At 36.3% G+C, this 144179-nt stretch overlaps 6 protein-coding genes and 1 pseudogene across 7 annotated transcripts in view; 5 read left to right on the plus strand and 2 right to left on the minus strand.

The window, feature by feature from the left end:
• The first annotated feature begins 8816 nt into the window (after positions 1 to 8816).
• Positions 8817 to 12420, plus strand: LOC115422002 (vesicular inhibitory amino acid transporter-like; annotated as a pseudogene).
• A 67-nt stretch (positions 12421 to 12487) lies between these two features.
• Positions 12488 to 24986, plus strand: LOC115422003 (lipopolysaccharide-binding protein-like). Of its 2 annotated transcripts, XM_030138024.1 has the most exons (17): positions 12488 to 12624; positions 13358 to 13461; positions 13616 to 13729; positions 13837 to 13936; positions 14069 to 14200; positions 17101 to 17256; positions 17329 to 17392; positions 17476 to 17536; positions 19806 to 19897; positions 20006 to 20182; positions 21142 to 21201; positions 21323 to 21490; positions 22879 to 22946; positions 23028 to 23070; positions 23148 to 23212; positions 24004 to 24080; positions 24170 to 24986. In XM_030138024.1, the coding sequence occupies exons 3-17, from the start codon at positions 13627 to 13629 to the stop codon at positions 24238 to 24240; spliced, it is 1437 nt and encodes a 478-aa protein (XP_029993884.1). In that variant the 5' UTR covers positions 12488 to 12624; positions 13358 to 13461; positions 13616 to 13626; the 3' UTR covers positions 24241 to 24986. The 2 variants fall into 2 exon arrangements, with proteins under 2 accessions (XP_029993884.1, XP_029993885.1); XM_030138025.1 differs by lacking the exon at positions 12488 to 12624 and having other exon boundaries at positions 13328 to 13461.
• Positions 24987 to 29417: 4431 nt separating this feature from the next.
• LOC115422004 (PRELI domain containing protein 3B-like) lies at positions 29418 to 37196 on the minus strand. The gene is made up of 6 exons (XM_030138026.1): positions 37064 to 37196; positions 35352 to 35520; positions 34660 to 34749; positions 34070 to 34140; positions 32083 to 32185; positions 29418 to 31994 (listed from the first exon to the last, which is right to left on the minus strand). The coding sequence occupies exons 1-6, from the start codon at positions 37093 to 37095 to the stop codon at positions 31878 to 31880; spliced, it is 582 nt and encodes a 193-aa protein (XP_029993886.1). The 5' UTR covers positions 37096 to 37196; the 3' UTR covers positions 29418 to 31877.
• Positions 37197 to 38680: 1484 nt separating this feature from the next.
• Positions 38681 to 41243, plus strand: atp5f1e (ATP synthase F1 subunit epsilon). The gene is made up of 3 exons (XM_030138027.1): positions 38681 to 38796; positions 39153 to 39277; positions 41063 to 41243. Coding segments are annotated over exons 1-3 (159 nt in total). The 5' UTR covers positions 38681 to 38764; the 3' UTR covers positions 41065 to 41243.
• A 2498-nt stretch (positions 41244 to 43741) lies between these two features.
• Positions 43742 to 90530, minus strand: LOC115422599 (piezo-type mechanosensitive ion channel component 2). Its single transcript, XM_030138993.1, has 56 exons — positions 90467 to 90530; positions 88342 to 88437; positions 81423 to 81524; positions 81245 to 81290; positions 80978 to 81137; positions 80086 to 80299; positions 79767 to 79980; positions 78505 to 78676; positions 78207 to 78299; positions 78032 to 78073; positions 77764 to 77896; positions 77441 to 77598; positions 75307 to 75573; positions 73297 to 73405; positions 73049 to 73170; positions 72558 to 72617; positions 70754 to 70902; positions 70328 to 70492; positions 69607 to 69648; positions 69396 to 69428; positions 69138 to 69247; positions 68441 to 68616; positions 68087 to 68263; positions 67713 to 67868; positions 66634 to 66834; positions 66355 to 66559; positions 65206 to 65307; positions 64952 to 65117; positions 63482 to 63725; positions 63245 to 63341; positions 60961 to 61120; positions 60667 to 60756; positions 60437 to 60525; positions 59705 to 59770; positions 59499 to 59611; positions 59278 to 59398; positions 58302 to 58376; positions 58054 to 58220; positions 56861 to 57060; positions 55988 to 56149; positions 55040 to 55339; positions 54675 to 54933; positions 52077 to 52265; positions 51781 to 51988; positions 51386 to 51518; positions 50567 to 50714; positions 50267 to 50481; positions 49031 to 49189; positions 48756 to 48903; positions 48334 to 48522; positions 47478 to 47570; positions 46901 to 47070; positions 46422 to 46538; positions 45849 to 45928; positions 44971 to 45193; positions 43742 to 43997 (listed from the first exon to the last, which is right to left on the minus strand). Exons 1-56 carry the CDS (start codon positions 90528 to 90530, stop codon positions 43742 to 43744), a joined length of 8205 nt encoding a protein of 2734 aa, XP_029994853.1.
• A 9541-nt stretch (positions 90531 to 100071) lies between these two features.
• gnas (GNAS complex locus) lies at positions 100072 to 136826 on the plus strand. Its single transcript, XM_030138994.1, has 12 exons — positions 100072 to 101837; positions 107808 to 107880; positions 116008 to 116062; positions 116198 to 116317; positions 122606 to 122703; positions 128973 to 129027; positions 129446 to 129519; positions 130286 to 130344; positions 130442 to 130562; positions 131855 to 131985; positions 132750 to 132817; positions 134729 to 136826. The coding sequence occupies exons 1-12, from the start codon at positions 101699 to 101701 to the stop codon at positions 134873 to 134875; spliced, it is 1140 nt and encodes a 379-aa protein (XP_029994854.1). The 5' UTR covers positions 100072 to 101698; the 3' UTR covers positions 134876 to 136826.
• Positions 136827 to 142112: 5286 nt separating this feature from the next.
• Positions 142113 to 144179, plus strand: part of LOC115422553 (vesicle-associated membrane protein-associated protein B/C-like) — a 10413-nt gene continuing 8346 nt past the window's right edge. The window contains 1 exon segment of the mRNA XM_030138926.1: positions 142113 to 142422. Coding sequence (XP_029994786.1) covers positions 142365 to 142422 — 58 coding nt within the window. The 5' untranslated portion in view covers positions 142113 to 142364.

Raw genomic sequence — 144179 nt, forward strand, 5'->3', positions numbered from 1 at the left:
TGTGAATATAGAGAAAATACATTTTTCTCTATATTTGACCTTTCTTAAGGGATTTTTCACCATTTGTTGTAATATTATCCTCCTTGTTTTGAGTTTTTTCAGTGTAAATCAGATATTTTCCTATAATTAATTCACTGATCACGTAGATCAGGGGTGTCAAACTCATTTTAGTTCAGGAGCCACATTCAGCCCAATTTGATCTCAAGTGGGCCAAACCACTGAAACAACAATAACAGTGGAAAAAGTAAAATTATTATTATTATTATTATTATTATTATTATTATTATTATTATTATTATTATTATTATTATGATCAGGTTTACATCTACAAAGTTTCCTTAAAAATCTGAATAACACGAACAACTTGAATTGTCTTAACAAAAACAAGTGCAATTTTAATCATATTATGCCTCAGTTTATCAGTTTATCATTTACAATGTGCATTTCAATCGTACAAAACATTTAGTAACAGGTAGAAATATTGGTAAAATTGCATCTATTTTTCTGAAGACATTTCCATTTGTTTATATTTGTTCAGGTTATTCACATTTTTTGTAAAAGTATAGTTTGGTAATGTAAACATTTTCATGTAATTTTACTTTTTTTACACCAAAAAAACTAAGCGAAAATATGGGGTTGTCATTATTTATATCATATATTATTATGATAATATTTTACTGGTCTGACCCACTTGAAATCTAATTGGACTGTATGTGTCTGTATGTGGAACCTGAATTAAAATGATTTTGACACCATTGATTGTTAATTTCTTCAGTGTAATTTTTGCATTTCACAAATTCATCCCGCAGGCCAGATTGGACCCTTTGGTGGGCTGGATTTGACACCTGTGACATAGATGTTCATAAAAGCTCAGGTTAAAGTTGGGGGTTATTATAACAAAAACAGAGAAAACTAAAGAAAAAGTGACTTTTTCAGCAAAGATATCAATACTTGAACATAAACCCAGTGAGTCCATCCACTGTCATTGATCCAACTCCATGGGTTTTACTGGTGAATCAGTGTTATCGAAGATGACTCTTTTTAAATCATACTGACAACAGAAACTATCCAAATGACCCTGATCTAAAGTTTACATACCCTAGTTCTGTTTTGGCCCCTTTAACATCAATAAAGTCAAAGGTTGTTGTGTCAAAACAGAAAAAAAAAAAAAAGAAAACATGACTTTTTCCAGTAAAATATAGCATTAACTGAACATAAACCAAGTGTCTCCATCCACTGTCATTGATCCAACTCCATGGGCTTTACAGGTGAATCAATGTTGTAGAAGATGACGGTGCTTCCTCATTCGCTACTGAGCCTCTGAAAGTCCAAATGAGTCATATCTGATGACCATGAAAAGATGACAAACTGCATTTAACACCAGTTATTTACATGTTTTGATAGGATTAGTGGATCGACATGTATTAAACTGTTTAGATCAGTAGATGGTTTTGGTTGCCAGTGGCTGTTTGGGTCTTTAAGGGTTAAGTAGAAGAGATATATTTCCACACTGAACATATCATCTGTTTATTCTTGTGCGTTTTATGCTTTGGAGGAACCAGAGGATGTAGCATAGACCTAGAACTATTTTTGTAGTGACTGTGGCATTTACCACAATATTATTTTCTGCATTTTTCAGTGAAAATCCGGTATTTTCTTATATTTAATTGGCTCATTATGTAAAAGCTCAGAGTAAATGCAGGTTATTATATCAAAACAAAGAAAACTGAGGAAGAAGTGACTTTTCCAGCAAAATGTATCATTAACAGACATAAAAATGAGCACCTGCAACCACTGTCATTTATCAGACTGCATAGGTTTTACTGGTGAAACAATATTACTGAAGTTGATGGTGTTTCCATGTTCACTAAGGAACCTCTGAACATCCAAAAAAACATGCATCTGATGTGGCTGAAAAGCTGAGAAACAGCTTTTTACCTAAAATGTTTCAATGTATTGACAGGATTAGAGATTCAAAAGTTATTAAATATACTTTTTGTTGCCATCTATTGTTTAGGTTTTTGAGTGTTAACCACTTAATTACTGATATCTCATATTACTCTGATGTAAAATGCTCTGAATCCTCTATCCATGAGGCTGTTTTCATTTCCCTTTAATTTGAAACTGAGATTCTGTATTAGAAAAACCATGGGATTTTCCACATACCACAGTATATACAATTCATTTAAGCAAACAGTCATGTTACCAGGTAGCTACTTTCCAATGACTTATCACAATCCAGCATTTCCTAGCAATGAGAATGAAATTATCATCTATAGCACAAACATGCTGCCTTTAATTTTCTTCTAATATTTGTAAACTTAGTCTGATTTAGGCCAGTTGATAAACTCAGCCCCAGCTGTTAATGAACTTTACAATCTGCCCCTCTGACTTCCACTTATATGTATAGTTTATCTGAAAGTATACAGCCTAAGGACATTTCCATCTTTATTATTATTTTTTTAATAAAATTTTTATTAGGACACATTTTCAGTATACACATCTTCTCAGCACAGGTATAAGCATTTCCAGTTTTCCAAAAACCAAGTAACAACAAACAAAAACTTAAACTAATAAAAAAAGGAAAAATAGTCCCCTACCTACTCACATTGGTCCATATTGGACATTTCCATCTTAATGAGCACTGACAATACAGAGAAGCACTGTTGGTGGACTGGAACAGTTGAACCTTTTAACCTGTGTCTCTGAGGTCTAGTGTCTATTTTTATCTGTTTTTTTTTTTTTTTTTTTTTTTGGTTACGTGTTACTTAACAATAAATACATCAGGATGTACACAACATGTAGGTCCCAGCAAACCCTTTTAAATTAATCTCTGACCCCTCTGTGAATGAAATCACATCTGCATATTTACTTCATCCAATCATAGCTATGAAAAATGAGTGAATGAATGAATCAAATGACTACAGTATGTACTATAGCAATAACCATTAATGGCCAAATGAACAGCAAAATATCTTATATCCTTAAAGGAGTATATGTAGTATTTCTACTTTGAAATATGTAAAAAAATGATGCAAAATTATCCTTAGCATGTTAAGAGTAAGGAGCTGTGAAGTTCTGCCAAAGACTCCAGTGTATTGGACTGTAGAGATATGAACTGAATATACACACACTGATGGGCCAGTGGGTTTATGTGACCACTAGAGGGAGTAGTGAGTCACTCTGCTGGTCTCCCATGGTGGGAAAACCAGCATCATGTGACCTTTGACCAAAGCATCATAAAGTGAGCAGATGTGATGAGAACCATTAAGAAACAACTTATAGAGTCAAAGAAAGTGATAAACAAATTAAAAGTTAGAAGCATTGTTGTTGTTTTCACCACTGGACACAGATATAAATGAAAAGAATGGAGTTTGATAATGAAATGGCAGCATTTCTTCTATATGGGTGAGTTTGATTATGAGGCTTACATGTCTAACAAATTGGTAATTCCTTTTCAAAACTGGCCAAGTTCTGCCTCCTTCCTCATTAATGACAATCTTGTCGTGTCTGGTGAATGAATTCCTCCCCCCTGGTGGACTGTCCGTGTATTGCATGTATCTAATTGTATACATCAGGTTTTACAAGAAAAAAAAAAAAAACACTGATCATGTAGAGGGCTTCAAACACATACATTTGGTGTTATAGGCTTAATTTTGGTGCTGAATTGAGTACAATTAACAAAATTTGACACTGGCCATAGAGTAAATTTTACTTTAATTTTTAGTGGGACCAAATGTTATCTGAAACAGAGTTAAATTCAACTCTCTAAGAGTTAAATTGACACTCTGTTTTTACTGTGTCGAGAACTGCAAAATAAAGCATCAATTCTATGTGAAAAATGTCTGGATGAAGCGATTCTAGTTTATGTAAGAACTGTGACTCTGAGCGCTTGTGATATATAAGAGTCACTGCAGACAAAACCTCCAGCAACCTCCATGACTGTCCTCCACACCCTGTCACCCTGCACACACAAGCACACACACTTCCTCTTTAAGACACACACACACTGTAACCTCTATCTTTCTCTTTCCTCCTCAGACACACACACACCGAGTCTGTCACTACCGCTCTCTTCAGTCTCCGGCCCAGCAGATCTTTTGGGGCCACAGGCTGATTAATGTGTTTGTGCACCTGTCACTACTCATGCACTCATGTGTGTGTGTCTGAAAATACAACTGTATTAATGTGTGCACGGCGCATGAGCATGTGCGACTTGTTTAGCAGATACGTGACAATACACTATCGATATATTGTAAATTACAAAGAGAGACATAGACCATTTCATTTCCTGTATTTCTGCCTATATTATATCTCTTTTTTTTAGCTATTTTCTATGGCTGTCAATCATGAAACATATACAGTATTTTGTAGATTTGGAGCTTTATAAACACTGGATTTTGGAAGAAATTTAAAGAAGGATGATTTGATTTTTTGCAGCATCCAATTACAATACCTTATATTCCATTTCAGTACACACAGACTAGTAGTAAACAAGTTCCTAGAACACAAAATATTCTATTTATTTGGATAAAATGTGTAAAATAGCTGGTTGCTCTCAAAATGTGTTCATTTTATCAAATATGATTTCCCCAGCAGCCACTTCAAAGAATACAAAAGATAAGAGGCAAAGGTTTTGTGTTTTTCTTTTTTTGACAATAGCATTTAGTACAACTTAATGGAGGTGATGCACACTACTGTTGTGACTGAACAAGCAATTAAAACTAATTTCTTATCAATAAATGGTCTTTAACAGTAGCAAAGCCTGGCTAAGCCTAGTCCAAAATATCTGAAAAGTAACTGTATGTTTCTGTAGCAAATAGTCTCAATGTAAACAAATAGTATAGAATAAAAAAGATAGTTTTTAACAACAGCTTTCAGTCCAAAAGATGGAGGTGTAGCTCTGCTGCTGCGCTGCTACTGAGCAAAAATTCTGTACAAATTGTTTGACAAAAGAAGCACTGATTACAGGATAAAAACAAAACTGTGGTATATTTTGGGAACTAATTTTAAGTTATAATGGTGGGAAAGTAATTCTCTTTGGTTGGACAGTTATGCTACAAATGGAAAAATATAATGACTTTCAGTTCTTGGCAATAAACATAAGTTCCTCAGCCACTTAATGCACCTTCCATCTAACAAGACCATGGAAAACATCTAAAAACAGCCTATTAACAGCAATAAATCCAGGAAGAATTGTCAGCATTACTGTACAGACTCTGGTTTTAACACATCAAGTGTCAGATTAGAACATTGTCTTTGGGGATACGTAAAATACTGTATGTGTTTTACCTTGAAATTAATATTATTTGACAAACCAATAGGCTATCACACAGGTTTACATCTTGTTTCTGTAGAGATTAAGGCATTTTTGCTGAAATGTAAAAGATTAACATTAAATTTAAATGTACAGATCAGCTAAATATGTAATATTGATAGAATTAGACTTTAAACTTTATGGTAAATATATTATAGTGACATTATAGAATTTCCAAAGTTTTATATTTACACAGTAACATTATGTGTTTTCTACATTTTATGACAGTAATCACTATGTTTAAAGATTGCTGTTACATGACAGCATCACCTGCAAGTTTCTATTGTTAATGTTAATTTAGTGGATCTACTACTATGATTTTAAGGTAATTTGTCTGGGTAATTTTTACAGTGTACAAGTACAATCTTCCAGTACAATCCAATAGGACTGATTTAAATAGTTCTACTCATTGAGTAAACTACCATGTACAAAGCAGTGATATCTATTTTATTTCCAGAACACAAGCGAATCAATAATAATAATTTAATATTGGCTGTGATCATGCAGCCTTTTTGGAGCCACATGTTTGGGGTTTTCCTTTTCTTTTGTTCCTCACCTCAGTCAGAAAACGGTTTAGGTTTTGTTTAAATGCTTTTAATTCTCCCTCCTTCCACACAGTCAAGACTTTCACCGACAAAAACACAACCGATGATGAAAGAGAAGTCTTTTCTCCAAAATCTCAAACACATACGCACACATTTAGACTATACACACACACACATCCTGTCCAATTATGGTGTCCATGGCAACTATCAGAGATTATTGCTCCCAGTCAGCGCTGCATGGCTGTTAGACGAGGATATAAGCCTCTCCATATCTCTGGCCTACACACACACACACACACACACACACACACACACACACACACACACACACACACACACACACACACACACACACACACTGGTGTATACACTCCCCTCTCTGACTATGTCTCTCGCTCACACACACACACACATCCAGGCTGAATTAATCCTCCTCTTTGTAGCTTTAGAAGCTAAATTGGTCGCCCCAGCAACCAATCTTAAAGCCCTTTCACAGAAAAAAGCAGACTGAAAATCCATTTTGTCATGAGAAAGTAGTTTAGAAATACATCTACCTATTATGCTGCACAGAATGTCAATTTTAAGAGCAGAATTCAGAATTAGTCATATCTCTAACAATTATATTTACTATATATTTTCGCATATTTGCAGCTGTGCAAAAATTTTCATTTTTGCATTAGCTTTGGGTGTATTTTTGCGTGCTTGCGTTTTGTTTTTTTTGTTTTTTTTTCCTTTTTTTTTTTGTTTTGTTTGCGCGCTTGTGTGACATTTGCAGCCGATCCTCTGTCCCAGCTTTGGCCCGGGGTTTCTGCATGTGATGGGGGAGGGAGAGACGCCTCAAGGACTCTCCCCGCTTCCTCGCCGTCCTACACACTCACGCACAAACACAAACACACACACATGCACATACCCCCAGACGTGGATGACACACACTCACCAACAAACACAGTGCTGGCGTGAACGCAAATAGCAGCTGGCAAAGCAGCACAGGCCAAGCATGAAAATATGCGGAACTTTCTCTGTCCTCTGGCTGGTTTCTAAAATTAAACCTCTCCTCCACGTTCTGCGGTTTTGTCTTTTTTGTCTTGGTTGATGCTTTTAAAGCGTTGTCACGTTTTTGTTAATATTCTGCCTCTATCTGGTGCGTCTTAAAATAAACAGCGCTTGAAATAAAAATTGCATTGTTTTCATTTATTTTATGCTTTTATAAACTGTTTTAAAGCTTTGGAGAAGAAAGCCTCCATTTTCCAGCTCCACTGCATTTCTGCAAGCAGGCTGCAAAAAAAAAAAAAAAAAAAAAAAAAAATTTGATGACAGTTTTGCTCAGCCGTGTCACAGCAGATTATGGAGGCAAAGATGAGGAGCTTCGTATTCCTGAGGATTAAAGCTGAGGTGGAAAGAAATAACTCGATCTTTCGTAGGTGTGGCCCAAAAAAAAAAAGAAAGAAAAAGAAAAAAGGCAGATGAATCCAGCTGTGGGAGTGAGTGCATGGTGCGTTTAATGGTATTTTATTTTACTGTAAAAGGAAAAGCGGATGAGCTGCGTCTCGGTGGAGCTGTCCGTGGTGCTGCTGCGGTGCTCTGCAGAAGGCCAGCTGCACAGTGTTCATCATATCAACAACGAGTTGCATCTCTGCACACACCGATGAACATGCTCATGCACAGTCAAGATGTTAAATGAAGAGGAAACTTAAAATCCTCTGGTGGTGGCGTGCAATTTACACAGACCTGTTATTCATTTGTATGATTTTATTTTGGGGAAAACACAAGATCTGTTACGAGTCTGCATTCCATTCCAATTTATACTTTTATGCATTAATTATAGAAATGTAAAAATCATTAAATGTAGTCATGAAAATGCATTTAACTGCCCAACTGAAGCGAGTTTTGACAGTGGAGTTTTTTTTTTTTTTTTTTTTTTTTTTTTTTTTTTTTTTTTTTTTTCCTGAGTGTAAAAATGCTGTCGTGCTGCATAAAACCCCCTGAGGTAAAATGTGATTCGTGATTTTGGGTTAGCTACAAATAAAACTGACATGACAGTTCCCTGCTTACTGGTAACTGTATTTATCAGATACATGCATTATGATGCACATCATGAAGCTGGATCTTTACATTATAGTCCTTCGAAAAATATGATTAAGACAGATTTCTTAGATATTTACACATTTAAAAATGAGTCATTGTATAGGATAAGACGGTTTATACGATAAAGCAGCATTTGTGATCACTTTTGTTTAACTTAAATGCTCAAAATTCTGCTTTTGCTTTTATTTTTAGCATCAAAATAAAAAAAAATATATATATATATATATATATAAGTGCAGAGTGGCTTCTCCATAATAATATTTAGCCTAATACTGCATTTTAATTATAGATGCATGGTTTTGTTTGTATTCTTTGTGCTGCTGCTTAGCCTGTATTAATCACGATGATTTGTTGGTTGATTTTTATTTCATATTAATAAAATGCAGGTGTTAATAAACTAAAATTAAACAGATAAATGTACATGTAGAGACAGCATTTTCTTATTAAATGTAGTGGAGCACAAGTAGCTAAATGTGCTCAGTTTTCTATATTTTACCACTGTCTTGAATGGATAAACGCATTTCTATGGGCATTAGTTTTATTTTTTATATCTAAAAGGGTAAAATCATGGCCTAAATGTGGACTCAGTGGGCGGAATTAAATAGTTCCGTCTGCTGTTTGCTGGTATCCTGCTCTCTGACCTGTTGACAGAAATGAGGCATGAAAGCAGGTGAAATGTTTGATCCCTTCATTCTTTCACACACTCACTCATTCATTCAATCGTAACGTCTGCGTTTTACACGAAGTGACCGTTTTATATCCACGTGATATCACTCCGCCGGTTCGTTGGAGTCCGATCCACAGGGGGTCAACCTCTCTCATCCTCTCTCTCTCTCTCTCTCTCTCTCTCTCTCTCTCTGTCTCTCCTCGTGACAGTCCTACCGTGCGCGCGAGCCGTCCGTCGCGCTCTCTGCAGACACGTGCACGCTCTTCTCTCTTTTCATGTGATGCAGAAATTCCAGCGCTCGTGCTGTCACCGACATAGCAGGAGCCCCCCGACGGGAAAAAAAACCCCACTGAAATTATGCAAAATTGTCTTTTTAGCCACGAAAGAGGACACTCATTTTTTCCGCATATTTCTATTTTGCGCGTCTCGGGGTTTGTTTTGCGGGTTTCTTCGTTGAGGAGCGTTTTTGAGGAGTAATATGGATGAGCAAGCCAAGAAAAGCGGCTGAGGGTTTTGAAGGGTCGTGCCGCCGTCAGAGGAGAGGGCTGGGTATCTTCACAACACCACCACATCAATGAGGCAACAGGCATGACTTTACAGTAGCAGTTTACGTCTATTTACTCACATTTACGCACCTGAATTTGAACCGGTAATATTATTTTTGTAGTTAAACATCATCGCCTAATAGAAGAAGATGGCTCACCTAATCCGACATAAGATCACCAACAAACTGACCAACGCGGCACACACGGTGCAACACAAGTCCCAGGCCAAGGTCAGTGGGGTGTTCGCCCGGTTGGGTTTCCAGGCCGCCACGGACGAGGAGGGTTTGGGTTTTGCAGAATGCGACGACTTGGATTATGATTACAGGCAAGGGATGCAATGGATGTCCTTCAGGGGGACGAGGAAGGGGGACACATGGAAGGAGAGGGGGATCTGACGGAGACAGCCACTACCAGAGGGATGGAACCGGTCCGAGGCCGCCCATAAAGACAGGAGGGTCCCTGGAGGAGGAAAAGCCCAAAATCACCTCATGGGAAGCAGGATGGAACGTGACCAATGCTATTCAGGTACACTGTTATTATGAGCACTGACCTGCTGCATGCAAACACAACAAATAACACAAGACAGCAACTGAACCACAAGTCACCTTGAAGTATTATTATTATTTTTTAAAATCTATTTTAGCACAAGATTTATTTTCGCTTGTGCGTAAATTAAAATCATCCAAAATCCAAATGAAGCCATGAGCAGCCTATTGTTGGGAAAAAAAATGTCTAAATGCTCAATTTAAATAAATGCAGGTTTCAATTAATTGATGTATTCACGGTTTAATTGTGTATTAGAACCAGTCAATGGGCCTTAGAATTTATTTATTCTAATCTTTTTATCAGTGGAGCTGCAGACAGGCCTGTTTGATTCTGATAGCTCCAGGCCTGAATGACACCCGCTGTTTATCGATATCTTCATCAAATTAAAGTTTTGGTCGAAATGATGTAAAAATTCGTTTATAAATGGTGTTTTAATCCTTTTATTCGACTCAGGCTGCAGTTTACGCATCGAAAGGCCTGTGCTTTTTCAAGGGCGAGGCGAGAGAGAGAGAGAACAGGCCCAGTGAAGCACACAGTAAAAATCAGATGGGATAAATCTCGCATTTGTGAATTGTGCAAAAAAATAGAGTTTTATTATTTTATTATGTAAGATGTGGGCAGTGTGAGGGCGGCCATTGCATGCCTGGCCTGGCTCGGCCTGTCACTGCGATGTGGGCCTCGTCCATTACCCACTCATCTGCGCCTCTGTGTCCGCAGGGCATGTTCGTCCTCGGCCTGCCGTACGCCATCCTCCACGGCGGATACTCGGCCTCTTCCTCATTATCTTCGCCGCGGTGGTGTGCTGCTACACCGGCAAAATCCTCATCGCGTGTCTCTACGAGGAGAACGAGGACGGCAATGAAAGTGCGCGTCAGGGACTCCTACGTGGACATCGCCAATGCCTGCTGCGCGCCCCGCTTCCCCGCGCTGGGTGGGCACGTCGTGAACGTGGCTCAGATCATCGAGCTGGTCATGACCTGTATTCTGTACGTGGTGGTCAGCGGGAACTTGATGTACAACAGTTTCCCGGGGTTTCCCGTGTCCCAGAAGGCCTGGTCCGTGGTGGCCACCGCTGCGCTCCTGCCGTGCGCCTTCCTGAAGAACCTGAAGGCCGTGTCCAAGTTCAGCCTCCTGTGCACGCTGGCGCACTTCGTTATCAACGTCCTCGTGATTGCGTACTGCCTCTCCAGGGCGCGCGAGTGGGCCTGGGAAAAGGTCAAGTTTTATATTGACGTGAAGAAGTTCCCCATTTCCATCGGCATCATCGTGTTCAGCTACACCTCCCAGATCTTCCTGCCCTCCCTGGAGGGGAACATGCAGAAGCCCAGTGAGTTTCACTGCATGATGGACTGGACTCACATCGCCGCCTGCGTCCTCAAGGGTCTCTTCGCCCTAGTGGCCTACTTGACATGGGCAGACGCCACCAAAGAGGTCATCACGGATAACCTCCCATCCACCATCCGAGCTGTGGTGAACCTCTTCCTGGTTGCAAAGGCGCTCTTGTCCTACCCGCTGCCGTTCTTTGCTGCAGTTGAGGTTCTGGAGAAATCCTTGTTCCAGGATGGCGGCAGAGCCCTCTTCCCTGACTGCTATGGCCCCAACGGGCAGTTAAAGTCCTGGGGCCTGGGCCTGCGCGTCGGCCTGGTGGTCTTCACCTTGCTCATGGCCGTTTTTGTGCCCCACTTCGCCCTCCTCATGGGTCTGACCGGGAGCCTCACCGGCGCCGGCCTCTGCTTCCTCTTGCCAAGTCTCTTCCACCTGAAGCTCCAGTGGAGGAACCTCCTGTGGCACCACGTGTTCTTCGACGTTGCCATTTTTGTAATCGGGGGTATTTGCGCAATATCAGGCTTTATTCACTCGATTGAAGGGCTCATAGAGGCGTTCAAGTACGATATCCACGACTGAGAGATGACCTTTACTGAATGGTGATGTCTTATAAAATACCACACTGGGCTGGTTGTCATGACTGTCATCATAAAGTCTCGTAAAGGAGGATTATTTGTGTGAAATGTACATCTTTTTATTTTGCCTTCGTGATAATGTGCAATAATAAACTCTACAATCATAGTGTAAAGTAGTCTACTCATTCAAGAAAACATGTTTTATGAACTGCAGGAAAACAGCCTCTGCATGAAGGTGGGTGATTAAATATGCAGGCATTAATGGGCCTTCATGCAAAGTTATCAAAGATCCTGTAAAAATGTCTGCCATGGGTCTACTGTGTGTGTGTACGTGTTCATATCTGAGGAATGAAATATGTGAAAAACAATGGAGTGGATATCATTATTGGTTTATGAGCTGCTAGATATACCATTAATCTCACTAAAGAGAAAAATGTAAAACCAAGGCACCGTTACATCAGCCGGTGCTCTGTGGATTATAAATTAACCATGAATAACTTCTGTGTAGTTGTTAAAACAACTTCTTTTTCAGTTTGTTTTAGATTTGTGTTTATTTGACATCTTATGCCTATAGTAGTCCTTGTTGGCTCATTTGTTTTCTTGGTGTTTCAAGTGTCATTCTGGATGAAGTGAAATTCAAAGTGCAAGCAAGTGGGTCCTAATTGTGTTATATGAAAAAAAAATGTTTGTCTGATAATATTCTCTTCCTATTGAACTTGTTAAATGTGATTTAATGGAACTAATCATGGTGTGTGAGACAAAGATTATTTGTTGAACCAAGAGATAAATAAATCAAATATTTTATGGCTGGTGATTCACATGTTTCCTTGCCCACTTAACAGTCACAGGTTTAAGTTTCTCTTTCATTTCTACACTCTGGTCTTCACTAACTTCTCCTTAACCCTTAAAGGCCTGGAACTATTTTTGCGGTAGCTTTCAAGTTATCATTTTTTGTTTATGTTTAACCTTTACCAAGGGAGTTATCACTATTTGCTCTTCATTTTTCACTCAGAATCAGGTAATTTTCAATATTTATTTACTGACCATGTAGATGTTCATAAAAGCTCGGAGTAAATTCAAAGTTCTTTATATCATAACAGAAAATAACTGAAGAAACTGAAAGTAAAAACAAGGTTTTACAAACAAAATACATGGGTTTACTGTTGAATTAATTTTGCAGAAGATGATGGTAGTGCCTCTGAACATCCAAATGCGTCATATCTGATACCACTAAAAAGCAGATAAACTGTATTTTACCTGAATTATTGACATGAATTGATAGGATTGGTGGTTCTAAAATAATTAAACATTTTAAATCTGTAGATGTGTTTAGTTTCGAGGGTTGTTTAAGTTTTATTTTACAAGAACAGATTTGCAGAACAATGCTGATCAATTCTACGCTGAGCTTAAATTTATTGTATGTAGACTCTGAGGTGCAGTTTTCACTTCCCTTTTCAACTACAGCATGAATTGCAGTTGTTTTAGAAATGAGGATGTTGTTGTATCTGATAAAACACACTTCACAAATACAGCATGACATCTTAGAAGATGTTGATTATGGTTAATAAACATCTAGTAGTCCAGTGTATGAAGGTGATTTAGGTCTTGTTAGTTTTTAATTCTGTTCACAATGTTGTACAGTAACACATTAAAACTGTAGAGTACAATCAAAACACTATTTTCGGTTTCTCACACATACACCCAGTGATCTAAGCGGGGGTTTATCCCAGGCCACTGTCATGTGTTTGTAGGTTTCACTTCTCAGTGATAGAGGAAGACAAAGCTTTGGTTAATGCATAAACGGCTGGGAAGAAGAGAAGTCATCGACAACCAGCTGCACCTGATCTTCAAAGTGGTAACTATATTTTATTCTGCTGTGTTTTAGCGTATAAGCTCAATTTTACATCTTCAAACTAGAAATGTGTTGAAAAAAGCTCAATATTTTTGTGTTTTTGCTGAAGTTCGGGGCTGATTTCATGCTCATATTGTTTGTTGCATTAAACACACAGGATCCAGAAAAATGTTTCAGTTAATAATAATAGTAGTGCTCACAATAGTCAGTTGCACCACTGGAGAAAACCCTGCATTTCAAGTCACTTTGAACAACAAAGGTCTGCAGTATGGTAAGGAGACGCCTGTTTAATTCCTTACATATATTTATATTATATAGAAGTCATTTCTGTCATTTATTGATACCAGTTTTAACATTTGGATGTGCTTGTTATTCCAGGGAAACATGTGGCTGCAGGATGGATCCAGGACAGGTTGGGTCTTATCACTCTTCCTGACATCAGTGGTGAAGCCCTCCTTGTACACTACACACTATCAGGGTAGGATTATATATATATAAAAAAATAGGTCTTAAAATCCACCTGGTGTCAGATATGAACATGCAAGTGTTTTATTCTGCTCATTATGTCTGGTCACGTATTAAACCTGCCCTTGTTGTGCTTGTGTTTTAGCATCAAAATAACGAAGTGTGACTTCCCTGAACCATCGGTTGAGTTTTATCAGAATGTCACAGGACTTAAATCATCCATCACCGGCCTCAGTATTGCAGTAAATGGCAGTTGGGCGACACATCTTGGGGTTATGTGAGTTTTCTGTAATCTAATATGGTATCAACAGCTATTTGAGCACCCATTTGAAGAGATAATTGTACAAAAACACAAAGTTCAGGCTATTCTACATATTAAGGTCATGAATGTAATGATATGTCACCAAATTACAGCTTCACAGAGGTTTACACACCAGATGAAGTGTTAACTTTGGATAAACATTTACAGTGGAAATGTAAATATAAAGTTCTGTCTGTTCTCAGTTCATACCAGGACACTTAGATGAGGAAGTCTCTCTAAGTTTACAGTTCAACCCTGACCTTTTGGCTAGAGTTGCTCATTGTTTGCCAATAGACTTTAACCCATAAAGACCCAGTGCTACTTTTATGGCCGTTCCCTACTGAATTTTTCTTTCTATTCAATCTTTCTTAAGTGATTTGTCACCTTTCATTATACTACTATCCTCTTTATTTTGCATTTTTCAGTGTAAATCAGGTATTTCTCCCTATATTTAATTTACTGATCATATAGATGTTCATAAAGGCTAAGAGTGTGTATGTGAGAATGATAAGTGAAGTTAATTACTTACAAATGATCCAAGGGACTTGACTTTTCCTAAATTATGCTGATAGGAAGCTAAAGGATAGACTGTTGTATGGAGAAGGGGTGGGATTAAATAATTTATAATCCTCCCACTCCTTTTATGAATGTGCAAATGAACCCATGTATATGTACAAGCTTTTTTTTTTTTTTTTTCCCATGACTTCTTTCTACCTGTTTTATTTCTAAGGACTAAGTAAGATTACTTTTATCAAAAACAGAAAACTGAAGAAAAAGTCACCATTTTATTAAAATATATCATTAACTGAACATAAACCCAGTGTGTCCATTCACTGTCATTGCTCCAACTCCATGGGTTTTGCTGGTGAATCAATGTTGTAGAAGATGACAGTGTTTCCACAGTAACTACAGAGCCTCTGAAAGTCCAAATGGGTCAAATGTGATGACCGTGAAAAAATGACACTGTATTTTACACCAATTAGTTACATGTATTGATAGGATTAGTGGATCAGCTGGTACTGAACATCATACATGAGTAGATACTTTTGGTCGCCGGAGGGTCTTTGGGTCTTTATGGGTTAATACACACATTAACTGGATACAATCAATTATTTTAGACAATTTTTCACAGTAAATGTTGCAAGTGGGACTAAACAAAAGCAATGTGACAAGATTACTAACACTGCTTAACTGTATTTCACCTTTTTATGTCCGTTATCTTGGAATATAACCATCAAAGTCCTTTACATTTAATCCACAGACACTTTTATGAGTCCTAAATTAGCAGTTGCAGCCAAATCTTTGCAAGAATTTTGCATCTTTTCCTTTATTGGTTTAAAAACAGTGAGGTTACACTTCAACAGGATCCTCAAGCTTGACCTAAGTCTTAAAATGCCAAGCCAGGGACAAGATACTTACATTTTACACAATAAAAGCACGTGTAGTTTACAAAATGGGAGCAGGAATGGTAAGGCATGAAAGCTGTGTTACTTAAATGTGTAAAATCAGCAAAAATAAGTAAAGGTTGTGCAATGATGAAAGCATACTAACATTCTGGTGTATTAAACAGCTCGTGCAGTATATGATGAAATCACTGATGCTAGTTCTAGAATAAAAGAGTTATTCATTGTGTTTTAACCCATAAAGACCTGGTGGTACTTTTATGTCAGTTCCCAAAATGAATATTTCTTTCTATTTAACCTTTTTAAAGTGATTTATCAGTATTTATGATAATATACTCTGTATTTTGTATTTTTCACTGTAAATCACATATTGTCCTATATTTCATTTTCTACATTTAATGTAGATGTTGATGAAAATTCAACGGTTATTAATTCAAAAACAGAGAAGAAAAAGTGACTTTTTCAGTTAAATATATCATTACCTGAACATCAACCAAGTGTCTCCATTCACAGTCATTTATCAAACTCCATGGGTTTTACTGGTGAATCAATGTTGTAGAACACATGTGTCAAACATGCGGCCCGGGGTCCAAATCCGGCCTGCCAAAGCGTCCAGTCTGGCCCTTGGGATGAATTTGTGAAATGCAAAAATTACACTGAAGATATTAACAATCCTTTTAGTTCAGGTTCTACATTCAGACCAATTCAATCTCAAGTGGGTCAGATCAGTAAATACTACCATAGTAACATATAAATAATGACAACTCTAAATTTTTCTGTTTGTAAATGTAAACATTTTCATGTATTTACACTAAAACAACATTTAATTTTGCAAAAAAATGTGAATAACCTGAACAAATATGAACAACCTGAAATGTCTTAAGTACAATTTTATCAATATTCTGCCTGTTACTAAATGTTTTGTGTATCTGCAGATCCACTGTGATCTGTAAGTTATAATGTACATGTGTAAATGATAAACTGAAGCAGAACATTGTTAAAATTACACTTATTTTTTCAATTTGTTCATGTTATTCACATAGTTTGAAAGGATAGTTTATAGATGTAAACCTTTTCATTATGTAAATTTACTTTCTTTGCTCTTAAACATAGAGAAAAGTTTGGTGTTGACATTATTTATGTATTATTATTTCACTGGTCTGGACCACTTCAGATCAAATTTAGCTGAATGTGGCCCCTGAACTAAAATGAGTTTGACACCCCTGTTGTAGAAGATGACAGTGTTTCCATAGTAACTACTGAACGTCCAAATGGGTCATATCTGATGACCATGAAAAGATGACAAACTGTATTTTACACCAATTATTGACATGTATTGATAGGATTAGTGGATCAACAGCTATTAGACACTTTAGATCAGTAGATAATTTTGGTCAACTATGGATGTTTGGGTCTTTATGGGTTAATTTACCTTTCTGTCCTGACTTTGAATGTTCTGTGCATTTTTTGTAGACATGATGGAGGAACATTCGACCTTGCTGTATTTAATGTGGGTGTGACCTCTGTGGTGAAGCTGGGGAAGGATTCTAATGGTCATCTGTCTGTCACCAACGTCAACTGTGACGCTAAAGTTGGAGATGTACAGATGAATTTTTATGGTGGACAAAGGTACTGTAAGAAAAACAGAGAAAAGTTACAATGATGTGCAGACGTGGTCCTTATGTTGTCATCTGTCAACAGCTGGATCTTTAAGCCTTTTCTGAAGTACTATAAGGGACATGTCTTGGCTGCCATTCAAGCAAATGTGAGTATTTATTATGTATTTATTTCAGTAGTGCCTGAATCTGTATAAACCATGGAGGCTTATTTCACTCATTTCCTTCCCAGATTTGCCCTAATGTGGAGGATTTCATTGTGAAAGTGGAGTCCCATCTACAGGCTTTGAACGGTACTGCAATATGATTAACCCTTTATAGGGCACTCATTGAAAATTTCCGGAATTCCACATTTTAACCTTATGTGTGTATTAGAGGACATAACAAGACTTTATTACTTTTGTGAAATTAAAAAGAAATGTCCTTGTTATGTAGAAACCAAGGTCAATCAATAAATCAATCAAATATTATTTATATAGCACCAAATCATAACAAAAGTTATCTCATTACACTTTACATATACAGGGTGGGGAAGCAAAATTTACAATATTTTGAGGCAGGGATTAAAAGACAGTGTATGACCAATTAGTTTATTGAAAGTCATGAGAATTTATTTGCCACAAGAAAATTTACATAATAGAAAATGTTTTTATTCTATGTGTCCTCCTTCTTTCTCAATAACTGCCTTCACATGCTTCCTGAAACTTGCACAAGTGTTCCTCAAATATTCTTCTTTAATAGTATCTTCCAGACTTTCTCGTAATAGTTTTGCTCATAGTCATTCTCTTCTTTCCATTATAAACAGTCTTTATGGACACTCCAACTATTTTTGAAATCTCCTTTGGTGTGACAAGTGCATTCAGCAAATCACACACTCTTTGATGTTTGTTTTCCTGATTACTCATATGGGCAAAAGTTTCTGAAAAGGTATGGATAATAGTGTTAGGTATGATTATGATATCAATGTTTGGTTTCAAAACAATTGATGTAGTGCCTGCTGAGAAAAAACAACTAAATGTTCATTGTAAATTTTGCTTCCCCACCCTGTAGAGCTGGTCGAAACTTGACTCTCAATGAAGTTACCATATTTTGTTCCTTACTTGTGAGTGGAAAAACAAATTGCAATTTGTAAATGTAAAAAAAAAACAAAAAAAAAAAAAAAAACACATGTAAGGTGAAAGAGACATGTATTTTATACCATGAGAACATCATAAGTGCTGATCCAGATACCTGTCCACATCCACATTGTCCCTTTGAACATCATTGCTTATTTATTTATTTACCTTTATTTAACCAGGAAAACCCATTGAAATTAAAAAATTCTTTTCCAAGAATGTCCTGGCCAAGAGTTACATTAGTACCATTACTTCATGGTACCTAACAAAGCAGGTACACTCACTGTTCATGCAGAGGTGGACCTTACAGACCCTGTAGACCACATTGGCCCTGAGATTGTTAACTCACTGTCCTGACTGTAACTGTTGCTGTTACTGTCTTGTAATATGTGCGAAAATGACCAAAAACAGTCACTTGCTTGATGAAGAATTAAATATGAAAGATTAAAACTGGGTTGAAGGAAACTCAACAGGAGTCCTGACGCTACAGTCGTTTATGGCAGAACAGCTACTTTCACATAGAAACGATGAAGCTAAAAATAATAAAATGAGTTGGGTATCTGAATAAATTGAAAACAAAATACAGAAATAAATAGTCTTGAAAAATTAGCAGAAACAGTTAAAATCCAAACCAGGGTTTCTGTTGATTTTTAATTCTTTAAATGTCAGTTTGAATATGTGATGACACATATTTTATTAAAAAGCAACACAAAATATGATGCATTTTCCATTTAATACACAGTGAAGAGATTTGGCTTTGTTTTATATCAAAGTTTTGAACACGTCAAAGATTAGCAATAACACTGATTTCATCCACATACACTGAAACCACATGTTTTTAATCACATCTAAAAAGTACAAATGTAGTGAAATCAGTATTATTGCCAATCTGTAACATGTTTCAGGACTCTCATCCCTCCATCCTGAAAATATCTCATATTTTGTGTGTTTTTTTTTAAATAAAAAAAGTTGCATCATGTATCCAAAGTTCCATTTAAAGGGTGTAACAGTTAAAATCCAGTGAGTTTAGCCTGAACACTTCTTGACAGTTCTACACTACATTAAAATGGATTAGACTGAGTGCTTGGTCACTGAGAATATAATGTTTTAATCCCAGTGACGTTTGTGCAAGAAAGCAGTCATATTAGTAACTCTGGAAATAAATAAAAAGCATTAAAAAAAACAACAAACAGTGTTAAAACTTTGGCCTCAGCAAAAATGGACATTAAACTGGTCTTAGGTAAGTTTTATCTCAAAAAGTCTTGTTGAAATCTTCAAAAACCTTGTAATATTTATATGTATTACTGCAGAGGCTCAATGATATGAAGTGCAGTTTAGAAACAATCACCAAAAGTGTAATCTAATGTTAATGGTGCTACATAAACAGTGTGGAATTTTGATTCTACAGGTTTTAATATGCACTATTTAATTTTATTTTTTTCCTCAGTTTCCATCATTGTGGATTCATTCCTCAGTTTGGATCTGAATCTCACCAGTTCACCTGTAATTGATTCCACAAGTCTGAACCTCCCTCTTAAGGTAAAATAAACAAAATCACTTTGATGGTCTATTTGACTTTATTTGAGGAGAAAAATACCTGTTGTATGAAAAATGACAGAATATATTACTGTCTGTGTTTACTTACAGGGTCAGTTCTACAGTATTAAAACCCATAAGGAGCCTCCGTTCGTGGCCCAGCCTTTCACGATGCCCAAACAGACAGACTACATGTTGTCCATAGGTCTGTCTGACTTCACTGCGAACTCTGCCTCCTATGCGTACTACTCTGATGGACAGCTTATGATGTATATTGATGATAAAATGGTAAGTTAACTGTAGCATAACAACAGAGAAATACAGGGGATAGAAAGGGCAGAAAAAAACATTAGGAACACTGCAATAATTTGGTTCTTACTAAGATAAATAAAACTTAGATTAGAAGTGTTAGATAATTTATCTTGTTTTAACCCATAAAGCCCAAATAGCTACCGACGACCAAACCATCTACTGATCTAAATGTTTAATAACTTCTAAACCGCTAATCCTATCAATACATGTAGATAATTTTTGTAAAATGCAGTTTATCATCTTTTCATGGTCATCAGATATGACCCATTTGGATGTCAGAGGCTCCGTAGTTACGATGGGAAACACCGTCATCTTCTCCAACATTGATCACCAGTAAAACGCATGGAGTTGGATCAATGACAGTGGATGGAGACACTGGGTTTATTTTCAGTTAATGATATATTTTCCTGAAAAAGTCACTTTTTCTTCAGTTTTTCCCTGTTTTTGATATAATGACCTCCAACTTTAATCTGAGCTTTTATGAACATCCACATGATCAGGAAATTATATGTAGGAAAATACCTGATATTCGCTGAAAAAAATGCAAAATACAGAGCAGTTATATGTAATAAATTCTGATAAATCACTTAAGAAAAGTTAATATAGACAAAACAAATAACTGGAACTGTCCCAAAAGTAACACTGGGTGTTTATGAGTTAAGAGTTAATTTCTTATTTGAAGTGTTCATACATCTGTGGACAGGCTTATTTCTAGGTTTAATAATCTTAATTCAAGAAATCTTGTCAAGTGAAATCTTGCTGCGTGGACAGATATTTCACTTGTTTTGAGTACATTTTTCCTCAAATTTAGTGTTTTTATTTTGTTTTCAGACCCCCCTTTTTTGCAGTGAAAATATATGTTTAATGGTTATTTTCATGCAGTTCTTTGTATTGTTCACTGTAAAAACTGTCTTTGGTTTTTGTCATGTTTTCAGATACCCCCAGCATCTCCTGTGCACCTCAACACCAGCTCAATGGGGCCTTACATTCCTCAGGTAGGTTCATCATCATCTTTGACTTTCACAGGTGGGTCCATGGACTGTTTTCTTCACCTGGATAACATCATCATAAGTGCATTAAAAAGCAGTGATGGCTTATTTTTCTTTTTCTCTGCAGCTTCCGCAGATGTTTCCAAACCTGCTGATGAAGTTGCTGGTTTATGCCAGAAACTGTCCCATGTTCTCCTTCCAGCCCGGTGCTGTTAAACTGGGCCTCCCACTCGCCATCAAGGCTTTCGCCATCCAGCCCAATACCTCGCTGACCCCTCTCTTTAAACTACATGTGGTGAGGGTCTTCTCTCCTAAATGTTTCTTCACATTTGTTCCCTGTTTAGTTATTAATTACGAAATTTTAAAGAGACAAGAAAAGTATAAAAGCACACGCTGTGTTTACTCAAGCAGACAATTACTCAAGCAGATGTTTGGGTAAAATAAACTCCGGTAGACGTATGGATTTTAACTTTATTACTGCGGTAAAAATTTAAATACACCCACTCAAAAATTGACTTAAATTATACAAATAAAAAATAGGCCTTTAAAGGACATTTTTACCAGCTGACTGAACTGAATCTTATGATTATGAAATTAATAAGTTCAAGTAATTAAACAAAAAAAAAAAAAAAAAAAAAAAAAAATATATATATATATATATATATATATATATATATATATATATATATATATATATATATATATATATATATACACATACACACACACACACACATATATATATATATAAACAACAGACTGAAAAACTGAACATGAGCTTCATGCCAATAGAAATACAGTAATTTTCAATATCAGTGACAAAAGTTATAATAACTAGAGATCCATTGACATATCAGCTGGACATCTGCATTAGCTGATATTTGCTGTACATTTACATTATTTGAAGGACTGTTTCCACCCTATATTTAATAGATTCTCCAGTGTAATGTTTAATGTGCTGACTGAATTTAAATGTTGATTAATAAAATAAATAAATGAATAAAAAAGTATTAAGTATAAAATATGAACCTCTTATTTAGTAAAAGTAGGTATTTTTCCTCATCTCATATCTGTTCACTGGGGAAAAAAAATCTAAATCTTACCAAGTGTATTTTTCTCATTTCTAGTAAAAATATCTCATCACACTTAAAATAAGACATAACCACCTAAAGAGTAACTTTTCAGTGAGATATAAGAACTTATTTTTAGACAATAGATCTGGAAAATCTTATTTCAAGAAATTTTTACCTAGATAATTTTCACTTGTTCCATTGGCAGATTTGTTTTTTGTTTTTTTTTGCTTAATTCAAGATTTTTATTTTTGCTTAATTCAAGCAAAAAAAATCTACCAATGGAACAAGCAAAAATTATCTTGGTAAAATTTCTTGAGATAAGATTTTCAAGATCTATTGTCTAAAAATAAGTTCTTGTATCTCACTGCAAAGTTACTCTTTAAGTGATTATGTCTTATTTTAAGTGTGAGGAGATATTTTGACTAGAAATGAGTAAAATAAACTTGGTCAGATTTAGATTTTTTCCAGTGTTTTATATCTTTGGGTTTCACATTACTGCTCAGACAAAACAAAATATTTAAAGATGTTTCTTGGCATCTTTATAAAGTACATCCATACTGTTTTATTTTAACGACTCATTGTAAAATTGCTTGGCTCCTTTTTCTTTCAGATGGCAAACATCAGTGGTAAAATGTGGATTGGTGATGGACGACTGAGAGGCTCTGTGATGATGGACAAGTGAGTGTTTTTAACACACATGATCGATGCTAAAGTCACAAAGTCAAACTGAAACTGATGGTTCTGTTTCCTCTATAACAGCTTTAAACTAACTCTGGCTGGGAGTGAAGTGGGAGCATTCAAGGTAAAACTATGTAAAACAGTTTTACATTCTATGATCTAATATACAGACTGTAAATAATTATAATGATCTGTTTGCAGACGACGCCTTTTGGAAAAACTATTGAAGACTGGACTACAGATGGCAGTCCTGCCCAACATCAACAGTGAGTTTATTTAGATCTTTTTATTTGTTTGTGCATAAAGCTTTCAGGTTCCAATCCGACCTGCGGAATGAAAATGCAAAAATGACTCAAGTAAAATGATAACATTAAAACTTATAAATAATGACAAATACACATTTTCTTCTTGAAAAATTATGTGAAAAAATATAAATAAGTGAAAAAATAACATTACACTATGAAAATATAAATATTTTGTAAATTTACATTTACAAGCTATCCTTTCACAATAAAATGCAAATAAATACATAAACAACCTGAAATGTGCAATGTTAACAATATTACGCCTGTTACTCAATATTTTGTGCATTTATAGATCCACTGTGATCTGCAAGTTGTGAAATAATATTGGCTGCAAAATTGTAATAATATCATGCCTGTTACCAACTGTTTGTGTAACATTGTGTGTAAATGTACATGTACAAATAATAAGTCGAGACATAATCTTGTTAAAATTGCACTCATTTTTACTAGAGAAATTTTAGTTTTTTCAGGGTATTCACATCTTTTTTGTAAAATGTAAATATTTTCATAATTTAATTGAGGTTTTTTAGTGCTAAAACAAAGAGAAAACTTGGGGTTGTCATTATTTGTAGGTTATTTTGTCATTATTTTTCCGGTCCGGCTCACTGGAGATTAAATTGGGTAAAATGTGGCCCCTAAACCAAAATGAGTTCGACACCCCTGGCATAAACTGATATAATTGCTGCTAACATTCAATCACTAATAGTTCCTGTTGTCATTATTTTTGTCTTTTTGTACTTGTTGTATTTTAGAGATGTTTGGCAAAGGTGTTGCTTTACCCAGAATGAAAAACGCTCAGCTGGTGTACTCAGATCTAACGGTGGAGCAGGTCAGTGTCAATAAACACACACACCTTTAAGTCTGTTTGATGGAACAGAAGGCGCTTTGCTGACTTACCTTTGGCTTTGTTCTTCACAGGGATTTCTAGTCGTTGCTTCAGATTTTGTGATTCTGACAACAGACGGACGCTTCAACTGACAAAGTCATAAACAGCTGGAGGGCAAACGAACAAACCTGGGTCAGATTATGGAGGAGACGTTTGTACACGAGAAGAAAAAGTGGATGAAACTGATTAAACTCACAACCAAACTGTATCAACACATACAACATGTTCAATATTCAAATGAAATGGATGAATTAGACTGTTTTAATGTTACAAAATAAAAACATCAAAATATCCAAATGAATAAATGGGCTGATTCTTCTTTTATATAAAACACACTCAGATTAAATCAGTGATAGAAAATCCTGAAAACTGCAGACTACACAGGCAGCACACATAATGATGTTACCTGATGCTATGCTATGAAAATAATATCTTTGCTTTTGTTCTTATTTTTAGAACCTTTTGCTTGTAGAGAAATGAGGCAACTCATGCAGAGTACTGTCTAAATTTAACTCTGATAATTTTCACATTGTTTTACGGAAGCATTTTTAATCATGAATATAATATACTCATACATTTGGCTGCTGGAGCATTTTTATTCAGTCCTCCTGTTAATTTCAGACAGTGGTAATAACATAATAAAATTATTATTATTATTATTATTATTATTATTATTATTATTATTATTATCATTATTATTTAATTTACTGTATATTGTTGGTGCTGTGTGTTGTTTTTGTCATATTTGATTATTTAACATGTATTACTTATTTTATAGTTTGGATTTTATAATGATTAGCATGCCTTGTGCTTCCCTCTGACTTACTATACTCTGGGGACCCTTGAAATAATAATGTACAGTACATGTATTTCAAAAAAAATTAAAAAAAAAAATAAAAATACTGCATTTATCAAAATTTTGTGTTTTTTTTTTTTTTTTTAGCATAAATGTCTTAAACCACTTCAGCGCTGCTCAAAACTACCAAAAGTTCAATCATTTTCTAGATTTTAAGTCTTTAAAAGACAGCTTGAATATAAAATGTCACTGTTTGACAAAAATAGACAATTTTAAGGAATAGTAATGCTTTAAAGGATTAAAATCCTGAAAACTATTGAACATTTGGTAGTTTAGAGCAGAACTGAAATGGTTTTATAGAGAAAAAAGATGAAAAAACCTGATACATGGTGGTTTTATAGTTTTTTCTGTATGTACATTTTGTACCCAGAAGTCACAAAACATGTCTTCAGCATATAATAGACTTGTTAGAATAACTGACATTAGATTCAAAAATGTCAAAAAAAGAAACATTTCTGCAGAAACTCACACCATAACCTCTAATACTGCCTGAAATATCACCAAATGAAAAAGAAAAATGACAAAAGTGTACAAAACTGACCTGATGTCTAAGTTCTCATTTGCCCAGGTCATTGTTACATGTACATTTTAACCCATAAAGACCCAAACAATCTACTGATCTAAAATGTTTAATAACTTCTGATCCACAATTCAATCAATCCATGTAAGTAATTAGTGTAAAATACAGTTTGTTTTCTTTTCATTGTCATCAGATATGACCCATTTGGATGTCCAGAGGCTTCGTATTTACTGTGGAAACACCGTCATCTTCTACAACATTGGTTCACCAGTAAAACCCATGGAGTTGGATCAGTGACTTGTTTTTATGTTCAGTTAGTGATATCTTTGCTGAAAAAGTCACTTTTTCTTCAGTTTTCTTTGCTTTTGATATAATAACCCTCAACTTTACTCTGAGCTTGTCATATCAGTCCCTGGACTTTTACTTGTTTTGTCTGTCTTGTGTGTTGTTTCCTGTTTTATTTTGTTAGTTTCCCTCATGTGTCTTGTCTGGTGTCTTTACTTCCTCTTTGTGTTCACCTTTGCCCTGATTACCTGACTCCTCCCTGATTGTCTCCACCTGTGTCCAATTGTCTTCCCGCCCTCTTGTGTATTTAAACCCTGTGTTCTCCCCTGTTCGTTGCCAGTTCGTTTTCTATCTTTGGTGTGATAACTTACCAGCGTTTTTTGATCCTGCCTGCCTGTTGTGACCCGTTTTGCCCATCGACCACCGACTCTGCCTGTTCCTCGTCTGCCTGCTCGTCTGCCTTTGACCTGGTTTGTCCATCACACCCGAGTATCCGCCTGACCCCTGTCTGTTCCTCCGCCTTGGTGCCTTATCCTGGTTTTGACCCCTGCCTGGACTATCGGTACGTGAGCCTGCCTTTCCCTATGTACGTTTGCCTGTCTAATTGTCTGCCCGTGTATGACCTGGTCTGCCCTCTGACTCTCCTTTGCTCTCTCCTAGTCAGGTTCCCCTCGTGTGCTCCCGACCTGGGCCGTAACGTGGTTCACTTAAGATCCGAAGCCGAGACGATTCCCCAACTCAGTCCAGCTGAAAATATATTCATTACTATTCTGTGTGAACCTGTTATTCTGTCTATTACTAATAAATCCCTTTTAACTGTATTCCTGTCTGAGGGTCTTGCATCTGGGTCCAGTACTCGTACTATCTGTCCTAACAGAGCTTTACTGAACATCTACATGATCAGTGAATTAACCCTTTCATGCACAGTGGTCACTCCAGTGGACAGTTCTTCTCCAGCCGTTCTCTTATATATTCAGGGTTTCGGTTGTTTTACTTCCATATCAGCCAACACAGTGGACACTAATGCACCATCCCATAATACACTGACATTCAGACCATTACTGTAACTTTGCTGTTCTTGATAAACCTGATCTGCAGTGACATGTTTTGGTGTAAATCAATTGCTAATTGTTATTAGACTGTAATTGACAGGTATTTTTTAAACTTTTTTTTTTTTTTTGCATATTATCTCCATGCAGTGAATAATAACTAGTATTAGAGTATGTTCAAATGTGAGAAAACATCTGATTAGCAGCATTAAAAATGTTTTTATTGCATTGTTTTCCATATCATTTTCTGATATTAGATTTTAAATACATGTTTCTTTGCTTCAAAAATTAAATACATGGTGTCCAGCTGAGTGGAAATTTTTGTAACATTTTTTTTTTTTTAAATCGATCACATTGTTTTTTTTTTTTTTTTTATGTCTAAAGAGGAATAAAAACACTTGTTATGGAAATGTTCAACTGATAACCCACATACAAAGAGGAGGAGAGAAAGTTAGAGTTAAAATAAATAAATGCATTTATTGAGAAGTCAATCACAGAGAAACTCTGTAAGTGAAGTCCGATTAAACAAGAGAAAACTAAAGATTATATAGAACCAAATCCAACCCCCTCAAACTATGATGTCATTCCTTACGTACATCGTACCACTCCATACTACTCCTTCTCTGCTCCGTGAAGAGGTCATGATGACCTCTTCACTCTAACCTTGCTTGGATCCTATCTGGAGTGCAGGCGCCATCCTCTATCTACACATTCAGACATTTAGGTGTTTGGGTTTTAACTCAAGGCAAGAAAGAACTCCATTCCTGGGTTGGGGGTGTTACAGAGTGGTAAACATCACACATAATGAATAATGACTCAGCATTAAAAGAAGATGTACTAACAGTATAAAACAAAGAGTATAAAATATAAAAAGTAAATTTTTCCACCATACACTGCAGAAAAATATCTTGACTACATTTCACATAATTAGGGCATGAAAGGGTTAAATATAGGAAAATACATGATTTACACTGAAAAAACAAAATAAGGAAGATAATGTTACAATCAATGGTGATGAAGGTTAAATATAGAGAAAAATTCATTTGGGAACTGACACAAAAGTAGCGCTGGGTCTTTATGGGTTAAACAGTTCTCAACAGACAAACATTAACACCTGAACTCACCTGAGAGCAATCAAGTACCCTCCAGAAGAACTTGGACACGGACCCAGCCCTTCTGTTCTCACTAACCCTGAAACTCAGACACACCACCCACTAAAGACCCTGAACCTCACAATGACCCCTCTATGACCCTGAACCTCAGGGTCATAAATATAAGGTTATCCTCATAGCATAAGTCAGGGGGATTCAGATCCAGTCCTCGTATTCTGCATGTTTTAGATATTTTCCTCTTCCAGCGCACCTGCTTCAATTAATGATCATTAAGTTCTGCAGAACCCTTTTAACGATGTAATGACTTCCAGGTGTCATGGAAGAGGGAACTATCTAAAACATTAACAGTTTATTTTTGTTTTTAATATGTGTATTATTACTGCTAAAAAAGGGACACTTTATTTGGATGTGAAATGTTGTTGCAAAATGGACAGTCTATCCTTGATATCTATAGCATTTTTGTGTTTTGTGCTTAGTATTTAGTCTGATATGTGAAGGAATTTTGAGTTACTTATAGGATCTGACAGGAATTTAGGTGTAGGTAGAAGGATGGGGTAAGGGGGCAGGAGATTATAAATTAAACTTCATCGTGCTCCTTTTAAAATGTTTTCCTTTTATTTGGAAAAATCTTTTTGTGGTTTGGTTTTAATGTTATATTTGAAACAAACAAACAAACAAAAATACAGGATACTGGCCCACGAGGACTGGATATGAATACCCCTGGCGTAAGTGTCATATTTTTGACATAAACTGTGATATCTGCATAAAATGAATCAGCAGTGTTAGAAGAGTAAACATGACACAGATTTCACAATTTGGCCAAAAATATGACTTGTGCAATTATGCTATGAGGTTAATGATATGGTATTATCTTTATTCTATTTTTTTTCTTTGGTAGCGGTTTATTGTTCTTATTTATCTATTTTATTTATTTATTTATTTATTTATATTGTTTTTAATTGTATGGCTTTTTAATCTATTCTTGTATTTTATTCTTTTTTATTTGGGTTTTATTTATTCTTCTGTATAGCAGTTTTTTCTTTTTTGTACAGTTTCTATGTCTTTAAATCTATTCTGTATTTTATTCTTCTATTTTGGTTTTAATTATTCTTCTGTACAGCACTTTGGTCCACTGCAGTTGTTTTAAAGTGCTTTACAAATAAAGTTGGATTGGATTGAATATGCAAAAAACCACCTACAAAGACCACTCTCCAACAAGTTTAGAAGTCTGCAGCAAATACATCTGATCAAATCTTTAATGAGAGATGTGTTTTCAAGAATAATAAGTCCAGTTGAACTTTGAAAAACTACCAAGAAAAAAAATGGCCTGAGTTCCACTGATACCAACAGTAAAACATAATTATTTTGTATGATTAACTGGTCATATCTATTACATTTTCCTATTTTAGGAGAGATGTAATGACTCCTAAAATGACACAAAACACATATAAAGCCCCATTCATGAAACAATGACATCTCTTTATTTGGAAACATTTCAGAGTGCACTCTAGATTCTGTTACGTTTTTACATTCTTGGAATGTAACACCACCAAATATAAATACAAGCCTATTTACAGCCACTGTTGTTCACGTGTTCCCCATAGAAAAACATCACACTTCATTCACTGAACATTAAACAGAAACATCCTGAACTGGATCAACACTTCAATCCTGAACAATCCTACAAAACGAAGCCTCAATTTAACACTGAAACATCTGGAAGCTGTGTGATGAGCTCTATGAGGAAACACTTTAACTGTATCACAAACCCCTTCAGTATTAAAGCATTTGTCCAGAGATGAGGGGATGAAAAGGGAAGAAACAACAACACTTAAAGAGTGATTGTTGTGGCTCTGTGACCTACATTAATGCGGAAGAAGGCAAAGTGGACTAGAATGAAGCACCTGGGAAAATGGAAAAAGAAATGGAAACAAAAGCACTGCTACTCACAAACACCAGAAGGTTAGAGCTTTGAGAGTTATTTAACAGCCTCAGTCATTTAAATAAACATAAATAAAACCATCTTTATACTGTATGGAAAAAAAACCCGACCAAACATGATTGGTTTCAAACTCACAGTACATGAAAACAGATTTTTGTTATTTGTTACAGGTCTTATTTTGGCATCAAACATTTCGCTCAGTTGAGAAACGAAGATTTTTTTTGTCACGATAACAGGTTAATTCATAGTGTTAGCTCAAGGAATCAGAACAAAAGCCTGTTTTCTCTTATGATGGTGACTTTCTATTAGGGACAACATTCACTTCAATCATTTTCTCATGCTAATATATCTTGTTACCTCAAGAAAGTATTTTTTAGTTGTCTAAAAACGAAGATCGTCACAAGAAAACAAACTTCTCACACAGAATTATCTTCAGGTAAGTGCAAACTTGGGTTAGTTCTCAACTTCCATTCAAAATATTTTGCAATCCTCAACAGCTATTACCATTACAATGATGAGCATTCACAAAAAAGACCTTGTTTCTGCCGTTTCACTATGTTCCTTTCTTATCTTTATGTATATGTAAGTACATTTAGCACGCACACTAAAAATAAGTTAAACATTCAAGTATACACATTCTCATACTGTAACACAAGACGATACAGCATCTTATCAGAGTTAGTGGAAACACTAATGTAGGGTTAAGAGAAATCCAGTCACTTTTCACCAGAACCTAAACCAGATTGACCTCACTTGACCCCAACGTTGTCAGCAGAAGAACCAGCATCTGCATGAGGTGTGATGTCTAAGTCCAAAGAGACCACATTTAGAGACTAAACCCCCATAAACAGCCCAGACTGGTCTTTATCAGCACCTCCTTCTGCTCCTGTGCTGTGGACTGATTTGGTCCCTTGATAGATTTACATTTGATGGCAGCAACAGTAATTTGCTAAAACCTAAAACAAACATGGCACGTGCAGAGGAGCTGATTTACATGAGTTTAGAGTTTTAGCATCCTCACTGTTCACCTAGAACCCTGTTTTTCTTTATCTTCTGAGTTATATCGACGTTTACTACCAACACACTCATACAAAACTGGATTAATAAAGAATATAGCTGGTTTCCATTGGTGGCTGTCCTACTCATACTTCCATTCTGTTAAAAGTTGTAACTACAAACAGGATGACTTGGTGTATTCATACTGTACTTTGACATTTCCAGTGGCAGTTTATCCATCTACTGTGGGCGATAGACTGACTATGGACCACACAAATTCCAAAAAACTAACCCTGAATTAATTAATTAATTAATTAATTAAAAAAAACTTAATTTTAATTATGACATTTTTGTAATGGCAGGTGATTTCATGTATAGAATGTGTTTGAGGCACAAGAATGTCATCAATTCTCGAATATTCTTGGATATTCTTGGATTCGTGGATATTAAAAAGCATTCAGCTCAACAGTTTCTCCATTTCTTCAAGATTTTCAGTGTCAAGTTTTGTGACTATAAGTCAGAGAGAAGATTATTTTAGATGTTGTTGTACCTTCTGTTCAGTCAGTCCACAAGGTTCCTAAAAAGTGACTTGATTTCGGCTTCTCAGTGTCAGTTATTTCCCATGATGGATTAAGAGTAACAAGGAATATTAAAAAGACATGAAAAGTTTAAGATGGAGAAGAGAAAGGACGAACAGGGGGACGTTGATGATAGTGTGGAGGCACAGTGTGGATTTTTTAAAAAGAGCTTTTTAATATCACAAGACAAAGTCCCATGAGCTTCAAGTGCAGTCCAATTCAACCCTGTTTGTTCTTTAACAGTCATCAGCTCGACAAGAGGCGAAGTCCTGTGACAGACACGCAAACATACGTAGACGATGGGGTTGTGGTGTTTAGGCTGTGCTGGCAGATGAGGTGACAGCTCCCCTTTGAGGGGAAAAAGTCTGAGAGGTCCATTGGTTCATGATGTCAAGGCCAAGATCATTTGTCTGCGACGGCTGCTGCCATGGGAACACGCATTGTACCACGAGCCGTCGCCGCCAACTCCTCGATTTCTGTGTTTAGTCGTCTGATGACCCACTCCATTGCCTCCCGACCCTGAGACACAAAGAACACCAGATTTACACACCAAACAAGAGTTGGGGATGTTATTAAGACACACTGAGGATAGTAAAGGGGGATTCACCTTTCCAGCGTTGGCTGAGATGGTTTTGGCCATGAGACCTTCAAGGTAACTGCTCAGACTGACGCCTTTCACACTGATCAGAGCCTCCTGTGTCAGCACCGTCCTAAATACACAACAAAGGACAGCAAAAATGTCAACTCTGGATCTCTTTTGGATTATAATATACACATTTTTGCTGCAGATATGGCTTTAGAAAATCAGTATATCTATATCTACTATTTCAGACTGGGTACATAAACAGGAACAGTTAAAACCAAGTACACCAGATGTTACAGCTGCATGATTTAGTGAAAAAGTGATGGTTATCTTATCAATATCTTACGTGCTACATCATGAATTCCTCTTTGGGATTGATATAGTTCTTCTGAACCTGAAATGTGAGTGTTTTTCTTCCAACTCACTTTACTCAGAATAACAAAGCAAATACTCTTAACCGATCTTACATTTGGAATGTTTTACATACAGTACACCTTGTTGCACAGTGTTAACAGTCAAAAATATCACCACACACTTCTAACTGCTGTAAACACGCAGCAAGCAGTAAATCTCAAAAACCACAATTTATTTCGGTTAATGAATGACTGCCCCAGTTTCTTTAAACTATACACCACCTCGGTACCAAAAATCTCCAGTTATCTGGACAAAAGGCTGCGTGTTCTACAGATTTTTAGACCAACGATGGCTCTGGACTACTCCATTTAGGCTGCTTACCAGGGGGGTTGTGTAAGTTAAATTAACTCGCCAGTTATGTTTCGGATGGACGGACCAAACCAGGAGAAATGGAAGAACTCACCAAAAAGAAGGTCTGAGGTTTTAAAAAGTTAAAACAATAGCTTGATTTATTGCTTAAAAAGTTACAAAAAGAATCTAGCATCAAACACACATTTCGTCACAGAAAGAAAAAGCCCGCCAAAAAGAGTTTCCTTTATTACCTTTTCATAGTCTTTAATGACTCTTGGAGACTTCCATTATTCAATGACCTCATTCGTCGTATGCTTATTATTGGTCAATGGTAGTTACTGGGCAGAACATGTTTGTCACTCCATAAGCCAGTTCTAAGAAAAGCACATGCTTTTTGCATGTGCACAGTTTATGCTTAACACCTGTACTTATTAGGCTAGCATTTCTTGACCACAAAAAAATCCCTAAATTCGTATTCTGTTTTTTCTGCTCTATGCTCTTTACCACAACTACTTTCTAAAGCTATAAAATTAGATCTTTTAGGTAGAATCTGACCTCTTCTCTTGAGTTCAGCACAGACAGGTGTGAGTACATCAAAACCACACACAAATCAAACCTGACTCTTTTGTACCTCTAAAATAAAAAGAATATTGCTATTATATAGGAATATTACTCAGAATATTACTTAGACTTGCAAAAATAAAGACTCTTCAAGCAAAACAACTTTGTAATGTTAAGATTAAGCAGACAACTTATAACATTACATTTCCTCTTCTTCTCCATTTTGGTTCATGAAGTATGATATCCGTGTGACATTTTAGAACTAGTCAAAGTCACATTCATTCATCTTCCATTCAACACAATTCGTACCACACTGCCTTTTACAAATATAGAATTGCACAGGTTGAAATTTACTGACTGTGCAGTTTTTACAAAGTTTAATGTTATTTTGACTCCCAAATGAAAGTTGCAACCAACTTTAGTGATGTCTAGTACATTTTGATTGTATGTGTTAAACCAAGGTTAAATTTTTACCCCCATCATAGAGCAGGCATAAACAGCAGTAACAGATTAGCATCCAAGAAAATGAATGATTACAGCCCCAGAAAGAAATACAATGACAGCAGCATATCCTGTTCGTAGAATAAATAATAAAAAAGGGCATCAAGATGAAAAAGTCATCTCTGATTGAACAAACTGTGCTCAGTGAATCAGTAAAACAATACTTAATTTTTCAGCAAATCACAGGTGCCATTTATTCATTATTTTAGAAATGAAAGCTACTTTAATGAGTAGAGTCACTTACTTTTCAGGATCCTGTGGATGTGGTTTGTAGGTCAGTTTCTCATCTACGGACACAAGGTTAGTGAAGGAGATCTGATGGAAAAAAGGAGCTGGCTTTAGTATTTTCATAAAACAATTCACATCATCTACATTTTAATGTGGAGTACCTGTAAGAATATTTTCCATACATCCTTAAACTAATGTTAACTTGTCACAGCAAAGAAAACACACAAATTATGACATTAACAGCTCTATTCAACTGCAGACAAGAAATACTCTTAAACATTAATAAAGTGTCAAGTTTGATGAAAAAAAAAGATTAATACATTTTTTTAGTCTTAAAATAGTAAATATTTCCTTTCAGCATTACATTTTGTAAACTTACAAAAATGATGTGAAATACATTAAATAATCAAGTAATTTGATAAGCCGATAAATAAATTAAGTAGATTAAGAAGGTGGTCCACCAGTTATTCAGTAAAAAACAGACAGAAAATTATACAGATTCTAGCAGCCTACAATGTTTGTGCTTATATTTCTGTTCTACTTAAATTGTTGTAATTTTTCCAGGCTTTTAATAAAGATGATCCATGCATTAGTACATTTACTTACATTTGTAGATTTAAGTTCAAAGGTCTTCTCTTTAGGGTCGACTACTGAGTGCTCTTGGACATATGTGCACGTTCTTGTTACCCCGATGATCTGTAGGAAAAATAAAATAACTCAGACTTGAACCCTGACCACACCAATGCAGATATTTATTTAATGGGTGTTTCCACTTTTTGATCATGCAACCTTTGTTTTACAGAGTATCTCTGTATACACCAAATCGCACAAACAACTACAAGCATTTTGCCAAACTACTGTCTCTACTGCAGATGCTGTGTATCACAGGTTTCAGTCTGTTATGAAGATGAACAGCAACACCGTTACATTATAAACTTCAGTTAAAAGTGTCGGTTCAGGGTGTTTGAACAATTGAATTTGACTGCAGGTGTGAATGTAAGTGTAAACGGTTAGTGTAAAAGTGTCTGTGCTGACCACAATCTACTATAGGTAATATGGTGACTTGAAAAAAAAACAAAAAAACAAAACTACCCCAACAACAAGGGCAAACCAAACATAAAGAGTCGTACATATCTACCACTGGTGATGTTTTAGGCATAAATAAAAACATGGCCATTTCACAAAGCAACTCTCATTTTTTAAACTCTCCATTTTCACTGTTAACAAATGAGTTTCAAAAAATCTTCATGTTTTAAGGTGTGATAATCTCTACTGGTCTCTCCTGTCAGTTCACTTACAGACTTGGCTATTGCAGGCAGTCCCCACTCTGTGCTGAGCAGTCTGGTGCTGTGTAAACGGCCATTTGTGTCCACACTTCTGTCCAGGACATCCACACCAAACACACTGGGGTTCATAGGGTTGGGGTACTTCTGCATCGCTGCCTTGGTCACCGTCTCCCATGGGTGGCTGTAACACAAACATTTTAATGTTAGAAACAGTCTCACATACCTCAAATCTGTTTATCAGTCTCACAATACAGCTGACAATGGAGTCATGTTTAAAAAATCTTATCACTATACAGATTTTTTCAGTCTTTCATAGGGAACGTCTGTGAATTATTATATGAACGTGACAGTTTATTTTCTTGTTTGAGTATCACAAAGAAAAAAAATGTCATTTTGAGACTTTGTAGGCTCTGTGTTTTTTAGCTATCAATTTATCAAACAGAATTAAAACATCAAATAGGGTAAATAACATAGAAAAGCACAATATGAAAACCAGTTATAAGAAAATAAATCAGTCCAATAAAGGACAGGGCTATAATAACAATGGAATTCATTTATGATTTAAAATTTATTGTTATAAATACATTCCATTATACTACCTTGACTGAATTTAACAAACAGAAGTCCGAAATTAATAAGGTCAAGGACTTTGAAAGCATTAACAGTATACGTAAAAACTGAAAAGTAAATATATCTCTTTGTATTTCAGCTGTCTCGCTGCAAATGCATATATTTGAAAATATAGAACAGTATTAAACCGTACTTAGTCGAGCAACCCACAGGATATCGGATAAGGTGGCATCCCTGAAGCCCCGAAATTTAACAGAAACAAACATACAAATAAATAAATAAATAAACAAACGGATGAATGGATGGATATTTATGATATTTTTCGTGTGTAAAGATGCATCGTATGTGTTCTGATGCAATTCGCTTCAAGAGAAGGAGTAAATATCAAGCGAAAGTCGATTAAATCTAAAACCCAGCCTCAGACTGACAGCAGGAGAAACGCCCCCCGGACAAACATCATCCATGGATATTTCCAGAAACATCTGTCGGTGGACATGGAATGTACTTTGTCACACGGTTAAGATTTAGTATCAAACAGAAAACAAAGACAGACAATCATTGTGTAGAATCACATCTCGTCATGTTGTCATTCACAGACCGTTATGTAACATGACTGATCCCAGGACATACCGTCACGAATCAGAGGAAGATCATGTTCCCGTGATAATACTACACACAAAACACGCTAATCACACGAGCAACTATCCACTCGGGACCAGACAGATTAAACGAGTTGAAGAAAATTAAGTAGTTAGCTACTGTCAGCTAGTCACCTGCAATTAGCATTAGCCTCTGTGAGCTAGCATCAAATAGCTAACGTTAACTAATATATAAGTTAAGAAGTGGGGTATTAGCAACATGTCAAATTGTTAAAACTATCACTGTGGGCACTTATAACCCATAGGTAATGACAATTTAAGATGAATGTTTGCAAAGTGATGTTGGTGACATAACAAACGAATGGTTAGGTAATTTTATCTAAGACTCTCTGAAGTTACTCAACTCAACCTTTAGCGGCTAAAGATGCTAGCGGCTTCGACCAGCGGGTGGTACAAAGAACTACTAAACTGATCCCACCACACGGTTCTACATGGTTTTAAAAAGGTTCAGAGCCGACACGTAAGAGATATTATTACAGACAAAAAACTACTCACTTGAAAATGTGCTCTGACGCCCAGATCTTCATTTTAACGGGATTTTCTGCCAGAGCTCGGGAGCCGGCGACTAATGACAGCGTGACCGAAGGAGGAAGGAGGGACGGAGGCAGGAAGCCTTCAACTGAGCCGCGGTGGTGACACGCCCCCTAGTGGCAGAAAGAGGACACAACACCCTGGAATTCTGCAATGAAATACATAATAACATGAACACATAATCAGTATGACAGTCCTTCAAATATAAACATACAGTTTTCTACACCAGACAAAGCTTACAGAAACATGATAAAACATCTTGTGAAATGTGTGTAAGTTTTGGTGAGTTATGACACATGTCAGGCTCATACAGGTATCGCTTTCCAGTGGATTAACCCTAATCCTAACCCTAGATCCAGCTCTTAAAGATTAATGCATGTGTACTGAATATCTTAAATGAATAACTTTACTGTAAAAACATTTTTGTTTTTTTATTTGTCATTTTGTTATAATAATGGCAATCATTATATTAAACAATTTTTATTTTTATTTTTATTTTTTTATTTTTTTATTTTTTTTTTTTTTTTAGGTTAAAGCTAATTCATAAATGAGATTTGTCACTATCAGTCTATCTGATAACTCAATCAAGAACCCTAAAGTCTAACTTGTATTATATTAGGTTCATACAGTTTTTTGTTTCATGAATGCTACTATAAAACAGTTACACATTTTTACTGTCCTTTAGTTGTATTAAATTTTTCACTTGTACAACCAAAGTTGTACCACATCATGAAATGATATTTCCACTAGTAATATTATTGTGTGTGTTATCTTCTTATTAGTTAATTAGTCAACATTTAGTTCATTACTACAATGAATAAAACCCTCAATGAAATTATTAATCCCCAAAAAATATGGTAGGAATAAACTGTTCATTATGATAAACACTATTATAGATGTCTTCAATATAATAACAAATATAGTTAAGCTGTACTCTGGCTTATAATAGGCTTGCCTACTCATATCCAGAACAATCCATGGTTTATGTATTTAGTAAATCTCAAATGTAGCGTAAAACCTCCATTGGTGAAAAGAATTTGCAGGAACCAACTTACAACTCACCTCCATTAAGTTTTATTTTTTGTCAGGTTGCTTTAAAATATTTAGGTATTATGCATTGTATCAATTTTAATTGTAAAAAACATTCATAAACTTAAAAAAAAAAACAAAAAACAAAAAAAACAATTACATAACACTGTTGTTAAAAGAACACCTTGTACTTTTGACACTAGGGCCATTATTATTATTATTTTTTTTTATCTTTTCTTGATTTTTTTTTACTCAACAGAACATTCCAAAATCTTAAAATTTCTATTTTACCTCTTTTTTCCCTTCACCTTTAAAAGCCCTTCAAACAAAGATTACTTGAGTACCATTGTGTAAAATATTACACTCAGAGTTTGACTTTGTTCAAAGTTTTTGATAATAAGTTTCATGTAATGTTTCAATTTATTCAACCCTTTCTTTTCTAAATCAATAAAGCATTAAACAATGACTGCTATTGATAGGAAATCTCCCATTTGTTCTCGTTTAGGGGCGGGACGAGGGACTGTCAGAGCTGTCATTCAGGATTTCAGCGTAGTTTTTATTGGATGGTCTGAAGGGAACGTATCACTTATGACGTCACCACGCACGCACTGTCCTTGAAGCCGTAACACAGTCAAGATGGTTGCTTACTGGAGACAGGCAGGCCTCAGGTAAAACTGTTAATAATGTTATTCGCAGAGTTAGCGTTGTCTGTTTTGTTGATAAGTTGAGGTTTAATTAGATATCTGCTATACAATCAGATACTTATTTAATGTCCTTATCTTTATTCTTTCTAAATCCTTCATTGAGCTAGCTGCGATGCTAGCTCTAGTTAGCTCATTTGACATGCGTTTTAACACAGGACTGTTGCTAATAACTACAATAGCATGAAATGCATTACTCACTTCAAAAACAAATGGCGCTCTAGGTGTCTATAAAGCAGTGAACGTGTTTATCTGGTTTGTTTGCTGTCATTATTGCATGTCCTTTAGCATACAGCTAGCTAATGAGTGTGTTCTCTCTGCAGCTACATTCGCTTCTCCAGCATCTGCGCCAGCGCGGTGCGGGCTGCACTGAAGCCGCAGTTCAAAACCGAGGCAGTGAAGGCCGCAGAAGCCAGCGTCAAAGTCGCAAAACCCAAAACAGCAGCATGTAAGATCATTACTTATATTATAGCATACCATGATGGCACGAATTAAGATGTGAATGAATTTGACCGCAGACTGCCTGAATGTCAACATGGGTCTGAGCTGTCCCTGCTCAGACACCTGTCAGAAAGTGAAGGAAAGGGAGCAGATGTCTGACTTCTTTCACCTTAAGACAGCATTTTTGTTAAAAGTAGCGTGGCAGATAATTTATTACTTCTAGACTTTAACATGGAGTATTAGATTACATTCAAGCCCTTAGATCCAGCTGAATTTATCACTCAATATTAAAATTACAGACCCTGGTACAATATTAAAATGCAACATGGTTAACTAATTATATTTGCTTTTATTAAAATGTGAAACAACTGAATCAATAAGTTGTATGTGCACGATAACCAAAATTTAATTTCCCCATCTCTGCAGACAGCAACTGCAATATAATTTATATTATCACCTGGGTGTGTAATGTTTGCAAAGGGTGCAGATATTGAGGTGTTGCATCATTTTACTTGTACTAAGAGCTTAATTAGAATTCAGCCGGACTTTTGATTCTTTGGTCATTGTTCCATTTTATCAAATAGAGCTTCTCTGTTCAGAAAGATTACTTTACTGTCCAAATAGAAGAGCTGCACATTATTAATGTGCAGATGGATGTGTGTGCATACTACTTTTTTTATAATATTTGCTGAAGCTGCCTTTAAATATCTACTGTTGCATGCAATATTTATGTTCATTAAGGACATCATCTTAAGAATCAAATTTGACCCACTTACGTGGTTGTCTTTTGTGGTTGGTAGCACAAAGTTATTGTAACTCTTTGCAGCTCAGTTGATGTGATCTCTTCCACTGTACATAGAATTGTGGGTAAAAATAGTCAGAAAAGCCTTGTGTAAAATGACACCGGATGCAGTGTCTCCCAGTTGACCATAACCCTGTAAGTGTCACCTAACCTACAGAGGCTAAATATCTGGAACTCCTTACAGTCATTGTGAACTGACATTCTGGTTCATGAATGTAGTTTTGAAAAATTCTGAGCATTTTGACCAAAAATAAACTGTTGTGGAATCATAAAACATTGGTTGCCAGCAGGATTAAAAAAACAAAACAAAACAGATTTTTCCTTAAACAGATGATCTGTTGGGGTCATGTTGTATTATGCAGTTTGGGGATAATGGATGGGGACACCAAAATATAGAATTCAAGAAACCAGTGGAAAATATGATTACTTGGTGATTTATTCATATGTGCTGAATTTCATGTAAAGATGGGAAGTAGCACAAGGAAGACTCTGCAGAGTAATTTCACTTTAATGTAAGAGCAAGTATTAAACTGTAAAGAAATATGAAGTACTTTAGAAATGGGGGGAAAAGGTGTCAAAGTGGAGCTGGACGGGGTAAAATGTTACCATCAACTGTTAATGACACCACCTTGATTATAATAGTTACACTCAAAACCTTTGTAAATGTGGGCTGGTTCCAGAACTGGTTGATGAACCAGTACTAATTTAGTGGGAAAGGCCTCAGAGAAAGAACCAAAAAAAAAAATTTCATCCAGTTTTCAGTCACTAAAAGACCTGGGATTGTCATGACATGAATGACTGTGATTCTACATATACATCAATACAGTACAGAAGCTGCATTTATGGTGATTGGGGGGTCGTTTTTGAGTATCACCATTTCACAAGTTTTCCTGCCTGGGACAACTAGAGGTGGTTATTAGCATTTGGTTAAACTGGCCTTAAAAGTAATATATGGTAAATGTGTTTATTTTCCTCTGTCTCCCCCCTCAGGATGTGATCCTGTGATGTAGATAATCCTTTTCTAGAAGTAGTGATGTCCTGATGATGTCCTTCTGTGGATAAAAGTAAAGATGGATGACATCCAGATCGTCTGTGGAACTGACCAGGACCTGAATGAAATTGCTGTCATTTTTCCCTTTCATTTGTAATTAAAGTCATATTAATGGTGGAATTCTTTGTGTCCTTGTATTTCTTCTCCTGTTATTCAACTTTAAAAGCACAAAAAACAGACACTGAATTGTTTCCATTTTTATTTTGATATAAACTAATCAGTACACTAGTCTACAGGCATATACAGAAACATAGTATTTACAGAGGTATGTGTGTGTTGATCCATGAGTATATAAACAGTTTGCTGCATGTGAACTATCCCTGTATGAATGTTAACACTGGGAAATGGATGATCTAATGTACACCAGTAGAAATATGAATTGGAAATCATAATTAAAATGCATGCATTGAAAATGACAAAATACATAAGTGCAAGCACATTTGTTTAGAGGCCAGATTGATTTGTAAGTGCCTTTTAAATATGTCACTTAACATTGTTGTTTTAAGTATTGAAGGGTCAGAGAGTCTTGTTTTACCTCAGGGAACAAACTACAAAACATCAAACAATGAGCTTAAGCCAACAGTCATGGAAGATGTTTTCAGATTCTTTAAAACTGTTACACCAAACATACTCCACTACAAGTAAAAATTATGTTTAAAATATTAGGGAAGTAATTATTGACAAAAGAAACTTAAAATATGAAAAGTGAAAGTACTTAATTGCATTATTTTTCTGTATTGAATTTTAGTGCTGTAGATGTTAAATGTTGAACTCCTTTCTATACTGTTTGTCACTTTAATCTACAGCATCATATTCTGTAAAATATCCCCCCCCCAAAAAAAAAAGAGGCAAGGGGTATTGTTTTTGGTTCAGTTTGTTTTTTAACACTTTAGCAGCACAACTATTGGTTCAATAATGCCAAATTGGGTTTATAGATCACCAGTGACCCAGACTAGATGTCTTTACATTTTGGGAAAGGTTGGTCAAAGTTCCAATTTTTTATGATTAAAAAAAAAAAATCTTCCCATTTACTTATAATGGGTGAAACACATGTGAGAGGTGGGGTTTGTTGTGCCTACCACCACTTGTTGTGTTATTTTGTTTCCAGCATTTTCCATCTTATTCATCTTTATCAGGAAAATTTTCTTATTCCGTGATCCTTAAGTTCATCAGAAACATTTAACATAAATAAATTTAGTGATTTGAGGTTTTCAATGGACAGGAAACAGGTGGAAACTAATCTGATGCGTAACTAATGCTTTAAAACAAATGTAGTGGAGTAAAAAGAATAAAAAGTGGAATATTTGTCTGAGATGTAGTAGAGTTGAAGTAAAAAGGTGTATAAAATGGAATTATTCAAGTAAAGTGTAAGTAGTTCAAATTTCTACACAAGTAGAGCACTTGAGGAAAAGTATTTGGCTTCATCCCACCATTAAATTTTGACAAATAAGAGAAAAATGTTGATGACTATGGACACTTTTCATTTTTGAAAACTAGGGATGTGTTAATCTATGATCTAAACATCTGGATATGCTTTTTTTTCCACTAATGAAAACACAATGTGATAAAGGGCATGGAAAACTGTTATTTTCCATAATGCACATTTTTTGTTTCCCAAAAAAGGGGGAACAGATGAAAAAAAAACAAAAAAACCCCCCCAAACCCAACAAACAGAACTTTGACTGACGGTTGGTGCATCATTAGTAAAACTCTAACTTGCTGTAATGATGTGACGCCTTCAGAAAGATTCTTTGAGCTTATGACAGACTGAATATATTGTTTCAGGGCACATGTTCATGGCTCCTTTACTGTTATAAATGGTTATAAATGCACTCATGTTAGAATGTACATGACTTCAGCTGGACTGCACCAAGTTTTATTTGCTTGTACACATCCGTTCTGAGCGATGGATGTCAGTAAGTTTAAAGTCTCTCTAAGGCAGGGGTGTCAAACTCATTTTCTTCCAGGGGCCACATTCAGCCCAATGTGATCTCTCGTGGGCCGGACCAGTAAAATAATAGCATAACAGCCTATAAATAATGACAACTCCAAATTTTACCTCTTTGTTTTAGTGCAAAAAAATAACTTACGAATGACTTAATAACTTAGAAAGTCTGAAAATACGTACATAAACAAACTATCCTTTCATAAAAAAATGTGAATAAACAGAAAAAACTGAAATTTCTTGAGAAAAATAAATGCAATTTTCACAATATAATGCCTCAACATGTGCATACAAAGGCAAAAAACTTTTAGTAACAAGCAGAATATTGTTAAAATGGCACTTTATTTTCTGTAGATATTTCAGGTTGTTCATATTTGTTCAGGTTATTCACATTTTATCGTTAAAGGATAGTTTGCAAATGTAAATATTTTCATAGTTATTTTTTCACATTAAGAAAATTTGGAGTTATAATTATTTATAGGTTATTAAGCTATTATTTTACTGTAGATCAAAAGTAAAAACTAAAGTTGAACTAAAACGAGTGTTAATTCATCCCGCGGGCCGGCTCAGACTCACTGGTGGGCCAGTTTTGGTCCCTGGGCCGCATGTTTGACACCCCTGCTCTAAGGTAAAACCAGTTCCTCCAGTGGGCAGACGGGGTCGTGGCTCAGATCTAGTCGTCTTTTTTCTCTCTCGTCATCTTGATCATGGTCTCCGGCGATCGATAGAGGAAGATTAGTTTTTCAAACAGTGTCTCCTCCAGCTCCATCTCCCCGGTTTCCCTTACAACAAAAATGTCCGTGCAGAGTTTCAGGACGCGGTCCACGCACGGCAGCTCCTCGAACATGATGGACCTGGAGATGCCGTTGAAGAACTCCCTGACAAACTTTCCGATGACCAGAACCACGGACATGTACAGACCTACGATGCTGTAAGAGGAGAGAGTTCATTAGAAGAGTTTTACATCCTGATTAGAATGCAGATTTTTTAAAACTCTCTTTTTATTGGACATTTTGGCTGTTAACAACATAGACACATAACATAAGAGTGAGAAAAAAAAGTAAAAAATAAAAAAATAAAAAAAATAGGCCATCTTGTTAGAGGTGAGACAGTTCACCAAATCCAAATTATACAATAAATAATTAGAAATGCCATTGGGAATATAAATATTAATGCAACCAGCAGTTTAGAATACAGATTTAATCAACAAAATTACTGAAATAAAGAAATTGTATAAAAAAAGAAACATACTGAAGAAGGTAGTGTGATAAAGTAAGTAACCCTATAATTCTGTTAATATTCCTGTGCATGTGTGATATTTTACGGCACATCTCAGGTTTTTTTATCTCAGTCTAATGTGCAAAAGAGTTCCTGACGTAATACGTGACCACACAGACACACACTGTGTTTATGGAAGTAACTGGAAGGAACACTCCTGGGATGCAGAATTGTGACGTTTGCTGCATTTCAATGATGTAAAGGTCGGATAAATGCGACTTGGCTGTTCAGACTGAAGTCGCACTGCAAAAAATCAGGCATGTATTGGATTTAGGATCACATATGAAAGTGGCTTGGGTGAGATTTGTGCTGTTAAAACTGTCTTTAACAGATCAGATACAGGTCACATATGGGCAAAAAAAATCAGATTTGGGCCACATTTGCCTGCAGTCTGAATGTAGCCTTAGACTCATTATTCAACTTTGTCATAAGGTGTCACACTAGAGAATACATTTTAAGAAGTTTTTACATATTTTGAGAAGATGAATATACTAAATTAAAAAAGAAGTTAAACTGGTCTGAAAGAGAAAGCGAGGGTAAAAAATAAATACATCAAAGCAGAACTTAATAATACAGTCTCAACATTTATGATTATTTTGTAGTGTGATGGTTTGTTACACTTACCCATGTCCTGCCAGGAAGCCCAGACTGGATGGGCTGACTTTATCATTGAAAATCACGATCTCTATGCTGTGACAGTTGAATCTGGATGAGGTCTGAGCTGCGGAACACTCCTCCACCACCCACCACTGGTCCGACTCCTGGTCTGGTCCCTGAACCTGCTGAAGTTTGACAGACAAGGGCCTGAAGAAAGCCAGCATGTGGAGGTCTGGGCGGTCTGAGATGTCTGAGGGAGAAAGACAAGGACAATGTTACAGTTAAATGTCTGTGGAGTCCACACCCACCGGTGATCATTTCAATTAAAATAAAAATATTCCAAATAATGGATAAAGCTCCTGTTGACAAAACAGTTGTACTCTATGAATGAAAATGGGATCTATTTTAGATGTAACACATGATTGACAGTAACTACACATTTTGTTTGTATGTGTAGATAAAATACAGTACAAGTGGTGCCAGGCACTACAAACCCCACCCCTTGCATGTATTTTAGCTTAAATTGGCATCAATCCAGCTGATGTCATCATGTCTATGTGTGTGCTGATGTCAGCATATCAATTGCCTCTGTTTATCTGCCAAATTTGAAGTAAATTGAAACAAAATTGATGTTTTTACAGACATTTGAAAATTTCACCCATTATAGGTAAATGGGAGAAAAAAAGATTTGAAAAATTCATAAAATCTTTTAACTTTGACCTACTTTTCCCAAAATGTAATCACATCTATTCTGGGTCACTGGCAATCTATAAACCAAATCTGGTATGAATTCAACAAATAGTTTTGCTGCTACAGCGTTAACAAACAAAGAAACAAAGAAACAAACCAAAAATATGCCCCTTGCCTCTCTATTGGGGGGGGGCAGGGTAATAAATGTCACTAACCCACTCGCATCCTTGTTGCCATTTTAGACTCAGGTCCTTTTGGACCCCTGAGGAACTTTGGCAGCAGAGAATGAATGATCCTGGAGGATGAAATAACAGATATAGACCACATGAGTTAAATGCAGACTGAACTGATGATGTAAACATATTGCATACACAAGGAGGAGAGACCAGTTACATGTAATAAATTACTGTCACTAAATCACAGATACTAATCAAATGGTTGGTGTCATGAAAACATGGGTAGAATATCATTTTGTTGCTGTGCATCTTTTGCTATTGAGGAATGGAATGCATTCTTACAACAATTTTATACACATCTCAGCAAAGCTCTTGTAACAAATGAGTACAGAATCAAGTCTACGAGGAATTAATATGTGCTCACAGTTTAATTAATTGATTTAGATTCACTTTCTTCTTATTTAACATTTTTTTCCTGCACATTTATGGTTTTTAAAGTAGAAAGAAATTATAGACCATTTTGCCTTGTAGACAAAAAAGGAACAAACATAATGTACAGCCTCTGAGAAAATGTAAACTACTAAAATCAGTGTGTACTGTGTGTTCACTCACACTGGTTTGGTGCCATTTCCTTTGAGCATCTGAACAATCCCTTCCCTCAAGGCCTTGTCCTCATACTTCACAGTGTGTTCTCCAGCTGTCTCTGGATTCATTGAAATGGATGCATTCCTGAAGAGGGCAGGAGCTCAGAATAAAAAAAAAAGAAACAAAAACACAAACCACAGATAAACCACATATCTGCACAAAAAGCTGCCAACTATCAAAGTAAAGTAACATTATTTTACTCAGAATACAAAAAAGGTATATATGGAATAACTTCAGTGGCAGGAATAACTTTGTTTTATTCCAACCTGAACAACACTGCACTTCTTTATCACATGTTCATAACAATATTTAAGTTCAGGACAATAATTAAATGCAAAGATGGACAGATCCACACAACTTACAGGCCTGTCTCAGATGTGTCCAGTGTCCCAGTACTGTCCCACCACACAAAAAAATGATATTGTACTGATCTACAGAACACTGACCTGAGCAGAGTCCACCTTAAGGTCATATATATGTGTGAGGAGTTGCTGAGCTCATGGATCATGGCCTCTCGACTCGCTGGGCTGATGCTCCACAGCAGACTGGCATCACTCTTAATCTTTGCAACAATAATATCCTCTGCCTCATAGTTCATTAAGAACTGCATGGCAGACTGATGGACAAAGACAGAGAGAAAGAAACAGGGGATTTGATCTCCAATGACACTGCTATTCATTAAATGTACTTAAAATACTCAATATTTTAATATCACCGATATGTGAGAACAAAACACTCACAATGTCATCTGTCTGTAAAGGTCTATCATGTAGAATAAGTGCCATCTAGTGGTGATTATAACCACTTGAATACACCTTTTTTCAGTTGTGCAATAATTAAATATTTCCATTAATAGAAACTTAATGATGAATGTTACACAAAATTTCTTGTTATAGATTCTCTAAATCTTACACAATAGTCCTTTAACAGTCAGGAATGTTTTTACAAGATGTATAATCAGCAAATACTATTAATGTTAAATGTAATTATGCTCAAAAATTGGTAAATGAGTAATGTATTTACAGGATGGGTAGCGTAGACATTTGTGAGTCGATTAAAACCAGCCTCTGAATATGGAACCAAGTTCTGTTCCTGGGCCGTCATAGTGAACAGAGGCTGTAAAAGTAAAAACACAAAGACACATCAAAGAGTCAGTTCAACGGCAAACAAATCATAAAATCTACAAAAGCATGCACAGTAACTACAGCCTGAACTGGATGAAACTGAATGACTGTGGTAAAACACAATCATACGCAAGGAGGGTTTTGTTTTCTCATAAAAGTACATAACACAAAGTCTATTAACCCATAAAGACCCAAACATCCACCACTGACCAAAGCCATCTACTGATCTGAAATGTTTCATACCTGTTGATCCACTAATCCTATCAATACATGTAAATAATTGATGTGAAATACAGTTTTTCATCTTTTCATGGTCATCAGATATGACCCATTTGGACGTTCAGAGGCTCTGTAGTGAACATGGAAAGACCGTCATCTTCTACAACATTAATTCACCAGTAAATCCCATGGAGTTGGATCAATAACAGTGAATGGACACACTTGTTTTATGTTCAGCTAATGATTTATTTTACTAAAAAAGTCACTTTTTCTTCAGTTTTCTCTGTTCTTTGATATAATCCTCAACTTCAATTTGATCTTTTATGAACATCTATATGATCAGTACATTAAATATTGGAAAATACCAGATTTTCACTGGAAAAATGCAAAATACAGAGGATTATTTTATAATAAACGGTGACATATCACTTAAGAAATGTTAAATATACAGAAAAAATCATTTGGGAACTAACATAAAAGTAGCACTGGGTGTTTATGGGTTAAATAAATATATGAATAACACAAATTCTCTTGACCTCATATCCTGCGATGCTGAGCTGTATGGACACGTCCACCGGCTGATTGGTCACTCCAGCTGCCGACTGGACCAATGACATGAAGAGAAGGGGAAACCAAATGATGCTGATGAGAGCGAAGATGAGAAATCCTCCCATTCCATATTTCACCACCTTTTTCTTCTTCTGCCCTGGAGGGTGCGGGTATTTCTACAAGAATATCATTTAATCAGTGAAGTTAAGACAATTTATCATTTAGTTTATGAAATAATAGTGCTGAAAATAGTGACTATGTTCATTATCAATTCAGTTATTCTTTTTTTTTTAACTGGTTAGGTTGTTGGAGCCTGAAAAGTTCATACAAACTAGACTAAATAATTCAATACATGAGGAGAGTTCTATTTATGTGTTTGTCCAATAAGCATTTCTAATAAGCTTCTTACTTTCTCAGACTCCCTCCAACATTTAAGGATAAATATGTTGGCGTAAATGTCTTCGACACAGATCCAACTGGACAGAGACAGAGTGGTGTCTGTCCAAACCCAGTCCATCACCGCCCTCAACTCGGTCAGGAAGGGAACCAACCGAAATCTGGAGCAGGAACGAGAAGAAAATTCAAGACTGAACAGAAAAAAAAAATTAAATTGATACAATATGGTTTTACAGCTCAATATATGTTTCAGAAATACTTTGAGAAACTACTGATTCTTTTTCATACCCTTGGAAGAGGAAGAGGTTCAGGTAGTTGTAGTTCTTGGTGAGGAAGTTGCCCAGGATGCGGTTTGGGTAGCCACATTTGATCTGGTAGGCAGACAGGCCGAAGTAGATGCACTTTACGAAGTACCAGAGCTGAGCGATGGGGTTTCTGTTGAACCTCCTGGAATCAAAACGAGATACTGATAGTGAAATTTATTTTGAACATGTAAAGAAGAAGAAATTAAAGTCTTACAGACAAGTAGACAAGAAAAAACAACTGTATTCTACATTCTGTGGAGGAGAAACTGTCAGTCACATAGTGCCTTCAATTACATATTTAAAAAGGAGTGAGAGGAAGTTCAGAGTTTATTTCTTCACACCTCTTCTTTATAAGTTAATCATTACTATTTATCTGATTTCTTCATCGATTTAAAGTTATGTTCTAATTCTATTAATTTTCCTTAGCTTCCTTAGACATGAGAGAGTGAAAACTTCTCAAAGTGAAACAAGACAACAAAATCACAAAAGGAGAGCTGTTAAAGCTGCAGTTATTTTGGTGTCATTGAGAAAAACTTCAGTAATATCCTTTCAACATGCTATCATTCAAGTTATCTGAGACAAAATAAGAATCTACTGTCTTCAGTTGACCTTCTAAGTCACACAGATAGCGGGTAAAATACATGCCTGACAGCTGTAATTACTGATCACTGTTAAGCTTTAACTACTGCTACAGGTGTATTCCATGGTCTGACACAGAAGCTTGAAAAAACAGATTCTCTTTTCCACAGAAATGAGCATCTACATTTACTTCATGTATTTAATCGTTTGACCAAGAGAAAAGAGCTGCAGAGGGACGGTGTATTTTGGTGTTTGTTCAGGTCCTGCAACTTAAGAGGCAAAAAAATAAACTAGAGATAAATCACTCAAAAAATACTAAGCTATAGGTCTTTTTTCACCTGTATATTTTTTATATTTTGCTGCTGCTACAGTGAAATTTCCCCATGGTGGGATCAATAAAGTCTTATCTTATCATATTCATTGACTTTAAACAAAATGTGCTATATTACGATAGGTATCATTATCTTGATATAAATGTATCTGTATTAGGAGTTAAGATTTAAGATTAAGTCATGTGTGCATTGCAACTATTTTTCATCTAATATAAGAGAAATTTGCATTTTTTTCTTTTTTGTTGACACTGAGTTTGGAAACTTGCATGAATTCATATAAAATGAGCATCAAAACACTGAACTCTGACCTTTCTGTGACACCAGGGAGGATGAAGAACATCCAGAAGTGGATACCAAACACCAAAACCACCTGAAACACACATTTCCCCAGCAGGGACTTCTTGAGGTAGAGGGCACGGTCCACTATCATGGTACCAAACTGCATCAGCAGCATCACCAGGAACGCCTCAGGAACCTGATCCTCAGACAGCGACTCTGTGATGTCAGCCGCCGCAGAGTATTTCTGCAGAAAGACAGATCAGTTTTGATAAAGTAATATTCATTCAGGTATTTATAGGGCTGATGAGAAATAGAATTGATTTTTTTACCCCAAAGGCCCAGTATCCGTATATGGTGACAATGAAGTTGACAACATCGATGAGAAACATGAGGGCATAGACGTCACACACAGGACTGTAATCTGGATGGATGATGTCGTAAAAAAACTGCCTTATGGGTAAGTAAATGTGAAGAGCACTGTGGGAAAAGGAAAAATGTCAAGTACAAGAGACAAAAAACAGAATAAACTACGACACCAACACATTTATAACTACTATTCTATCTACAGTGAAAATGTATAAAGTATAAAATGAAAATGTCTAAAGTAGTCTCAGTTCTTAAAAGTGGTGATAAGTCTGTTGTATTGATTTGTAGACCTGCGTTCTTCTTGCCTTAATTCTCAAACACTTGAAAAACTAAACATCTAAAGTGATTTCACTGTCATGAAAAGAGAGAAAAGACATATTTTCAATATTTTTAGCCACAAATTGAACACAAAAAATTGCTACCATTATGTTAAAAAATTATCCCACAGTTTGTTTGGTGACAAAGTAGGATTCAAGTTAACATAACAATAACAACTAGAAAAGCACTCGGAGACCCTTGCCAAGGCAGATCAGTGCCCCCCGCCCCCGGATCACCACCAAAATCTCATCATTTGTTCCTTGTGTCAGTATCAACATTTCCTGAAATTTTCATCTAAATCTGTCCATAACTTTTTGAGTTATCTTGCACATGGACAGACAGACAGAAAGACCAACCAACGCGGCAAAAACATAACCTCCTTGGCGGAGGTAATAAGGAAGTGAAAAAAAAAACCAAAAACGATACAGCCACAAAGGGTCTAAAATAAAAACCCCACTACTCACACTTCTACGATGGCAGCTCTGGCCTGCAGCATCCTCTCTCTGATCTGCTGTCTGATCCTCTGCTTCCTCGTCAGTGGAATTTTGTGTCGCTGATGTCTCCTCTTCTTACTGTGCTGCTTCTTGGACTTCACCTCTCCAGTAAAAAAATAAACAGAAAGAAAATGAACACATTTTAGTCATATTAACTCATTACAGAACATTTGTTAACAGAAAAAAAGACATATAATTATGTAGGATAAAATTCTATTACCTGGTAAAATTTACATCCCAATTTTACAGATACAACAATTAATTCATTCAACATTAACATTTCATACACACACTGAGGACAACAAAATAAACATAAATACTGTAGAATTCTGGATCAAAATGTCTTGTGTTTTGTGAATATTCACCATCAGACTCTTGAGAGTCACTCGTCTTTTTCCTGCAGAACAGGGAGGTGGTGGACGCCTGAAGAGGGAGGAACTTCAGCCGGCGTGCAGGTTTGTCTTTGCTGCTCGTCTTGTCTCCTCCTGTTGTCTTCTTCTTATCCACTTTCTTCTTCATTTTCTTGAAGAAATCCGGCATCTCCACCTCCTTGTTGTCCCACAGACCGTGGCACTGTACAGCCGTGGAAACATTATATATTAGTCACATGACTGGACATACAGCAGCAGGTAGGAAGACTGAATGGAAATGTAAAGTTTACCTTCAGAATAGATCTGTGGAAGAACAATGCAAGCAGCTGAATGAGGTCAAACAGCACATATCCATCCTTCTTCTCCACTCCGATGATGTTGGGCAGAGCGAAGGGTCGTTCAGCGTTGATCCCGCGGTAGGCGGAGGTGGTCCAGGGAAAAAACCCAAACTGGAAAAAGTACTTCACTACAACTGTCAACTGAGAAAACACAGACCAGATGCAGGTACGGGAGTTAGATTTAAGTCAGAGCTTATTGAAATGCACAGTTATATTTCTTACATGAAGCACAGATGTGATTTAATGGTTTACACTGGTTTTATTGGAGTTGTGAGATAAACTTCATGTACTCAATGTCATACCTGCAGCCAGACGTTAGTCTGGTTTTGTCTGTCTTTTATGTTTTGTTGGTCACTTCCTGTTTTATTTTGTTAAGTTTCCCCTCATGCGTCTTGTCTGTTGTCTTTACTTCCTGTTCCCTGATCATGCTCACCTTTCCCCTGATTACCTGTCTCCGCCCTGATTTGCTCCACCTGTGTCTAGTTGTCTTCCCTCCCTTTTGTGTATTTAAACCCTGTCTCTTCCCTTTGTCAGACGCCAGTTTGTAACTCTCGTAGTTCTAACCAGTGTTTTGACCTCGTCTGTTTGTTTGTCTGCCTGTTGTGACCTGTTTTTGGATTCCTCGGTTTTTTGTCCTCTGCCTGCTCCCTGTTGGTTTTGTCTGCCTCATCTGATCTCCTGGTTCTGACCTTCTCGCCCTGACTACTGGTACGTGAGTTTAGCCTTGTCCTTATGTCCTGTCGCCTGTTTGATAGCCTGCCTGTGTATGACCTGTTTCCGTCCCTGACCTCCCTTTGCTTTTCCCTAGTCGGGAAAAATACCCCTAAGGCTGCTCGGGGAGACGGGCTGTCGCCCTCGATCCGGAGGACGAATCAGAGGAGGAAATCCCCAACCATTATCCTCAAGATTCTGTCACTAATATTATTTTTACACCTGTGTGTAAATAATAAATCTTTTGAATCTTATTCTTTGTGTCCGAGTTCTGCGTTTGGATTCAGTGTTTGTACTAACATTATCACAATCAATTCAGTTCATGTAAAGTTAATTTAAAATATAACACACTAAATATGAAACTGATTAGAGCCTATTAGGACAAAAATGGATATTAATATAGGAAGAATCATTTTGTTTTAATTTGATGATTGGCCCTTACATCTGTCAATCACCATTCCTCTTCTGAAAACCTGTTTTGATTGGCTAGAATCGTCCAGCACAAGACACATTTTCTAAAGTCTGAAAACCATGCAGAAGTCTTGTTTCATCTCGGACCAGTGGAGTTACTAAAATATTAACATAATATTTTAAAAAGGTATCATGAAGTTTTTGCCCAGTGCCTGCAAAAGAATACTGTTTACTACTCATTAAGCTCAGATTTTCCTCTAAGTCAAAATAAAGGTTTCTGTAAAATAAAATCTGTAACACAAAATACCTGTAAATCTCCTGAAAGCTTCTTTAAATGTTCACTTAAGTATTTGAGGTTTTCTCCCATTGTGAGCTATTCTTATTCAGGAAACTATTAAAGTTATTTAAAGCTTCAGGTTCTGTTTTTTGGTGTCATTAGGGAAACAATCCATAATTACCTTTTAGCACTGTTTTTACTTAAGTGGTGTAAGAGAAAAAATAACTCGATCCAACTATTTTTGGGCTGTAGAAAGTCTGTCCTGTGAGTCAGTGATGGGGTTTTCACTGGTGTTAAATACAGTTGCAGAAAGAATTATTAAACCACCCCTTGTTTTCTTCAGTTTCTTGTTCATTTTAATGCCTGGTACAACTAAAGGCACTTTGTTTGGACAAATATAATGATAACAACAAAAATAGCTCATAAGAGTTTAATTTCAGAGCTGATATCTATCCATTTTCCATGGTTTTCTTGATAACCAAAATCACTTCAGTTCTTACATCAATATCTATGGCATTGTACTGACAAAAACAGTGCTTTTAGGCATTCCATGTTTTATTTTCTGTCTGTTTTAGTCACATGATACACAGGAGTTAATACTTGATTGCATAATCATTGTTTCTGTTGACTGTTCACGGTCTAATAATTTTTTCCGTGACTATGTGATGTGACAATATGGTTCAACATAGAAACCTGGAAATCTGACCTCACTTTACAGTAGCATAGTTTACTGGTGATCTATGTTAATATTTGGATTTTTGATTTAGATCACTATGAGAGAGGGGTAGAAGGATGCGTGTAATATCAAAATCTAAGGTTTTTTTCCTCCTGATTTCAGCTGTTGCAGCTTTAAAAAATAAGATCACCAAATATGGAAGAAACTCTTAACAGCAGATTGTTCCTCAGCAGGAGAATCACATGCATATGTTTAACTGATGATACTTCTGGACTTTAAAAATACTTTTAAACATGACGCATGGAGAGACTTACTTATATCATAAGACTACAGCAAGCAACATGTGAAGATCGAAGGAATAAATGGACAATATACAGGACGAAAACTGACACTGTGTTCTACATTTTTTTGTGTTGTAAAATTTCAAAAACAAAACAACATAATATAAATTAAAAAAACAAACATGACAGGTTACCTCTGTGTAGATTATAGCGGTCATCCAGAAGCGTTTGGTGGGTCGAGGCACGGACAGCATCGCCCAGAGGAAGATGAGAATCGGCAAGATGAGGGAGAGGAACGACGCAGACACAATGTGGTTCAGGATGATCACAAAGTAACACAGCATCTCTGACTTGGACACCATGGTGTTGTAAAGAGCAAACAGCAGTTTTAGAGGCCTCGGCAATGTCCCGAAAAACTTCTCAGACTCGAAGATTTCATCGTTTTGAAACATACTGAAGGATAACACAGAATAAAGAAGAAAGGATCAAATTAGCTTTATATGACATGATGTTCCTGTAATCTTTTGCACAATAAAACATTCTCCTGCAGCAGACTGACTTGTTGAGAAGCAGCTCGCTGGCAGTGAGGTTCCTTGTTTCCTGACTCAGAGGCCTGGGGGATTCTGGGAGATCAAGGCTTTTGTCTCCATCAGTCTCCCTGAAACCTAAAGAGATGCTTTCAGGATCTTCAGCAGGTTCATCTTCTTCTCTCTGCTGTGTTTCCTCATCCAACGCTACCTCTTTCATTTCACAGTCCTCTGCTTCTTCCTCCTCATCCTCTTCTTTTGTCTCCTCTTGTTCTTCACCGTCCTCTTCGTCCTTTTTTTGCTCTCCCTCTTCAGGAGCAGCATCTTCAAGACTTCACAGAAAAGGACAATGTTAAAACAGCAGCATAAAACCATAAAGTCATTATAAAAATTTTTCATCATTTAAAGGGGTCATATTTTGCGAAACCCACTTTATTAGTCTTTGGTTCATTTATTTGTGTATTTGGACCCTAATAGTTCATAAAGTTTGATTTGAACCCTCCAGGTGCTGCAAAGCTATCTTTATATTCATTCTGGCAAAAATCAAGTGGATTTCTACAACCCTTTTTAATTCCTTCTTAATTTGTTGCATCTATAACTAGTTATGTCACAACATTTGCACATATAAGGTCAAGACTTTCGATGAACATTTATCTGAGAGAGCAGCATGGTCAACATCCTGGAGGGGGTGAGGTGTGAAGTGGCTCATTTGCATTTAAAGGGCCAGCGCTCAAACGACCTTTCTTGTGTCATTAGTCAGAAATAGGGTTGAAGATGGACCAGTGGAGTTGAATTAATGAAGAATTCAGACCCAAGCATAGCATTTACAGTTTACGTAGACCACAGGGAAATGTTGCAAAATGCATAATTCCATTTAAAAAAGCAAAATATGACCCTTTTAAGTTTAAAATTGTAATAAAATGTTCATTGCCACAAAAAAGACCACAGCCAAGTAATGCTGAAATTAGACACTCGTTCACCTTGGTGGAACTTCATCAGTCTCAAAGGAGGTCATGTCTATGTGAGGAGTTTTAATGAACCTCCGTCTGAGCTGGACGGCAGCAGGTGACACAGCAGGAGGTTCATCCAGCTCCTCCTGAGTCGGCTGCCGAGAGCCGAGCATCGTCTCATCTGTCATACAGCTGAAGAAACCATGACGAGTCAGGGAAGAACAGAACTTGTCAGAGCCTGTGTATATACATTATATTTGGTTGGTTATTATGTATCAGCAGTTGTAAATTTATACATTTCTGGGATTTTCTAGTAGAAAATTAGTGAAAAATGTATTTATTTATGATATTACAGCCAATGAGAAAATTAGCTTTTTTTTTAATCATTAGATGTTGAATGTGTAATATAACATTTTTAAATTTTCCACGTCTGCAATTATTATTAACACTTTCCCACAAAAAGCTAAATAATTAATCTTGCTGGAAAATATACAGACAAAATGTGGGTTTTTCATTTTCTGATGTGATATTTAACAGACTGTGTCAGTCTTTTTTATTTATTTATTTCAGAAAAAAAATAATGTCCAGATAATTTTTGACAATGAAAAGTAACAAATTATCTATTCACACTAATTTGATTTTAGTAAAAATAATTTACATGAATACATTTTGTACATTGGTTTAAGGGCTAAGGCCAAATTTCATAACAATGCAGTGAATGAACTTTAGCTCTGAGCGACCAATTTCCAATATTCATCACTAAAAGAGGGTTAACAGCTTTAGGATTTTGCAAGATCCCATGACCATCGCATTAATGTTTTAAAGAAAATCAGTGACATGAAGCGTGAATTAGTATAGAATGTTAAAAAGAAATGAAAATATAAAGATGAATATTACAGCCACCTGGAAACGCTGCTGCCCCAGGAGACCCTAGACGCCTGGTTCTTCAGTTTGTTGTAGGCGTGATGTGAGGAGGGGAGGATGGGCGGTGAGGGGGGGGTGGGCAAGGGGTCGTCCAGGTCGTCCTGAGATGACATCGTGTTCTGTCGGGACATCCAGGTCTCATAAAACTGCTTCACGCTCTCCTGACTCACCTCTTTGCCCTGACGAGTGAAGGAAGAAAAACGAAACACTTAATCAAAGAAGACAGAAAGATGTGAAATATTTATAATTTAGGACCTTGAAGAAGAAAAGATGGACAATGTGAAACACTGTATCTAGACAACATATTATAATCATGTATTTAACTAAAAGATGAAATAACACTTTATCCCAAGTTACAGACCTGAATGCAAAATTATTTACATCATTCCAAAGTGTTTTATTCTTATATATATTATATATTACATCATTTTATACAAAAAAAGACTATGTAGTAGTGGTGTTAAACTCAAAAACAACAAAATTTATTACACATTACTCAATATAACAAATTCCCATTGTGCTAGCCAACTAGGACTGGCATCCTGTGAAATTTCATATTGATTTTAATGTTTTATTGATAACTTTTAAACACTAAATGGTTTGGCTTTGAAATGCATCAAGGATTTATGGAGCCTGGATGTGTCTGGGTGTTCAGATTGATGGATGAGGCTGGATGAGGATTGATGTTGGTGACTGGAATCAACTGCAAGTTCGGCATCCTGTTTTAACACCTGCCTTAAAATCTTATTTTATAGAGTAAATACATATTCAGTAAAGGCTTTTATGTTCATTCACTTCTTGTTTGCCTTTATATGTCTTCTGCCATGACTTTATTTTTTGTGAATATATGTGTAAAAGTGTCTCTGGAAAGCACCTTGTCACACAATACAAGTAAAAAAACTATTTATGACTATATCTAGTAAAAAAAAAAACCCCCATCCTACTTTACACTGAAACAATGAACAAATTATGTGGCACTTTTTGGGAAATATCTAAATAATTAAAAGCTATGTTTTTGGAAGTACGACTAAAGTTTCCAGGAAATTACAGAGAAAATACAAAACCTAAAACAATGTTACTGTAAAAAAGAGCTTTGTTGTCTCTGTATTAAGTACATCAATAATCAAATGTTTGATTCTGTTTGTACTCAGTTTGACATCTTTTCCTCCCACCTTCTTCTGCTGCTGGTTGAGTAGTGCTCGTTCAAAGCGCAGAACTTTCGATATGTCCAGGTTCTCCTTACAGAGGGAGTTCAGACCTTCCGTCAAGTCGTCAAGTAGCGACTGAATGAAGACCCAACTGAACTTCAGGGTGCTGATGACGCGCTGCAGAATGTTTTCTGACAGAAATAGAACAATAAAATGACAACAGGTGGGTACAGCACTGGTTCACCTTTTACCTGATTGTGTCGTTTATTTACCTTTTTCTTCCTCCACTTCCTCCTCCACTGTACTTTCTTCAAGTTCATCTTCACTTGAGTCAGTTCGATCAATGCCTGACAAATGGAAATTCAGCATTAAAGTATCTTCAATGGAATCTAATGGAAGTTGTCAACTGTGCAGCATTTCCCATTTTTACAGCAGAAAAAAATAGTGGTTCAACAACGATTTGTCAAAATCCCATGACTGGACATCCCACAAACTAGCTTCTAATGAGCAACAAAAAAAAACTTCAATAGTTTAGAATATACCAAAGGGTTTTAATGTCATCTGGAGTAAATAATGGTAATAGAAAATAGATTCACGTTTAGTGATGACACTGGATTTAGTGCTTGCATGTTCAGTGTTGACATTATTATTCAAATGTGGCCAATATTAGTGTTTACAGTTTCATTTAACAAAGAGGCTCATTTTTTATAATGGCTTTTTGTAGGTCAATGTATTTCATGTTTGTTTTCACTGAACGACCATTTCAGAACTGTGACAAATGCTGTTTCTCTGAAAAATTAATTATGAATTGAACAAAAAATAAATCTATATATTACAGCATTTTATATCAATTTAAGTGTATAAGACAAGATGTATATTAGTGCAAATTGAAACATTTTGTTCATTTGATAGAACATTAACACATAAACTGAAACAAAGGGAATAATTAATTAAATGATACTGAACAAAATATTAAAGAGATTGAACAATAATGATCAAAATATTAAACAAATTGGTGACATAAAAAAATCCTGACCCTCAGTTTGAGAAAGGCCATTCAGTGTCAGATCTAAATGAATTCAGATATGAATGTTCAGACTGAGGCTACTTTGCCAAAAAAAAAAAAAAAAAAAAAAATCCGATCAGAGTCTGATTTGCGCTACATATGGAAGTGTCCCTAATCAAAAACAGAAAACAGATCTGAGTCACATATGAATAAATAATCCCATATACATGTCAGTCTCTCACCCTGCTGTCTCTGAAACTCTCTCTTTGCTTTCTTCTTCTCCTCTTTCTTTATCTTTTTCTTTTCTTTTTTCAGGTCCTTCAGGGCATTTTTAGAGCTGGTGACCCACGCCTCGTAGGCCAACTGGGATATTAAAGACAAATAATTATGTCATATCATATATATCTGCTACACAGCCGGTGAAATCATTGAACTGATGAACTAGTGTTGTTCTGATCTCCACCTGAAAAGCAGATTTCTTCTTCCTTGGCTGCTCCTCCTCTTTCTTCTCGGTCACTTCCTCCTCCTCCTCCTCACTGTCACTCTCAAACAGATGGTACCCACAGTTATTTTCCACTGTGAAAGGAGTGAAATGAAAGGAAACGTCAGTGAAACCTTCATACATAGATTATTAATCATTTGTTCTGGTTTTGTATTGTTGATGCTCACCTCCAGGCTTTGAGACCCACGGCTTCCACCATTTTCCTGCATCTCTCTTTGCTTTTTCCTCTTCATCTGAAAATGTAATATTTTTATACACTGGTGATTATTTTAAGGACGAGGTAATCAGCGACTAGAGATTCATGTAGCCTTTTTAATGTAATTTGTACTCTAAACTAATAAACTAGTAACATAAGTTACTATTTCATAAATGAAATGTTTTCTTTTCATAAGCAAATTTTTTCATCATTCCAATGTACAGAGACTGAAAGAATACTGTTAAACAAGATATTATTTATTCTGAAAACTACTGACAACATTCACCCAAATTCAAACTAAATATCATTTACTACAAGCTGGTCATTACTGTGATATAAACCTGCATCATTCTTTTGGGACTTTATTTCAAAATACTGTCCAGATTGTTGTACATTAAATCTAAAGGGTGTATAAAGAATGAATGAAGGTATCAGAATGTAGTGACTGTAATTATGAAGAACTAAACTGTAAAACCCTGTAAAAACAAAACATTAGAAAATGTGTAATACTGGTAAACAGTCATATTAAGTAACATATTGAAATAATGACTAATAATTAATGATACTGAGGATTTATGTTTTAATGGTGTAGAGTTTTTGGTTTTACTGTGTATTTACAGTGTGAAGGATATTGTGACTACAAAAAAAACAGTGCTTAGTCACTTGACTCTAAAAAAGGAATTGGATAATATTTTTTTGTTACCCTGTGCAGTCTGCATTGGATCAGCAGGAGGTCCTGGTTTGTCTGCCGGTGCAGGTCGACTCCTCTGTTTAGATTTAATTTTCTCCATCCTAAAAGTGGATCATTTAGATGTAAGTAATAATTTCATCAAAGACAAACAGGACATTTTTTTAAGTTGTAAATGCAAACAAGTACTAAATCATTCGTTTATTTATGCATGAACTGACTCTTTACTGTTTTATGTTTCTTACTGTTTCTTAAGCGTCTCCACAGATTTCTTCTCCATCTCCAGTCGGGCTGCTACCTGCTTCTTCACCCTCGCTTCAAACAGCTCAGCACCTCTTAAAGTAAAGAAGAACACGACTTTACAACTTTCTGCAGAAAAAAACAGAAAACCACTAATATCCTCAAAATCTTTGTCCTTATAGATTGATTTGGATTTCTATGAATTTATGTCAGATTTGAACCTTTCCCTGTCATTTGCCTGCCTGACTCAACACACAAAACATACTCAAAGTCTGCTTTTGTATTTGTAGATTTTATACCTTGAGGCTAGTATTTTAGAGGACTTGAGGTCAGACACGACGTAGAGGAAGTAGTAGCTGAGGAAAACCCTCCTTTGTGCCAATAGGACAGTGAAACAGATCGCATCCCAGACGATACCGGCCTCGCCTTCAGGAAGCTCACACTTATCATCAGGATCAGCTGAAAGAGACACAGAAATGGTTACATTATTGGTAACATTCAGACAAATGATAAAGACCAAAAAGCAGATCCTCAATAAATATATCCCTCTTATATTATTATTACTGTCAATCTACATGCAAGGCTTTTAAATCTTAATCATCTGTGTCTAAAAAAGTGCAATTTGACTCATTGTTCAAGTCAGATGGTACAAAACTGCTGATTTTCCATTTTAAAAGGTGAAAATTAAACATTTTTCCTTAAAGTTTTTAGATGAGGTCAGATTTTGTTATAATCTTTTTGAACCAAAACTTGAACAATACATAACTTTTTAACATTTGGCATTTGTTTTACTGGGATGTGACTTTTTGTATTATATTGTGCTATAATATTGCATCACCCTCCCAAGGTCAATTATACATGATCTACACCTTCTTAATATTGCACCTTCATTTTAAGTCAGTAACACACTGAGATAGAGCCCTCACCTACAATATAGACAAAGAAGGAATAGACAAAAGTACTTCAACATAAAAATAAAGATAAAATTCATGGTAACAGGTAAACTATTATCATCAGCTGATATTTAGAAATGTCATTTAGAGATGTCACTGTCTCACATTTAGAATATCTTCCAAATTTAAAGACCACACACAGTTATTTGTGGTTTGATTTATTTGTAAAAGACATAACCAGCAAAAAAAAAAGACATAAAAGGCACAAATAAGACTAAGACCTCACAAGAAAAAGTCACAGGTTATAGTTCCTAAGTGTGTGATGTTGGACTTATTTTTCCTCACTTTATTACAATTTTTATCAAAACAATTAGGTACTACACTGATGAAGTGTATGACTGGGCTCATTTTACTCTTTACTCTTCATGCGTTTCACATTTTAACTGAGAATGTAAACAAAATAAACCACAAAGACAAAGGAAAATGTACTATTACGGGCACAGATTCCCCACTACTGTTTTTTTCTCCTCTGGGTTAGGAGCTTGACCACAGGTCATTTAAGACTATCAGGTTCACCTGCCATGGTGCCTTCACCTGGCTGTAATTAGCCAGGTAGGCTAAAAGGAGCTGGAGCTCAGCAGCTCTGTTGGCTGAGCTGTCCAGGAAACAGCATCCTCTTTGGTTGGTTGACATTCCCCCATTTAGTTTTTCACCTGGCTGCGTTTTATCCCTTCTGTCCACTCCTCATTCTGACCACTGACTCCCACTTCCACGGTAGAGTTTTTAAAGCCTACCTTTTCATTTCTTCTATTTTTACAATAGATCTAGTACAGTGTTTTTCAACCTTGGGGTCACGACACAACGTGGGGTCGCCTGGAATTCAAATGGGGTCACCTGAAATTTCTAGTAATTGATAAAAAAAAATTACAAATAAAAAATATTTTTTTAATGATTCAACATAGTATATTTCATTATAATTAAAACACCACACACTTTTCCTAATAAAAATCAAATTCAAATAAAATGCAGGATATAATATCTGAGAGGGCATATCTTGATTGACCTGATCATGTGACCACATGCGTTAATATGCTTCAACCTGCGCCAACACAGTCACAGTCAGAAAACCAGACCGAACAGAGAATGGAAAGGTTTCTTCACCCGCCTGGCCCTGCTAAGACATCTATGAGAAAAATGTCTCCATTTTGAATGTCTGCAGTCGCCACAAATTTGTGATGTTAAAATGAGGCCATGAGCCAAAAAAGGTTGGGAACCACTGATCTAGTGGGTTTACAACCCTTTCAAAAATACCCTACTTTGGTTTTACCCCTTTTTCCTTGGTTCTCTGCAGTTTTGTTTGTTAGTTTCCCAGCTTCCCAACCCCAGTCCAAGTTTTACTGGATTTTGCTATTGGGGGGAACGTAAGAGTACATTGTGATAAATATTATCGTGATTTAAAAATATGTCACTATTACAATTTTTATTGTTTTATTGCCCTGGCTTGCACTACTTATTCCGGGTAGCTCTCTTTCACCAAACTAGGCTAGCTTCAGCATAGCTACACGTGTATCTGCATAGGTATGTTTTCAAGGTAGTCCCCTGTGACTAAAAGTATTATTCTCTAAAAAATGTTTCCCATTACTTCCTGGATCTCAGAGCTCAGACTCATGATCTTGTTACTGATACTTACGGACATCATATCCTTTAATAGTGCAGAACATGCTAAAGGCTTGGATTAACCAGCAGCCGTTCTTCAACAGACTGTCCAGGTACGCGCAAGAACCAAGCTGCACAAACAAAACAGTAACAATAGAGTCAAATGAAAAAATAAACAAACTACCACAATATCAGAATGAAATAATACAAAAAGGTGAATGTGAAACTACAAGTGAGTCTTTTAGTTTCTATGTCCAGTGTCTTCACTCACAGAGAGCAGGTTCTTCATGGCGATGACAAAGCAGGTGTATCCGATGAGCCAGTCCCACAGCCTCAGTATGTATCTGACAGGCTGCATCAACACGCTGCCTCCAAACAACATGAAGTAAAAACAGGCCACCAGATAACCCAGACAGAAGATGTTGATCCTCGTGGTGCCGGTGATGAAGATGAGGCAGAGCACCAGCCAGAAGAAATAACTGTACACAAACACCTTTACCATATCGAGGTAGCACCTGAAGACAAGAGAGGAAAAAAAATGGCCAAGATCATATTAAGATGTTAATGAACTGTATACATTTTTTTTATTATTATGAAAAATACATTTAGGACTTTCAATGTTGTTATAAATATGGACGTGCAGTACCTAAATAAACTGGATGATTTTTTTCTTCATTATTTTTATGTATTTAAGATATAAGCAGAAATCCAGAGGTGTATAATCTGTTTTATGCATTAACACAAAAACTGGAGGTACACATAAACTTACCGGCTTTAGCTACTGATCATTTTCAATATTCATTAATATACTTCATGAGCTGTTTTTTCTCAATACTTTTAAGACCCTAAATGTCTCCACCTTCAACCAACAATTAAAAAATATTCAACTAATCTCATTTAACATATAACAGAGTAAAATAAAAATGACAAATAAGAAATGTGGATAATTGATAATGATCGAAATAACTAGAATAAAAGGAATGATTAAGGAAATTAAACATTAAAACAAATGAGTAAAATCAAGAACATGAACACATTCATCCAAGTTATAAGACACTTCAACCTTGTGGCTCTAGTACTGTAGCATTTCTAGATCTTAAAATGTATTAACTTTATTGTCAGATATAAAAAAGAAGCCATCCAACTTCTAAATAGGACACTATAGTAGGCAATATAGCAGACCATTTTCCAAACTCTGAGTTAAACTTCTCATAAAAAGACATTTCTCTGTAACTACGTAAACCACAGTAATTTAGGAGTAAAAGAGAAGCCAAATGACTTTCTGTTCAGACATTTATCTCAGTTAAATGTAATTTAAGTTCCACAAACAGATGTCAAATGTGAAAAACACATAGAAAGAAAACAGGACATAATCAGAGACACTGGTCTATCATGAAGACAGGATACATCTGTAAGTGCTTATCCAGCAAATTGAGTTTACCAGAACAGCTTTCATGACTTTGACAGTGTACATAACTTTAAGATCTAACTTAATCCCTTAATGATCCTACAAAAACCACAAACCAACATGATGGAGTCTTGATTCTCAACCTGCAGTTTAACTGAGTGTGCATTTATGAAGTATAGATTATGTCCTGTTCTTATCTAGTGAGAGAAAGAGAAAATAAATTGAAGAGCATTAAAATGAATAGCATCTTATTATTTTAGCAAAAAGTTAAAACTCTGATCGATACCCAGCAGCAGTAACAGCTTAGTTTTGAGAAGCTCTGGTATTTCTGACCTGCAGTGAAGGAAGTTGTCGACAGGTACGAACTGGTTAAAGGAACATGGATCCAGATTGCGACTGATCTCGACGTTGTCTCCAGCCAACAGTCGCACCACTGCCCGATTCTCCTCCTCAAACACCTGCCACTGCAGGGACGAACAGAGCAGCAAGAGGTGGTCGTCTGGAGGGGGGGGAAGAGGAAGATGATTGGACAATACATGTGGAATATTCAGATGTTCATGTTTTTTACACAAATAAAGCCTTCTCACAGAATATGAATGAAGGATTGGGTCTCATGGCGAAGTCAGGAAGGTAAAACCACTTAATGATATTAGAGGTTAGTGGTTTAAAGGCAGTTCTCCAGGGGTAATCTGAAAAACAGAAAATGAAAAGAGATAAACTGACCGGACGAGGCAGGCAATGTTGAAAGGTCATCTCTGAGTTTCACTGTAAAAAAAAAAACAAAAAACAGAAACAAACGCAACATCTCAAAAAGAGTTATGTTATAAAATGTGCAATCCTATTCTTCAACCTCCTATTGCTTATTTTTACATCTTTCCTGGGTTTTATCAATTTGTACTTTGTATTTATCAATTGTAGATGTATTTAATCAGCAACAACTATAAGTGTTACATGTTGAAGTTGCTGGGGAAATTAAGATGTATTACATCGAATTATAGTTATTAGTAAAAATATTGGCATTACCAAAGATGTTTCATCTGAATATATTCCTTTCATTGAAAAACCTGTATAATATAAACGCCAGCCACATTGAGGTGGATGCTAAAGTCATCAAACAAGAACTAGTACCATTAAACACTAAAAACTAAACAAATTTTCCCTCTGAAAGCACAAAAAGGCCTCTACCACTGCTGGTTTAAGTTTTACTACAAAACATATGTTACAAAAGTATTGAATAACTACTTGTTTCTATTTTAACAACTTTTCTTTCAAATCTCTATTCCACTATACAAAGTTTTTTCATAGTGGGTTAACAAATATTTCTCCCTCTTGGGATTAATAAACTCTTTAAAATTGATGAAAGATGTACCTTATAGAAGATGCATAAAGCATTCACTGCAGCAGTAGATTAAACTATCTAACAGTACATGAAGTAGTTCAAATGAACCCAACCTTTAACATTTATAGCAGTAAAATCCAACATACACATTGACCCAGCAGTAAAATGAATCTGAAAACATCCTATACAACATTAAACACAGAAAAGGACCTCTTACTGCACAGTGACCACTTTGGCTTTGAGGTCCAGTGAGTAATGAATGAATGTTACTTGTAATGGAATATTTTGACACTAATACTTTTACTGATGGATATGAATCCTTCTTTCCTCAGTATTATTCACCCTGACCAGTATACATGACTGTACTGCTACTGAAACGTGGGGACAGTTTTCGTACCAACACACAGAGCAGGTGGGATGCCAATGCAGAGCAGGTACTGAAGCACCATTAGCCCCGCTGTGAAGCAGCAGTATTTAGGCCACACCTCTCCTATAGCCTTCCTGCGACGTCGTGACAAAACGACCAATAGGGCGCAAGAATGGAGAAGAGCATAGAAGTCCATCCTCTGACCAATCACGTTGACTGCTACGATTAAACTGATCTGTAGAGAAGAGCGTGGGTGTCAGGAAGTCAACGTCAGACGTGTGCAGAAGTGAAAACGATGACACAAAATACCTCCAGGCCAAATTTGTAGAAGAAGAAATTGATGAAGTATTTGATGCAGGGCAGAACGCCGTGATCCAGGTGTTGCCTTGTGATTCCATGGAAGATGATGCTGAAGGGCGGGGCCTTCAGGTCGTTATGGAGACGAAAGTAGAGCTGGTGACGATGGACAGTGGCCTCGAACACCAGCAGCCCCAAAACCATCAGATGGTTCTGCAGCACACAACATAATGAACATTTCAGATTCATTCTTAATGTTTCCAGGCAGCTATGGTTAAAATAATGATGTAAATGTTTTTTTTTTTTTGCTTACTTGTGCAGTAGTAATGACAGAACACTTTACAAGAATAAGTTGCCAGGTCGTAATCATAAACAAGAATGTTTTCTTAATAAATTTCCTGGTTAAATAAACAAAATAAAAATCCTAAAATTCAAACTATTAGACTACTGATCTCAATAGCACGGCATTAAAATAAACATGGAACACTTTATATTGATGATATAGATACATAGTTTTAGACACTTTTTTGGTAGATTTCTTATTTGTTACTGTCTTATAATGTTGTAGATGTTAGTATACACATCTGCAAAAAAATTTACTTACTTAAATTACTATTTTTAGGTACATGTTTGAATTGAAGAACATTTCTGCATATTTTCTGTTTACATTTCCCCAAAATCCAAATACATTTTTTTTTGCATTTATTTGCGGAATGTCAAAAATGTGAAATATATGTGAAAATAGATAAAATATTAATCAGTGTTTTCGGACCTGGAAAAAAGCAAAGAAAACAAGTTAGAGGCTTCTGACAGAGTTCAGGGCTAAAAGAACTGGAGTGATCTCCAATGCTCTCTAAAGTCTCCCATTGCTAAATTTTAATTTTGGAAGGAAAAAAAATGACATTCCCCCAGAGAAACCTCACATGTGATTATAAACTGCTGTCAGTCTAATCTCACAGGAGCATAAACCAAGTTTGGGCCAATAAAAAAACTATGTATTAAGCTATATATATACACATTACATATATGTTATAGTTACATGCATATAAAGTTTTTCTAATAACCAGACTTTGGCTGGTGCATGGTCTTACTCTGAGACAGGGGAGGATCCTGCCCTCACACTTCCGTAGAGCCCCACACCAGTAGACCGGGTCCACAGGCTCAATGTAGAGAATAGACCTCCTCAGCAGCTCTGCCATGTTTCCCCTCAGCTCACCAAAGTCTGAGCTGTTGGATGGTACCGAATCCTGACATAAAGATGACATATATGCATATTTATCCTATTATCCAATTTCAGACCAAGTATGAAACCGTCGCGAATCGGAATTGAAAAGATCAGATTCCATGTGATTTGTGCTGTTTACACTGTTATGAAATAAACATCTGAGTCACATATCAAAAGACACAACTGAGTTAAATAGAAAAAAAAACATGGCATATTAAACAAGCAGGTATAAATACTCACAAGAGTGCAGTTGGAGGAGTAGTCAAGGGGTTTGATGACTTTGAGCTGGTAAAACATCTTGCACACCACCATGATGCAGGCCCACACAGCGGAGATGCTGGAGGCCAAAGGTCGTAACCGTGGAAACGGGAGTGCAAACACCCACAGAACCAGGAAGAGCATGTTCATCAGAGAAACCTGTAACATTAAAAATCACTACATTTGTTTTTTTGTTTTACTGGATACGGTATATGGTCTAAGATTTCTTCAGCAGACCTAGACAACAGACATTTGTAACCCTGATGTAGCATCGACAGAGTTATTAAAGACTATAACATACATGACAGACACACGTGCACAGATCAAACATCCCACCTCTTGCAGTGACACCCAGATGATACCAGAGGACACGATTTTAAGGCTGTGGAGCTCCATTAGTCTCCAGCAGAGCTCCTGAAGTCTGCAGAGTCCAGACAGAGAATGAAAGAGCAGCAGGCTGGCCCGATCTATGATCACATCCCACTGGTCTTCACGAGCACTGGGGGCAGATTCTGGGACCAGAAGACAGGAACATCAAATGCAACCTCTATGGATCTCATGTGGACAAAAACGGGTGATTTATTTCCAGAAAATCAGAACATCATTCATTCATTTATTTGTTCCAAGCAGAAGAAAACAACAAAACTTTTATGTGTACAAGGAACTAATAGCAGAGCAAATACATAAATAAATAGAGGTGATTAAGACAATATAGCAATTGCCATGTACACTAGTAATAACAAAATAAATTGAATAAGTATTGCTCAAAAACTTGATTTGGATCTCAAAAAAGCAGACAGTCTTATCTGAAGCATGTTTGCTATTTGTTTATAGGACAACTAAACTGTTTACATTTTTATCATCATTATCCTTTTCCTTTTTTAGATAAACTGTAAGGCATTTAGGGGTAACATCTTTGCCTACTACAATCTAGTATAGTATGCATGAAACCAAATTAATATAAAAATGTAGATTACAATCCAAGTACATCAAACCACACCCACTCCGAAATGAATAAAGAGTCTGTATTCACCCTCTCCAGTCTCCACCTGCTCCTGTGCATCTTTTTCTGAGGAGGATTGTAGTCCTACACTGTCCAAAGTCTCCTGACTTTTCCCTTGTCCCATCTGCTCCTTCACAAGCCTGACAAAAAACAAAAGACATTATACATGATACATAAATTAATTACCATAATTATCAAAGTAAGCTATTTATGGGTTTACTTCTTTCAAATATGTACAATAAAATGAAACACTAACTTAGAGCCAACAATAGATAAAAAGAGACTCACCTTTTTTTGAACTTTTCAATGTTCTCTTTAATGCTGGAAATTAAATAAAAGAAATTTGTAAACATTAACAAAGTTGAAGAGACAAGTATTTATGTTCATGGGGGAGACAATTAACTGTTAATAGGATAAAACCACAGATGATTATGAACAGAAAGAAAATTAAGTGTGAAACAGAGAAAAACATTGATAAAGAAATGAAGACATCTCTTACATATCAGTTATCACACCGATGGAACTCTTGAGTTCTTCGTCTCTGGATGAAGAAGATTACAGATGAGTCAAACGAGACAAACAGAAAAACAGCAACTTTACCATCATTTAGAGCCTGGACAGAAGATACTTTTATAATAAATATCAGTTTTTAATTTAAATTAATTTGAGCCTCATCTTGATGTGCTTTCAGACAACACTTGTCAAAAATCTCCAAGTATTATTGTGTTCTAAATTAATACTACTACTACTACTACTACTACTAATAATAATAATAATAATAATAACAATAATAATAATAATAACAATAATCGTTGAAACATTTACAGTTGTGGAAAAAATTAGCAGACCATCAAAAGTCATCAAAAACAATAGTTATTCGATCAAGTACTAACTCCTGTGTGTATCATGTGATTAAAACAGACAGAAAAGAAAACATGGAATGCCTAAAAGCACTGTTTTTGGCAGTACAGTGTCATAGCTATTGATGTAAGAACTTCAGTGAATTTGGTTATTATCAAGAAAACCATGGAAAATGGCTAGATATCAGTTCTGAAATTAAACTCTTATGATTTTTTTTTGGTTGTTATTATATTTCTCCAAACAAATAGGCATTAGAATGAACAATAAATTGTAAAAAAACAAGGGGTGGTCTTATAATTTTTTCTGCGACTGTATGACTATATGTGAGGTGTATTTTAGTGGATATTCTGTTGTTTTACCTGGAGACCTGTCGTATGGGTACATTGTCCAAATCAGTGAGTGTCAGGAAGTCTGCGTTGAAGTAGTGCAGCTGGAGGATACAAGCCAACAGAAACGCAGCAGGAAGCAGGATCCGAGCAAAGAGTTCCACTGTGTCGTATCGTTCCAAACCAAGATCACGAAGGCTGAAGAATTCCACAAAAACAACCTTATAACTCTGAATCTTTCTAATCCTCGCTATGACATGACACAATAAAATGTTATGTTATGATTAATAATTTGCATCTGACAAAGCTTTACACCAAATGTTCAATGACCTCCATGATCCAGAATAACTGAATGTGCAAATATTGTTATGATGAACAACAAAAAAAAGTGAAAGTCTAATTTCAGGTCAAATTTTTGTGAATAAAAGGGTAAATAGGTGCAAAAACACAGAAACTCACCCTTCCTCGGACATGCCCATAATCTGTCTGAACAGCCCAGAAACACTTCTGAACTGGTACATGTAGATGGCGATCAACACCACCATGGAGTAACCGACCACCACGGCCCAGAAATTCTTCAGAACCCGACGCCACACATCATAACGAGTCTGAAAAGGACGAAAAACATGATTCTTATACATCAGTTCTGTATTTAGTTAAGAAAACAATAGGTTCAGCATCAGTAGTAAGATGTCTAAAGAGTTTTAATCCAGTAATGTCAGAAATGATACTCTTCACTTCTGCACATTGATTTGATTTTGGTATGGGAAATATATTCTCTTTAAAGGAGTCCAAAGGGTTTTTAAAGAGTTAATTTAGCTTAACAAGAGGGAGGAAAACTTCCTCCTTCATGAAAAGGGGATGAAAAAGTGTAATCTGAAAAATAAGTAAAGTTGTCAGATATATATAATGGTGTGCAAGTATGAAACTGCATAAAACAGTAATAGTTAAGTAAGACTCAACTACCTCAATGGGTATTTAAGGAGTAAAAGTACTCCACCACTGAACCAAAGTATTCTGAACAGTCTATATCTGCTACAAAAAAACACCTAACACACATTTAAGATGATTAGTATCTGTGTTGTCCATATTTCTTCCATAATACACTTCAGTATGTCTTGTCTTATGTCATCATCGAAGCCATTAGGCCTTCCTGTAAGTGCATACAGCATTTCTAAAAGGTCAGCAGAAATACAAGATGGGAAATAAAACTCAGAAAAACAGCTGAAAAAAAAATGGTTGTGTATGTGTTTTTGAGTCATAATCAATACTATTAAGTGAAAAATAGTATTGATGAGTAGGTAGATAGTCCGGTTCATACAGTGGCTGCTGTGACTGTTTTAACAACAAACATCTGAGTAACTCTAATTTCTGAGTTAGGAGTGTAAAATGAACCTCGAGCAGTAGTAAAGGTGCTGTGAGTGGTTGCACAATACTCCTTTAGCTATAAACTACTTACCTTACACTACATTGTATATATAGTAAGAAAAAATGTGCATATACGGTATGATAGTTCAATTCTTATCTTCTAGGAAAGACTCAACAGCCACAATCCATCCACACTAAAGGAACAAGAATAAGGTAGTTCATTGTTTCAACTGAAATAAAATTAATCTGCAGCTATTCAGACAAATAATTACTCATTAATGTGATAATAAATTTTAAAACTAAACCACTGGCTTTTTCAAATGGGAGAATTTGTTCATTTTTTGTATATCTGACAATAGCGATATTATGTTTGTACTTGCTAGATTAAAAAAAAGGCAAATAAAACACCTCAAATTCTTCAGCATAGCCTGTTATTCATCAAAAGAAAAATAACCCAATGTACATAATTGTGAAAAAACTGATACGTTAAACAATAATTGTCATTTGCTGCCGACTTGATACTTTATATATATTAAACTAGAAGCACTCGGAGAGCGCAGACCTCCGCCAAGGCTGATCAGTGGCCCCCCCGGTGGGCCCCCCCACCCCCGATCACCACCAAAATTCAATCATTTCTTCCTTATCCCATTTCCAACAAACCCTGAAAATTTCATCCAAATCTGTCCATAACTTTTTGAGTTATGTTGCACACTAACGGACAGACAAACAAACAGACAGACAAACAAACAAACCAACCCTGGCAAAAACATAACCTCCTTGGCGGAGGTAATAAGCAATAAATGGAGTATTTTTACATATTTATTTTTAGGCTGCAACCATTATCAGTCAATTAAGTTTTAGTCTTTTGTGGGTATTAAATATGAAATTCACAAACCTGGTAGAGGGTAACACAGAAGAGGAACAGGACGATGTAGAGGATCTTGTAGACTACCACCTGAGAAGGTAAAAGCATTAGAACATTTTTAGAACATTATTAGAACATTTTTTGCAGTAGAAGTACACCTTTATATTTCGCTGTCTAGGCTAGGATCATCACTCCCTGTAGATATTTTGCATATTGTTGAACATGACATTTGTCCACCTAAATCATTTCAATTCACTCTGTTGTCCAACTGAAGCATTTGCAACAAATTTTGCAATATTCTGTCAGAGATGTTGTATTTTAAATATAATAGGGACTGATGAACAGGCATGTCTTTTTATAAAAATGATGTGGATTCTAAGACTAATTGTTGCAAAAACTATTTTTTCTGCATCTTTGCTCTTTGTTGAATTTCTTCTTCTTACTGTTTCATTGGTACAGAAGCAGTTTGGAATTTTGTTCAGAGTAAACCGTCATTATGGGATTTTACTGTCAATGCATACCTTTCCAGAGAAGCTGACGACAAAGAACATGGAGCAACAGAAAAGGATCCAGTATTTTACAAGTGTCCCTTTAACTCCTGATATCAACATCACAACGAGTGGAGACGGCTGACTTTCCTCCGCTGAGGTGGAAAACAAAAAGAATAGAGTGGAAGAGAAATAATCAGACAGAGGGACAGAAAAGTGCATTGACAATCATACTTTAAAGTAAAAGTCCTATTAATAATTTAATTTATGAAATAATTTACGTGGCATAACTTTCACTTCATCTAGAGATTCAGCCTTCAGCATCTGAGCCTCTTGTCTCTCCTTCAGCTGCTGACGGAACATCAACCAAAAGCTGAACGTGTAAAACACCTGCAAAAAACACATATACAATACACAAAATGTATCAGGAGAGCAAAACATGCTCTATATAAGCATAAATATATAGTTAAATCACATCCTATATAAGCTAACCACTATAACACAATCAGATTAAGTTTTTCTTTTTGTATTTTTTTGTGTAAAACACTATTCATAACAGAATAAATATAGAAAAATTATCTGATGAAGATCTTATTGTGAAGGAAAAATCTGTAAATGCATTCTTGCCAGCTATGCATAAGTATGACTGAAAAGTTTAAATAATTCATTTGCCTGAAAGTGCGCAACTGACAGCAGTTTTAAGACCTGCTCGATTTATGTCCTTTCCTTAATGTCCTTAAAAACATTGACAACCAATTGCCTTGTTTATTTCATATGAGGGATCTCTTTCTCCTGTTTTCATTGGAGTGCATAGTGCTATTGGAAAAAAGCAACACAACACAGGATCAGAGCCTGTAAAGGGTTGTGGAAGCTTTATTATTTAGCCATGGCTTTGTATATTTTTTGACTATTTTATTGAATTTCAGTTTCTTAATAAATGGTTTACCAGACCAAACTTGATACTGAAGCTGTGTACTGTGGGTGTTTGTTCTGTACTCTTGTCACTTTGTAATTTTGTTCTTTTTTCATCATTTTTTAAAAATTGTTTTGTTCATGATTATTTACAGTTTAAGTGTTCATTTACATTTAAATATATGCAAGAGAGACATAAAGATATTACATGTGGATTCATTTTCAGATGAAAAATTAAGAAGTTATGTGAAGTTCATAATGTCTGGGTCCAAGCAAGAGAAATTATTTCATTTTTGGGTCTTGAGCAAAAAGAGTTTTTATCTTATGTTATCTTACATTGTACTATCTTATCTTATCTTAAAAAGAGCTTGGGCCTGTCTGACCTACATTATGACAACTACCTAAACTCCATTTAATACTCAAGGCATAAAATTCTTCATGTTCTTGTTTTCCTTTTTCAAACATTTACTGAGGTCTTTCTTTGTTCTGTCGAGAAAAATGATCAAACCATGTAATATAATGGGGTGAGGTGGGGGGCTTAACATCAAATACCACATTAGCCCTGATTTTCTGATGCAACAAGATGTTCTAAGCACTCCTGTGTAATTTTTTTGAAATTTTCATCCAACCCCCCCCCCCCCCACACACACACACCCACCCTGAAAATTACTTTTAACTCGGAAAATCGCAACTTTCACAGCTTCTCCACTCTTTTGTCCAGTGCAAAATATAAATATGTTCATAATGGGCCATCTAATGATCTTGTAAGTGCCATATTGTATCGTAAGAGTACTTTGTACTATGACAAGTCTAAGGTCAAGGTCATGTTGTAGGGCCCAACATTTTGAAGAACCCACATTAACAGCTTAATTCCATGAAATATGCATTTTGGACCATTTGGATGACCTTTGACCTATAATTTGACCTTGACACTACACCTTTTGTAGTGCAAAGCACTCTCAAGACATGACATGTCTCACAAAAAACATTTAAGGGCCCAGCATAAGCATACTGCTACATTGTACTTTATCAAAAGTGAAGAAGGCTTGAGAGTTGCCAAAAACCCCATGTTTTCAGGGTTGAAAAAGTAATTTTCGGGGTAGGGGGTGGGCTTGATTTGAATTTTTTTTAAAACATTTTTGTATTCCCAAGAAATGGGAACATTAGAAAATCTGGGCTAAAGTTGAATCTGAAAAATTTCCTGAAATAACCCCCCCCCCAGTAATAATGTTGATTATTAAATTAATGTGTGATGGTATGATATACTTCAAGATTATGCCCATTACATTCTATAAAATACTATTTCTTTTCATCTTGTCGTTTCAACCTGAATAGGCTTTTTAATTAATCTGACACTTATTGCCCCTTCCTCCTCCTACCTTTGCCCCCAGGTGAACACAGGGTGCAGGGTGGTAGCTGTTCAGGTCAAAGTCCATGATCACGTCCATGGGCAGACCCGGGTACAGCTCGGCCCGGCTGAGGCGCAGGCCGCTCAGGAAGCCCAGGACCACCAGGACGGTTCCGTAAACCGCCAGGAAGGGAGCAGACATCATGGCGTACTTCCGCCGGTCCCTCATCATCCAAATAATACAGGACCACACCAGCAGGGCGAAGGTCAGCCAGTTGTTGTAGGTAATGCTCCACACCTGAAACCAAGACTAGATCAGTTCATAGGTTCAGGAATTTTGATATTGCTGAGGCTCGGAAGTGGTTTCTGTGACATTTTTCAATAATGAGTGTTGGCTAGCTAACAGCCATAGGTAATGCTAATGGACTACTGTAGCTAGCCGTTAGCTATAAGATTACCCCTTTGATGCATGAATTATGAGAACCTTAGTCAAGATGTTTTTTCCTCAGTGCTTTTATTCCTCTTTAGACATGAAAAAAACAATGAGATTGAAATTTTTTTAATGAACCTATTTTTTATGGAGTTACAAAAATGTCCACTCAGCTGGACACCATGTGTTTAATTTCTGAAGCAACGACACATGTATTTAAAACGCAATATCAGAAAGTGACATACTCTGTGAAAACTATGAATAAAAACATTTTTAATGCAGTTAATCTGATGTTTCTTCACATTTTAACATACTCTAATACTAGTTATTACTCACTTCGTGGAAATAATATAAAAAAAAAACGTTTTTGTTTAAGAAAACTGTTAATTACAGTCTAATAACAGCTAGCAATTCATTTACACTCAAACATGTTAGTGCAGATCAGGTTTGTTTAGAACAGCACAGTTACAGTAATAGTATGAATTGCAGTGTATGAGATGATGCATAAGTGTCTATTGTGTTGACTAGTATGGAAGTGAAACAACCAAACCCATGAATATACAAGAGAACAGCTGTAGAATAACTGTCCACTGTAGTGACCATTATGAATGAAAGGGTGAAGAGAAGCTTATGCATTTTTTTTTTTTTTTGCTCAAAGTCTTTTTAAAGGTATTTATGCAGAAACTGTACAAGCTAAATATGTTACAGACATGAGTCAATACAAACAAGAACAATCCCCACTCATGGTCCAACAGAGCCCCATCCCTATAAAAAATATCACTGTACCATTTGGCAGATTGCCTTTGATTCTGCATACAACCAAGTATATTGTATACATTGTTTGCCTGATGAAATTATATACCAAATACACTTAAAAACAAAGTACATAAGTTAAAGTAGTGGTGTATGGTGGGTTTGGGAAACAAATAAAGAAAAAGAAAAGAAAAAAATTAAAAAGGGGGGAAGAAATTTTCAAAAATAATATATATATATATATGATAAATGCAAATAGAGAAAAAGTGATCCCTCTGAATCCTAAGTTCTCTATAATAGAGGGTCAGTCTGGCACAACATCAATATGGGTGACATCCAACTTCTCTATGTGCAGTAGAAAAGGTTCCACATATCATAGAATTTCTGAGCACAACCCCCTTGTAAAATAGTGCAAAGTCAAAAAGTGCAAAATCAAAAATAAAGACAAATCATAAAGCTATAACGACTATTTATAGCTGTGCACATGTTGATCATGCCACAGGTTGGATAGGGGATATACTCATACATACACCTATACACACATATCTACACACATATTCATATATTTAGACATGTATACAGATTATACATATGAGTACGGTTTATTGCAGCCTCTATGTAGCTTGTACAAGACGACACGATGCCTTATTTGTTGTAGCTTCTTTCATTATGTTAATCTCACTCTTATTAATCTTAATGCATCCATTAAGATCAATAATACTCCATAATCCAAATGAATGGAAAATTTATATTCAATCAAAATACACAAAATGTAACCGTATCTGTTTTGAGTGAAGCTTTTCTTAGTAGCTAATGCTTTTTTTGTTTATTTTGTTGTAACTTCTTTTAGATCTACTTTTAGATCTCCTCTATCACACAAACCACAAAAATCATTTTCATGCACTGTATGTTTTTGTTTAATGCCAAACATTATTTTCCACACAATTGTGAAAGTTGAATAAATCAGTATTATGAACTTTACCATCATGATGATCAGGGCACTGACATAGCTGTGTTTCTGCACCAATCGTCCAAAGATGACCAACCCACTGGGGCCTGAGGAGGGGGGTGAACCCTCTGTCTCCACATGACTCTGGACCTCCTCACCCTTATCCAGCATATGTTCCTCACCTTTTGATTCTGAATGAGAGAAAAAAGAGATTGGTCATGTTTCATAGATGTGATGTTAGTACGCTCTACTGGTATTATATGACAATTTAAGTTGATGTGTAAAAGCAAATAAAGGAGTGATGTTTCAGTAGGTGTAGTGTGAATGCACAGTATTAACAAATACGACTTCTTTACCTTGTGATGGTGAGTCTTCGCCTTCATACTCTGGTGGAGGGTAACAGTTTGTATACCCTGCCCCTCCTAATAGAGATCCAAGATCGTTTTTTTCAACATCTTGCCATGAACAGCTTGTTATTAATATTGCTGGCTGAGGAAATAAGGATACCTATATTACATTAAATTATAATCACACATTTAGAAAAAGTAATGGTTTTAGGGATATATTACTGATGCACTTCATTGCACAAAGGTGTTTTTTTTTTTTGTACATAAAGCTAGTTACCTCATTTGGAAGATAAGTTTCATCATCTGTGCTGCTCAAAAGCTGGAAATAGTATGGGGAGAAAAACTTGTAAATATGCATGTGAACTATATTAGAATACTCTTTTTCAAGTTGAATTATTTAGACTAAAACTAATTGTTAAAACTAATGGCCATTCAAGTTATGTTCACATTACCTCCTGTTTGTCTCCTGAGGTATAGAGGACTCTGGAGAAGCTGGGAGGAGCCTCTGGAGACTCTACTGGACTCTCACCCTCCATAGCAGTATCCTGAGGTGCGCAACAGTTTTTAAAAGCCTCTAGTGTAAGTAATGTCATTTTAATACTGTATGATGTGTTTGAGTCGACATGTTGGAGCATAAAATTAACACACATAAACTATGTTCTGCTAGTATGTGGAGGAGAAAGTGGTGATAGTATAAGTAGTAAGAGTTATAAATATCCCATCAAACACTTCCAGCATTCCCCAACAAACACAAACCTCTTCTGTGATGTGGACCCATTTGTGCAGCAGCGCCATTAGAGTGTAATACATCAGCAGAAGAACCAGAGGGTTGACAAAGTCGGGCCAGCTGACGTGGGCGTGCAAACCAAGACTGTATGGGTTGGAATTCTTTGTACGAATGACTCCTGTCATACCAAACAACCTGGAACATGAAGAGAGAAAGAAGAAACAGATCAGGTTAAAATAAGATGAATTTGGACAAACATTTGAATAAAAACGTAGAAAATGTGTTTTGCATTCTGTATCTTATTTCAGTGGCAGTAAAACACACCATAGTAACATTATGAAGTGTTAAAGGAAATAGCCAACAAAGTGAAACAGAAGTGAACAGAGAAGCCACATTCTAACATAGGGCTCCTGCTTACAAATATTTTGTTGCATTTTGCAGTCATTAACTATTTTTGCAAATAAATTGTATTTTGAGTGTGAGTGTATGGTGAGAATGGAGGCTTCTGTTTATCAAGAATGATTAGAAAAACAGTCTTCATTTGTCAGTATATTGTACATGCAACACACAAAAAAACTGAACCTCTGCATTTAACCCATCAACAGCTGAACATAGAGGAACACACCACATACTGCAGACTAGGAGCAATGGGCTGCCATGTCACCCAGGGAGCACATAAGAGGTTTAGGTGCCTTGTTCGAGAGTTGCAAGCCCCTTCTCCAACCCTCTAGGCCACAGCTGATAATATGTTCATTCCATTGCTTCTCTTGCTCACACTCGGAACTTTGGTAGCAATGAAACAAACTATTTTCCTAAAAAAATATATTATTTTCCTTTCCTGTGCTACTTTAGTTCTAAGTGGTCTTATTAGGAGGAATATGTGAGTGATCTTTTGAAAGGGACTTGGTTTTTCCAACCAGATTGGATTACAAAAGGAAAGGAATATGATGAAGTTACTGGTGTTAAAGTGACCCAGTAAACAAACAAACACATTAAAGCACTACAACACTGTGAAGTATTAACAGAGCAAGGACAGATGCATTAATGGACTAGATTAGACAACAGAAAATATTGTCCTGTTATTTAATTGGTGTTTTCAAATTTTGTGCTGGTGCAATGTTTCAGTTGGGCTCACTGGTGCTAATAGTGTCACAAGTTTTGTAACATGTTTGGGCCTGCAAGCTTTTCCAAAAAATTTAGAACAAAGGATCCAGTCTAACACCACATCAGATTGAAACATAGTATTTTATCTGAACCTAACTTAACCTTTGAATGACTTCTGTACCTGGCGTAGACGTCATCTGGTGGGATGAGTTTCTGGGCCAGAGGCAGTTGGTACAGATATAGAGCCAGCAGATGTCCTGCACTGAAGATGGCCATCATCACACATAGAGAGCTAAAGATGAGCAAGCTGATGGAACGGCTGAACACCCACCACCACAACAACCCAAGAAATGCCCCAAAGTAGACAGCAGAGGTGAGTGACGGCAGAGTGATACCTGTCCACATGCATAAACACACAAAAAAATGCAAAAGTAAATACAATTGAAAACTATGTAGATATTTTGAAGCTATACACATTCACTCCAGCTGCTGTACTGTACCTGCCAGCCCCAGCAGTAAGGTCACCACCACTTTCCCTGCTGTGTTCATGATGGCTGACAACAGCAGCCTCAGTCCAGCTGCAAATACTATCAGCTTCTGGACAAACTGAGGCGGACCAGACTCAACGCGCACCGTGGTCTCATCGGAGCTGTCGAAGGATGAGCCCTCTGTGTCACTTTCAGCTTCAGACTCTGAGTCTGAAGTTTCCGCTTCCTGCAAAACATGTGAAAGAACCAGACTGACAATACTGTGTGTTTCTAGTTTAACATTGTGTTAAAAGGCAATTTGAAAGATTATGATTAAAAGAAAAACTCCAGTTAGAAAGTTGTGATGTTGTTGCTGTGTTGGCTGCAGTCAACATTTACCATCCACTGTATAGATTATCTTATTTATTACAACAAGAACTAAAGTTAATTGACATGTCCCATTTATCCATGCATACTCCTAAATTTGCACTTAACTGTGATATATAGCTTGAACTGACACATCTCACAACATCTGATGTTATTCAAATAAACTGTACTATTATAGAAATCCTTGCTTCCACCATTTTCATGCTAGTGCCTGAGCGGTGTTTCATATGTGTAGCTACCAACATAGAGATGAGAAGACGGAAATGTTATGTATATGGCCATTTTTCGGAAACATTCTCAGCGTGACATTTTTTATAGCTCAGATATTAGCAAGACCATAGTCCAAGAAAACTTGAACTGAGGGCAGATGGGATGCAACAGTAACTCTTTACTCCTCTTGTGGTATAAAGTGGTATTACAGTTAGCAGGTTGGAATACCTGTGTAGTTTAAAAAAGTGTTGGGTATCTGTTTGGGTTTTACACTTAAAATACTACAGTTTTCCCTTTTACATCAGCTGATCAGGTTTTCTGTAGTTACCTCAGGGTTGGGGTGTGTGATCCCGTTGTCATGGAGACTAATTTGAGGAGCGGGGCGCAGTAGGTTTTTGCACAGCCTCACTATGAAGAGGGTAGAGAACAAAAGGCCCAGATCTGGGGCCAAGAGACGTACAACATTTCCAGCATCCACCAAACTGAATCTGGAAGCAAAGATCCAACCCACAGATGAGTTTATCATTGAACTGCTCTTCATGCAGAAACATGAATACATCCCTTAATAACATACTATAAAAATGTACACCCATACCTTACAATGCCCAAGTGGTAGAGACAGTCCTCCCAGGGACCACTACCTGAATAAACAGTAATCATTATTTTAGACATTTTTTATTGTATTGGAATAAATCATGTGTAATTGTTAGTCTTAATCTTCATTTTTCACAGGACTGATGCCTTTCACTTTACAAGAATTATTATTTTTTTACCATGTCGAGGGATGTAAGCGAAGGGGATCTGCATGAAGCACTGGAGGGTCAGGAAGGTCATACTAGTGTAGATGATAAACCGCAAGAACTGTCCGGTTTTACCTGATGAGGGCCACAAACAGAAACAAAAAACAAATGAACTTGGATCACATTCTTCAATAAATTGACAGCACATTATGACAATGATAGTCAAGTCATGTTATATTTTGACATCATTTTAAGGTAATAGGTCCCAAATGTCTTCAGCTGAAGACCCAAAATCAAGACCAAATTTACAAAGTAAATCATAATGTCTATACTGATGCCTTGATGACAGTGTGGTTGCACTTTACTGGAATGTTAGAACATCCTTTCACTGAGCGCAAGATAATGTCAGTAGTTACTTGTCTCTTTGTATTTTATCAGCTTATGTTATTTTTGTTGCACTTTTGTATGTTGTTTTTACCTTATTTCATCTTTTACATATCTAGATGGTCTCAAAACTCTTACTAGTCCAGTTGCCTTCATACACCACCCAGGCACACCATGACCTGGATGAAGGCGGTATTCTAAGAGATAGGTTTGTCTTACCATTACTGATAAAGTACATATGAATCTAAAAGAAGAGTAAAATATAATTTAACCACAATTTTGTGCCATTTTTTGATTTAAGTAGAGACAACATACACATACAGAGGTTCAGGTGTCAGAGTTTTCACAGCTTCAAGTAGAATTGAATGAGGTTTTTTTAGCATATTATTTTTTTCCTTAGTTTTTTAGCTCGTTTTTCTTATCAGCTGATGTAATACTACACCTCAGAAGACATTATACCTCCGTTTATGGAGACTGCAACAGCACTAGACATTTGACTTTTAATGGTACTACACAAACATTTATAGGAAACAGTAACTGATGGACCTCATATGCACTTCCAGACATTTTTAGAAGAATAGTGTCTCACAGATATTTGGCAGTATTTTACATTGAAATGGTTGTGTCTGTATGTGAGTACTTGAAGATCAATAAGTCAGCTCGAGTGAAATATGCGAGTCTGCATGTGGAGTATTTAAGTGTAAAGTTTCTTTTGCACAATATCAGCCAAGAATTTATTTAAAGGGTCAAATACCCAATTCAGTAATGATTCGAGGTCTCTGAAAAAGCACAGACTGATGTATGTTAATAAAGCAACAGCAACAGTGTATTAATGTTGAAAATGAACAGAGATGTGAAGTAACTAAGTACAAATTCTTTATTACTGTACTTTTGTACATTTTTCTTGTATTTGTACTTCACTTGGATATATTTTTGACAGCTTTTTACCTTTGTTCTCTACATTTTTACATAAATAACCTGTACTTTCTAGTCCTTGCATTTTCTAAACAGACTAATTACTTTACTTACTTTTTAATAGTTTTCTTTCCTAACATCAAAACCCATTTCAACATACACATAGAAAAGTTCATCCTCTTTGCGTTTTGAACTGTGCATGTTATACTTGACAGAATAGTGACATAAACAATCTGCAGGACAAAACAGACAAGAAAGCAACTTGACTGCAGAGAAAGGGTGTCGAATATTTAATATATGGTACAGAGAGAACTAAAACTAATACGGATGATCTGATTTTCAGGAGATTTGCACAGACACAGCCAACAAATACTGAGATACTTTTAACATTTATACTTTCAAAACATTTCAGAGCCTATACTTCTGCACTTTTAACTCAGTAAAGATGTTGAATCAGTATTTCTACTAGTATCTGAGCATTTTTGATATCTGATTTTCTACACCTCTACCTCTACAAATGCTCAGCTTGCATTGATTTCATGTTTAAGAGCATGTGTCAGATTCAAGATACACACAAACTTTATATGTGTAGGTATCCTTTTCGAATGTTTTTGTTTTAAACTTAAAAAAAAAATATTCTCCCTTGTTTTTGGGTTTTTTGATAATAAATTATCAAACAAGATAACATGATATTCTAAATTTGGGTTTGTTACTGACATTGCTGATAATGCTGTAATTTCAACATGGCCCCAGTCTACTGTTAGAGATGAAATTACAAAGCATTAATAGGTGGCTCAACATTAGCTGAGCAAGCAAATGTGTTGTTGATGTTCAGGATTTTTACTAAAAGCTTCGTTTCACTTAAACCTCTCTGCTTCCCAATAAGAGTTACATAATCACACACACACACAGGATGTACACACGCTTGACCACTTAGCTTAAGGAGAATGAGATCATATCAGAGAGATGAAGATAACTGTGGGATCTATGAGGCTTTCAAAGACAGACTGAAAGGCAAACAGTTTTTAGATGGAGGGTGAACAAAAGAAAAATGCTGTCAAAATGCTGACGTTACATCTTTTAATTCCTCACTGTAATTACCAGCCTATGTATAATTGATTTGACCATTCCAGCCACATCCCCTTTACAAAGTACTTTGAGGGAGGGGTTCAGGTACTTTAATTCATCTGATCAATACACGCACATATGCAATAAATGCACACACACATGCGATAAGTACGTATATCTTTATTCTTTTTATACATTGTTTTACTTTAACTCCTTTTCTCTCTCTTTTACTCCTCATCAATAGAACAATTCAAAGTTGATTAGATTTTTCTCAGCTCAGCAGGTTGTAAATGAGGATCAGGATAACAAACGCACTGCACAGGCTACAGTTTAATGTTTTCATCTTTAACATCTTGCAGATTTAATGCCTCCCCCCTGCATATACATTACAATAATGGTTATGTTATTGTTAAACTGGGGTGGAACAATTCACAGAAATCTCTATTAGTCCGGCCTGGGAGTGTCACCGTCCATCAAGACCCCTCCCTCGGTCCTTCTACTTCCTGACCCCTCCTCTCAACCCCTCGCTGACCTCTGGCACTTTTCAGATTCATGCAGTGGGTGGAGATCTGACTTAAGCTGGAGTGAATTATGACAGGAAAACAGCCAAAAAGACTCCACATGTTTAATGCATGTGATGACATTGGACTAGAATTTGTCCCATTGATTTTGAGTAAACACTAGTTTAAGTGCAGTTGGTTTGCTGGGTCCATCCTGAAGTAGATGCTAGAAAAGTGTAACCTCTGAACATAGTCTCATTGATAATATTTAATTAAACGTTGCAGTATTGATATAAAACTGAAAAACCTACAAAGTAAACAGAATAATAATATAAAACCTCTACAGCAGGAGGATTGTTTTACTTTGTTCCACATTGGGCACAGAATCATTATGATACATTTATGACGAGTGCTGATAATAATACACAGAAAAAATGTCAAATATGTAAAAATCTGTATTTTGGTGAAAACAGCTTAACCCACCACTTCCTGTTAAAAAACCTTTTTGAGCCTTTACACACATATCATAACAGAGTTGTACTTTTAGTTTGTTTTAGTACAACTTTACGTCATGGCATTTGTGTAAGTATATCAGTGTTAATACTTCTAACGAGAGATCACCTTTGCCTCAGATTCTGTCAAACCTCTTTCATTTTCGAGTTGAACTGAAGCCGTTATGTCATTGTTTGGAAAAAATGGGACACAGGAAGTCAGTGGATTTATCTTGTAAAGCTGCTGCTTTGACTGATTAATTTGTTTGTCGATTTTACCTGAAACAATGTCTTAAAACACCACAATGATACAATGACACAGGTAGCGAAGTGTCCTTTTTGTCTGGGAAGTCTGGTAGGTTTAAGAGCACTTCAGGGCCCGTGAGAAAGCACTGTGTAACAGCAATAAAAAGCAGCTAAAATAGTAAAATTACAGCATATATGTAAATAGATATTAAGTTTTTAAGTGTCTTTACCAGGTGGTAAAGCTAGAACAAAATCCCAAACTAAGCTTTCAGAGCCTCATATAGTTCTGCATGAGCGTCATGTGATCCAAATGTACCTGAACTAATCATCTCATATCAACACCTGGACATTCAAACACTCATCACTTCAGTTAGCAGGTGGAGTTGGACATAGGATTGGGATAAAGGTTCAGCTGAAAGAAGACAGGTGTTTTAGCTCCTGTGTGTCATTGCTATTGTTTGTCATAATAGCGACCATGTTTAGTCTTTGCATTAACATTCATCCTGAGATACATACATACGGTGTCCAAATGTAAGCCTGGCTCCTCTGATCTGACATTAGATGTGTCTTGTGTGATCTTTGCCAACAGATGAGATTTCCCTGCTAGATATGTAAATTAAGAACCTCATCAACAGCCTAAAACTAAGAAAAATATTCTGTAAAGGAGTGATATTTTGCTTTTTTTAAATGGAATTATGCATTTTAAAACATTTCCCAGTGGTCCACATAAACTGTAAATGCTATGCTTAGGTCTGAATTCTTCATTAATTAAACTCCACAGGTCCATCTTCAACAATATGTCTGAGTAATGACTCCAGAAAGGTCGTTTTGAACGCTGACCCTTTAAATCCAAATGACCCCACCCCCTTCCAGGTTTTTGACTGTGTGCTTTGTCCTGTTCAGCCACTTGAGTTTGTTAATACAATCAACAACTGAACATTTTAGGTAATCGGCTCAAAGTTTGGACATATTTTCAGGTTTTATTACAGCAGCTGCTGTTGACAAACAATTATGGCGGACTCGGAGAAGTGTTCGTCAGAAGTCTTGACCTTATATGTACAAATGTTGTGATGTAACTAGTTATAAAACATAATAAATTAAGAAGGAATTGAAACGGGTTGTAGAAATCCACTCGATTTTTGTTGGAATGAATATCAAGTGCTTTGCAGCACCTGGAGGGTTCAAATTCCAGCTTTATGAACTATTAGGGTCCAAATACACAAATAAATGAACCAAAGACTAATAAAAGTGGGTTTAGCAAAATATGACCCCTTTAAGTTGAACAGGCTGGATTCATTATGTTTCTTTGCTAATGTAATTTACTGGTCTGCTCAGAGGTCAGTGAACGTCGCTTTGAAGGTAGAATATTTTCTTGCTTTTTACTCACATGTTTGAGCTGATGCTGTGACTCAATCTTATATACAACTAAAATATCAATATAACAACTTTGACCATTTTTTTGTCGTATTGATTCTCTTACTTGAATTACAGTGTAGTGATTATTAATTAAACATCTACACATTACACATCTAAGTCTAAGGCATAATGTGAACTGTGGATTTCCTCACTGGGAATAAAGTGGTGTAGCAATTTTGTGTTCTCAGGCTTTTTTAAATTTTCAGGTGTCTTAAAGCACTTAAATATGTGCTGAGTTTCACATCACACAGACCACATAAGCTGAGTAAGTACTCCTTCAATCTCTCCTTCAATTTCTGTTCAGACTGCTAACAGAATATGGAACACTTCACATGCGCCTTTGAGGAAATATACATAGTGTGTTGGCTTAAAGATTTAGTCATTATTAAAACATATATTGTGTGGAAGAACCAATATAAAAAATGGAAAGAAACAAATTCTGCTTATTCAGTGAGTAACAGAAAAGAAAACATTCCACTGTGAAATCTGTGCGCTAGTATTTGACCCAGAAAGTGAATTAGATTTATAAAGAAATATTACAAATCCAGCCTATTAATGTTGAAATAAAAGCTTGAATTTTTAGGACTTCACCAAACTTGACCCAAAGGGGGTAAGACAGGTTGTCAATTGATAAAGTAAAATACATAGTTCAGTTCAGTTCACATTTTATTTACAAATCATTTAAAATGCATATGCAACTTGTATTCATAATTTACAGCAAGATATGATTTTGTACAAGGGTAACCCCAGAAGCTATCCGTAGCTTTTAACATCATTTTATGAAATAAAGTTGAAGAATAATGTTCTTTGGGAGAGTTTATTATTGTTGACCTCACCAGGCATGTGAAATTGAGGAGAGGCCTTAGTTGTAAAGGACAAAAGAAGACAAAACTTACTTAAAAACCTCAACAAAAATCACATAAAGGTTGCAACGAGAAGAAAATGACATATGACAGAAAAGTCAGTCATTTGTCTGTGTATGTAGCGTTTCAGTGTTTTGTTTCATTCATCTTTTAGTGTGTTATCACAGACACAAGCTGCACACCTGTGACCAGATTGCACCAAAAACTGCCTTTGCGTTACTATTATTTCCAGCCTGAGGATGTAACGACTCCCCCCTCATTCCTGCACCCAATTATCAACCTTTAAGCATTTTCCAAAATCATGTGGTAGACCTTAAGCACAATGGAGACCGATTTTATCCTGAATTAGGACACACAGAAAACTACAAAATACACATAAAATGTTAATTCTGCAGTAAAATCTCCTTGTTCTTCATTTTATGTATCTAATTGCTTGAAGCTTTCACAGCAAATGAAGAAATTTTCAAATAAATATTACATAATGTCCCATCATTTTATGGACAAAGAATGGAAAAGCTAAAACAGATAATAAATAGACAGTAACCTAAACCTGCAACCATTAGATCTGGGAAAATCATTTAATTATTTTTGGTGTTCTCCATATTCATTTTCATTGACTTGGTTTGGTGGTTCCCAAAATGCCTTAATGTGCTGTGCCTAAACATTAGGGAAGACCAAGTCATACAGGAAAAAATTATTAGACCATCAAAAGTCATCGAAAAAAATGGTTATGCAATCAAGTACTAACTCCTGTGTGTATCATGTGACTAAAACAGACAGAATAGAAAACATGGAATGCCTAAAAGCACTGTTTTTGTCAGTACAATGCCACAGCTATTGATGTAAGAACTGAAGCGATTTTGCTTATTATCAAGAAAACAATGAAAAATGGCTAGATATCAGGCATTAAATTAAACTCTTATGAGCTATTTTTGTTGTTATCATTTTGTTTGTCCAAACAAATGTACCTTTAATTGTACCAGGCATTTAAATGAACAAGAAATTGAAGAAAACAAGGGGTGGTCTAATAACTTTTTATGCGACTGTATGTTTGTAGAACACCTCTCACCTTTCATGGTGGCCAGGCTGGGGTTCGGCAGCAGTGGCAAAGTGAGCAGAAACAGGAAATAAACCACTGAGAGACCATTGTAGCGGAATGAAGAGGCTGAAGGCAGAGGAAAAAAAAAAGACACTTAATGTGTTCATTCTTTAATGAAGCGTAACTAATTAAAATTTCCAACCACCAGCAAAACATCATATAATCCATTTTTTATTCCCTACACCAAAAGAAAGACTGAAATTAATTATCAAATGTCATATCAAATGTCAATCTCTGTATCTATGCTTATGTTTTACCTCCACCATGAATTGGCAGCACACTAGTGATACACAATTACATGAGTTTAATTTATTTACCTCATTATACCTGAAAGAGAAATATATTACTGTTTATTCAACTTTAGTGTTGGTTACTTATCAGATTAAACATTTCCCCCCTTTCCCATCCAGTTACAATTATGTATCTCTGATTAAGTGTTCTTTTAGGGTTTAACTTGAAAATTCTCCTCCTTCATTAGATAAATAAATACAACAATCCTGGATAAAATGCATCTTCACAAACCTGAAAACAGGCCTGATTTTTTGACCGCATGAAAGGTTGATTTTATAGAGGTGCATGTTTCTCACAGGACGGTAGCACTATGAATAAATACACCATGAATATGAAGCAGTGCTGTAGCTTCAACCACCGATGGTACATAAAGTATTTAAATGAGCTGAACTTTTAACATCTCCAACAGTAAAATTTAACATATGTCTGTGTTTTTATGAGTTCGTGCTTATTTTACTTACACTGGCTTTCATGACATTTTAATTAAAATGAGTAAGATGAGTGCAATATTAGCTCTTATTCAATTAGATGAAATCATTGAAACATTTTGTAAATAATTCAGTTGAAGACATGAACAAGATAAACTATAAACCATCACTAGGAAGTGGCTAAAAAAGGATGCACCATAAATGGAGGACTGAATAGAGGTTGTAGGTGAAATCTATAGGATGGAGAAGTTGACTCTCTCTGTCAGACTTGATTCAGACAAATTCACCAATTATTGGAAAAACTGGGTTGATTTTGTATCACTATTAAGAGCAGATTTTACTTGATAAGAATAACGTACATATAGATCCATGTAAACCCTTGGTTTGTGCTACACACTTTAAATGTTCGGTGTTAATCTTATACAGCAGAAAAGGGTTTCTGGAAGGAAAGAATGGAATGGGAAAAATACTTGTTATTTCCCATTAACTCTATTTTAGGTTAATGTGTATATTTTTGCTATTTCTGTCATTGCTCCCCTGTATGAGTATGTTTTTGTTTTTTGTTTGTTTTTCTTTTCGTATATAGAAGTTATATACATGATGTAAAATGCTGCTGCCTGAAAATAATTTTAAAAAAAGATAATTACACAAAAAACGAACTATAGAAACAATACAAAAATCACAATAATTAGCACAATACCCAAATACATCACAATAACACTATTATTTAATCCTGCACACCTATGTACAATATATTCTTCTCATTTCAAGTCCTCAATTGAAGATTTGAATTCATGACATTTACTTGTAGTGCATTTTCAATTTGCTATTAATCCTTTTATTTAAATAAACGATCTGAATACTTCTTCCACCATCGGCTGTATCTCAGCATTAAAAGCAATCTGTGCATCTCTGCTTAGCGTTCCCTGTTCTCTGGCAACTAACACTGGAGCCAGTGATATTAAACCCCAACCCTGAGACACTGTTTGACAGGAAGCATTAAGAGGTCGGCTCTCTGCACCAGCAAACACATGTCTGTCTTTACTACAATAACTCATACTTCAATTGAAACCAGTACTCATTATAGGCAATATATTGCATGATATTAAAAGCCTGTGTTGAGGAATAAACCACATGAAATCGATTTGTGGTGATTAAATTAAATACCTATTCATTACAGAAGAAACGATAGTAGTATAATGTATGAATGGTACAAATTAAATGCCAGTATACTGTAATTCTTACCTGGCTTCACCTTTCACATGCGACCTAAACCTACTATACATGTGTATAAATAGGGTCACATAATTATTTAATCATACCTTATCAGGGCAATTTCTAACAGCAAAAATTCTTCAATAAACATCTCAACTCACCTGCCAGTAGGAGCAGTGGTAGTAATAAGTTATAAAGTATTCCCACCACAAGGTCCCCCGCCATATCACCGTCTGTGTGTCAAAAACCCACACAACTTCCTTACAAACTACCAGTCTCTAGATTTCCATACAAAAATGTAAAACGCAAAGTGGTCGATTGTAATAATCCCACACATCACTCAGATTTATGTAGCCTCTGTCACAGCGTTCTCCACCATGAAGAAAGAGAGTAAATAAGAAGATTCCAACACCGTAACAAGACAAAATACAATGTAGGGTCAGTGATGAGCACCCGGTCCTGTGATGGAAACACTACAGGAGAGAGTGGAGTATCTTTGTTGAGAATTGTGTGATGAAGATGATAACGCCCTCCTCTCTTTCACTGTTTCTCCGTCATGCCCTCCTCTGCCTCTCTCACCTCTCCCCTTTCTTTCACTCCCACCTCTCCCTCTTTTTCTCTGTCTCCGTTCATTCTCAGCCATAATGGGTTGTAGCTCAGCATCCCTGTAATATTGAGACTAATGTCACTCAGGAGAATATCTGCTATCATTACATGTCTAAAAAACATGCTTCCACAAATGCATAAAAATGAAAAAAAAATCACACAGGAACACAAAATTGTACTTTACACACAGTATTACGGCCAAAAAAAATGTCTAAAATTTCCCAGTTGACTGTGTTCCCGGATGTGTGTGCAGGTATCTTTTTCAACACTTGTGTATTAAATTAAAACAGCAGTGGGATTCCTTTGTGTTCTGAGACCCTGAGTAACTGATATTGACACGGCCTTGTTGTTTTACAGCCACGACAGGCTGGCTCATCATATTTGCACTGTGGGGTGAAGGGAAATGTATCTAATATTCATGGCTGTGAGGCCATTAAGAGCTGGTGTGACTACAGAGGAATGATCAATGAAAACACTGAGGTCTGCAAAATGGATAACTTTATTTAAAACAAATAGAAAAAACACACAGCAGGAAAACAGTATGATTATTGCCTATATGGAATTTTATTTTTCTTCAAGAAAACAAAGTCAACCTCTTGAAACTGGATGTTTTTGATATCAAGAGACTTTAAAGCTAATGGGCAAATACGGTTGTATTATCAGAAACATTTGGACAATGCACAATTGGTTTAATCAACGTTTAGATGCATGGAATGTTGTAAAACCAGTTCAAGGTGAAGTGTTGTTTGTAACCTGTATGTTTCAATTACCTGTCAGTGTTTGTAGAAAATTGGTCATAGTGATCATCGATGTATTACTGCTAAAATATTTTGGGCTGTCAAAATTAACGCATAAACGCAGATTAATCAATCATCATGATTAATCTGATTAAAAATTTTAACACAATTAACCTATTTACAGCACAGAATGACTCTGAATGTCTCTGCCAATGCGTTTCAGGCAGTTTGTCCAAGTAGAGTTAGCGTCGCGTATGTGCAAATGGGCAGTTGATTGGGTAGTGACAGATAGGAAAACCAACCCATAAAGATGGTTGGCCCTCTGGATGGGAAATTTGAGGACAAAAAAACCCCCAAGATGCAACAGTCGACCGACATAAAGTATTATACACATTCTGCAGGAAGGAGTTTTCTTTTCACTGAAGCACTTCCAGCTTAAAATACCACGTTAACGTGAAGCATACAGTAGTCAGGGATTCTGCTAACACTTGGGCTAATGGGTTTAATCGTGATCAGTCAAAATTAATCCACAGCAACCCTGTGATTAATCTGATTTAAAAAAATTTAATCGTTTCACAGCACTAGAAAAAATACAAGAAAAAACAGGAAACACCTGCTGATATAATGGTTCTCAACTGATCACATTTTCCATAGTCATTAAGTTACCATCAGCTTTTACAGAACACAAACTAAGCAAATTTGCCTCTCTAAAGTAGCTTAGAAAGTGTATATTCATAATTACATGAAACAAACATATTCATCTTGGCATTTAGCCCCATTTCTGTAATTAGCAACTGAATGTGAATGAATGAACTTAATGCTCATTAAACTGGCTGTTTTTACTTAATACACATTGATAAGTGAAAATAGCATGTTTTTGTTCTAGTGACATTTTAGTTTTGACTTGTTTTTTTTCAGTTTTAACATACTTTTAGGCTTTTTATTGTCAATGTAAACCCCTATTTATCTTACTCAGGGTCATATTTGCAAACATCTTTGTCAGCTTAGTCTGTGTTCATTCAACCTTGACCTTCATAGAATTTAATGCATTTTGTGACCCACTGAGATGAGATTGTCATTATTCATGTAGCATCTTTAATATATACTTGTTCAAGTTTTTCAAATGTTGGATCAAATGACACAATTATTTGAGATAATAATGATTATTTTATATAATTGTGATAATCACCACTCACCTGTATAAATACAGCTTGGTCAAACTAACAAATAACTGGTAATAATTTATCATTATTAAAAATAAAAAAAACTTAAAAAATAAAGCACAACACATGTGGGCAAAGCAAACAGAGTAGTTATGAAAAGCTAAACTGAGATGAGTTTTCAGCAGGTTTTTAAAACAAACCACAGATTTATGAAACAGAACAGTTCCTGATACGAAAGATTATTTTTCTCAACTGAAAGAAACAAGGCTGAGCTCAGTATAATAAGGTAAAAAAAAAAAAAAAAAAAAAGATAATGAGGTAGTAAAAGGATGACAATAACTTATGTAACTGTATATTTTCTCAGCAGTTAGCAAGAAATTTTTTTAAACAATTTCTGTTCATATTAAAGACTATATAAACTTGCATGACAGTTGATAATGTAAACAACCTTAAAATGTATTAAAACTTTGTAGACACAGCGCTGCAACTCTGTACCTCAAATAACTGTGAGGAATTAATCAAAAAGAGAAAAACATACTTATTGCTCCAAATATGTCACTTTTCATGGCACATAAATATTCCAATAAAACATCCAGACGTTCTTAACCTTGTTAACTGAGCGCAACTAAAATAATAAATTCCTTGTGTGTATTTGTCTGTAGATTATCACAGACAATGCTCCTCTGTGGGCAGATAAACCCTCTGACTCAATGAGAGGCAGAAAACACACTCAATTACTCCTCAGCAGCAGATCTAAATTGATTATGATGACAATGAGTGCTGAGTAGGCAGCTAACAGTTCATGACAGTGCAGTTAAATAGAGCTGTGAGCGGACGTCCTGTAAAAGGGTCATGGGTGAAGCTTTAAAGGGGGAAAGTGTGACTATGACAACAGCTTTTCACTGTTATCAGGGGCTGGATCAGAGTCGACTTGGTTCAGTATGAAGTAAGAATTAGGTTTAAAGTTTGTGCACATGTGTATTGACTCTCTTTGTTTAAGAGGGGCTGCACTTTTTACATCAGATTTCATTGATTATATTGATGTTTTTCAATTAGGAAGTAAGAGAGTTATTTTTTCCGCATCTCTGGCAGATAAAATTAAAACAAACCATGCACTTGCAAACCAATCTGGAAAATTATAAAACAGCAAATGTGAGAAAGTATTTGCACTAATTTAGCTGCAAGTTTAGAGCCAGGCATTAGCCAAGGGATTGAATTTTGGAGACCTTTTAGTCTGCTCTGTAATGCATTTATTTCATTTTGAAATCTTCCTGAGACAACCTTACTAACTCAGGTTACAGGATATACAGTAGATATTTTTATACTGCATCCACGTGGTGTCTGTATTTTTTCTTTCATCAGAAGGTCCCACAGAAGATTCTTCATCCAGGTTTATGAATCCAAATGGACAAAGATGCAATTTTTAATATATACAAGTTACCTCCACTAACCGCTTTGTCCAGTTTAAGATTGATCCAAACAACATCACAGGAATGAACGAATGAAAAATAGGTTGTCAGATAGATATTTTTCAAAATACATATAAAAACAAATAATACAGTTCTATGAGAATTATGAGAACTGAGCAATGGTTGTGGCTCAGAGCTGGAAAACTATTGCCACCTAGTGTTTAACAGGCACAACAGCAACAAAAGTAATGGATAACCTGCCTTTGAAACTATATTGTATAAACTAATGACAAATGAATAATGACCAATATCATAAAAAAATTACAGATCATAATATAATTTCATATTATGGTAACTATCAGTACAATAAACACTTTATTTTGTATTTAGGATTAATTTTGTTTATGAAGTCAGCTCAAATGCTCATGCTTTCGGGTTTGTTACCTCCGCCAAGGAGGTTATGTTTTTGCCAGGGTTTGTTTGTTTGTTTGTTTGTTTGTTTGTTTGTTTGTTTGTTTGTTTGTCTGTCCGTTAGTGTGTAACATAACTCAAAAAGTTATGGACAGATTTTGATGAAATTTTCAGGGTTTGTTGGAAATGGGATAAGGAAGAAATGATTACATTTTGGTGGTGATCGGGGGTGGGGGGGCCCACGGGTGGGGCCACTGATCAGCCTTGGCGGAGGTCTGCGCTCTCCGAGTGCTTCTAGTTTAAATACTACATTCACTTAAAACATGTTGTATCTTTCAATTTTAAGGCAGTACAAAATGCTTCCAGGCCCTCTTATGGTTCTGCATAGGTGTCTTGTAGCTCTCGGTCCAGGGTTCCTGCAGGGTCTTAAAAAATCTTAAAGTCTTGAATTTACAAATCTGCATTTAATACCTTAAAAAGTCTTTAAAAGGTATTACATTTGATAGTGAAGGTCTTAAGTTATGTTGCCATAAACTTGTTCGCTGTATTGTGTTTAAATGTGTTTGGGAAATGTCCAAGCTGCAAAGAAAGTAACATTAGTCTACTCACTTCTAACTACACAATTTATATTGAAATTAGGAACCAGTTATCTCTAACTTTGCACCCTCCAGTGAGAAATGACTTGGAACAGTGGGAATCAAGGCGTTGGAGTAAATAAATACATTTTCCTAAATTCTAGGAGTCATGAATTTTTGTCGGTATGGTCGTGAAATGGGCATTAAATTCTGTTCTAAGTAGTCTTAAAAAGGTCTTAAAAAGTCTTAAATTTAACTTGTCAAAACCTATAGGAACCCTGTCGGTCCTGGGGATGCACCTGAGCACCTTCCCATCAGCCACTTTGTGACCTCTTAGCACTTGTCACATTCATGCAGCGTGTGGAGTTCAGCTCACAATGTTAGTAAATTTACACTTGAAGTAAGAGATATGATGATGTCTTCCACCACCAGGACAAAGGGAACGGAACATATACCACACCTCTATTATCTTCACACTGACTCCCATTCAGATACAGAACCAGGTTGAGGTACTGCTGCTAGTTTGCAAATTCATAGATGGTTTAGTCTCAGAATACATGTCTGATATGTTAAAAGAATGTAGTAAATATATCAATCGACCCCGGTCAGCCAGTGGATCCCAGAGTTCAAACTAAACCCTTTAAATCCAGGTTATAAACACTGCTCTTTTCACGTGTTTATGACTTGTTTAAAACTATATGTATTGCACAGTGAGTCTCACAGCAATGCAAGTATTACGTAAATGATCTGGATACTTCTTTCCACCACTGACCATGAATACTTTTACATTTCGTACTCTCATAGATGCATTTTGCTGATAATTTTACATACTTTTACAAAAGTTCAGTTAAGATTTTGAACTTTGACCAAATATTTTTATGATACGGCATTATTGTAAAAAATTTGGATACTTCCTGCATCTTTGAAAAGCATTACTATTAATCGTAACACTTAAAGGTGCATTTTGTCTGACAAATTTTACATACTTTTTATACAGGTACTTTGGCTTAAAGTGAATGCAGAACTTTTATTTCCTGAGTATTATTAGGCTAGTATTAGTATTAAGTGTCTTTGAGTACTTAGAAAAGCGCTATATAAAACCGATGTATTACTATTATTATTAGTAGTAGTAGTACTTCGCTTTAAAAAAAATTTGTAAAAATCTCTAGGCAATTTCTTCCACCACTGATGACTACCTTTCATATGTAAAGTCCATTTTTGCTGACAATTTGTTAAAATGTTTCTCAAGTAAAAGATACCTCTCTCAACACAGTGACTTTTTTTTTTACTTTTCATATTTTCTTAAGTTTATTTTAGTGTTCATACTCGTACTTACGTAATAAAACCAGGTCTGAATACTTCTTCCAACACTGATATTGATATGATACTGATATGACTTTTACTGTGCTTACTTTAAGTACATTTTTGCTGATTATTCAACAGAGACTCAGTTTGTAGAATAGAATAGAATAGAATAGAATAGAATAGAATAGAATAGAATAGAATAGAATAGAATAGAACTTTATTGTCTTTATTACAATACAATACAACATCTTTTTTGGCAGTCAAAATAAAAAATAAACTAGCTAGCTAGCTAGCTAACTAATTGAATAGAACTTGATTGGCATTGTTAGATTACAATGAAAAACAATTTTGAAGCATCTTTCTTGAGTCACAATAAGTAATGACAGCAAAATCTATGAAAAAAATAGCCTACTATAATACAGTGCATATCTAACATAGAGTAGAATAAAGTTTTCTATCTATCTAGAACTTCTAGAACTTTGTCATTATTACAATACAATGAGACATAATGTAGCAGCATCTTTCTTTTAAAAATGCACTTTTACTCACTAGCTTTTGACCTGGCATGAGAATTTTGTGGTCCTCCGACTGTCTTTTATTCTATATATATTGTTGATGGTATGCTTATGAAGATGTTTTTATTTATTTCTTTTTTAAATTTTTTATTTCATTTATGGTAGTTTGTACTCTGTGCAGCACTTTGGAGACTTTGTGTTGATAAAATGTGCTATACAAATAAAAGTGGTATTGTATCTTTCACAGAATATAAAATAAGAATAGGCTATAAAATAGTCCAATGAAATACAGTGCATATCTAACAGAATAGAATAAAGTTTTCTTTCTAGCTAAAACTTCTAGAACTTTGTCGTTATTATGAGACACAATGTAGCAGCGTCTTTCCTTTAAAAACACGCTTTTACTCACTGGCTTTCGACCCGGCATGACAATATCGTGGTCCTCTGACTGTCTTTTATTCTATATATTTATTATATTGTTGATGTTGTTGATATTGTTGTTGTATGCTTATGAAAATGTTTTTATCGATTTTTTATTTCATTTATATTAGTTTGTGCTGCACTTTGGAGACTTTGTGTTGGTAAAATGTGCTATACAAATAAAAGTGGTATGATATGGTATAGTATCTTTCACAGAATATAAAATAAGAATAGGCCACAGAACAGTCCAATAAAAAAAATTGTTCAATAAAATACAGTGCAAATCCAACATAGCCTGTAACACAGGGGTCTCAAACATGCGGCCCAGGGGCCAAATGCAGCCTGCTAAAGGTTCCAGTCCGGCCCGTGGGAGGAATTTTCAAAGTGCAAAAATTCCACAGTTAAGGCTGTTGAATTCATTTTAGTTCCGGTTCCACATACAGACCAATATGATCTACAGTAAAATAATAACAGCATAATAACCTACAAAAAATAATGACTCCATATTTTCTTCTCGGTTTGATGTGAAATAGATAATATTACACTATGCCTATAAATAATGACAACTTCAAATTTTGTCTTTGTTTTAGTGCAAAAAATAACATTAAATTATGAAAATATTTACATTTACAAACTATCATGTAACAATAAAATGTGAATAACCTGAACAAATATGAACAACCTGAAATGTCTAAAGAAAATGAAGCACAATTTTAACTATTTTCTACCTTTTACTAAGTGTTGAATGTCTTTGTAGATCCGATCCATAATACACATGTGGAAATGATAAGTTGAGGCATAATATTGCAAAAATTGCGCTTATTTTTCTAAAGAATTTTTTTTTTTTCAGGTTGTTCACATCTTTTTTTGTTTGAATAGTTTATAAAAGTAAGTATTTTCATAATTTAATGTTTTTTTTCACTAAAATAAAGACAAAAATTTGGAGTTGTCATTATTTATAGGTTATAATGCTATTATTTTACTGGTCCGGCCCACTTCAGATCAAATCAGGCTGAATGTGGCCCCTGAAAGGAAATTAGTTTGAGACCCCTGCTGTAACAGAATAAAATAGAACTTTATTGCCAACTTTATGGGCAACATTGTAGACAAAACAACAATAAAAATCTACACTGTAATAATATCTTATCTATTCGTATTGGTGTGTATATGATCTGGGCTCCAGTTCAGGACCTCCACTACGGTGGCCCAGAGGCGCAACAGCCCAAAAAATGATCCACTGTAAGGAAAAAAAAAAAAAAAAAAGAACAAGGAAAAAAAAGAGAACGGCACATGAAAAAATTATCCACTATAAGAAAAAAAAGAGAAAGCCCAAAAAATTTTCCACTATAAGGAAAAAAAAGACAACAGCCCAAAAAATTACCCACTATATATTTTTTAAAATAACTATTTTTAGCGTGCCAAACTCCTCTTCTGGTGGGTTACTTTCGTTAGCACTAGCCACATTAGCTGAAGGCCTTAAAAATTTTCAGCCAATACTTTTATTTTTTCTGGTGGCCTTAATTTTAAAGCACGGAGACCTTTTGGGTAAACAGGACCCCCTTAATTGAAAAGGTGGATGATGTTTTTTTTCTTATAGTGGATAATTTTTTGGGCTGTTCTTTTTTTTCTTATGGTGGATAATTTTTTGGACTGTTCTCTTTTTTTTCTTATAGTGGATAATTTTTTGGGCTGTTCTCTTTTTTTTTCTTATAGTGGATAATTTTTTGGACTGTTCTCTTTTTTATCTTATAGTGGATAATTTTTTGGACAGTTCTCTTTTTTTTCTTATTGTGGATAATTTTTTGGACTGTTCTCTTTTTTTCTTATAGTGGGTAATTTTTTGGACTGTTCTCTTTTTTTTCTTATAGTGGATAATTTTTTGGACTGTTCTCTTTTTTTATAGTGGATAAGTTTTTGGACTGTTCTCTTTTTTTTCTTATAGTGGATAATTTTTTGGACTGTTGTCTTTTTTTTTCTCATAGTGGATAATTTTTTGGACTGTTCTCTTTTTTTCTTATAGTGAATAATTTTTTGGACTGTTCTCTTTTTTATTCTTATAGTGGATAACTTTTTGGCCTGCTCTCTTTTTTTTCTTATAGTGGATAACTTTTTGGCCTGCTCTCTTTTTTTTTCTTGTAGTGGATAACTTTTTGGACTGTTCTCTTTTTTTCTTATTGTGGATAATTTTTTGGGCTGTTCTCTTTTTTTCTTATAGTGGATAATTTTTTGGACTGTTCTTTTTTTCTTATAGTGGATAATTGTTTAGCCTGCTCTCTTTTTTTCTTATAGTGGATAATTTTTTGGGCTGCTCTCTTTTTTATCTTATAGTGGATAATTTTTTGGACTGTTCCCTTTTTTTCTTATAGTGGATAACTTTTTGCCCTGCTCTCTTTTTTTTTCTTATAGTGGATAATTTTTTGGGCTGTTGCACCTCTGGGCCACTGCACTCCACCCCTCTGTTTTGTCTCTCTCTCTCTCTCTCTCTCTCTCTCTCTTTTCTTTGAAGAGGGCGCCGTTTTCTCCGCAGAGCCGCGCCGCCGCTGACGCTGCTCCGCGCGCGGGCCACGTGACGCGTCGGAGCGGCCTCTCCTCTCCTCCTCTGTCGGTCCTTCCTTCCCAGGGTTCAATGAGCGCTGCGTGGCCCCACCCCGTCTCTCTTCAGCGCTGTCTATCTCCTCAATGTAGGCTACTATTCTCGGAGAGAGAAAGCGAGAGAGAGAGAGAGGGAGAGAGAGAGAGAGAGAGAGAGAGAGAGAGAAAGGAAGAAAATAATAACCTCCAAGAATTGGTTATTCCTGTCTTTCACCTTCCACGACCAGCGGCCAGGAGGGGAGCGGCCTTCGCGGTGGGAATGTGCTGCTACAACAACCCCGTGTCCTATTTTTTGTGAATGTAAATGCACATGTAGACTCCAGCCTGTAGCCTATTTACCCTCCTCGGATCCGAGTGGAATATCCATATAGAATAGAAGTGTGCGTGTGTGTCCGTGTGTGCGCTTCTACACACACCTCATGTAGGCTTTCAAAACTGACTCTGACAGCGGGGCTTTGCTTTTTCACCTGCAAGGAAACGCTGATACATTTCGAGGGATTTTCACATCTTGGTCACGTTTTTTTTTTCCTGTTCTTTTTCCCTTTCTGCAATTTTTTTTCTTAAGGGATTAATCGAGCCGAGACCGGTATTAGGAAGAAAAAGTCTATGGGTGCGCAGTTTTGGAAGCTCTGGTGGTGATGTTGAGGGGCTGATAACACCATTTCAGCAACAAACGCGAGGGGCAGAGAGAGAGAGAGAGAGAGAGAGAGAGAAGGCCTTCTGGAGAAAACACAGCAAGAACAGCCATCACCAGTAAGAAGGAGCTGGAATCGGGGGATATTGGATCGTTTCGGAGTTGGAGGTGGTGAGGGACCCGGCCGAGGAGACCCCCGCAGTGAGTTTGGAGCTGTTTTTTTTGGGGAGGGGGGGCTCGGTTTGATGCAGAGAATGAAAAGGAGCCGGATGACGACGGAAGCAATGACAATATTACACATGTAGCGCGTTTTGGTGTAAATATTATTTTCCTTCCTCCTGTCCTGCTGGGGCCCCTCGTTGAAGACAACCGGGGACGCCGACAAATCCAAAGTATCCACCTATGGAAATGTTTATTATGAAAGGAGACGTGGAAATGAGCCGCGCCACCCCACGGCAGAGCCTTTCGGACACGCCGAGTTCGGCTCCTTGTTACGGGCAGCAGTGAGACGCAAGACCCGGGCTTTTGGAGATGCAAATTAGGCAGTTTATTCTGCCTCCGTTTGAGGTGAAAGGCCGCTTTTTGGTGTCTTAACGCACACTGAGGATTACAGTTATTAGCTGTGCACCGTTGACGGGGGGACAGAGTGGGGGAAAAACAAAACAAAAACTATACTGCATGTGAAGGAAGGAGGAAAAAGCCTGAGCAGGATTCAGCAAACTGAGAAGGCGGCCTCGGTGTCGTCAGCAACAGTATCCTGCCCTTTCTCTGACAGCAAAATACGCGTTATGGACCCATAATTTCACCAGTGCTGCACCACGGACAGTTTTTGGAGCAGGCCGGGGACGGTAAACGGTGTAAATGTGGGTGGCATTGCTGCCAAATCCGTGGGTCAAACGAGGGATCTAGACTAATTTAGTTTATTTATTTATTTTTCCTTCTACATAACCCCCTCCACCTCCACTTCTTCTTCTTCCTCCTCCTCCCCTGGACCCTCTTTTTTTTTTTTCTTTTTCTTGCGGGAAGATGGGTTGTTTGGGCAACAGTAAGACTGAAGACCAGAGAAATGAGGAGAAGGCACAACGAGAAGCAAACAAAAAGATAGAGAAACAACTCCAAAAAGACAAACAGATATACAGAGCAACACACAGACTACTACTTTTAGGTAAGTTGGACTTGTATTTTGTTTCCTCCTGCTAACTGCCTCACAGACAAGGCCTCAGTCTGCACAGTTGAGGCTCTGCTTTCTCACTACATAACCTTCTGGGATGTTGTTTTGGGAAACATTGTCAACAGTGTGACTTTGCTATTGCATAAGGCCAAAAAATGCAGTACTATGGTGGATTTTGTAGCATATATACCACTACCTGCACTAAAAGAGTCTGCACCTATAAGTTAAGTTACTATTTAGTCATATTTATGTGTATCATTAAGAGGCTATTGATGAATTGTCACTTTCAGGTAATAATTGCCATGAATATAAACTGTGTTAGTATATTTGGGTCTAATATGCTATACAGTCCTCATTTTCATTTGCTTTAAAGTTAACTAAACTTGCACTGTGTTGAATTACTTACCGGGTTATGGGTGTGTAGCTCAAACAGTGTCTTAAGATAAAGTCATCCTATGATGAAATGGACATGTGTAAGTCTCAACATGTGGTTGTGTGAGTGTCAGAGAGTGAACTGGAGGTGGGCTGGGTTTCTACATTACATAAGAGACAAATAAGTCCTGCCGTGCTCTCTTCTGTACCCTCCTCGTGGTGCCATTCACTGACTTATCACCCCACAAACTCGTAGTGTACTTTGCAAGAAGAAGAAAACGCCTGATGTTTGATTAGAGAGTTGCGAGAGAGGGCGCGTATTGTATGACACAGTGGTATTTATGCTATGGAGGAAGTTGTGGTGGCTTGTGGAAAGCAGAAGGACAGGACCCACATGAAAACCAAAACAAAAATGTCTGCCGTAAAGTTAGCTGCCTATTCATTATATAATTGTTTTTGCAACTTCACGACACATTTTATTACCAAATATTTGAATGAACAATGCAGACCCAATGGTATCTTGCCACACTATTTGCATATCAGAAGGAACAATCCTAACAAAGCACAGCAACTGGTGGTTATATGGCCATGAAGAACTGTTTGTGCTTTAACTTTAAATGAGTTTTATGCTGCATCCTGCCTCTGAGATCATCCAGTTTGGTTAGTGAGTTCATGACTTTTCTTGGCACACTTCTCGTAATTACACATTTATATTTGCATGCATTTCCTGCCTGAATATTAGATCAATCCGCCACCTATGTCATCCTGAAACTTGTCATTGAAATAATAGCTGTATATCCACTATTATTCCTGTAAACTGTTAACTTCTCTGATTTATAATGACTTCCCCAGGTTAAAGACAGGGTTCCATGGAGAGTCCTATTAGATCATGTCATCCCCCATTCTTCCTACATCTGACCTTTGACCTCATCTAATGAGAGTTGAACTCAGTTTAGACATATTGTTATCTATATATTGTGTGTTGACATAATCCTCCAACATGGGCTTATGACAAGTACAAAAGTTTAGTGAGGATATATCAATGAGAAGTCACTTTTTTAAACTCTTAATGCATTTTCAAAATTACAATAAGCCTTCCTATACATTCTGAAAAACTAAGAGAACAATTTAATAATTTTCCAATCATGTAAAATGAAACAAAATATAAACAGTCTTAATTTATTTCAACATTCTCCTATTTTTGCCCTGACAGGATGAACTACTAGAACACCATTGCCACCTTATAAATGTACATTGTTGAGATAGTTTGATAATAATAAAAGCCTCCTTAAAGACTCCACTTTATATTATTGGTAAAAAACCTAAAGCACAGTGTGATAATCTGACAAAGACTTAGGGAAAATGTAAAACTCCAGCAAACTTAACTCTAGCTTTGAAATGGGTTTGTCATGTTCAATCTGGAATTCCCAACAGGCAAAATAATGAACTACTATATGACTGTAAAGGTGAGAAGGTGGTGTGAGAGTTCCCTAAACAATCATTACAATTCAGTTTTAAACTGAAGTGTTATGTTAATTTCTAAGTATGTAAGGCATGATTTCATAGATAAGTCAAGGGTTTTCTCAGGTGAAAATGAGGGGGAGGTGGTACCATCCTGATCATGCATGCCATGTCTTCAACCACCTCGAGGGATAGGAGGTCTAATTATTCAAGATAATGACAGCGATTACCTTAAAACAATAATGCAACCGGTTTCACTGTAACTTCAACAAGCACTTCAAGTATGCAGAAGCAAGGTATACTCCTGCAGTTCAGACAGATCACAACACTTGCTGTAGGAGGAAAAAGTCAGATCAGTACGGTGTAGTTGCAGCTGGAGTTACAAAGGACAGAAATTTACCAACTGCAAGGCTTTTAGAAAAAAGTACTTTCTTGTGAAGACCACCGTCAGAGTTGGAGTTGGAAGAGGCCTTAAATTCCAAAGTGGTGGTCACCTCGAAATTCTCAGTACATTGTAGGCATAGACTGCACAGCTTTAAAGGAGTGATATTTTGCTTTTTTAAATGGAATTATGCATTTTAAAACATTTCCCTGTGGTCTACATAAACTGTAAATGCTCTGCTTGGGTCTGAATTCTTCATTAATTCAACTCCACAGGTCCATCTTCAACAATATGTCTGAGTAATGACTCCAGAAAGGTCGTTTTCAGCGCTGGCCCTTTAAATGCAAATGAGCCACCTCATGCCCCACCCCCTCTAAGTTGTTCACAGTGCACTCTGTCCTGTTCAGCCACTTGAGTTTGCCAATACAACCAACAACTGAGCATTTTAGGTAATCGGCTCAAAGTTTGGACATATTTTCAGTATGGACTACAACTGCTGCTGCTGACAAACAATTATGTCGTACTCGGAGAAATGTTTGTCGGAAGTCTTGACGTTATATGTACAAATGTCGTGACATAACTATTTATAGACATAACAAATTAAGAAGGAATTGAAACGGGTTGTAGAAATCCTCTCGATTTTTGCCAGAATGAATATCAAGATAGCTTTGCAGCACCTGGAGGGTTCAAATTCAAACTTTCTGAACTGTTAGGGTCCAAATACACAAATTAATGTATCAAAAACTAATAAAAGTGGGTTTAGCAAAATGTGACCCCTTTAAATCAGACTTAAACATAGAACTACATATTAATATAATCACAGGAAATATCCTCAAAGATAATTTCTGGAAAAGAGCATGGGACCCTGAATAGCCAACACAGCGAGAACATTTTCTGTTAGACCAGGGTCCTCCTCAGTGGTACTGCAGTACTACAGTATTTGTTAAGGCTTTACCATACTTTACAGATTGCCTTAGAATATGACCAAACTTTAGGCTGATGCTGAACAGTTTTTATTAATACTTTATAGTTTTAGCAAAGAGTGTCAAAGCCTGGACCAGGTATTGGAACTGCATTTTCAGCATGCAAGTTTTATATAAATAAAAAAAAAAAGAAAAGGGAAAGTAGTTTGTAGAGATAATATGAACTAGATACTAAAATAGCTTAGTTGAATGTATTTACAGAGAAAATAAAAATATAGTAAGGAAATGGAAAAGTCTCCTACCTATGCTACAGTACTGCACAAAATTCTATTAGTTTAATGGTGATAGTTTCATATATCTATTGTGGTATTATGGTATGTCTGCCTTAATAGACAGTATACTGTTGAGAGGGAGATGTGAGACAAACTGAAGGGTGGACATTGTGCCATGAGGTCATCAGGCAGGTTTGAGAGCATGATGTTATGAGTACATAGTATGCACTGTAGCAAAGTGCCCAAGTCACCGACTCTTTTACAGCAGTTCTGATAATGTAATAGAAACTGGACTGTTTCTTTATACTTGGTATCTTCTGGATCAAATGGAAACGCAGATTTCCGTGTCACTAAAATGCCAGAGCTCTATGTTAAAATATTTGCCCTCATGTACTTTAAAACAAAGGCAACAGAAGCGTCACAGCATGTTTCATTGCTAGTTAACATTAAACTTACTCAGGCAGCAGGTACCCCATTGTTAGCAAGTAGCTGCCTAACATTGTAAACTCCATCCACTCCATGAAGGGGGAGGGGGTGGATGTGTGAGACAGGAGGTCTTCCCCAGGACAGAAAATCACAAGACACCCGTGTATATTAGGGTCTGAAAGGGTTAGTTTGATGTGTTGTACTGCTTTGCCACCTTAAAGATAAGTTAATATCATTGAAGTCTACACTGTAAGTAGAATATTATTGCCATTTTTTGGTCAGATGATGTACCTACAGTTTTTCCCACAAGGAAGTGAAATCCTGATGTCTAATATACTTACCTATGTCCCTCCGATGTTGCACTTCTACAGCCTTAGTTGACTTTGGTGTTTTTAGTAATTTATACTACCTTACTCATTACTGTTCCGTACTGGATTCAAACCGACAAATAAATGAACCAATTGAGGCAAAATCACTGCCCTTGTGGTCCTGTTTCCAAATACAGCAGTAAAACGACTTCAGAAGAAAATTAACAAGCTTTAGCTGACTCGTCTTGACGTGTCAGTGGGTGACACACCTCTGATTAGACTGGGATATCATTCACTCATTCACTTTTTAATGTAAATTTAAAAAAAACACAGAAACTCTACATGAACATCAGAGTGGCAAGACTTAGGGTGAACAAGTAGACCGTTTTCACTTATGAAACGCTATTTTACATGTACTTTTTATTTTAATTTGCTGTTTAAATCTAAATGGTCTGAAGACTGTGATATTCACATATTAATGTAAAACTTTTGCTGAATTTTGAGAAACAGTTAAGTGGAGTTTGTAGAAAACCCAACTTAAAATGTATTTATTAGCTGTCATTAGTAATGGAAAGTGTTTAGTGTTGAACTACTGTAGTTGAGTTACATTCTATTTATTTGAGTAAAGATTTAGATGCCCTTCATCAGTCTCCTGGAGGAAATTTAAAATTTTAATTTGGAGTCTCATCTTCACTAAAGCTGTATTGAATCTTCATCACCATCCCTGATATGGTCAAAACATTGAAGGTGGTGTCCAAACTTTTTGTGTCAACTCACACTGAGGTTTCAAAATGGATAGTTTGTAGAAATTAAAAAGGCTGTGAGAAAGGATGTGAAAGCGCTGCAACGGGTAAATGTTCATGTTTATGCAGATACAAATACCACTTATGATATTACAGAGTGTGAGCTGTGAGTTTCATTATTACAAAGACACACAGACCATGAAGGGACCTGCAGTTTACAGCTAAATAATTAACAGTGCATCCAATTTTTATTTAAACCCTTTCAGTATGAGTAAATGGATTTACTGTAATTTTACAGGTAATCTGGCATTACTCACAAAAAGCACTGACATCTGATCAAAAATTACTCACTTTGATGTTTGTTTTTTCATCATTCTTGATTATATGTCACATAAATAACAGAAATCTTTATTAGTACACTCACATATCCTGAAAACTGAGGATCATTTTCAACCTTAAATGTGAACAATATTCACCTACCATGAGAAGAATAGAGATCACATTTTCTTTGCTTGACATTTTCTTTGCATTTACACCTCAACAAATTTAATTTAGGTACTACACAATCATCTCACTCAAATTGTTATTATTACTATTTTTTCTACATAGTATACCAAATGTTACCATCTTAAAAATGTTAAGTGCCCTTCTTACACTTTTTCTGACACTTATTAATACATTCAGGGAATTATTTCAGTCTGTTTCAAAAGGAGAAATATTAGCCTAAATGCAGCAGTCATCAAGTCTAGAAATGTAATCTTGTGATTGTGATCACAGTGTCTAGTGGAATAATCCAGTTTATTATTTCAGCCATGACCATGCAGCACCGTCCTTGCTTCTACCTCTAGTTTTCCAAAACAAAAAAAGGGTGTGAAATTTGTTTTGTGTCAAATGAAAGTTTTACGCATAAGTTAAAAAAAAACAAAAACATACAGTAAATTGAACTGCACTTTAAAGTTTTTAAGAAAAAATGTTTTCCAACACTTTGTACAGCAATAGATGTGTGCGTTTGTCTAGTTTTACATGTCAACAAATCACTAACAGTGTATCTCATTTTCTGTTTTTTTTTCCTTTCAGGCGCTGGAGAGTCAGGAAAGAGCACCATAGTGAAACAGATGAGGATTCTCCATGTCAACGGCTTCAATGCAGAGTAAGAACAGTAGATTACGAGAGAAAAAGAAATAATGCAAAAGGGATTTAGATAGTATCTACTCAGACTATGAAACTCAGAACTTCAACTGGGATGCTGATTTCTGGTTCATAATGGCTGTGTTTTGGGTTTAATAGTTTTTATTTGTAGTTTTTTATGGTGATTGTAGTAATATGTCTACATTGTGAAAATTGAGCTGTTATGGCTTGATTGAAAAGGTTAATTTCATTTATAAACACCCATGGATGTTAGCTAGCTGGTCATATTAGCCATTTTGAGTCACACTGTGTTCTAAACAAATATATTTACAGAACTAGTGTGATTTTTGTTGGACAGTTGTGTCTGTTACAAATATTATATGATAAACAGTATTTGATCTGAACACGGTTTGAACCAATCTACAAAAAAAATCAGCTGGTTAATACTAACAAATGGTTATATTTTCATCATTTTTCACATCTTTTTCCACTGTATGTGGATCTAGCTGCTCTTTTTCTGATGTCATTTATTCGTGGCCACTTCTTGTGCTATAGTTTAACAGCGCCTGAATTTAAAGTTAAAGCAACTTCAGATTAAAAAAAAAAAATTCTATGCATTTTTCTAAAGTATTTATTGTCTTTCAGATGGTTTTAAGCCCAATGAAAAGTTTTGTTTACAGAGCCCAGAAAGCAAACAGAAATGTAATTTGTATTTTGCCAGTGTTCAGTGATTCATTAGATGTGCATTGTTAAACTATTATTAGTTTTATAGTACAGTAATGGTATAAAATGAGGAGAAAAGGTATTTATGTATGACAATTATTCACTAAAATTACATAATGATCATAGCCTTATCTATTGGATTGTAGTGAATCGAGCAATTACATCTGAAAGAATTAATCTGAACAGAAGTCAGCGTTTACATGTATTCTAATGTTCCACTAATATTCAGAATAACTGCACAATCAGAATAAAGTCTGGCCTGATCACAAGGAGTTTTGAAACTCGATAGGGCCAGTGGCGTAAACCTCTGATAATGCTAACCTTGTGAACCTTTGATCGTTTCTCTTGTTTTCCGCTTGACCCATGTGGGGGTAACATTAGGTCAGATTGGGAGTTTCCAGGAGGGTCAGAAACATGGTAGCAGCAAAACAAAACCGGTCTGTAGCTGATGAAACCTTTTTTGTTGGAGACTTCAATGGTCTAAAATACTATAGTACTACAGAAATAGATGCTAATATTTTTCCTACAACACATTGTGGTTCCATCTTAAACATCTAAATCATGAAAAGTTGAAAAACAATTTCCTCTCTTTCTTTGGTGACATTTCTTGTAGAATAGAGGAAATTACTTTGCACATATCTGAAAAGTTCTGTTCTGGTTAAATGTTCTGTGCATGTAAAAGCATCTAGGCAGGTCTATAGTTTTTGGACTCAATTTGAGTGTAGGTTTTACGTTTTTAATTTTAATTTATACACTTCCTACTTGTGAGGTAGCTAACACTAGCCAACAGCTCTGTATAGATATAAGAGTACAAAACGCAACAGTAGTCGCTTTTCCATTGACCCTCAAACTGCCCGAATATAACTTGCACATAAAAATTTGCCAATGGAAAGATGACAGTTTTGCTGAAACTCTTGTTTTTCGATGAAAAGTGTTTGCGCTGGCAAGAGGTTTTTTTTTTTTTTTGTAGCGACATTGATATATCATGCAAAACTGCAATGGAAAGACCTTTTTCTGCAACTACTGTAGAGTCACATGAATAAAAACCAGATGTTGATGGATGTTACAACAAGTGAAGAAGAAGAGTTTTAAAAGAAACACGGCGCGGTATGTGTGGACACACTAGGAAACCAAATCATTTTTTAATTTAGCAGAGGATAGAGGGGTAATATATAATAATAATGAATATATCTGTAAATCAACATGATATTTATGTTCGTTGCCATGTTTATGGAATGACTTCTCATGTCATCTCGCAATAATAAACAAATCATCATATTTGTGATTTAATGGAAAAACCAACATTACACACTTCTGTTTTTTCGACATTTAGTAAATATCGGTAAAGTTTTGCACATATGTCCAATGGAAAAGCCACTAGTGAGAATAAATTAACTAGACCACCATCATTAAACTTAATTCCATGCTCTGTTTACATAAAGCATCAGAATGTAACAGTCCATAGCAGTTGAGATAACACACTGACAGATCGGGAAGTGGCCCAGGCATTGTTCTTTCCCTGCTCCGTTGCAACAATACGTTAAACTGCAGAAGATGAAATAATAACATAACAATAAGATCAAATTCTGCTGTGTTTTTTTTCATGCATTTTAGCTGCCATATCACTGACTTGTTTCAGTAAGGAAACAAAATACCAAGCTTTAGTGACTTGGCATGTATTGGTCCAGTGCTTGTGATGAGGATGGAAGCTTCTTGCAAGGTTAAACTAGAAAATCAGCACCTAAGGCAGACGAGAGCGTATGACCCAGCGCGTGACTCCACAGCACTGAGCAGTGTGTGCGTGCTTATCAGTATATGCGTCTGTTTGTGTCTACAGACGGGTGGGTGTCTTCATTAATGAGACACACAGACACATACAGCATCATCACTTCCAGTCAGATCTGTGAAATTGCTTGAATTATCTGGATGATTTTTTGTTTACCGAGCTATGTGTGACTTCTTTGTATCTGCATGTGTAGTAAACTCGAGTCTGTCCTTATATGTTGCTCCAGTGACTGTATGTGTTTGACTTGTGTATTTTTTTATTATGAATGTGAAGTCAGATGTCATGTCTTAGTGTGTACCAACCAGTCATCTTAGTGTTTTAACATGAAAATAAACCGGTCTTGCAGGCTGGTTGCTTTTGGGTGTCCACATGACAAGTATAGCAACATATTTTAATGAGCCTGAATCCTGAGGCACCACATTAATTTAGTGATTTGAGACTGAAAGGGTTCAATAACGCTTGTTCTAAAAGATTTTGGGTGAATGGATTGAGTGTTGTGGTAACCTAAAGGTCAAAGTACTTGGCTTGTGACTGGAAGCCTGGTCTGGTTTTTAAGAGGAATGAATGAATGAATGAATGACTGACTCAGCTCTTCATCTGTTCTCTCTATGACTGAGCTGCCTTTGGGCAAGGCATACAGTGTAACCGCTCTCCTTTCAGTGGAGCTGCTAAATGTTGAGCAGTTGAAGACAAGGGTTGTGTGGGACAGTTTCTAAGAGTGAATGAATGGGGTTTAACCACTATTTGAATGGAAACTATGATGATGTGGAGGAGTTCAGTATGTTAATGGTTTATCAACCAACAGTTAATCATGTTAAAAATGTATTCAACAAGAACTGTGCTGAAACAAGTAACTAGTGAATAGGTTGAGCTGGGCACACACTTAATGACTGTAGCCCCTTTTACACAGCACGTCTGTTCTGGGAATATTTCACCTTTATCCCGGAACGATGTCTGTGTAAAAGAAATGGAGGGATCATTTGGTCCCACCTCTGTCACTGCTCTGTGACACCTCTGGAGGTAGTAACAGAGCTGTGATGAAGGTGGAATCATGATTCCAGAACGCTATGTTAAAGGAACACCTCTTGTTCCAAGGTGTGACGTTTTGATGACGTATTGTGTGTGCAACCTAAGCGCCTTGGGGAAAATGAGCGTGGGCCGTGTACAGTAAACAAACATATCAATATGACTAGAAAGGCCGCGTTGATATGAGAACATAATGAACATGATGAACGGTTGCTATTAAGGACACTCAGAAGTAGAGCTGAAACGATTAATCGACTCAAAGTGATCCCAAAAAAAAATCACTCAACCACAATTCTCCTGAATCAAAGCTTTGTTTCCTTCGTTTCTCTGCTGTTAAACATTCGTTGCACTGTTGTGTTTCACACAAATGCTTATTGTGACGCACAAAGAAGCTTCGATGGGCTCACAGCCCCACTACTTCCTGAACTTCAGGTGGGTCCTTTATTTCCTGTTTTTCATTATTGGATACACTGATTAATCCAGGTGTGCCTAATTAATCAGTAGTCACACCAAGAAGCAGCGGACACACCTGGATTAATCAGTGTGTCCAATAATGAAAGACAGGAAATAAAGGACCCACCTGAATTTCAGGAAGTAGAGGGGCTGTGCATAGAGCTCATTCAGGAAAACTGCAATAGAATATTTCCCTTCAATCAATTCGAGTTGATTAATCGAATCGTGAATTTTTGCATTTGCTTCAAGCACCTAATCAATTAATTGGTTTCAGCTCTGCTCATAAGCTTGGTTTTAGTTTGAATTAAACTTAAAATGTGCACTGCTAAAACAAACATCACTGGGCCCTGTTGGTCTTCTAGTGTTGTTTTGAGAGCCGAGCCAACACACTATGCTCGGGCTGTTTCCAACACGCAATTTATACGTCACACTGTATGCTGCACTTCATCACCAGCCCTTTGATTCCAGAACGGAGGTCCACTGTGAACAAGTCCAGCCTGTCTCAGCTCGGTTACTCCTTTGGCTTGGCTGTGTAAATCAGTGAATGGTGGCAAAAAGGTGGGATCACTATCTCACCTTTTTTCCGGGATCTCTGTGTAAAGTGGCTTATGAATGTTATGTGGACGTGAGGACTGATTGGGCACAGTTGGACCGAGTCTGCTCCAGTCGATTATCTTCCATGACCGATTTATCACATCCAATATTCCCATTTTTACAACTATCATATCTGTATTCTTTAAATCCAGTATCTGATCAAATAAATTTCTCTGGTCTTGAGCAGTGTCTGGTTCACAGCTGTATAAAATTCCAGAACAGAACAGGATAGACTACAATCATAACAAAGAGCTATTCTATAGCATCACCAACAATAAAACACAACAAAGTGCAAGTGCACATACATATATCAACTGATTTAGTTTAACACAGCGATACTGAAAAGTATAAAAGATGTTGAGCTTCAGTCTTACTAGACACATTAACAATCTGGTTGAGTTTGTTCTTATTAGCAGTAGACAATGAAGAATACCAAGCAGTAAAGAAAAAAGTGACAATACTCTACAAATGATTGATTAAATAGAACCAGTATATGTATGTCCGATCCAAACTTTTGTAGCCTCTGCTTGCTGTATAATTGTTGTAAACCCGTCACTCGCTTTGTAGTAAAGGGAAGAAACGACATAGTGCACCCAGCTGTGTTACTGTTGAGATGCTCACTACATTTTGGGTTTTTTTCGCTTATTGTCTTCACAATTAGAGGCTGTCACTGTTACATGTATTAAGTGTCATACTCGTCTGTTTCTGACAAGAGAAAGCTGGCATGTAACTGCACTCGAATGACAAGAGATTGCACACATGCAGCTTTGTAAAGACCATGTGATTTTTAATGACTATCAGGTTGAAAATGTAAACAAGGCCTGCTTAATCTCCCTCTTAACCCAATAAACTCTGTGTCTTACGCCACCTCTCCCCTCGTACTCTCTTTTCCTCTGTTATTTCCTGGTGCACAGTGATCTCAAAGGTGTCTCTGGCTCCGTTAGGGTTGACAGTGTTACTCACATTGAATTGTGAATGTAGTGCAGACTGTATGTAAGGATAGATTGAACAGCTCCATAAATGTGGAGCCTAAATATGTTCATGGCCTCCTGTTGTTATGGAATTTATGGGATTTAGGGTTTATACTGTAGGCTAAGTGTTGATCAGTGTAAAATAAATAATTTTTTTTTTTCCCAAAGCAGACTTATGTCTTTTTAGGTAGATGTTGTTATGTCATCTAGGCACCATCTTGCTTGATATCAATCGTTTAACCAGTTGTTTGACTACATATACAGAGGTATTCGACATCTGTAATAATCAATTAAAACAGAATCTGCGTATGTGAATCTCTAAGCCTGAATATATATACATATTTTTTTTCCTCTCCCTCTCTCTCTCTCTCTCTCTCTCTTTCTCTCTCTCTCTCTCTCTCTCTCTCTCTCTCTCTCTCTCTCTCTCTCTCTCTCTCTCTATATATATATATATATATATATATATATATATATATATACCTACTTCATGTATTAATTCCTTCTACACTGATTGTTTGCAAATTTATATTGTCAGCCTGTTTCCATTTCAGTAGATTTATTATGAAAGTGTTAAGTCTTTACTATGAACTCTGTTAACTATCTGCATTCTGCTGAATCTGAGTTAAATTTTGGAGATTCACATGTAAAAGAATGATTCGTCATGCAGACATGACCTGTTGCATGAATGCAAAATAAGGTTATCCTCTAACTTTTGTTAATATTTGAAATTGAACAATAATGTTTTTTTAAAGGCCAATATAATAGATGATATTTTTTGTATTGTCTCCTCCCTTATTGAAAAATTATCATCAAAGTAATACCTAAGTCAGTAAATCACAGTAATTAATCAAACTAATTGTAATAATTCCAAGGGATTTTAGCTTAATTTTATTTTTGATCTATTATATTTCCATCAAAGACCATTATTTATGTGAGAAGTTAAATTTGAGACTTTTGCTACACAAATCCAATAGTTGGAAGAACGTCCTTTTTTATTTCTTTTTTTCTTGTGTTTTACAATTTCTTAAGCTTAAGACATTTAATCAACATAGTATCTTTTATGGTCTTTAAAAAAAAGTAGGATCAGCCACAGACAGGTTTTGTTGTGGTACCTCGATGCTTGTGTCTGTCTTGGAAATTCATCAAGTTACTAGGTTACCTAAAGTTCGCTCCCTGTAGAGACGACACATTTATTCCAACTGGGGAAAAGTAGACAAGGGGTTTATTTTGTTAAATGATAGGATTCTCAAAGGGTAGAGCACCTCTCAGACCAGATTCCTTTTGATTGAACCTGTGTCTCCTGATTGAATTGGTTATATGAGGCATTTTTTTATTGGTTTGAATTATTATTTGGATATTTACTGGGATATTAGGGTCAATATAAGCAAGGTAAGGATGGCTTTAACTTATCTGGTATAACGCTGTGAAGGAAATATGTAGACATTCTTATCAGACACTTCGTAGATCAATGTAACTTTTAAGTGCATACTATCCTGGCTGATAAACCCCCACCCCGAATGTAACCCTTGCACGGATCTACATACATGAGAGCAACTTCCATCAGGCAGGTAATTCACTTCTGCATGGGTTAGATGTGGTCTAATGCTGCAGTTTCACTTGTGAAGAAGTACAAACTGGCACAGAACAAAGAGGCCCATCTCATTCTTTGTCACTGACATAGAACTATTGTAAACACAATGCGCTGTTGTCCTAGCAGGCTCAAGGTGAAAGATAGACTAACTGGTTGCCTTCATTAGAAACATTTCTGTCACAGAGACTCTGATGTTTTGTACAAACAGCTGTGCTTCACAGCAGACAGACATAATTTTTCTACAACGCTTGCCAATGAAGGTCTGTTTACCCTTCCCAGATCAAAAACAAACCAGTGCAGCACACTGTAGTGTACTATGTCATGGTAACACAGAGCTCACTCCCTGTACTTTCTAATTTCATAAAAACAATACTTGTCACCTTAGTACTTCTGCTCATTTGGCTCAAGGGGTTATTAGTAGTACAGCACCACTCTAGTGTAAACTTTGACAACTTTTTATTTGTGTCGAATGCAGACATACACAGACTGTATGTCATGTCCTCTGTTGGACATGTGCAGCACGTTTTGGTTTAAGTTTGGGGTTATTATTGGTCACTACATAATGCTGATATGTTTTTACTTGTTTTAGAACTGTTGATGAGACATACTATAAAACTGATCAATTTAAATTTATGTAACACTATTATGTCTGCACTGTCCTTGCTTGGTGAAGTAGAAGTTATGAATGAAAAATAACAGTATTTATCAGCAGATAGCAGCATCTCTGTTTGTTGTGGTTAAGAGAGAAGAAAAACTTGCAGATGTGTCCTCGTGAAATAATCACCAGCCGTTGCAGATTAATTTAGCCAGCCTGGTCTACCACTATTTTATACTGTTGTGTTCTCTAAGTACATACTGCTATTATTAGGAGCTTTCAAGTGGACTGTTTATAGAATAGAAAACAACCAGTGCATAAAGTGCATATTTTGATAAATCCTAAAGTGATCTTGACAAACAGATAAAGTTTTAATTATCACTAAAATTATGTACGTGTGTTTGTTTCAGAGAGAAGAAACAGAAAATTCAGGACATCAAAAATAACATTAAAGAGGCTATTGAGGTAAGTGTTGATGTCATTTTTGCTGTTACTTCTTTAAGCCGCTGAGTTCACAGAGTAAGCAGGATATTGATACTCGGCATCTGTTTTTCTAATGTCCATATTAAAAAGTGTTTTGTTTGTGTTTGTTTGTCACAGACCATAGTTACAGCTATGAGCACACTGACGCCGCCAGTACAGTTGGCCTGCCCAGAAAACCAGTACCGAATCGAGTATGTCCTCAATCTCGTCAACCAGAAGGACTTTGAGTTTCCATCTGTGAGTATGAGCATGTCATACACAGCTCTTCACACTTGTGTCAAAGGAAAGATTAAGTCTTACTTCAGGGCCTTTCTTGTGACTTTTTTACCCCAGCGAGGTCCACAACAAAGCTGCATGGTTCTTTGTCTTGATTGAGTGTCTGGCCATGGTTCACTGGAAACAATAGGGTAAACTAAAGTTGAGGGTTAAGCTCTGACAAGGATTCTCCCCACAGTACAACAAAGGCTCTATCCACAGGGACGTGGCTATCAATGTGAAATAGTTTCGTACAATGCACAGAAGGGCAAGCACTGGTTTCATAATCATTTACAAGTAAGAAATGTTGTTGAAATAATTTTCTTCCATATTGTTTTGTTTCTTTAACCTGAAAATACAGTGATTGTGGTAGAAAAGTAAGAAAGAATTTGTTACTCTACAAAGCGCTTGGTGAATCTGAAGGAGTATGTGTATAGGTTTAACAGGTTTAACACTGACTTGTTGAGCTGATGATGATTAATTGATTCTGAAGCATAATACGGCGTCGATTTATTGTCTCGAATCTTAATATCTTCAAGTTTTTGTGTTTCCTGATAGATCTGAAAAAATGACCCAAGCAGTTATTTTAGGAAGCTGACAGTATGTGAGTTTGGATTAAATAAACCTGGGATTGTTTAAAAATCTGTCAGATCACTTCAGGCATCCTCCCTACACTGCAAAAAAGGGGTTTATAAAACAAGATAAAAACACTAAATCTGAGGAAAAAGGTACACTCAAAACAAGTGAAATATCTGTCCATGCAGCAAGATAAATTTACTTGACAAGATTTCTTGAATTAAGATTGTTAAATCTAGAAATAAGCATGTCTACAGATGTATGAACACTTAAAATAAGAAATTAACTCTTAAAACAAGATAAATTTTCTAACACTTCTCAATCTAAATTTTGTTTTTATCTTGGTAAGAAACAAATAATTTGCAGTGTATGAGCAGGTATGAGTACATGTCATAGCAGGCAATATTAGTCCCAGTTGATAATCCCTCGACGCAGTGAATAACCACTGAGGTTTACTAATGACCTTATGGATGTTGTCTCTGTGGGTTTGTATTCCTACTGGTGCATTCCCATTATCTAATTGTTTTAACCAAGAGACTGAAAGCTCCGTGTTTCTCCAGCTGAGACATTGACATAGTTTGTGTTAAATTAAGCCAAAAAGCAGATAATGCATTACGAATGAAGCACGTTGATGAAACTTCTATTGTCATGGCACTTTTGAGGTGCTGAAAGTCTGTTTATGTAGCCAATGAGTTCACCGCTGTTCCATTTTAAAGGCAGCATTTACAAGATTCACTGTCTTAAAAGTTAAGGTTAAGTATAATATACATTATGTCCCTTTTTGTGTGTATGTATATGATTTAACAATGGATCAGACAATTGCATTCTTCTCCTTAGAAAGCCTGATAAGGTGATTTGAAGACATGTGACTGATGAAATATATCCATAAGTAGAGTATTTCCTGCAATGTATTTCACATTTTCTTATTCAGGGTTCCAGTGGGGCTTAAAAAGTCTTAAAAGTCTTGACTTTACAAATCTGCATTTAATACCTTGAAAAAGTCTTTAAAAGGTGTGAAATTTGATATGGTAGGTCTTAAGTTATGTTGTCATAAACTTGTTGGCTGTGTTGTGTTTAAATGTCCAAGCTGCAAAGAAAGTAACATTAGTCAACTCAGTTCCACTTGTTCAAACCTTAAAATTTATATATAAATTAGGAACCAATTATTGATAACGTTGCAGAAATGACCACAGAACATTCAGCCCAATACATGTGCACCAGATGACTTTTGGAACTTTAAGGGGTGGCTCGCAAGCAAAAAATAAGCATGGGGAAGTGCAAATTTAATTATGTCTGGTTAGAGAAAAGATTATTCTCAGCCTGGTTGACACAAGTGCAGTGGAACGGCTGTGAGATGGGCATTAAATTCTGTTCAAAATAGTCTTAAAAAGTCTTGAATTTAACTTGTAGAAACCTGTAGGAACCCTGTTATTGAATCACGGCGCATTTCATAGGTCATGCTCTCATATAACCTGCACAGTCTTGAAACACAAAATACATGATACATGAATGATTCTGAAATCAGCAGGTGTTTGACAACATTTTCATGATGGGGATTGAGGAATGAAAGAAGGTCAAACAAGTCCTCCATAGGTGGAAAAAAGTCCTGTTTTAATTGCATTGCTGCATATAAACAAGACTATGAGTGGAATATTTATTTTCATTCACCCGCTTATCATATATCACTGAGCGTTTCAGTTTAATGAATATGAACATCTTCAGCTTCAGTATTTAGGGGAAAGGAACCAGTTCAATAAGTTTAGTGTTATAATGTGACAGTTAAAGGAGAGAACAAAGAGCAGAGACAGAATTACACCAAGAAACGGCGAGCAAGGTTTTAATTCCTTCTTTTTTCTTATGTGCGTGACCGATCATAAAAGACGACTCTGTAAAACACATGATGAGTTTGCTGTCATGGAGAACATGATGAAAGGATTTTTTTACACATAAGGGAAGATGCAGATGACAGGATTTCTTTCACTAACACAGCATCAGCATTGCAATGAAAGGCACATTTCCAGGTTCAGGGTTTATTCCTGATCTCCACTGTACAGTTTTGTGAAAAATTCTTATTCTTTATTTTATATTTCTATACATATATTTATCTGTAATACATGAAAGCTAAGGGTAGGCCTCAATCAAATTCCTTGATTGTATGCACAAACTTGACCGATAAAGCTCATTTTGATTCTGTTGTTTAAAAAAGTGTTGTTGTACCACTTCAGTACCTAAATTAGCTTACAAACAAAAGTAAACAATGAAACTAAAGTTTTAATATTGATTCTTTGCCACACTACAGTGAATAATGGGCAATATTTAGGCAAATTAATTTATTTTAAGATGGTGTTTTAGTTATTTGGTTTAATCTGAGTATTCTTGTAAGAGCCTAAATACACAATTTGACTGTTATGCACAATAATTTATTGTAATGCGTAAGCAATATTATTTCACACAGTTCATTTAGATGTAGAGGGAAGTAGAATGAATATGTACAATATATTACAGTTTCGTTTATTTACAGTCCCTCTGCTTAATAATGCCACAAGACTGTTAACTCCTCGCACTTAAAATGTTTGTGAATTATATATGGTGCCTGAGATCTCATTTATATCTGATTTATCTATTTGGAAATAAGTGATTGTTGCTCCTTAGTGACTGTGTACATCTTTTCTATACTTTTGGACAATATATGAAGGGAACAAGTGTTTTTGGGTTGAGAAACTTTAGAGTGAAGTCACAGTTCTATTAAAACTGACATTAGTTTTATAGAGATACATTGTGTTGCAGTAAACTGTCGAACAATACCAAGTTATTCTGTGTCTTCAGAGCATCAAGCTAAGGTTTTATTCAGTGGAAAATCTGCTATTATGATTAACAATACATTTAAAATGATCTCTATTATAGATGAAATATAAATAAAATGTTATTTATACAAGATAGAAATGGTTTTTATTTCATCACAGAGAAAAATCAAAGATGGGGGCAGCACATCTACTGTACCATCCTCATCGCAGAAATTTAATAAGAGTCTTACTCAGCAACACTTCATTAAGACACATAGGCAGTGAAAGATCCGCTCTGTGAGTTTTCACATACGGGATGTTCTGTTTAACCACTAAATCACCCTGCCGCCCCAGGAATTCCACTCATGCTGAGCTGTTGGGAAGCAATTATTTGTTTACGGTTTGCTGTTTGGCTTTACTTGTTTGGTTGGTTGACTTGTTTATGACGAGCGCGGCATAGTTTCCGAGTTCTAAAACAGGATGGCGAAAGTGTATTCTTCCTTTCGTCAGGATTTGCCTTAAAGAAAAGAGGACAGTGACGCTGGGGGAATACCATGAGCTGGTGTGTCTGTGTGTCCACAAGCACACATTGCTTCCAGTCAGGACTGAGACACGACTCATCACTCTGATTGTGTTTTTTTGCTCTTAACTTCCTATGTATTGTTACACACAGCCGACGGACCTATTCCAATAGAAGCTGATATTTCTGAGGAAGAGAGAGATGGGTGCTCATGTATTCCCGCTCGGTAACAAGGAAGTGGCCTTCATTAGACCAGTTCACGGACACATCCAGTAAAAAGTTCCAGTTAACTGACTAAACAGACCCTGCGCATACAAACACACTGCTGAGTCACTCTAGGTAGTCTCTACATAGTCGACACCTTTACATAAGCATGGCTGGTGTGTGAGCCTCTGCACTGATATGAAGTCACATATCTATACAGGGTGTATCAGACAAAAGTAAACTCTCAGGGAAAAAAGCATGAAACCAAAATGCAAAGACATTTTGAAAATCTGGTCATATGTGTCTGTTGACCATGTAATTCTGCCTTGATTGACACCAGTGTCCTGGGTCAGTTTTCATGCTTCAGTGAACAACGATAATTTGAATTGTGCAAAATAAAAGTATTTTGTGCATGGAAGTGTAAAGGTTAATATAACATCTGTTACCATGGATGACAAGTTCCATTGGTCTTTTACTTGCATGCATAAAACAGGAAAAAAATATGTTAACCCCCTGAGCATTGAGTATTTTTAACGGAATTTGGTTCAGGTCAAGTTTTGTATGACTGTGCAAAGACGCTTTTAACCACTTGTGTTCATAGAGGTTAGGTGCACTTGAACATTTCATCCCTTATGTTGACGTTGAATCTTAGTTAGTCATGGAAATTTAAAGGTACATTTTATACACTTTGGAAAATTATGGAATTTGATGTTAGTAGTTTTCACGGCTAAATAAGTACAGACAAGAGACTGTGGAAAAATGTTTCGTTTCAGACTGTGTCCTACTCAAAATATTAGGCATAAAATTTCTAAAACATAAACTGCTCATCTGAATATTTTTTCATAGTATTTAAAGTATTCAGTCAGCCACCCCATCCAAGCTACAGTCTCCTGCAAGTTTGTTGATAACATAGAAGCTAAATGTGAAATATCATCTATAAAAACTATTGACAAATGTGTGAAATTTAAATTGTTAAATTGCATTTTTCCATTTAATCATCAAAAAATACCAAATCTAGAAGACATGAAAATGTAAAAAAAAAAAAAAACCAAAAAAAAAAACCAACCTACAACAGCACTTACAAAACCCTTCACTGTACTGGTGGTGAATTAGCACATAATGACATTCCCATATGTAACAAAACATGCCAAGTGAGATCAGTTACAAATGATCATAACTGGACATGGACAACAGATCCATGAAGACATGCCTTGGTAAAACCCTTAGTAGAAGTCATCCTACAAATAGTATGCAATAAGACCAGTCACAGGAAAAAAAAAGACATATTCTTTTTGTCTCTCAAACTAACTTTTCACATGCATCTCGAGTAAATTCCAGCAATTTTTATTTCCTTTCAAACTGTCACCCATCTGTACATCACAGAGCTATTTATGGTGCCCTCTTAAAGCTGCAGAAGCTGAAGTTGGAAGGAAAAACTGCAGAAATAGAAAGTACAAACCTTCTGTCTCCTTCTCTTTCCTCTTTGTCCAAATCAAAAGACTAAAAATGAAGATAAATGACCTGACACTGTTTCACAGCACTGTGGGAAAGAGAAGTCACTAGCGCTCAGTCTTAACTCTTAATGAATCTTAGCAGTGATTGGCAGTTAGCTGTATTTAACCTCCTATATGCCAGAAAACACCTGAGATTAGCCTTTGTCACATTTTACACTGACCAAACACTGAAATCACAGAAGTAAAATATTCTTATTTCCTTTCAGACCACATGATTTTCAATATCCTGAACGGTAAATATGGAATTTTCAGTTTGCAGTGCCAAAGGTTTTACCATCCCGTATGTCCTGAAGGATACTGTTCATCCTTAAACATCGAATTTCACCTTTTGTTCAGTTGGTACAAAGAATGTAAAAGGACCAGGCGTTGTTTAACCATGCTGTGTCCCAGCATGTCAACGAGTTTGTCTGTAGTGGCTGAGGGCCTCTCTTCTCCTCTGCGCCTCTATTTACCTTTACAGACATGTACACAGGCATCACCCAGGCACAGCGAACACTGCATGTGGTGTCAACAAAAAACCCTGAGGACCCACTGCCCTTAGAAAAACACCATGAAAAACAGATGACCATGTCCTCCTTTCTGTTTAGTTTAGCACATGAACTAAGATTTAACATGTTTGTGGCTAATCACTTATTAGCCTTTAATGCACTTCTGTTTCTTTTTGCCTCTGTAGGAGTTTTACGACCATGCAAAGACACTATGGCAGGACGAGGGGGTCCGAGCGTGCTACGAGAGATCCAACGAGTACCAGCTAATTGACTGTGCACAATAGTAAGTAACCGGCTCCCGTACTGATGGAGTGTCATGTATTCTGTGTCCTGTTAATGTAATTGAATGTTGACAAAATGTCGAGTACCTAGTGACAGTAGTTTGTCCGTTTGTAATGTTACAGGTGTTGAAATGAGACAAGAATCACAGTTGGACTTTGAAGTGGTGGACATGGTCAAAGTGTCACTCGGTCATGGAGTTTGTCATTTTAACACGTCTGAAAGACAAATGTGGCTATAGCAGTGCTGAACAGCTACACTGGAAAGAAGGGTCTGTCCTTTTAGAAAGTGTAACTGCTCGGTTCAGACCTGGCCTTAACATATTATCAAGTGGACAGGTCGAAGTATGTCACTTCACTCCCAGCTAGGGTTGTAATGATGTCATGGTGTTACGATTTTAAACGTCACGGTTAATTAATCGTCAGTGCTGCCAAAAAACGTCTCATAAAGTACAGTAGATTAAGAGCAGAACCAAAGACATGCCAATATGTGCTTCCCAAATGGAATGAAAGCAACATTACACAAGCTGCATTCAACATTCCAAGAGTGAAAATGAAAGAGAAGGAACAAACTGACCATCTGTCTCAGGGGGTGGACGTATTTCTGAATGTCTTGACCGTAAATATATTTTCAATGCAGGCTCACTTTCATTTCCATAGAGTTTGCATTTACTGCCGTCATCTATGCAGCTTCAGGCTACCATTGTCCAACCCATTCACATCAATCTGTCTGCATAGCTTTGGTAGAGTAAGGCCATTCTTCTCCAGCAGTTCAGACTGTCATACAAGCTTTGGGAGGGTTAACTTGTGAATTGATGCAGTAAACATGCTCTGTTTGATCACAAGGCAAACTGCATGAAACAGTCTGATGCAACTATAGAGCGGCACTAGTTCTGGGGAGGGGCAAGAGGGGGCAATGTCCCCTGATACAAATGTCTTGCCCCCTCAAATGAAAGTTAGCGAAGTTTCAAGAGGTAGGGAGGAGGTAAATGAACTTCACAACAACGGCAGATGTACAGGAATTGGTAACGTGTGTTAAGTTTCTCTTTGCAAAGGGACGTAGGGTCGTATGGTCTGCACGTACCCATTGTGAAGTATGCGCGGCATGGACCGCACCCCCACATATAAACCCCCCCACAAAATAATCATAGTTATCATGAAACCGTGATTATTTCTCTGATGATAATTGTAGCACCAAAATCTCTAATTGTTACATCCCTACTCCCGGCATTTGTAGTGATCAGTTGTGTTTGGATTTGTCTTCCCTGCTCTATGTTGGAATGAAAACGAACATTGTACCCGTTTGTGAAGAGCAGTTGCTTTAATGTTTTTAACCAACAGCAGGTCGTTGTGCTCTTCCTTGTACCTAGTCTGCCAGAAATTAAAAGAAGAAAAAAATCTAAACATTCTTCAGCAATTTCCATGCAAACAGATTTCTCAAGATGTGGGACATACTTATAAAATATTTCAGTTTGCTTTTCCAATTTTTTTGTATAACTTTTGTTGATAAGTGAGCACATATGTCAGTTATACAGAGTTTTCCTTACCATTATACAGCTTAGGCACAGTACCTAAGCCAGGTGTACACAAATATGATAATATAACCCCTCAAATTATTCTGAATTGTATACATTTAATGAGAAATGTTCTGTGCGAGGACCCCTGCTGTCCACCTCAAGTCAAACCTTAATGACTTGAGTTCACTATTTTTTGAGTGTTCAGATCACTAAGGCTACATTCAGACAGCAGCTCTTTATGCACAATATGGATTTTTTGGTGAAATCTGAATTTGCACGCACTGTGTTTATGGAAGTAACACTCCTGGGACGCAGAATTGTGATGTTTGTTGCAATTCAATGATGTAAAGGTTGGATAAATGCCACATGGCTGTTTAGACTGATGTTGCATTGCAAAATATCAGATACGTATCAAATTTAGGACCACATGTGAAAGTGGCCTGGGTCGGATTTGAAAAAATCAAGTTTGTGCTGTTCAAACTGTCTTTAACAGATTGGATACAGGTCACATATGGGCAAAAAAAAATTGGATTTGGGCCACATTTGCCTGCAGTCTGAACGTAGCCCTAAATGAATGAAGAACGTGGACCTATGCATTATCTCTGACCACTACACAATGAGGTCTGAGTTCAGATATCCATGTATCTTAGATGGGTTCACACATGTACTACTGCTGCTGAATCATGGTAATCCCAGCTGTGAATCATCTCTCCTGAAGACTTTACAGTGACAACAGTAGGGAGGAGGTGGTTTATAAAACAGTAGTGACCAGCTGGGGGACAGTGGAGGCTGATAACATGGGACTTGCTGATCGCTGAAAACAACAGGAGTGATAAAGGCATCAAACGAACAAAGGACTGATAGAATCAAATGATAATTTTGGGGGTAGGGAATGTAAAGGGTCAAAACAGTATGACAAAGGTAGCTATTCTTCATCAAAATGCTGCAAAAACAGCCCAGAAACAATGAAGATTCCTCATGTAGTCAGAAGAGACTGGCCCAATGGGGAGGAAATTTCCATCAGGTTGAGAGGATTGGGTTGTAATGCATATACTGTGCTGTGCAAAAGTCTTAGGCAGCCTTTAGCTTTGTTGTTTCTGCATGTTTGTAATGGATATGTCTTTTTTTATAACAAGAAACATGCAGGAAAATTACACGGTATTGAAAATCACTCACAAAACCAGAACTTAACAGCTCCTGCAGGTAAAGTCAGTATTAGTGTGACCCACAGTAGGATCCAGTAAATCTAAATCTGTCTTTGGTCAACTGTCTGGAGGTTTTCTTATAACTGAAAATGATTTATTACACACCCTCAGAATGTCCCAGAGGATTTCATGGTCTTTTATCTTTTTCTGTGTCCAGTTGATCCCATGTAGCTTTTGCAATATTCCGATTTTTTTCAGAATTGTGTTTGTAATACTGTACATATTTGCTCTATATTACAGTTGTGCATATAATACTATAAAGATTGAGAAATGTTGCATGTGTACTCATAGTCTTGCTCAAACAACAAAGCTAGAGACTTTTGCACAGTACTGTATAGGAAAATATCAGTACCTAATAACAATGTAAATTCTTAATCTGATCATTTCACTCTGTTTTGAGTACATTTATTCTGTCCCATGTGGAGAAAAACTAGAATTCTTCAGTTTAATTTTCTCAATATTTTAAAATGATCTTTCATCTTCTGTTATATTTACAGCAGATGGTGGGACTACTTTGGACATTCTGATTAAAAGCTGCATCTTAGTGCATGTTTTATAAAATTACTTTATTTAACATTTATATAGAACAGGACAGTTCAAATCTGTAATCAGAATCGGTAAAATATTGTAGGTTTAATGACGTTATTACTTTAAAGTTTAAAGTCTTAAAACAGCAGCCTGTTCTAAAAATCCAGAGAATTGGTTCATCATGTCAGGGGATCACCGCACCCACGCTTTGATCAGCAAAGGACTCTGGGATATCCTCAAGATCATCTGGTTGTCACGTGTCTGTGTTAATTTTCCATTTCCATTTTTTTTTTTTTTTTTTTTTGAGATAAGTACTGATTTTATTTAAGTATATTTATCGTTCTATTTCTAGATTAAATATTCACTGTTCACATTTAGGTGACGTTGCAGTGTGATGTCCATTTATCGTTAGCACAGAGGAAGAAGGCGTAAGGAAAAATCCTAAAGTTGTCTTTGAGTAGTTTTAATGTAAGAGCAGCAGTTGGCTGTGTTTGGGAGCAAACATGGCCGGGGCTGAGTCATCTACAGACCAGAGGATGTTTGAAGGAGGAGGAGGGGTGATGTTTGACGAGGATGCCTTCATTGCTGAGCTCAGGACTAAAAGCCTCTCTTCTGGACTGCTTGTTCCTCCTAAATCTCTCTTTGTGGACATTTCACATAGTTTAAATCAGTGCTTTGGATTGATTTGGTCTTGTCAGAGTTTACATGTGTGGAAACCTCCCTCCTAGCTCCTCCCGGAGGCGGATAAGATGGTACAACCCGCTCTTTTGTTCCCTCCCCTTTCTTGTTCAAAAACACAAGCTCATCCTGCTGCTCTCTTCTCCTGCCCTGTCTTCCTTTTCTCCATCTCTGTCTGTCTGTCTCTCTTCTTTCTGGAGGTACTCCAGCAGCACTAGATTGGGAGCTGATAGACTATTAATAGCGCCTGTGGTTGAGTCTCCATGGTAACCGTGCTGGAGGCCAGGGCGCTGGGGAGCTATTTTTGAAATCTGCTCTGTAATGTCAGACAGACGCCACTACTGCTTTCATTCTAAGTCTCTCTGTTTCCCTCTCTCGTTCTTCACTCTCATCTCTCAACATGTGCACGTTTTGTCTCCGCCATGTTGTCTTCACTCAGTCCTCGTTCTCTCTTTCCCTCTGTTTTCTCATTTCTAGAGGTCACCATATACAGTATCAACAAGCTGTTTCAGTTGTACTGTAACTTTTTTGTTTTTCTTTTTCATTCATGGTTTGTGCAAAAGTTTTTGCATGTGTCAAATATTAACTTTTTTATGTTCTGGCACCATAGAGGTAAAACAGGCTGTACCTTAAGTCTTTCCAGCTACTTTGATTTTAGTTAAATAGCACTTATTTGCTATAGACTCAGAGAAAGATGGCTGTACTTCAGGTGTATTCATATTTACATTGACATTTTCCCTAAGTTTGTGTGTCCTCCCTGAGACAATTTTACAGTTTTAATACCATGGGTGTCAAACTCATTTTAGTTCTCGGGCAAGTTTACAGCCAAATTTGATTTCAAGTGGACCGGACCAGTAAACTGTACTAAAAAAATAACCCCTAAATAATGAGAACTTCAAATTTTTTGCTTTGTTTTAGTCCATAAAAAGTAAAATTACTTTGTGAAAATGTTTACAAACGTTTACAAACCATTCTTTCACACAAAATGTGAATATCCTGATTACCCATGAAGAGCTTGAAATTTCTTAAGAAAAATAAGTGAATTTTAATAATATTATGCCTCAGCTTGTCATTTACACATGTACGTTACATCTTTCATATCACACCAGATCTACAAAGGCACAAAACATTTGGTAAGAGGCATGTGGAACTGAAAAATACATTATATAACTTTATTTGTAATGATAAAATGTTGTGAATCTTCTTCTTATCTTCTTCTATCACACAAATAAAGGTGCAAAATATTTACCATCATAAGTATGTGTCATCTAACTGCACCACAATAACTGTAGTCATAATGAAGCTAAGCTAATTATTGGCCTGTTACAGTAATGGAGTTAATGTGAACAGAGAACCCTGAGTCATGATCCAGTTATGACACACCTGTTGCGTTGATCAATGATGTCATTGTATGCAATGTTCCAATTGGTTGTTCACTAGATGTAGGTTTTTGCAGCAGTTACATTGTAAAATGGTAAAATTACATTTCTGACACTATCATAAATTAGCCCCAGTCTGTCTTTGGTCACAGCACTGGGACAATGACAGTCTGGGAACATTAACCTAAGTCTTTATTGTCCCTCAAAAGGGGAACTGCTGTAAAAAAAAAAAATCAGTAAAATGTGAAGTTACAGTGCAGTTGTGCAAACAAGGACTCAAATACAGAGGTGCAAAGTAAAATACAATAGTCGGGAACAGATAACTGAGTGCTAGTTAAGATCTGTTTAGTGAGGTATTTGTACAAAAGAAAATTTGTCCCTATTCCTTCAGACCACCGTATTTTAATGTTTTGTTTTTCCATGACCATAGATGTTGCTTCGTTTTCTCCTCTTACATCAGGGTCAATTATCAGTTGCCTTGACTCAGAAAGGTTCTGATTGGTTTCATGTTATGAGGATCTAATAATTTTCTTCTTGTGCTTTTGGGTCTCTCTTGTCTTCTGGGACATACTTGATGAGTGCTGTCCAATGTTTTCTGGGTTATTCACAGTATAAAGAATCCCTCCTTGAAGGTCACCAGCTGAGTATAACACTGTCATTTATGTTGGTTTAAACGGAGGTTTTCAATCACATGGTGCTGTTGTTGCTTATGAGAGGAAAAAGCTGCTTCACATCATATGACATCAGTGATGGGATGTTTGTGTTCTCTGTTTTAGTACTTGTGATGATTACAGCACTTTGTTTCAATCATTACATAAAATGTTATATGCATTTCCTTTAAATTAACACATTGTCAGAGAGGAAACCTTTTGTACAGGGTGACAATTTCACTTTTCACCCATTTGTAATATGCATGTTAATCACAATGTGAACAAATAAGTGATGTTTTCTTTCTTTCTTTCTTTAGTTTTCTGGACAAAATTGACATTGTGAAACAGAGTGACTACACTCCAACAGATCAGGTCAGTGCATTTGTACCCATCATCCATTTTTCCAAGGTGGTGTTGCTCATTTTTGCTCATCTTTAATTGAAAAAACACTTTGTATTTATTACTGATTGCTGATTTCAGACAAAAAATCAAATAACTATTTTTTTTATTATTTAGTACCCATTCCTGAAAAGAAAATCCAGTGATGAAAACGCCATTGATCTATTTGTCCTTGTTAGATTTGACAGGAGTTGAAATGAATGTAATCTCACCACATAAACCAAAAATAAATAAATAAATCATTTGCAGTTTCTCCAAAATTCAGTATGTTAAGTTACATTTAGGACACTAATGCAGTCTGTGATGTTTAAAGCCTGTTTTGAAATTTGAGAACTTGTGTTATTTTGTGTTTTAACAAACTTCTATCATTGCTTTTGTTATTTTTTTCCAGGATTTGCTGCGATGCAGAGTACTCACATCAGGGATCTTTGAGACAAGATTCCAAGTGGACAAAGTTAATTTCCAGTGAGTAGAAATACAAAGAGAATGTGATATTTATGAGTGTAGAGTTGTATGACCTAAATGTAATGATTAATACAGGCGATAATGCACTAAAAATGAGCAAATTTATCACAATCAAGTGAAGCCTTCCTGCCTTGACGCTCATGTAGCGTCAGTTGTTTTAGTCTGGTTAAGTTCATGAAACATTTATTTTAAAAAATGAGTATCGGAGTGCTCTAATCAGGTATGTGACCCAACTGTCCTTCAGTTTTAATTCACCAAACCTCTTTCACTTTCCAACTCAGAACTGAAGTGTGATACTGTTCTTTTTGGAACCATTTGATTAGTTCAAGAACGAATGGATCAACTGGTTAATTTATCAGTTTAGACCAAGATATACACAGCAGGCTGGGCAATCAAACACTTCAAATTATATTTATACTCTTATAGATGAATCTTTTTTAGCTGGTAAATGTTATAAAAACCCAATCTGAGCCTGTCAAAGCCTCATATGGTTCTGTATTAGCGTTTGACTTGATGTCCTTGAACTGCACACAGATCCACACCTGGACATTTATTCCCTAATCACCCCCCTCTCAGTCTCATTCTGACTTTTTTAACACTTTATAAATCATGAGAAGTTGGAGTTAGATCAGAGGTAAAGTTGCACTTCAGAATGTACACTGTGGGCCTCTATAGAAGCCGTTTAGTAAGCCCTTTATTTACAGTTTGCCCACATGATGGCAGTATCTCACCAGTTAATGTCACGTCTCGTTTCTGATTTACACAGCATGTTTGATGTCGGTGGCCAAAGGGATGAGCGTCGAAAATGGATCCAGTGCTTTAACGGTAACTTCAGTGCACAGCTGCTGCTTCCTCTGTCATTTTTTTTCTCTCTCTTTCTCCTACTGTTTCTGATTTTTCTCTGCTTCTCCTTGCTGCTCAGATGTAACAGCCATCATCTTCGTGGTGGCCAGTAGCAGTTACAACATGGTGATCAGAGAGGACAATCAGACCAACCGTTTACAGGAAGCCCTGAACCTCTTCAAGAACATCTGGAACAACAGGTGAGGATAAAACTACCTGTTTGATCGTTGAATGGAAGAGAAAAAAGGGGAAAACTTATTCCCAAAATGCAAAGTAACACCATTTTGAAGCTTTTTTGTAACTGTAGACAGAAAATGTTTGCTCACTCAGCCCAGTGTCAAGGCTGGGAAACTTTTTATGAACCTTCTCTTTAACGATTATGTAACTAAGTGAGGGGGCTCCCTAGCAACAAACACAGCATAACACCAATCATGGGTAGATCTGGGACTTTATTTACAAGTTCCAGTGGTATGTAAGCAAATGAAAGTTACACAAAGGGATGAAGGTGTGGGCAATTTCCATCCGCTCAACAGACGCATTGGTCACTAAATTGTACCAGAAGTCAGCCTTTAATGTCCACCCTGATGTTTTGAACCACAGATCCACTCAGGGTGCTTTCACAGGTCTTGAAGGTCTTAAAAAGAATGGGATTTTGAAACATTATTTTCCAGACCTTGAAAAGTCTGGAATTTTGTATGAAAGTCTTAATAATGTATGGGAAAAAAATTTGCTCATAATCAAATTTTAGAGTATACTCAAAGGCATATAATCTTGAAAGATATATAAAAATACATGAGGAAAGCATATTACTTACTAAGTTTCAGTTTATTTCAATTCTGTCAAAAGAACAAAGTTATCCTACTTCAATCCTTAGAAATAAAACAGATTGCAAGAAAACATGAAAAACATATATATATACACACACACACACACACACACACACACACACACACACATGAAAACAAAATATGACTTCATCAACATATTCAAATAGGAGTGGGAGGAAGTATAACTTCTAACACTTATCAAGTTTTTATATGCTTTATATAATTTTACTAACTGGTCAGTACTGGAATGATTCTAGTGAACCTTGTTTGTGTGATATCCATGCACTTTTGTGATTTTAATATGTTTTGAAAACATTTCTGTCAGTAAAACATAATTTACTGTGAATGATGCATTCATCCGTTCATTCCTACATTTATTAAAATGAACTTTTCTACTACAAACAACAGGTACAATCTCAACCAAAAAAAGTAGGAATACAAGTATAAAAGTACATGAAGTTAAGGTCTTGGGGAAAAAAATGTCAGTTATGAAAATGTCTGGAAAATACTGGGATTTTTATTTGGATAAAGAGCAAGCACCCTGTCCACTTACAGTGTACAGATGAATAGATAGATCTGTCACCTGATGAAATAGCTGACAGTGAGTTGTAGGTGTGTCCCTCTTTAGTGTCTGGTGCTAATTCTATGTTTTTTGTTCTCCTCAGGTGGCTGCGGACCATTTCTGTCATCTTGTTCCTAAATAAACAGGACCTGCTAGCAGAAAAAGTGCTGGCAGGGAAGTCCAAAATCGAGGAGTACTTTCCTGAATTTGCTCGCTACACCACACCTGACGATGGTGAGCAGCCGAACTACACTTTCACCCACTTTTACATTTCTAGAAGATACATCAACAGTTTGGATGAACCCTTAAAGTCATGAACCCACTTGTAGAAATTTAATGTGAAATGTTCATTAGTATCTGTAATATTAGGTTATTAGATTAGATCAGATAGTAAATATCTTACATGCCTTCTTTTTGGGAAATATTTTAATCATTGTTTGTGGAGTAGGATGTCCCAAATTGTTTCAAACAGTCCCAGGTGCAAAGTGGTCTCTAAAAAGTACTAAGACGTCCTAGTTTCCTGCCCTGTGCTAAATATGTCCCAGTTCATTAAAGAAAAAACCTTTTGTACAAGTTTTCTGAGCATCAGAGCAGACACTGTGTATTTTCACAGGGATAAACCTAGAAATACAGCAGAGTTTCTGCCTTTGGCCTGTAATATACTCTTTAAATGACAAATATGTGAGATAATTCTGGGCTGTCCATTCCTCAACAAAATAAATGTGTAACAGAAAGGTGTATTTAGTGTCATAGACCACAAGAGGGCTTTGTTGATAAACATCCCTTAAAATCTATTGTCATCTTTTATACAGTTCTTATCACTCTTTATGTTACACATTATATTATATATTATTCTTTCATAGAAAATGAACTTGCAAGATTTTTCAGCAGCCTTCATTCCATCTTATACATTTTTCAAACTCAGCTCTCACAACTTTTCAGTCTCCTTGTTGCATCCTAAAAAAATACTTAAAGAAATCTCACCTCTCCTTTCCCAGCAACACCAGAGCCTGGAGAAGATCCACGAGTTACAAGGGCAAAATACTTCATACGAGATGAATTCCTGGTAAGCACACAGACATACTATAAACCTTTATAATGTGAGTTTCCTGAGAAATGTTTCCTTTAAATCTGAACATAATAAAAGACAGTGGAGTCAACTTCAGCACTTACTAAATAGTTGCTTAAGATAAGAATTAGAAGTAATTCTAGATTCCAGTGTAGCAGTTAACATTGACATTAAATTCAGGATTTCCACAAATCTATAAAACTCTGACATCTAATCTAGATTTTAAAATGTTTTAAATGTCATTGAAATGGATAGGATTACATCGTTAAGTTTCGTTACATAAAGTAGCATTAACTTCAGTGTTGATTTTTAGTATTTCATACTGTAACACCTACAAAACAAAACCATCATGGGAATTAAGTAACACTAGCGCCCACTATAAAATTAGGCTAAACTTATTTTGGTTAACTTTATTTTTGTCGAGTATGAGTAAGTATGAATTCATAAAGACCTAACATTTTTAGAATAAACATGGTTGGCTCCTTCTTTCACGTTAGTCCAACACTAGGAGATGTCTACAGACTGTTCTCCCATTAAAGCACTATCCATTTTGACAAAGGATGTGGCTTGGCCAATATACAAAATACTGAACTACATTGACTACATACAATATTATGACCAAAACTCAATAACTGCTTACGGCATGTTACTTGTTCTGTTCTACAATACTTATTTATGGCTTGTGGAAAAAGAACAAATCAAACAAAAATAAAGTAAAAAAAAAAAAAAAGTGCAATTAGACGTGGCTTTAGAACGGGCTATTTAGTGTTTGGTTGTAAATAATAGATTTAAAGCTGCACCTTGTGAAACACTGAGTCACAATGAAAGTCAGATAAACAGAAAAAACCACCAGTAAATACCTTCCATTACCCAACATTACTCATATCTCATTAACACAACGTAATGTGTAACTCATTTAATTGCAATAGAACTTTTAGACAATGTGCAAATTATTGCCACCTGTTATGAAGCATCTAATCTCGCTGGAATATCCAACCAGACAGCAATGATGATCTTATGCCATTATATGGTTATTACTGGCTGGTAGAATCGAAGGTTTGTTATATAAACCAGACTTACAGAGACTTATCCATGCATTTATCTCTAGCAGGTTAGACTACTGTAACGGCCTTCTCACTGGACTCTCTAAACAAGCTGTAACTCAGCTGCAGTACATCCAGAATGCTGCTGATCGGATCCTGACTAGAACCAGGAAGTACGACCATATTAGTCCTGTGCTCAGGTCTGTGCACTGGCTTCCTGTCGCTCAGAGAATAGACTTTAAAACACGTTTAAGTGTCTTTGAGTGTCCAAAAAAGCGCTATGTACGTGTGATGTATTATTATTAAAGCACTTCTGCGGGTGTATAAGTCTCTCCACGGTCTAGCACCAAACTACATCTCTGAAACGTTGGTCCCATATGAACCATCTCGGACCCTAAGAACCTCAGGGACAGGTCTTTTGCTGGTACCCAGAGTCAGGACTAAACACAGTGAAGCTGCGTTTCAGTTCCATGCAGGAACTGTTCTCACTGGTGACACGAGACAGGCCTCTACTGTGACAATGTTTAAGTCCAGGCTGAAAACAGCTCCGTTCAGCTGTTCATAGAACAACTGAAAGGGTTCTATCTGCACTCTTCTCTTTTACTTTAATTGATTATGATTTATGTTTTATGGATTATGATTCAGTTGTAATTATGTGTTTTTAACATGTCTCTTTTCCATTTTTGTAAAGCACTGTGAATATCCCTGTTTATAAATTGTACTATACAAATAAGTTTAATTATTCACATGACTCCTATCAATTCAGTTGAAAGTTATTTTTTTCTGATTGGGCTGTAGGAACGTTAGGATCCATGTTAAGACAAATAGCTTTTTAACTGTTAGTGTTGTCTGTTCACCCCTGCAGAGGATCAGCACCGCTAGCGGAGATGGGAGACACTACTGTTACCCCCACTTCACCTGCGCTGTCGACACAGAAAACATCCGCCGCGTTTTCAACGACTGTCGAGACATCATCCAGCGAATGCACCTGAGGCAGTACGAGCTGTTGTGATGGAAAAGAAAAGGTGTTCGGCCAAAAACACGAAGAACAGATCGGACTATGAAAACCCTGAACCCTGAGGCTCTGAACTCCCTCTGCCACAAAAGTGTGAGCACTTTTTGTGAAGAAACAGCGGGAATGTGGGCCAAAACACAAAAACATACTTACAGAAAATGCACCCTGAACTTTGAACTGATGCAATCTGCAGAAGAAAGAGCTATTTGATGGAAGGGTTTAACACACTCTGATCTCCACCGACAATTTCCAGCCGTACTCTTTATCTGTCATCACGTATCATCACCTTTCCAAAATCTCCTGAACTTTTGTCTTCACCGGCTCTTGTTGGCTTCATTTGGACCGTGTTTACTGCAGTGAGGAGGTTTGAGCTGCAGTTGAAATTGCGAGACATATCTCTAACTTGTCGAGGCCAGAATGAGACATGAGTGACTTCTTCCAAGCAAATTTGAAAGAGATTACTGTGGAATTACTGCAAATGGGAAGAAACGTCACAGCTGTATCGTAACAAAAAACAGTAAAATGTATCACAAGCACTGTGCTCAGGACTCAAACACACATGCAACACCAATCCTTCCTACAGAAACATCCATGAATCCAAACACACAGAAACATATCACACCTGCTTTTTAATGGACTGCACAACCGGGATGAGTCCGGATACTTACTGATCTGCCTACTGCGAGCTGCTGGCTGATTTTTACGGCACAGTGATTTGAGATTAAACGGACTGAGTGACCAACTGCACAGCCAAGCCCTGAGACGCAGTATTACCACATCAAGCAACTAAACGGACTAGGGGTGTGTGTTGCAATCACGAAAACAAAAAATAGAAAACCAGGACTGAGCTGACTCAGATGTGAATTTCTCAGAGACGACCATGGCTCTTCTTTGACTCCTACGTTGAGTTCCGCCTGATTTAATGGAGCAAAAGGAGGATTTAAAACAAAAAAAATAAACAAAAAAACATGCCAACTTTTATGGAACTTAACAAATGGAGGGCAAAAAGCATCCTTCGACAGTACAGTACCATATAATTTAAAGAGAAAACTCATCTTGTCATGATTGACCCTGTTTTACTGTCTCCACAGCTGTTTTTGTCTGTGTAGACTTTTGTGCCATTGTGCCCTGTGCGCTTTTTCTTTGACTTTTACTGTCGCTATCACTCGCTCCTTTTGTCACTTCTTTCCTCTTTCTGCCACACAATTAATTTGTCCTCTCTCCTTTTCTCCTCACTATAAATGTCCCATCTTCACTTTTACCTTTTTTTTGTTTTGAGAGAAAATAAAGTATAATAATCCTGGAGTTTTAACAATTAAAAAAAATGAAAGAAGACAATAACAACAAACAAACGGGACATGAATCCTTACATCTCTCCCTGTGTCATTCCTCCATCTTTCCTCCTTCCTTCCCGACTACTGGCTCCTTTGTATGTCTGTCTTTACTTTACTGCTGAACTATTATTCTTGTACAGACTGTAAAATGTATTATTTTGTACAACTTTATTGAAAAAAAAATAACTTTTAGAAGATCCCTGTGCCTTGATCATGACTGTACGTGTGTAATGAGCTAAAGTGGGTGTCATACTGCGCTGTATAGCTTGGCCAAACCCCTCCTAACCCCCCTCCTCCCTCCACCACTTCCTCCTCTCTCACATTTCTGCCTTTATTTATCTCTTTTCTCTCCTCTTCCTTTCTCTGTCCTCTCTCTCTTCGGGGATGGAGGAAACCCATTTGTAGCTTTTGTAGTTTTATTTCTCCCTCTTGATCCTCCCATTCTCTCTTTATGATTTAAATGTCTATTTTTGGATCCATATACCCCAAAAAGATAAATATATGAAATGTATATGGGTTTTAAAAAAAAGTATTTTATTAGAATCAAATGAACCTTGACAAATTGTACACTTGATAGTGTGCGTATTGCTATAACTTAAATCCTTTCAACTGAAGTTGTGTTCAGGTTTCTTTTGTTTTCTTCCATCTGCAAAGGACACTTTGAAGGGTTAAAGACGAGCTGAGACGTGTATTTACATTTTTAATTTCTGTCACACTTTTTTAGCTTTAAAGTAAAGGAGATGAGAAATATCCAAATGCAAAACATTGCCTGTTTCTACACACATCCTACTCTTTTGATAATGAAAGACAGAAACAACCCAAACAAACACAAAATATTCCTTTCAGTTTATTTTCTGATGATAAGGAGGGGTACCTCTTCTTAGCCTTGCACATCAGTGGTGTACAGTATTAACATTTCAGTGCCCTAGTCTTCATTTAATCTGTACAGTAAATATGGGTCTCTGCTTTCTGAACAGGAGCTCAAAGAAATAAAGTTTTTTTTTTTGGTGCAGACAGCAACAGGTCTGTCATTAGTGCACATAAAAACACATACATAGACCAGTGGGCTTTACATCATTTGCATTTTTGCAACCTTATCCTTAAATTTCCATCAATAGCATCAGAGGCTGTAGAGGAAGTGGAGTTTCCTGCTCATTTACCAGTCATTTCCTCCTCAGAGTCTGTATTTATTTGGATGGAGAGGTGTGTACATTTAGACCTTTTATTGTGAACACATAAGGCTGGAAGTTAAAGAATAGATTGTTGAAGAATAAGAAGAGTAAGGTGTTCTTTTACATTTTTATACTGAAAAGTCTACTTATACTTCCAAGGCCAGTCCATGAATGTAAAATCAGTTCATTTGCTATAGAAAAGAAATACTTGCATAATGTAATTGAGTAAAAGTGTGGGAAAAAAATCATCAGGTGCAAGTTAAAGGGGTCATATTTTGCTAAACCCACTTTTATTAGTCTTTGGTTCATTTATTTGTGTATTTGGACCCTAATAGTTCAAAAAGTTTGAATTTGAACCCTCCAGGAGCTGCAAAGCTATCTTTATATTCATTTTGGCAAGAATCGAGTGGATTTTTACAACCCGTTTTAATTCCTGCTTAATTTTTTATGTTTGTAACTAGTTACGTCATGACATTTGCACATATAAGGTCAAGACCTCCGACGAACATTTCTCCAAGTATGCCATAATTGTTTGTCAGCAGCAGAGGTTATAGTAAAAACTGAAAATATGTCCAAATTTCGAGCAGATTACCTAAAATGTTCAGTTGTTGCTTGAAAGGGACAGAGCAGCACAGCCAACAACCTGGAGGGGGTGGGATGTGAAGTGGCTCATTTGCTTTTAAAGGGCCAGTGCTCAAAAATGACCTTTCTGCTGTCATTACTCAGAAATAGGGTTGAAGATGGACCTGTGGAGTTGAATTAATGAAGAATTCAGACCCAAGCAGAGCATTTACAGTTTATGTAGACCACAGGGAAATGTTTTAAAATGCATGATTACTTTTAAAAAAGCAAAATATCACTCCATTAAAGTACTGCATTAAAATGTCACCTAAGTAAAAATACAAAAGGACAAGCATTAGAATAAAATATCAAAAGTCGAAGTGCAGGTAGTGGCCATCACAAAATCCTCTGTAGTAGTGGATTATAATCATTGATTCATCTTTAATATTTCAGCTGCTAGTGGTAGGTTCATTTCAGTTTGTTCCTAATTATGCAGCAAATATTTCAAAGTTTCCAAATGTAGTGTTATATTTTTATTTTTGTAACAGACCAGTAGTTAGAGATTTACTTATTTGACATGGACATAATTGCACTGAACTGCAGCTTATAATCATCCACCAGTACCAGATCCAGTGTATGCAGCGATAGACGCACTAGCACTAGGAGACTTTTGTAAAAACTAGGAAATGTAGGACTGGTTGACAGGGCCAAAAATGTTATCATGAAAAATAATTTCTATCACAAATGTTTAAAACACTATTTCTTTGCATTTTAAAAGCTAATTTTTGAGCCTGAGTGAAATTTGAAGATTCCAGACTGTTACTACTCTTGTTGCACTCAGGTCAGTCTGTGCATTCATGAATGTCTGTACATAGTTGTAACTCAAAAACAACAGCATAACTGAAATGGAAACCTTTACACCAGGTAGGTCTGCCCTGAATCTTCTTCCTCCTATAAGAAGACATGGATCAGGATCTAGACCAGGGGTGTCAAACTCATTTTAGTTCAGGGGCCACATTAAGCCAAATATGATCTGAAGTGGGCTGGACCAGTGAAATATAATATAGAAATAATGTCAACGCCAAACTTTCCTCAATGTTTTAGATCACAAAAAGTTTAATTATGTGATGAGAATGTTTACATCTACCAACTATCGTTTAAAACAATGTGAAGAACATGAACAAACTGAAATTTCTTAAGTGCAAAATAAGTGCAATTTTAACAATATTATGTCTCAGTTTATCATTTGCACATGTAAATTACAACTTACAGATCACAGTGGTTCAACAAATACACAAAACATTTAATAACAGGCAGAATATTGGTGAAGTTGCACTAAAGACATTTCAAAATTTTCATATTCAGGTTATTCGCGTTTTTCTGAAATGATAGTTTGTTTTAGTGTAAATACAGTAAAATGACATGAAAATGTTAACATTTACAAAGAGAAAAATGTGGAGTTGTGAGTATTTATAGGTTTTTATGATAGTATTTTACTGATCTGACCCACTTGAGATTAAATTGGTCTGTATGTGGAACCTGAACTAAAATGATTAAAATCTTCATTGTAATTTTTGCATTTCACAAATTCATCCCAGGTGCCAGACTGAACCCTTTGAGACCTCTGATATAGACTAAAGAATTTTTTAAAGGATTCTTCACTGTAGAGGATGGGAGTCCTGACATCTGCTCCACCACAAAATGACTCATACGTTTTTGTAGGGTTAAAATGAGCATATGTAAATATTTCTCATTCTCTTTTCTTCAGATACAAGAAAATACATGAAGTATATATAACCTTAAAAGACATACAAAAAATTTAACTAAATGGTATCTAAAGCTTAAAGTCAGTGTTTAGTGTGACCTCTGAGCCCATGACAAGAAGCAGCACAAACAATTAGAAACATCTGACATGTTGAATGAAACCTGGTGTAAAACATGAGAAAATTAATGCAGTGAATCTCATATTGTCTGAACCGAACAGTTGAAGATATGTTAAGTGCAAAGGGAGGTCACACTAAATACTGGCCCTTTAGTTTATAGAAGCTGTATTTTCCTTGCGCATTTTGCTTTTATTGCCATACATACGTAGCATATATGCATATGAATGGTCATTAGAACTTCACTAAACCAACAAACATAATAATGTTGGCCTAAGACGTTTGCACAGTCCTGCATGTTTCTTCAGTATATTCACAACTTTGTGGACATATTCGGCATTGTTAACCCTTCAGGCTCCAACGTTTGTTTGTTTTTAAATATTCAATTTTGATATCAAGATTTCAAAAAACTGTGTTTCATTCAGTTATGCTACTTGTTACAATATTGCGACTTTGGCACTTAAAGGGTTAATATGACTTAAAGGGGTGAGGGTCTGATATCTCTGTCAGGTTTTGGTTTTACACATGTATACATACATAGATACATACACATGTAAAAGCCCATACCATGAGGACAAAGGTTCATCAAAAGCTGCAGGTCAAGGCAAAAGAAGCAGACTACATACAGATGACAAATTAAAGGAAAACCCTAATGGTGTTACTACTCTACAGAACTAAATACTGATAACAACTGCTGTTTCTTGCCTCACCTGTTAAGAAGGGATGTAATAAGAGGTAAGTATGAAAATAAATGTACACTTGGAGTTGTGTTTATATCCTCTGTGTATAGACTTCATATACCCATATAGAAATTAAGAAGTTGCAGCTGCTCAGCCACTCTCTCTTGTTTAAAGTAAATAGTACGAGCTCTGAAACCATGATCTAAAATAAATCATTAAAAAATGCTTGAAAATATTATGATGGATCAAGGAGTAAAAGTAATGAACTGCATCCTATGACACCATCAGAGGGAGGAATATATATATAAAACAGTAACAACAAAAATCTTGAAAATAACAAATATATGTGTTGTTTCAATGCAGGGAAAAATTACAAAGAAAGAGGTAGACCATTTCTGGTAATAAAGGAATTACTGATGAATCATGACTTCCGTTAAACAGAACAAAGAATCTCCAGCAGTGGAAATGGATTCAAAGCTGCAGTTTAGTCCACAGCTGCTCCTGACTCAGCTCTGTTCATGATTCAAGTCTGGCCTTGTGACTTTTAAAGAATAAACAGAGAATGATCTTTGTACTAAAACTAAGTAGAAAATGAAACAATTTGTAGTTGAACTCATCTGAAGGTTGAAGAGTGAGAGAGACCAGATAAATTCTCGGATGTGATCTCAATTCACAGAAAGTTACTAATAAAAAGGACTAAACAAACAAACAATGATATGTGCAGTAAATAAGCTCTGATTAAATGCATTTGTAGGTTTGTGAAGAACTATAGGAGGATTTGAGCTACCCTGTAATTAATACTACACATGTATTGATAAAATAAATAAATATTCTTACTGGTTTCCTTTATCAACAATTTTTAAAGAGATGTCTCAAGATGCAAGGATCAATGGTAAGTTGAAAATTTAAAAAATATAATTAGAGTTTCTCTTTCAAAAAATAATTATATTGTTGACTTTCATCCTGGTGATTAATTTTTTTAGCCAAAGTCATAATACTTAAGTAAAATGTTAAAACAACATATTTTATAGCATAATTCCAGTTATTATATTTATTACATTTTTAATTTTATCATAGATACAAGCACTAGAGGTACAGTAAAAAATAATACAAATAAATGCTAACATGATACATTTCTTGAAATCCTGATTATTTGGATAATTCTAAGAAAAACATTTTTTTAAACTAATGCGGGTCATTTTCACCCTCATGTTCTGAATTTACTCAGGATTAAAAATCATATTTTAATTTTAAAAAAATCATATGTACAATTAAGGTTGCTTGAAGATCTTGCATTAAACCAGTAGGATTATGGGTCTATAATAAATTCCTACATATAAATAGGAAAATCTATGTAAATTTGTGGTTTTATTTACCCTAACCTCAAGGCAATTAAACACTCGATACACTCCCTGCAGGTTATATAAAAGTATATAGCGTAATATTATTGATCAGAAAGTAATCTTTACCGGCCATAGTTCTTTTAAAAAAATGTCGTTATTAAATTAAAATACGTTAAAACGTGAACGATTGTTTTTTTTAATCAGCGACGTCCCATCTTGGCCCCGCCTGTACGTCTGACGTCACGTTCCTGTCTTTCCATCGCTGTTAGCCGCGTTAGCATTAGCACGCTAGCCCCCAGCAGCTGTCGGTGGCAGTCAGTCAGCCAGCCAGCCAGTCAGTTCGAGTGGTGGTGCATTTGGAATCATCCTCCTTCACCGTCTTCTTCCCTCCCGTTGAAAAACCTTGGACGACCGGGTTGTTTCTTCGGGAGCCAGCCTCCTCTCCTCACCTTGCCGCCTCCTTTCCTCTCCTCTGTGGGCTACCTGCGGTAACATCGTTGGAAGACGCTCTGGGACATGGCCAGACCAGAACAAGTCCTGGTGCTAGAGCCACAACACGAACTGAAATTCAGAGGTAACGTTTACAGCAGAGGGCAGGGCCGGGGCTACGGAGCTAACCAGGACCCGTACGCGAAAACTGATAATTGATTTCACCATAAAGCCCTTGAGCAATGTTAATATGACCCTATTTGTCGTTGCTTTTATTTAAATAAGCGGATAAAGCCGGCTGTGGTTAACAGTGTAGTGGTGACGATGACAGGTGAAACGACGATGCTAATGCGCTAGCTAGGTAGCATTAAGCTAACAGCTAACTGTCATTGCAGCGTCAGTGCAGGCCCACCGTCCCTAATCTATTATTTAATCACTAACTTCATGTGATTAGTCTATTATCAATGCATCTGACAGCTTGATGTGATGTGATACAACATATCCACCTCTACCCTGGTCTTCCTGCTAACACCCGCAGCCAATAACTGTCTTTTCCAGTATTTTCTATAGTCAGGGTGGTCTGCTTAGCCTTAATCATGCTTGTTTCACAATGTTTTAAGCTGTGACTGAGAGCTTTGCCTTCTATTCTTACTGTGCAACCTGAATTCCTTCCCAGCTTTTCTATATTCAGCTCGAATTATTGTGAAAATGGGGGCTGAGCTGAACAAATGTCTCTATTCTGAGGGATAAATGCCACTGGGTTTAATATTTCTGTAGAAATGGGTCAAGTGATGGCCTAAAGTGATGGTTTCAGTCAGTAGTGGGCTGTGTACTGATTGATTATTGGAGAGCTTTGGATGTTAAAATATGCCAGGAGGAAGATGCATACACCCACTCATCTCCTGATAAATGCACAAGGCACAGTGAGGCTGCTTGTATAGTACAGTACAGCAAGAATCAACATGTGAGTTTTTTCCTCAAACAAATTAGTCACTAATGTACCGCCTCAAGTTAATTTTAACTTCCCCTTAGCCTGACTGTTTCATTTCAGCAATCATCAAATGGCAAAGCCTAAAATCAGTTATGCTAATTATGCATGTGCAAGTCTTATCATAGAGGAGATTAGTGTATTTTCTTTACCTTCTAGATTTATTAAGGATTATTGTGGCGGATTCTGTTGGGTTCTGTAAATTGGCTTGAGAGTCTGGTTTCAATCAGCTCTATATGTAAAGTGCCATCAGATAACTTATGTTATTATTTGGTGCTATATAAATGAAATTTGATTGATTAAGTTGATGAGATATGATATTTTACCTGCCCCGAGCAAAGCAGGCAATGATTGAGCCCTTTACAGTCAATAGTTTTGAAAACAAGCAGGAATTTCCAGTTTAAAATTACCGAAGTCATGTGTCATACCTGGGCTATATTTCTGAGCCACTGTTTATATTGTAATGGTTGGAGTGTTGAGTTTTCCAACCGATTCACTTATTAAAATGGGTTGTCGGTTACTCAGGTGTCACATGAGAGCAAATAATTCTACATACATTCTGTATACTCAAAGGATCTCTGATGGTCCTTGAATATTTATGCAGAAGATGGTTTTACAGATTTCTGTAATGTAATGACTCAAAACCCCTAACACATCTAAATTAAATACTATGTTGATAAAATACCCATTAGTGGGATCCCTTGACAAACTGTCACATTATTGAAGTAAGCTAAGGGCTATACTATCATATTTCCACAAGCTACTGGTCTGCAACATGTACATGTGTGTTGCAAATTATGGTACATGGCTCTATTGGAACACTGAAATTAAATTGTATGTTGGGAGAACATTTGCCATATTCATATAAAGATAAAGTATACTGCAACAATTGTCATACATTAGTTATCACCCAG

Source organism: Sphaeramia orbicularis, chromosome 7 (genome assembly GCF_902148855.1).
Source record: "Sphaeramia orbicularis chromosome 7, fSphaOr1.1, whole genome shotgun sequence".
NCBI lineage: Eukaryota > Metazoa > Chordata > Actinopteri > Kurtiformes > Apogonidae > Sphaeramia > Sphaeramia orbicularis.

Excerpts from the sequence above, each read along its gene's own strand:
- LOC115422003 (XM_030138024.1), top strand. The coding sequence starts at position 13,627 with ATGTTTCAGTTAATAATAATAGTAGTGCTCACAATAGTCAGTTGCACC. Across the intron at positions 17,393-17,475 it reads TGGCTGCCATTCAAGCAAAT|ATTTGCCCTAATGTGGAGGA; the intron begins GTGAGTATTTAT and ends TTTCCTTCCCAG. Across the intron at positions 24,081-24,169 it reads CAGATCTAACGGTGGAGCAG|GGATTTCTAGTCGTTGCTTC; the intron begins GTCAGTGTCAAT and ends TGTTCTTCACAG.
- LOC115422004 (XM_030138026.1), bottom strand. The coding sequence starts at position 37,095 with ATGAAGATCTGGGCGTCAGAGCACATTTTCAA. Across the intron at positions 35,521-37,063 it reads GCGTCAGAGCACATTTTCAA|CCACCCATGGGAGACGGTGA; the intron begins GTGAGTAGTTTT and ends TTTGTGTTACAG. Across the intron at positions 34,141-34,659 it reads TTGAACTTAAATCTACAAAT|ATCTCCTTCACTAACCTTGT; the intron begins GTAAGTAAATGT and ends TTTTTCCATCAG.
- atp5f1e (XM_030138027.1), top strand. The coding sequence starts at position 38,765 with ATGGTTGCTTACTGGAGACAGGCAGGCCTCAG. Across the intron at positions 38,797-39,152 it reads TGGAGACAGGCAGGCCTCAG|CTACATTCGCTTCTCCAGCA; the intron begins GTAAAACTGTTA and ends TTCTCTCTGCAG.
- LOC115422599 (XM_030138993.1), bottom strand. The coding sequence starts at position 90,530 with ATGGCGGGGGACCTTGTGGTGGGAATACTTTATAACTTATTACTACCA. Across the intron at positions 78,300-78,504 it reads ACATCACAGAAGAGGTTTGT|GATACTGCTATGGAGGGTGA; the intron begins GTTTGTTGGGGA and ends TGCGCACCTCAG. Across the intron at positions 48,523-48,755 it reads GTTGGAGGGAGTCTGAGAAA|AAATACCCGCACCCTCCAGG; the intron begins GTAAGAAGCTTA and ends ATATTCTTGTAG.
- gnas (XM_030138994.1), top strand. The coding sequence starts at position 101,699 with ATGGGTTGTTTGGGCAACAGTAAGACTGAAGACCAGAGAAATGAGGAG. Across the intron at positions 101,838-107,807 it reads ACACAGACTACTACTTTTAG|GCGCTGGAGAGTCAGGAAAG; the intron begins GTAAGTTGGACT and ends TTTTCCTTTCAG. Across the intron at positions 107,881-116,007 it reads GTCAACGGCTTCAATGCAGA|AGAGAAGAAACAGAAAATTC; the intron begins GTAAGAACAGTA and ends TGTTTGTTTCAG.